General features: G+C 35.9%; 1 long non-coding RNA gene and 1 other non-coding gene across 3 annotated transcripts; one reads left to right on the top strand and one right to left on the bottom strand.

The window, feature by feature from the left end:
- Window positions 1-32,027: 32,027 nt before the first annotated feature.
- Window positions 32,028-134,714, bottom strand: LOC129502100 (uncharacterized). Of its 2 annotated transcripts, XR_008662895.1 has the most exons (5): window positions 134,642-134,714; window positions 95,360-95,439; window positions 86,170-86,325; window positions 57,059-57,219; window positions 32,028-35,782 (listed from the first exon to the last, which is right to left on the bottom strand). It is a non-coding gene; the product is annotated as an uncharacterized LOC129502100 (long non-coding RNA). The 2 variants fall into 2 exon arrangements; XR_008662896.1 differs by lacking the exon at window positions 86,170-86,325.
- Window positions 70,914-71,126, top strand: LOC129502271 (small nucleolar RNA U3). Its single transcript, XR_008662923.1, has one exon. It is a non-coding gene; the product is annotated as a small nucleolar RNA U3 (small nucleolar RNA).
- Window positions 134,715-144,179: the final 9,465 nt, after the last annotated feature.

Below are 144,179 nucleotides of genomic sequence, written 5' to 3'. Positions count from 1 at the left end.
CAGAGATTTTATACTTTGCATCTAAATTACCTACAACACCTAGAAAACAATCTTTTCAATATATTATAACAGAGTTCATATGTATGATAAGCCAGAGCTTATAATATATCAGGAGATGTTGCATAGATATTGTTTTATCCTTTGTGCATGTCTATAGTCAAAATGTACCATACTTGCAAAAATGAAAAAGACTCAATTAAATGTTTCAATTATGATATTTGCTTTACCATAGACATTGTTGTATGTATTAATTATCTATTATCAGTATGTTATTGAGTAACAAGCTGGCCCAAACTCAGGGGCTTAAATCAACAACAATTTATTGTTTCATACTTATATATGGGTTTACTAAACAGTTCCTCTGATGTGAGCCAGGCTCAGAAGCTATTAAGTGAGGTTGCTCAAGTATCTGTGGCCAGGTGATGAGTTAGCTGAAAACTAGCTGTCTAGGATAATGGGGACCAGAAAGTTCTGTCTATGTCTCATCCTACAGCAAAGTAACTGGGATTTTTCTCAGGTCTTAGTAGAGTTTCAAGAGACCAACCAGAGATATGCAAGGCTTACTGTGGCCTAGGCTTAGAACTGGCATGACAACACTCCCATCCTATTCTATGGTGACTTGATAGGGACCAAAGCAATTCACAAGGCCAGAACAGTAAATAGTCTTTACCCATGGGAAAAGAAACAACATTGCCAAGGACACATAGACAAAGAGAGTGGATAAAGGAAAACTTTAGCAATGGATTTATCACATAGTAAAAGTTTATATTTTGGCAGTCCCTATTATGTTTATGGCAAGAGCTAGACCAATATTAACTATTATTAAGAGGTAAAAAGGGTTAATTTTGAATGATTTTTGTTTGTATTTTTTTATTGTTAAAAGGTTATGCCTTGGCTATATTTGCAAACTCAGTAAAAGAACTGTATTCATTTGCAATTGCTGTGTGACAGATTACACAAATTTAGTAGATTAAACAACATATATTTATTTCATAATTTCTATGGGCCACTAAACTAGGCTTAGCTGGGTCCTCTGCCCAGGGTCTCATTAGACTAAAATCAAGGTGTCACCTGGAGCTAGCGTCTTATCCGAAGTCTGGGATACCCTTCCCAACTCATGCAGTGTTGGCAAAGTTTATTTCCTTAAGGCTACAGAACTTATTTTCTTTAAGACCAGAGAGAGTCTCTGGCCTCTAGACCTCTAGACCCACTCTTATTTTATATCTATCATCTATCTATCTATCTATCTATCTATCTATCTATCTATCTATCTATCATCTATCTATCTATCTATTATCTATCTATTTATCTATGATTTTTAATTTATTTTTTCATGAGAGACACAGAGAGAGATGCAGGGACATAGGCAGAGGAAGAAGCAGGATCCTTGTGGGGAGCCTGAGGTGGGACTTGATCCCAGGACCCCAGAACCATGACCTGAGCCAAAGGCAGATGCTCCACCACTGAGCCACTCAGGTGCCCCTAGACTCACTTTTAAAGTTTTATCTTGATTAGGTCACACCTACCCAAGAAGGATAATCTTTTGATTACCTCAAACCCTGATTTGGGATCTTAGTAGTTGTGCAAAACCCCTCCATTTTGGTCTTATAACCTAATCATGGTGGTGATATCCATCCTACTCATAGGTCATAATTAAATGGGGAAGATTATTGTGTACACTACGCTTACTCTTATACTGGTATCTTAGAATTCTACATACTACACAAACCATTCTAAAACACCTTAAAATGTTCATCACATTTTTACTGATAGGATTTTTCTTGTCTATACAGTGCAGAACAAAGTCGATGAGGTCTTCCATAAAATTAACCTCTTCACAAAGTTTTCTAACATCAATGCACTAATGGGCTCTATGGTCTGATGGCTGCTAAAACTTGTTTCTTTGCCTAGTAAAAATTACTAAAACTCTGAATCTAAACTTAAACCCTATCCTTAGCATTTAAATGTCTTGGAGGTTTGCTAAAACTATATAACTTTCATAAATAATTGAATAACAGGGGAAATTAATGTATCTAATCTATATATTTGGGCCACCACTGCCAAGGATCAGAAAGGAAGGAGACTTCTGCATAAAAAAGATGCATGCCACTAAAAGTGGACAGGGAAATAAGAACTAAAGATGAAATCTATCCAGTTGAGCTCTAATAATCGGGAAGATGTGGGACCATTCATTTCTCATGAATTCTAGTTTAAAGAAAGTTCCAAAAGTGGAAGCTTTTGTTTTTTGAGTTGCAGGTAAAGTCAAAATGAGGTACAGAGAATTCAGGACACATTACCAGGACTAGTAACATGGAATGAAATTTGGTTGACTCTAATCCATGATAGAACAAACTCTGACCCACCTGCTGGAGAGTCCAAGGTACTCTTTCACAGGAGTCTACACACCTTTTAGAAGCCCTGACAGATGACTCAAAGGTGTTTCGGTATTTTGTTGTGTGTATATGTATCTTTATATTTATGTGTGTATGTGTACCTGTGTGTTTATATACTTATATGCATTTGCATGTGGGTGTATTTGAATGTGCATGTACATTTGTATGTTTATGGGTTTGCTTTGTTTTTTTTTTTTTAAAGATTTTATTTTTTAAGTAATCTCCAAACCCAACATGAGGCTGAAACCCACAACCCTGTGATCAAGAGTTGTATCTTCCGGGCACCAGGGTGGCTCAGTGCATTAAACATCTGCGTTCTGCTCAGGTCAAGATCTCAGCCAATGTCAGGCCCCTTGTTTGGTGGGTGGTGGGGAGAGGGAATGTCTGCTTCTCCTTCTGCTCCTCCCCACCCCGTGTCTCTCTTATGCATGCTCTCTCTGTCTCTCTCTCTCAAATAACTAAATAAAATCTTAAAAAAAAAAAAGTTTCATGCTGCACCAACTGAGCCAGGTAGATGCTCCTGTATGTGTATGTTTACTTGTATGTTTGCTTTTATTTGTATATCTGTATGTGCATGTGTGTGTATGTTTGCGGGTTTGTGTGTGAGTTTTGCGTATTCATGTGTGTTTGTGTTTGTGTGTTTAACCTACAAGTATAGTACTCCAGTCCTCAGTACTCATTTTGATAAAGCCGCGGGAAAATGGCTATCATTGTTATGAGTTTCCTCTCCAAGTAGTGACAGATCAAATGCAGCAGAAAATCAGCACAAAGTATTTAAAAAGAGAAAAAAAATATTAGAAATTGAAGTTTGAAATCCCTAAGTATAGGAAAATACATATTTCCTTAAATCCAAGCATTGGTTGGTTGGGTATTTTTATTTTAATGTGGTTTTCCCCACTCTCTAGGGTCCCAAGGGCCCCTAGGTTAGGACATGTTGCTGCACAGGGATTTAAGACCTTGAGGCTGATGCTGGAAGACTGAGTGAGCTCTTTGTGGTCCACAGATCTACTTCTTTGGTTTATAAAGTAACTTAAGAAAATGGAATTCATTTTTTTTTAAAGCTGGGCATGTACTCTAAAGCTTATCAGACTCTCCATCTCTCTATCATATTACAACTAAGGCTGAGAGCCACCCTTTACTCCGTTTCTCTGGCGGTGGCAGGAAGCGTGGGGTTTGTGATCCCTGTCCTTGGGGACTGAGAACCCTGTGTGGGAGGCAGGTTTCAGGTCAACCTCTTTAGGGAAGGTTTGTTTTTAAATTTTTATTTCTCGTGAAAACAAAATTATACAGACTACATAGTAAATGCAAAGAATATAAATATTATTTTATGCGTCGTACATGGGCAATAATATCCTATGATTAACTTAAATTCACCTTTTTTCCTTCTGTGGTTAAAAGGAGATGTTTGTGGGGGAACCTGGGTGGCTCAGTGGTTGAGTGTCTGCCTTTGGTTCAGGTCATGATCCTGGGGTCCTGAGATCGAGTCCTACATTGGGCTCCCCGCAGGAAGCCTGCTTCTCCCTCTGCCTGTGTCTCTGCCTCTCTCTGTGTATCTCTCATGAATAAATAAATATAATCTTAAAAAATAATCAGGAGATGCTTGTGAATGCTGCTCTGCTCTAGACAGTGTGCATGAAAAGCTAAGGAGCACTTCCTTCCAAATATTTAGTGTCTTTCTGATTACAACTTAGGCTTTTGATTCTATAAGAGACGTAATGCCATTTGAAGACTGAAGATAGAAAAACAAGTTTTCTGTAACCATATTTAATCCCTTCAGTCTGTCACAGGGAAGGAGGTATTTGTCAACCCTTCTTGACTAATAGCAGGGATCCATGTTCTTAGCTTTCCATTCTAAGGTACCTTGTGTGTGACCTGGTACCATGCATCCCTTTTACTGCCTGCCTGGGAGAGGACTCTGAGCACAGGGCTTCCTTTATCTCACTGTAGCTGCTTTGGCAAAAGCCTTCCTCCTGCTGTTTTGACTCCCTTTCCCCTCCCCACCTCCTGCTTCCATCTTTTTCTAATTATCCTCAACCGGAATGACTCAAAATCCACATACACTCAAAATGAAATTCTTGTGGTTGGGGACAAGGAATTCAGAAGTAAATGTGCATGTACTAAAATGTCATGTAAGGGGAACTTAAGGGTGGGGAAGTGTTGCTGAACTAAAACATGCCTGATAACACAGCCAGCCCAGCAAACATGGAATGAAGGCATTTTAATTCACTTGACACCTCCAAACTTGCCTGGGAACTAATGCGTCACTTTGTCCTGTGATTGTTTACCCTTTATAATATTTCTCACGCCCGTTGGCAAACACACGAATTGCCCACCCCTCAGCTCTTCCCTCATTCCCCAAGGTTCCCTCCCCACACTTCTCTATGGTTTTGAATCTACTAAAGTGTGTATTCCCCAAAGTGCCCTCCAAGTGTGAAACTCACACTTCTTCCTGTCTCTTGTTTCTTCTCCATTAAGTGTTATGCTTAACTGTACAGGGTTTCTTTTTTTCTTTTTAGTAAAATTGGTAAACAAATCCCTGTAGCATTGCTAATTCTGAATACTGTTCACTTCCACATAACTTCTTTCTTTGAGTTTGCTGTACATGCATAGATGTGTGTGTTGGGGGGGGGTGTCCCTGTGTGTGTAAAATCCATTTATTAAAAGAATGCAATTGACTGGTGGCATTTTCAAGTAAAAGAACATATTGTTGGAGAAGCTCCTTAAGGACTTTTTGACCTTCCTCAAATATAAATAATAAAAACAAAGCTTTTCTTTGCTTCCTATGCAGAAGTTTGGGGGCAGTAATTATATCTCTTAGGTGAAAAATAGAAGATGTATATTTGCCCCTGTGCTCCTGAATTCTCTGTTCCTACAACATTATTGTTTTTCTAGCATATAGCTATACAATATAAGTTTCAGCTTGAACATTAACCTCCACGTCAACTTTTACCCAGGCTACTCTTCTTCCCATAGTGTGAATACCATTGGTATTTGTGTTGGAAATAACCCAGACAGGGTGTGTGTATGTTTGTAGAGGCCAACCACATGTGGGTGGGATAATAAAAACAAAACCGTAGCATAGCATACCTTGAGAAAAAGGTGGATCAAGAGAGATAATGTGTGGTATAAATTAAAAATGACCTCATATGGAAATTTTGTGGATATTATAAAAACACAAAAATAATCTGTCAGCAGAGAGTTTACTATAATGGTGAACCTCTCATTCTTCACATCTTAAACTGGTATCTTCCTATCATTCTGGAGCACAACTCACACTTGTGATATTCCTTATTTTCTGTGGGGCCGTGGGCATCATCAAGAGAAGGGATATTAATCATGTTTATCTTTGCCAATTTTATAACATGGAACATTTTTTTAAAGATTTTATTTATTTATTCATGAAACACACACACACACACACACACAGAGAGAGAGAGAGAGAGAGAGAGAGAGAGAGAGAGAGAGGCAGAGACATGGGCAGAGGGAGAAGCAGGCTCCATGCAAGGAGCCCGACATGGGACTCGATCCCGGGACCCCAGGATCACACCCTGGGCAGAAGGCAAGCACTAAACCGCTGAGCCACCCAGGGATCCCCTGGACAACTTTTTATAACATAGACAACCATCAAAGTGCCTAATATTTGAGATCAGTTCTCCAACATTTTAGGCTAATTAAAAAACAGTTAAAAGGGAATTATACACAATCCTTTATTCGTGTAAATCATGTATCTTTTATTTCTATGTTTAGGAGCAGAGAGGTGGATAACGAAATCCTGCAGAAGGCAGTGTGGAACAGCGGGAAAGAGGAATGCTACAGGACTACACAGCTCTGGTCTGCAAGCCTGTTTCTGGCACTTACAGCTGGGTGAACTGGGCCAATTATTTCAACAGTCCAGATCTCAATTTTTTAACTATAAAATCATGTAATAAGATCTATCTTAAAGGATTGTTATAAGCATCAGGGCTAATATAATCCTTTGGTTATTGTAAGTCTCAACGCATGATAGATGATTATTATTCTTAGTATTATTTATTTTATGGAAAAATCCATATAATCAATTTATTGATTCTATGAAAAGCACCATAGAACATTTATGAATAGAATTACATGTGTAATTGTATTCATAAATCATCTGTAATCTCTTAAACAGTCTTAGTAATACCATGTCCATTTCAGTAGAAAGTCATCATTTTTCCACATGAGTTCTTTGGGCTTTTTGGCTCTTGCCCTAATTGAACAGCAGAGAGGCTTTCAAGCTGCCTTTCTTGAAGTAATGCTCCTCCATAGCAGGCTTTCCAGCTCGCTGTACCCAGCTTAGCCAGACCTAAGGAATTTTCTTAACCCATATCTTGTCTTAGTAGATTTGACCATGACCTTCATGAAAATCTGTTCTCTCCCCATAACTAAGATAGCTGCTTTTACACTTTACTGGATACTACCAAATTTATGTCTTTGTCTCTAGGATGGTGTTATGAGCATTGATTGTAAAACTCTTACCACAGCTCCTGGCTCAGAATAACTGCTCAATAACTGACATGTATTATAGTTATAATCATCATCATCATCATCATCATCATCATCATCATCATCCTAGAATTCTTTGTTAGTTTTTCTCCTTCCTGAGCTCTGGTAGTAATGGCCTCCCAATTATCAGTTCTTGGTCTATTCACTTGGTCTTTGTTCACTAGGTTTTTCTTAAGAAAATCACCCACTCACTTAGCTGTCTTACATAATGATATTCAGATGTAACTCTGTAGCCCAACCACTTGCTAAGGCTTTGGTTTTATATTTCCATCTGCTCCTATGATCTTTACTCGAGTAGAATACCCTGCTATCATTGCCAGCTGGACATGCACACTGACCTAGATTCTCCTCCAAACTATGCTGTTTACTTTCTTTACCACCCCTCCCTAACCTGGCTATCTTCACCTCACCCCTGTCCTTTCTCTAGCAAGAGACAGGAGTCCTTGTTTTTCTTAAATTCATCCCTTCATCTTTGCTATGGTCATTCTTCTTGTTCAAATATTCAATGCTTTACCATTAAATCAATTCAATTGCCTTTTAGTGGAACATTGGTTTTCTGTTACATCCAACCTGAATTCGACAGGTTACATTGCTATAGGAATTATTTTGAATGTCTTTTTTTTTTTTTTGCTTGCTTGCTTATTCCAGAGCCTACAGATACCTTAATGCCATCTATATTACATTGAAGTTTATCTATAGTTTTTATGTCACTAATGTCTGAAACGTTTATCTATCCCAACTTTTTCTTTTTTAATTACTCTGTATAAACATTTAGTTTCAGTAAGTCTTGGCCCTCCTGGATCACTCCAAAATCATGCTGGTTGATTATTAATTCTAGACTGGTTCATGATTCAACTTGTTATTTGAAAATTCTCCCACATATTCTCTTTATCTATTTTTTGTGTTCATTCAAGATTCATCTTAATTTCCATTGTTTTGCATTGCTTTTCCTTGATAGTCTATTTTTACCTCTGTTTTTTTATTATCATATCTTTTTCTGTACTACATATGTTCTTTTATATGCTCTCTATTATAGTATCCTCTAGACCAAGTTCCTTTTTTATTCTAGGCCAAGTCCTTATATGACCTTTATAAGGTATATTTTTTATTACCTGAAAACATTATCAATTATCCTTCCTTCTCTGTAATTCCCATGCCAACACCAGAATTTATGTCCTTTAAATTTTTTCCAGGGGCCGTTACCTCTGGCCTTCTCATGATTTATCTTTGAACAACAATGTCCAGGATGGATCAGAGGGAAAATAGATACTATGTCATTGTTAAAATCTGTCCATAGCAACAGTGTCCTTCACAGTGGCCTTTTACTGGTTTAGTAAAGATCTCTTGTGGTTGTGAACCCTAGATCTTTATTTATTGTCCTCCAAGAACTTAAAATAACCTTCCCAACATACTCAAGTTTGAAGATTCTGTTCTTCAAAATTATCTGTCGGCAGGATTTTCTAGATATTTTTGTTTAATCCTTAGTCTCTACTTATAGGATATTGGTCTTTCATGTTTTTTCTTAGTTACACTTGCTTAGGGTCTCAAGCTCTTGACTCAGGATTAATATAACTGCCTCATAATTAATAGATTGCCTGATTTCCTGTAATATCCCACCCCAGGTCTTCCTGAATGGAACTGTAGTGTAGTAAAGCACATTTTTGGGTTGTCTTGAAGCATTTCCCATTCTTCCTGGTTTCATAACTGTTTGATTATCTGCCTTTGGCTTCCTATTATATCATGAACAACTCAGAGGCTATGCATGCATCATCCCTGTATCTCTACAGAAGATAGTGATGTATTGTTCAAATGACAAACACTGAATATTTTCTACAAATTAATTAGGTAAGCCTTTATTTAGATGCAGTATTCAGCTAAAATTGTATTGTTCCATCATTGGAAAGCATATAATAGCTCAACCTACCATTCACAGTTACAGTAATACCGTCTCTTTACAGATGGGTCGATTGCCAGGCACTGTATTCAGAACACGATGATAAACATGACAAATTTCCTACTGTTGGAGAGCTCAATATAGTGAAGGAGACAAAGAGGACCACAAGATGATGTTGGAATACATACAAAGATAGATACAAAAAAAGGGCAGAGAAAAGAGAGACAGGAGAGGAGAGAGGGGGGACAGGTACAATATTATTTTATGATGAATGAGGCCTTAAAAGATGAACTCTCCTGCACTATTATGACAAATTAGGAAGGATGATCCAATAATTATTTTTAAAAATCTTCCAAATATCAATTTCATGTTCTCTTTTTTTCCAGCATTAATTTCTCTATGCTTCTATGCCTGTCTCCCCAGGTACATTTTGAAGATAGAATACTAACTTCTCTCATTTCAATTAGATTTGCTTTTTTTGAACATACAAGAAGCTTTAATTTCATAGTTCACTTGTAATTTCCTTCGTCAACTTCTGAAATTGAAAACATACATGATTACAAGCTTACTTTGTGGCTGTAATAGCAAGGATGCACATTTTTCAAAAAAAAAAATCATCTGCCTGGATAAGTGTCAAACTTAGAATTAAATCTCTAAATTATAGGCTGCCTATAAATTCCTGTGCTTGTTCATCTCTCCAACTAACACCTTTTGTGTGTGGCATTTTTTTTCTCTGAATAGAAAGAAAATAGAGTAGATGTGTGAACCTGCTGAATGGAACTGAAGTTCTAAAAATTGCATTTTTAGTTTTATGGATCAGGACCACCAAAATATTTTAGATGCTCATATGAGATCCTTGTTTCCTTCTAGAATGGGTAAGTACATAACAAAGTGAAGTTTTGAGAGATGTGTCTAAGAAGCCAGGTGGCCTGGATTTGTATACCAACTCTGCCTCTTGACAATTATGTGATTCTGTGCAAAACGACCTCTCTGTTTCACATATAGTTTGCCTGTTTAATAGATTTTTGGAATTAAATAGACAAACAACACTACACCCTCACTCATAGTAATCATTTAATATATTTAAACTATTGTTAGTGTATTCCTATTTCAAGTTCCTCTTTACTAGACTTTATTATCCAGATTTTTGTTATTCAATATATAAATAAGGTAAGCTATAAATAGTTCTATGGGACTTTGTTCTTTCTTCTTGAGAATTAGCTGACTCATTTATAGCAATGACTAAATATTCCACATTTCTCTGAGTAAAATTAGTTTGTTCTTATCTTCCAGAAACTGTATTTTGGCTTATTTCCTTTCATTCAATTGGTTAAATAGAATGTGCTTAAAATCTATTAGCTTATATATATTGGAAATTATTATTTATACATTTACACACATTTATTTATTTATTTTTCCTTGTTTGTCCTTCTTGCTGAATTTAAATGAATCACTTGAATAGTTGTAGATGGTCTTCTCTGCATGGTTCATGTAGATCATAATAACCTTTGAATAAATTTAGAAGCGGAAACTAAGTCATACTTAGTCTTGCATAGCAAAGGACAAGCCATGGTTTTGCAAGGCAGAAGCCCTTTGGCACAGACCTGTTAATTCACCAAAGGAAAAAAATTAATGTTCACATTTTCCTTGGATAGCTCAAAAATATTTTTTGAAGTATTGAATTTCTGCCATCACATAAACCTAGACATACATGAAAAATTTACATTTAATTTAGAACAATATAATTTGTGAACATGTAAAAAGAATATTTAACTTTTCCCTTTCTGTTATTGCTATCCATTAAGGAAAAAACACCTATCCTATGTCTCCAAAAAAAAATATTTTCATCAAGAAAGGTTTAACAGAAATGCTGTAGGATTACAGAATTTTCATGTAATGTGCCAACTCTATGTGTTTTGTAGGCTCAGATGTTTACAGTGTGGTGAGGATGTTAAACCACAACTCATAAAATGAAAGAACTAACGGAAAATCTCACTTGTATATTTTAAACAAGCCAACTGTTTAGACTTACATATTTTAATTCATAAGTCATATCCAGCATCACAGAACTCTGAGCATTGAACATAATTTCAATGAGAAAATGCAAACTACCTTCCCTTATAGACCTTATTCAGAATTAAAAACAAATCATTATATGCAATTTTCTGTTAGAATTCTAACATAATCATGCCATCCTTGAACTTCATTTCAATAATAATGATATACGTACTACCCCTAGAACAGATAACAAAGGTCATCCAGCATATCTATCCCTAATATGATATTAAGAGAAAGATGATTGCATGCAGAGAATAAACCTGAAAGATTATATACCAATGTGTTAGTAATAGTTTCTCTAAAGATTAAGATAACGATATTTTTACCTTATGGCTTATATAGTCCAGCATTTCTTAAATGTTTTTAACTTGAACATATGTTACTTTAGAAATTTGGGTGGTGGAGGAAGCAATGCTATTCCTTTTTAAGTGTATTTTATTCTTTCATATCATTGTGGGCTGTGTGTACTTACCAATATAAGTAACATCTGAGAGTACTTAATATCCATTTAAGCCATGAAAGAATCAATTCATCAACAAATAACTTTCAATTAAGCTAGATATGCTCAAAGACAAAAATCTCTGACTAAATTTAAGCAGATTTTCATCAGTCTTTAAGAACAAATAACATATACACTATTTGATAGTCTCTCAATGAAGCTGTAATTTATTTTCTTTTTTTTAAACTCTATCTTTTTTTAAAATTTTATTTATTTATGATAGTCACACACACACACAGAGAGAGAGAGAGAGAGAGAGAGAGAGAGAGGCAGAGACACAGGCAGAGGGAGGAGCAGGCTCCATGCACCAGGAGCCCGACGTGGGATTCGATCTCGGGTCTCCAGGATCGCGCCCTGGGCCAAAGGCAGGTGCTTAACCGATGCGCCACCCAGGGATCCCCCCTGTAATTTATTTTCAATCAAACTTTCCTAGGTTTTGATTTGATGCCTCTTTATTAGGCTCTTAAAATTCTATTTAAACTCTTAATACTAGTTGTTTGCTCATCAAATATTAATCCAGCTATTGTCTCAGCTCTTGCTATAATGTTGTGAAGCAAAAATACTTGATAGTAATTTCTTGTTCATGTGTTAGCAAGTAAGCTTGAGCAGCTCTTCTACTCTTTGCTTTCTTTGTTTTGGGATGAGGGGACCACTTTTTTTTTTTTTTTTTTTAATGAACTTAACAAGTGTGGTTGGAAGTTCCCAAAAGTCTGTGGAAGCAGGATGTTTTTTAAAACCTAGGTCAGAATTGGCCCACAGTACTGACTACAGTGAGGAATTTTATCCCTCTTATGGAGGTGGGTTTGGAGGTAGGGGGCAAATTTTGGCAAATAATGTGATTGCATCTACTCCAGCTGTGTCTACCACCATGCTAGGTGTGAGAGCTATAAATAACGAGTGCCATGTGATAAGTGTCATAGATTAGAGATATATAAAAAATGGAAAAAGAGTTGAAGAAGTCATTCTTTTGGAGGAGTTGGAAAAATCTTCATAAAGGCCATAATATCAGAACAAGATCTGTAGAAAAATTATGAGCTTGCAAGAAGAAATAAGTGAGAGCATTACAGTCAGAGGGCACAACATATACAAAAAAAAAAAAAACTTTGGCAATACAGAGTCACAGAAAACATTACTTGATTAACAAAACATGTGCAACATATGGATTGAAAATAGATTGCCAGGGGAAAAGTAGTAGGATTGAGGCTTAGAGATAATTGTAAAAGGTCGTACTATAATGCTAAAACATTTGCAATTTATTTTGTGGGTTATGAGAGGTGTATGAATTACTTTATACTGCATGCCAATCTATCACAAAACACAGTGGCTTAAAACAACAGTTGGCAGCATAGCAAACTAATAAAAATTTTAGTGGCTTGAAACAACACCATTTCTTAGTTAATGATTCTTTGGGTCAGAAATAGAGACTGGGTTCAGGGAGGTGGTTCTTCTAATCTTAGTTGGGCTCAGTCATGTGATGTGGCTATAGAATTATTGGGTAAATAAGAGGCTGCTGTGATTATGGGCCAATTGCAATCTTGTCCTTTGATGGATTAGCCCAGGTTTGTTGATGTGGGAAAGATAGAAAGATCACAGGAAAGTAGGTGGGATTATGTAAGGCCTCAAGAGGCCTAGATTTGGAAGCTATATTCAATAACTTTGCTTCATTTTATTGGACAAATTGAATCACAAGACCAACACAGGGAAAATAGATTCCAATTGTTGATATTGAGTGATTCAAAGTCACATTGTGCATGGAGTGGAAACTGATAAGAATGAAAGATTGTATTCATTTTTGTAATTTACCAAAAGGGACTTTTGAGTAATTTTATTTGTATAGTGGTTACAAACTGAGTGCTAGACTTATTTCAAATATCTTCACTTAGGTTGTAGGTAAAGAAAATCCTGAAACAAGAGAAAACACAGGATTATAGGAACTGAAAATATTAGAGGATTTCTAAGGAAAGTTATGGGAGATAATAAAATTTTCTTTCCAAGGGACTTTGAAACCCTGGAACACCAAGACAGTCTATTTTTGCTTCTCCCACTGGCCAAGCAGAACACACTCTTAGTTAAAACCAAACAAAAGAAAACCACAACAAACATCACACGTCACATGCCAACAATATAACAAAGAATAAGTTCAACTAAAAAGTTTGATCTTTAAAATTAAAAAAAGAATCCCTATGAATGTCAAAAGGGAATCCAGTATTTATATATGAACCTTATTTGGTGTATAATGAGATAGCAGCATAACTTGGAGGCAATATATTAGACTACAGCTAGTAGAAGAATGAACCTGGTTTTGAGACACTAGTAGGAGTGTGAATGCAGTTTTGAGCCTCTTCCTGTTTACTGTTATTTTCTAGAAAAGGAGGGAATCTCAGAGGAAGATCACCAACTGAGACAAAGTGGGTTACAGCACTGCTAAAATCATTCATCCTCAGTGGGCCAGAACTGAGTGTTAAGGGATTGTTTATAAGGGATAAAAGAGGAGAGGCTGGAGATAAAAGGGCATGGAGACTTTGGCCCTTGACATGGCTAGCTTCTCTTCTGAGATCTTTTATTTTTTTTTTAATTTATTTTTTATTGTCAGTGATGTTACTTCTTTTTATGAAGCTTTTAAGAGATGTATGCTATTTCCAGATGTAACCTTTGTTTGTTTTGAGTTTTCTCTTAAGTGTACCTGTTTCTTTTCGAAGGGGTCCATGCATCCTGGTGTTTATAGCAGCCTTGGTAAACAGTAGCCAGATAATGGGAAAAGCACAAATTTCCACTGGCTTATGAACAGATATAGAATATGTGGTGTGTATATGTGCAATGGGATGTTACCCAGGCATCAAAAGAATGAAATCTTGCAGGTTGGTTGGTTGGTTGGTTAAGCATCCAATTCCTGATTTTGGCTCAGGTCAGGATTTCAGGATTCTGGGATTGAGCCCTGAGTCTGGCACTGCACTCATCAGGGAATCTTCTTGAGGATGTTCTCTCTCCCTCTCCATCTGGCCCTTCCCGGGCTCACACTCTCTAAAATAAATAAATAAATCTTGAAAAAAAAGAAAGAAATCTTGCCATTTGCACTGATGTGGATGGAGCTAGAATGTTTTATGTTGAGTGAAATAAGTCAGTCAGAGAAAGACAAATATACCATATGATTTCATTCATGTGGAACTTAACAAACAAAATGAATGAACATATGAGAAGGGAGAGAGAGAGAGAGAGAGAGAGAGAGAGAGAGAGAGAGAAACTGTAAGAGACTTATCAATAGAGAACAAACAGAGTTGATGGCAGGAGGTGGGTGGGGATGGCTAGATGGGTGATGGGCATTAAAGAGGCCACTTGTGATGAGCCCTGGGTATTGTATGTAAGCGATAAATCTCTGAACTCTACTCCTGAAACCAATATTGCACTGTCTTTTAACTAACTAGAATTTAAATAATTTTTAAAGTATATTTGTTTCTATAGTTTTATATAAACTGACCATGTATTAGGCAAGAACATATGTTGATAGTAGCATCTGTCTTTTCAACATAACACTGTATATTGAAAAACAAAGACTTGTAAGTCAAGCTCAGCAGCTATCCTCCACCCCCATGTATCTATTGACACAAATATATAGAAAGAGGGGGGTGCCTGGGTGGCTTACTCAGTTAAGCATCTGCCTTTGGCTCAGGTCATGATCCCAGTGTCTTGAGGACTGAGCCCCACATTGGGCTCCCTGCTCAGTGGGAGCCTGCTTCTCTCTCTGCCCCTCCCTCCTGCTCTGTTTTCTCTCACTATCTTTCTCTCTCTCTCTCTCTCAAATGAATAAAATCTTTTATATATATTATAAAAGAATAAAGGGGAAAAGAGTATCCTGAGTGAAAAGAGAACAGTGAAACAAAGATATTTTTGTCTGTATGGAGATTTCAATATATAAAAACACACTTTAAGAAAAGAAGTGTCCTTACTGAAGCCAGGTTACAGAAAAAGATTGTAACAGAGGGTCTTCTAAGACCAATCTTTTGAGAGGAACCCTGGTTCTGGAATAGGATAGAGCCCACACCTGTAATTCATTTTGAGAAAAAAATATTCCATGTTATAACCAGTGTGTCTTCTCTATGGGCCCTTTGAAAAATATAGAAATAATTTGAGAAAAAAAATTTAAAGGCCTGCATGCAATGTGTACTAGAGGAATTGTCAGTGGACCAGAGATTTAAATATAATTTTGGAAAATATAGAGTTATTGGTGTGTTTTTGATGGAAAAGATGAATCAGAGAAAAAAGCAGCTTAAACCATGAGTGGGAACATAATACAGGGACTCTTTTTTATGTGGACTTTCAAAGAGACTCTAAGCCCCCAGCTATAATTTATTGTCCATACAGAGATTTGAGGGCACTAGTATACATGACAAATAAACCAGGACTTTCCTGAGCAACAGGGACATATAGTCATACTACTCAAAGAGAGCTCTCTAGCAGAGTATAGAAGTGTGATATCTACAATAATTAGACAATTGATGGTTAAAGACTCCTAGAAGAGCTAGATTCTGGCCTCCTTCTTCTCCTTACCCTAAAAGGAGAGCTCATTGCAATCTTTGCTCTGGCCAAGCTTTGATATCTCTCATTTTCTAATCAATTGGAAGACTTGCTTGAGACAGTTTTCCTTGCTCTCTAATCAAATAGAAGTAGGTATGAATTAAAGAAAGATGGAATCCCCAATAAACACAAGTAACTGTGTGTGTGTGTGTGTGTTCAGGATGATATTTGGAGAAAGAATCGTGTTGGAAAGTGAATTACTACTGAAGAAATACGAGGAGGATAAAAGTTGTTGATTTTGGGGTATCAGTAAAAATATCACTTCATTTTTCCTTATAAACTAGTAAGAGCTGGACATTTCCACTACCATTCATTAAGAGTTCTTGCATTGGGTTTCTAGGGACTGGGCAGGTGATAGTGTAGCAAGTCCAGAAAGGCAATCTCCCTTGGCAGGCTTGTAGAAAAAGAAGAAAAGAGATACCTCTTTCAAACACTATGTTTCTAAAAATAGTGTCCTGAATTTTGAGGTTCTATATTAAATAATGTAAGTCTCCATTGATATAATCACATTTGATTATTTTACAAATATCCAAGAGAAATCAACCAGATCAAAGAAATAACTGTTATTGGTGGTGGAGTAGATAGGAGCAAGATACGATGTTGAACTTGAGGCATGTAGTCCCTGCCAGAAGAAAGACCAGAGACTGGGTAAGAGCCTTCAGTAAGATGCTGGCACTGTCACAGGATGTATACACTAAGAAGGTGTAAGAAAAGCAACATATTGTATACAATAGGTTTGCCTAGGTCAAGCTTTGTCCCCTCGCTGTCCTTGAAGTTCCATGGGGTTTGGGGTAACTGGGAGGACTGATCATTTTCACAAGAACTTTAAGCCCTAGTCCTTCATTTACAAAAATAGACTATGAGAAAGACACCCCCACACACACAACCTGCTTGCTACTTCTTCCTGCTTTTAGGATGTATGAGAAGCTGAATAGGACAGGAAAGTTAATGCAGACAAGGAAGCTTGCGTTTATGGTGGTGATCACATCCTGGTGCCAGCGAATCTTCCTCTGCTTCACTTGGCTCCTCCATTACCCCTGACTGTGTAGCCCTATCTTCAGAATTCTTTTACTTTCCTTTCCCTTCCTACGTCTCCTTTCCCCTCACTAGATGTATATTGACTATGCACAGTAAGGCATGTACTCTTATCTTTGATACTAATGAACAGAATAATGGAAAAATAAATTTCAATTATCACAACAAGTAAGTTGAGTGTTCACTTAGTTCACATGCCTGAGCTACTTGATGTCTATTCATGTGGTGCCCAAAATCAGAAAACTATTAATCCAGAATACCGTGGGAATGAGCAAGAGAAATCTGCCAAGACACATTTTCTCACACATAAGTCACTGAACACACCTGCAACTTCCCATCTTGCATTCAGACCTTGCCATCCCCTTCCCAAGAGCTGTGTTAGCTTTTCCTCTTCCAGTTTTTATTGTTTTAAGATCTCCTTCTCACCTTTAAGCAAACATTTCCACATCCTGCTTAATGAAGACACGCCTTTAGAGATAATAACTGGAAATCATGGTTATTTTGTGTCATCAGTTTTGGTGTTTGATATATCAGCTTATTAAAGTTTGTAACACAATAACAAGGAATAAATGCAATGGGCATTGGTAGTTATATATGAATTTTTAAAGAAAATATTAGATTGATTTGTTCTTTGAGTGTTTTTATAGTCACATGCATAATTGGTGAATTAGACTACACAATTTTTAACTTACAAAGTCATCTTAGTAAAGGACAGTTTAGTCAAATAAGGCAGAGAACAAATAGTTACTGAGTGTGCCAAACAGCACTAGATTCCAAGCTAAATTCTTCTTTTGAAACAAGTTCAATTTACCCCATTTTTTTAAGTTCAGAAAAAGAGCATCATAGTTGCTAAGAGACAGAAAACTGGTTTGAATTCAGAAGTCTGCAGTAAGCTCTCAATTTATTGACATCAATATTCTTCAGAGTCAAGCACATACTTTACCATTAATTTACTCTTTCTGAATAATCCAAGAATCTTAGAAATCATCAGAAAAGTTGAAATAATAAAAAAGCAAGACCAAAGCCCTCTTAACCATAAGTCAGTGAAAATATTAATTTCAAACTAAAATTACTTTTATATGATGTTTCCCCATGAGGACAAAATTTATAAAAATGCAATTCTCATGTAAGATTGAATAAATAATGTCTTTTTCAGTTAGATATTTTCCAGAGAGCTACAGAGATGCCGAACTCTATATTGCCCCCATCTCCTGAAGACAGCGAACGGTTAGCACATGTTCATTAGACAATTCTCAGAGTCTGTTGCTTTTCCCAAGTATGTTTCATTCCCCACTGGAGAATAAACAAGGGGAAAACACCACTTATTTTAATTAAGAAATAAGTCAAAAGAAAAAGTTTTGTAGAAAAGGACACAAATTAGGCCTAGATTCCTGAGAACATTGACTGAGGGGTTTTAGACTTAGTGTTGCCTTCACCTTTCAAGTATAATAAGGAGTATAATTGAGCTATTCAAGTATAATTGAGCTATTGAAGCCAATAAAGCTGGTACCCTAAGAATTCATGGAGTGAATTCCACTCCACTCAGCAGGTTTGAAATGTCATCAATATCCATCGAGACAGTGTCTTCCATTTCATTTTCTTGAAATATATCCAATAGTTCTGTTAGTCTTGTGCAGTTCTGGAAGTCTTCTTTACTTACAAGAAGTGTGTTTTCAAACCAAGTTTATCCACAATAAAAAACACTACAAAGGAAAAGACTATTGATGGTGATAGTACCTTGGTTTGTCTGAGAGAAGAAAGGTAAATGCACTCTAATGCAATAAAACCAAAAACCAAGTATATTGTCAAATCTCTGTGTATTTGTCCTGCCATCAGGATCTCCTTACTTATTATCTCTGTCAACACACACACACACACACACACACACACACACACACCTCTGAATTTAGAATTTGCAAATCTTCCAAAAGTCAACCCTCTTAAATCCTGGAAAAATTTACTCCTATCCATTTACATTAAATCTCAGAGGTCACTTAGGTTTGGGCTGAAGCTAGAAAGGAACTAATTTCTGAGACCAGTTTAGGGATCTGGGGGAGTTGGCGCCTGGCTGGCTCAGTTGGTTAAGCATCTGCCTTAGGTTCAGGTCATGATCTCTGGGTCCTGGGATCAACTTCTGCTACAGGCTTCATGCTCAGTGGGGAGTCTGCTTCTCTCTCTTTCTCTCTCATGATCTCCATCACTCATTCTCTCTCTCTCATAAATAAATAAATAAAATCTTTACAAAAGAGAAAAAAACAGGATAGAGACAAAGAATGATTGGAAATCAAAAAGTTTAACTATTTCTCTGAGTTTTAAATTCCTTATCTCCCAGTTGTCATGGTATCGATGTAAATATTAAATAATACATGTAATAAGCCCTTTAGATGATTGTGCAGGATTGTTTTCCAATAGATCTTGCTATATAATCGCTGTCTCTCAAAGCGGGTCTATGCATTTCACATAACCCAACAGAGTATATGGCCCCATTGAAGCCTTCCAGATTGTAAATATTGTACCAATCCTCTTCTGTCCCTTACTTTTCAATAGACTACAGGAGTAAATTCAGATCACTGCTATAATTACTTTTTATGTTTTTCTCTGTCTTTGCATTAAAATTGCATCACCTTTTAGTGGTGTCTGTGTCCCTAACTGTAGTGACTAATCAAGTCAGAGATGTAGATAAAAGCTCCCTATTCATTTTCCTCCTTATATACAAAGCAATATGCAAAATGGAAGTTTTAACTGAAGTACCAGTTATGGAAGATACTGAGAAACATGTCAGTTATGATTTACTACACCATAGCTAAGTTTTCAATGAAAATACCTGAAAACCAGTTCTGTAATACTTGGGCTCCTCACTCAGAAACCTCTTTCCCAGATTACAGATAATAAAGGATCAAAAGAGTATAGGCAGTTTAAGGGTTGAGAGAAAGGGGATTTTTGTAAGAAAGATTGCTGTGCTGGGGCTCTCACTGGTCCTTCCTACAAAGGCAAAGAGGGAGGTAGCATGATTGAGACATCACCTCAAGTCTAGTAAGAGGGGCTCCAGCTTGCTGTAGGAAGCTTCACACACATTCTCATCAGTGGGAGACACAAGTTGAATCATGCCTAAAAAAGACCAAGTATTCTTTGCATCAGAGTAGGGAGCTGCCGCTGGGAAGTAACAGTACTTCCAATCGAACAGGCAGGTCAAAGTGCATGAATCTTAGGGACTGAGGGTAATACATGCAGAAGGAAAATTAGTATGGGGTTAATGATGCTTATCCAAAAAATAAAAAAAAAAATAAAAAGAAAATGATGCTTATCCAAGAAGATAGTCTTGTATAACCAGAAGATTATAACAGTAAGAGGCTCCCACAGGCAAAAGCTAAAGACGATCATAGTGGCCAGGCAACAGAATGGTATCACTCACATCATGGAAGTTATATTCCAAGGAAACCAACAAGTTGTCTTCAAGGGACCCATAGGGACCCTGCAAGAGAAGCCACAGCTTTAAATATTTTCTGGGCACAGGATACATGAAGCATGCATGTAATAGTACTAGTCCAGGAGGAACTTTCTTAGCTTCCTTGTTCATCTTCTTCCCTTCAAACCAACCTGAGGGATTAGAAACAGCACCTAGAATTAGGGTTAAAACTGAGTAACAAAGACAGAGAAGAGGGCCATGATTCATTTTTCCGATAACCAGTAGCTCCCCCGAGGCTGGCCTTAGCTGACAGGAGAATGGGAAGGCAAATTTTCTTGAATAGAGATGAAAATACCAGTTAATATATATGGCTTGACACCTTAATTCACTGGGCAAATGAGACTATGTTTACAACTTAAAGTGACCAAAGAATTTTTTTACTATCTAAAAATGTCTAGAAATTCACGGGCTCTTCATCAAACATCCATCTAGTAGTAGAGGATAATTTTCCTCTAATGTAGAAGGTTAAAAGGATAGTGGGAGACAAAAATAAATAAGCTCTCTATTACATCTAATGAGTCCTAATGTAGATTATGTATGCACATTTACTCTTCACAGGGTATTAAAAAAATCAGTGATTGGGGAAAAAAAAAACCTTTCATGTTAACCAAATAGTAAGGTAGATATAGATAGATAGATGATAGATAGATAGATAGATAGATAGATAGATAGATAGAGGACAGATGATAGAGTATAAATATATGCATATACACATATGACTAGCAAAGGGTCTACCTAAACATTCAAGGCAGCGTATATGTAATGACAAAGCCTGTTTGTATTTCTCTGTTAGCAGGTTCTCTTCATCCCATGGGTAATACATACACCCAATCCTTTGAATAGCTACATGGATTTTTTTTAGAGTTCCACTTGTCCCATCTTGTTACATAAAGTATTTTTTAAGAGTTTATCAAAACCTCCAATCTATTAATATTGTTACTTTCTTCCATGATTTTCCCATCCCCACTGATTCTTGTCTTGATACCTGAGCCTGGACCTAATCATCGATCATTTTATGTACGCTCTAACCACAGATCTAATTTCTGTCCATCTTACTCTGGAGCCACACCTGCCCTGTTAAACCCTCAAGCCTTGATCAATTTCACCATTTGTTTCCGATTTATCAATTCCCTGGAGGCTGAACAATGCCTGGGAATATTTCATCAGCTTGCTGATTGGCATCGTTTCAGGCTATTATTCAACCTCAGCTGCTCCCTCAATATTTCTTGGCAAGTAGTTTTCGCAAAACCTTAATCATATTCTTTGTCTAACCGTGAAAAGTCTACTAGCATCAAACTACCTTCTCATTGTAATAGCTATTCTACTTTTTACTTTTCTGGGAAATAGAAAATAGAGGCCTTCATTTATGAATATACCCTTACCAATCTCATATCTTCACCCATTTTTTTAAATTCTTCTCTTTATTGCCTTCTAAAATCAACTGTCTTTGTAAGATACATCAATTCTTGAAGTTTTTTCCCCTAATTCATTACTTTCCTTCCTTAAATCAGTGCTTTTCACTTAGGGCAGGGGAAGCAATTTTGCCTCCCAGGAGACAAAGTATACAGACATTTTTGATTGTCATGACATTTTGATTGGCATCTTGTATGGAGAGACTGGGGATGCTGCTGAACATTAAAAAATGTACAGGACAGCCAGTCCTATGACAAGGAATTAACAGGTCCAAGAAGTCAACAGTGCTGATGTTGAGGAATCTTGCCTTAAGCATATGAAGTCCTTAAGACTTATTCCAACAAACAAACACATAAATAGACAGAGAGAGATAGCTGGCTGTCCCTGATAATATTTTCTATACAATGCTACCCCAACTCTTTTTTATATTTCCAAATTTGTTAAAAATCATAGTATGTGCTTTTATCTTTTCATTTTGTATATATAGGAATATTAAATACTAATTAAAACCTTTTAAAATTTACTAAATATAGCCCCAAGTCCATGTTGTGTAACTACTCATTGATGATATTTGACGTTAGCCAACAGCTCTTTCTGCTTGAAACTCTCTGCTTACTTCCTCATAATACAGTGATAAAAGGCATGGGCTTTAGAACTGAGGCATACTTTAAAAATCCTGGGTCTAAATTTCACTGCCTGGATAACCTGGTCAAGCCATTTAATCTCACTAAACTTCATGTTCCACATCCTACTTCCTTTGGATTCAGATCATATGCTATTTATTTTTATATCTTTTCTCTTCCCAGTCCCTAACACTTCACTTGGCTGATATTGAAGGGTCAGGAAGTTGAAGAAATTAGTGAATATACCACTAGGTATAAATTCTATATTCCTATTCCTGTACTTTCTTTTGACCTCCTTGATCTGTAGTTTCAAACCATGTCCAAGTAGCTCTGAAAGATCACTTTGTTCCACTCTCCCTCCATTTATCCACTTCCTCTGTCAATTTCATAGTATGACACCTTATTGCTCCCAACATGACTTTTATCAGCCATTACAAAATAACTGAACAGATGGCATGTGGCAAAATGGTCTAGATTTATTTTGAGCAACTCCAGAGGACAGAACTAAAACCAGCATTTCAATGTAAGAAAGAAATAACTTCTAAAAAAAAAAAAGAAAGAAAGAAAGAAAGAAGAAAGGAAGAAAGAAAGTAAGTAAGAGAAAGAAAGAAAGAAAAATTACTCCTAATTAAGCTGTTCAAAATGAAAATGGGAAGTATGTTGAGTTGGTGATCATTCTGTTACAGGAAATAATGAGTAAAGGCTAAATGTGAATTTGTTAGCTTAGTAGGCTAGATTGAATAACTGGAAGAAATCAGGATATAATGTCAACAGCAGTGGACTCAAAGGAATGCAACATTGGTTTAAGATCCATTTACCTTATTAGCAACATTTACCTTGATCAAGTGACTTGATTTCTCTAAATCTCCATTTCCCATCTGTTAAGTCTTATACAATTTATGCTAGATTTTGAATCATTGTATGGGGAAATATTTTGTAATATATAAAGCACTATGTTTTCAAGTTATTGTGACTTTAAGGATTTATTTCCATTCTTGAATTCACTGTTTCAGTAATAATAGTTATAGATTTTGTAAATAACAGATGAAAATAGATATTTGTCTATATACATATATATCTACATATTCATTTCCATTCTCATGTCTTAATGAAAGAGATGTGGAACACAGAAAATTAGTTGCTTTCTATCAAAAATATAATACAATTAATGAAAATGGCAAATGCTTATTTTTATTACTATGGCACAGTGTATAAATATCAAATTGAAGCATGAAAAAGTCTCTCCTCAAAAAAAAGTCTCTCCTCAATTTAGATACTCATTCTCATAATCTGAAATTAACATCATTATTGTTCTAAAGAAACCACTTTGAATTTCAGTCTCTTTTAGATATTTGTAACTTCTTACTCTCTAATATCTTAAATAATTCATTAAAATTCTTACATTTATTTGATGTATTTATAAACATATAATAAGCTTTAAATATTTTTCTAGAAAAAAAAGGTGTTAAAAAAAGCAGACAAGAATCTTAGCCAAGAAAGCACCTTAACGAAAATTAATTTATTGCCACTCTAACAATATGCTAAATTTCAAAAAAAAATTTCTTTAGAAATGAAGATGTTTCTCCTGTTTGCTGTTCTTTCCTACTCTGCCCTCCTAGTCTTCCTTACCACATTGCAGGATCCTTTGGCACTGTTCTAGCATAATCTGTTGAGAAAAACAAGAACACGGTTTCTATCTCAAGCTTGAGTTTTCCAGGATCTGCTGTTGCCACATCCCTTCTTGTTTCAGTTAATCACAAGGGTGGGGACACAGGCTATTCTCAACTTCAACAATTATTTCTTTTGCCTCACACCCATGGGACAAGTGTTTATAGATAAAGTGATGATCTGCAGCTCCTTGGATGTGGTTCTCTGACCAGCATTGAGAGAAGAAAATGACAGGGCACAGAGCACTTGGAATCACTTTTTCCTCTATAATGCTTTCAAAAACTAAATATGCATTGGATTTTCATAAGCAGTTTAAAAATGCATCATGGTTTAGCTTTCATTTTGAAAACTAAGCAGGAAACAAGTTTTCCTCAAACTAAAGATATTATTTATTGTTGTTATTGTTCTGGCAGTCCAAGAAAAATCAAAATAGTTTATTCATCATGCTGTTTATGAGAAGGATTTTTTTTCAAGTGTTTTAGCCCCCCCCCCCCATTTGTCATCACTATTGTTGTTATTGTCCATTTAAAAGCACAGATTATTAAATCAATTACCCACAGATTTGATGATACTTGAGTGCATCTCTCTCTCTTGCAGTTTCTATGTGTTGTCTTGAAAATGTCTTTTCTAAACATCTGAATTTGTAAAAGCAGTGCAGATTTAGCCAGTTTGTAAACTTGAACAGATTTTCAAAATCAATTTGAGATGTGTCTTCCTCTTGGGAATTGAAATCAGATTGCTAAATCTGTCCTTTTGCTTTGGTTGTCCTTCTCATTTAATACTTTTTTGCATTGCCTTCCTTTAGAAATTGTTCTGCTTATAGAAGGTATTCTTAAACCTGTGCTTCCTTCTTTTGGCATTCCATATTCATGTAGGGTTGATCTTTCCAAATATATATTTTAGCAATTTTCTGCTTTAGGTTCCCATGAAAGCTTCCAGTGACTGAAAACAATGCGTGAATAAAAACACAGTTGTGGGTTATTTTGCATATAGGTTAGACAAAACAAAATTTTTGCCAATAAATCGTTCTCTCAATTTTCATTCTGTTTCTAGGGTAAAAAAAAATCTAATGTTTAGCCGTCCTTCATAAACACAGCTTATGTTTGTATCATTAAAGCAAACTAACCCCGCTGCGATTAAAATTTTGATTAAATGGATCTTGTAAGCTTTCATCACAAGAAAAAACATTTTTGGAAAAAAAATATATTCACAGTAAAAGTTGTTTTAAAACAAGAAGTAGAAGACCATGTATTGAAATGGACATGAAACCTAAGGATATTAAGAGAAAATGACTCAGATTGACAAAAATTAATAATGTCAGAAGTTAAATGCTTTATTTAGGGGTGCCTGGATGGCTCAGAGGGTTAAGCATCTGCTTGGGGCTCAGGTCATGATCTCAGTTCTGGCATCAAGCCCACTTAGGACTCCCAGCTCAGGGGGAGGCTGCTTCTTTCTCTCCTTCTATCTCTCCAACCTGCTCATGAGAGCTCACATGAGTTCTCTCAAATAAATAAAATCTTTAAACAAAAAAGTTAAATGATTTATAAATGATAATGCTTCCCTTTAGGGAACAACCAGAAGTCTTTGCCCCTTTACCTTTATTTACCTTGCACCAGTACCTGATGCACTTCCATGCTGCCATTCCAGTCTTGCTGTTTTGGCTATTTTGGAATAAAGTGAGAAATCTTGGGAATATAAATTAACCTTGGCCAAAATCTAAATCTTTAGATTTTAGGGAACTTATTTTCTACTTGTAAACCTACAATCTGTACAATTAAGAATAAATTAGTATGTTGGGTTTAAGAGATAATCTTTCAAACTAAGAAAATTGAATTTGTGTTAAACATATGAAAAGAAACCCACCTTATTTGACAAAAAGTTATACCATCTACATAGGGAATGCAAGCTTTAAGTATCCTTTGCATTTACCTTTAATTGAACAGTAAATCCATTCACAGAACCTTCTAAATCAGAAGGTATATTTCCCCCTCCAAAAAAATGCTGAGACAACTTCCTACCCATAACTCACACCCTTTAATGGACTCCTGGAAAATTCTATTGAAAAATGGTATTCAATGAAGTCATGTAACTCTCCTCAAATAATGTGTCCAATCTTTGTATCTAATGCCTACAACTAATTTTCTATTGAACTTAGTTTTAAATATGGTTGAAATTAACTCCCTTTACTCTTTTTCTTTTATCATTTATAATGGTTTTCAGATCTTGAAATATGCATCTTTTCCAAGCAAGTTACACAGTCTTCTCAGAAATTGCTCTTGTCTGAGCTAAGTGTCCCTCATGTGGCTTGCCATAGAAATTCCTGGTAATCTCTAATCTAACACTTTCCTTCTGTTTCCAATTTTTTTTAGACTTTCAGTCTCTACAACTATACCTTAAGATCCTAGAAGAAAGAGTCTCTATCAGTCAAGTAGACCAGAACCCGTAGAAGTTATGTTAATGTACTTACTGCAGACTATTGGCTTAGTTGATTTTGGAGTCTGGCTAGGCAAGTCCAAAGTTGGAGGGCAGGCCTTTAGGAAGAATAGTCCAGAACCCAAGGGTGGGAGCTGAAGGTTCAGTAACAAGCAGAATGTCTTCTTTGGGGAAAGCTCAGTTCTGCTGTTAAAAATTTCAACGGATTGGGGCCCCTGGGTGGCACAGTCAATTAAGCATCTGCCTTTGGCTCAGGTCATGATCCTGGAGTTCCAGGATGGAGCCCCGCATCAGGCTCCATATTCAGAGGAGTCTGCTTCTCTCTCTCCTTCTTCCTCTGTCCCTCCCCCTGTGCATGCACTCATGAGCTCTCAGTCTCTCAAATAAATAATTTTAAAAATTCTTAAAAAAATTCAACTGATTAAATCAGGCCAATCAGATTACTTAGGATAACTTTCTTTACTTAAAGTAAATTGATTATAGACATTAATCACATCTACAAAACATCTTCATAGCAACTCCTAGATTATTGTTTGATTTAGAAACTGGGTACTACAGCCCAGCCACACTGACAAAAAAAAAAAAAAAAAAAAAAAAAAAATTCCCTTAACTCCAATTTAAAAAAAAAAAGTTAACATCCAGAAGAATAAAAACTTATACCAGGCACCCACATACTCCTCACCTAGATTTGAAATGTGCTAAAATTTGACTAATTTGCTGTATCTGGTGTGTGTTAGTGTACATTTTTGAAGTTATTTGAAAATATATTGCAAACATCATTACACTATATCTCTAAAACCTTTAGCATGCACCTCCTGAGAATGACATTCATCTACATAACCACGTTTGCATTAACCCCTCGCAAATAAATGAGCAGTGATCTTATAAAGTTATCTAGTAATCAGGTCATATCCAAAATTTAGAATTATTCTATCACAATAAAGGAAAGAAGAAATTAAGAAATGAAGCAATGAAGAAAGCAAGACACAAAGAGAGAATTTTGAAGTTTCCTCCCAAAATTGAAGGTCAGCTAAGGGGTGTGTATACCTGAAACATCTCCTATGTTATACTCCTTTTGGGCTCTACATTCAGTGTTGGGTTAACTCCTTTCCCTATCAATGCCAATTTGAAAGAGTGTGAATATTTGCATTACTGTTATTATTGATAATGTTATTGTAACACTGGGATTTATATTTAATTCATAATTATATTTTGTACTTAATATTAAAAACACTGAATGACTGTTGAATTGTTTAATAGGATTCAAAATTAGTATTAAACTGTCCTTATGAGGAAAGGGGCCAGGCCAATTTTGGGTAAAGAGAAATGGAAAAATGGAATAGATCAGAACAAACAGCACATGTGTGTGTTTCCTCTGGGCTGTTTCAGCTCCCTTCCTCATTTAAACATACTGTTCACAGATCCTCACCATCTTTCCTGCCATGAGTTAGGAATCACTTGGTTTAAAAATCCTTCGTCTGGATGTACCAGCATTTTGTGGAGGTATTTCTCTTAGGCATTCCTTTAAAGATAACAACCTTATGCATGACAACATTCCATTTTTCTTTCATCCATTTAATTCCTCAAAATGTTTGCCCATTTCCCCAGGATATAAATCCAGTTTCAAACAGGATTTGAGGAAGGATTACCTCAAAGAATGTTTTCTGAGACATTAAAAAATGGTAATTGATGATTTGAGTATTTTGCTTAGCTAGGTCGGTTCTTCAGCTGCAGAGAACATTCTGTTCCTAGGAAGTAGTTTTACTATATAGCAAGTGCTTAAGAAAATAGGAAAAGAAATAAACATTCTGAAAGTTAACCTTGTGTGACTTCAAATCAACCTTGGAGTTTTGTGCCAGGATCCTAGGAGAAACAAATAAACTGGATTGTGTTTGTGTCCTTCACAATTTGAGGAGTTCATAGAATTTGTTAGAAGTTCACATTGAGGCAAAAAGAGGCCCCACCCTGAGCTCCTGTCTAGCCTTTCCATAATAAATTGAAGACCTGAAACATGGCCATTAGTGACATAACTATAGTGCAAAGGCCTGTCCAAGGGCAATAAATGCCATTGTATCCCCACTCCCAAATTACATTGCCTCACAGCCTGCATTGGGCTGGATTTAGCGAGTTTGGTCAGAATACACGGAAAGAAAGCCTAAGAACTAGCTGTGTAGGCAAGAAAAGGAAAGACTTTCTGGATGGAACAGATCTATAAAACAGTTAAATCAACTTGAAATATGTTATCTACCATTTTAATAACAGGTTCTTAAGGAGCTTAATATGGATCCCAATGTTTCTGAATTCAGATACTAAGCTAATATTAAAGAAATTGCATAGGCTTTGATAATTTTTGACATATATTTCCCCATTCTTTTGCCATTTTATATGTCCCTTGATCTTCAAAGGGAACTCCAAATAAATCATTTCAATATAAATATGCCCTGTTTCATTTGGAATTCTTTTTAGTTTGGAAATAATGACTTTATGTGTCCACAAAAGAGCTACATTTCCCAATTTTAGGTCTAACATAATCCACTGACTAGTTGTCTTCACACACTAATTAACAAGAATAATTTCAGGCAAGTGCAGTAGTTAATTCATGAACTAAAGTGCGTTTAGGTCCCCACTCCTTTTTCATTTTTATGAGGAGGTTGTGCTGGGTCCACATGTAGTTGTTGTTATTGTTGTTCTTTACATATAAGAATTTGTTTTATTTTGAGAGTATTCTGAGCCTGAAAAAAATGTCTTATTTACTATACACAGTGGAACAATTTGAAATAAGATCTATTTTAAACCTATGCATTCTGGTAATAATAATTGTCTTTATGCTTCATATGAAAGTTACTCCACCTTATCTAACACTTGTGTCTCACTGGGCCACCAGAAAAAGAATATGTTATCATATTATGAAACCATATCTCAGTGTGTTGTGCTTTTTTTTTTCTATTGAGAAAAAATGTAGAGTGAGTGAATATTGTCATGAAAAGAAATAAAACTTTGTGCCAAACACCATCTTACAAATCCCACCACTTATGCCATCCATGGCCAAGAAGAGATTCTTTTGCAATGAAAAACTATATACATAAAAGGCAAAAGCTGAAAATAAGAATAAATATCTAATAAAAATATTAAAAAGCTCATAATTTGGATTGTACACATATGGATTAGGTGAAATAACTATACCATAAATCACTAGGGTTACAGGCATTAGTAAAAGGTAAAACATTGCAGCAATAATAATTTTGTCTCTAAAAGTATATCTGCTAAAACTCTTAAGTGCTGATGGGATCCAGGCCCTGGTCCCTGTGGTGTTTTACTCTCTGTCTCTGGATCTAGTCTCATGCCTTTAAATACTGTCTACTAATGTGACCCACATTAGTAACAACCTGCTCCTCTTATCTGAACTCCAGAAGGATACATCACCAGAGATCCTGGGTGGCTCAGTGGTTGAGTGTCTGCCATCAGCTCAGGTCATGACCCCAGGGTCCCAGGATTGAGTCCTGCATCAGGATTCTTGCAGAGAGCCTTCTTCCTCTGCCTATGTCTCTACCTCTCTTTCTACATCTCTCATGAATAAATAAATAGAATCTTTTTAAAAAGGATACATTGTCTATTTAAGTGACATTTAGACAATTCTAACAAGAAGATAAACTTTGCCATATCAAGTCCTCATCAATTTACCTCTGATATGATCAATTGCATCATCGTCTGTCCAGTAATTTACTTAAATTCTTTGAAGTCGTTTTCCATTTCTCATTTTCCTTCATTCTTCCTATTCATCTACAGGCAAATCTTCAGGCACTTTTACTAAATATATGCTCTCTGCTACTCATTGCTGTCATTGCAATACCATGTCTAAGCCTCCAAGCTGCATTCATGGACAACCACCACAGACCCTGACCCTTACTGGACTCCTGCCCTCAAATCCATTTACCCAGAAGCAAACAGCATGATCTTCCAAAAATTGCATTCAAATTTATGGTATTCTCTTTCCTAAAACATTCCCATAATTTTCTATTTCACTTACAATAGAATTTATTTCTTTTATAATGTCTACACAGGATCTGGCCCCTGTCTTATGCTCTGATTACATGCTATACCAATTATGACTTGCTCACTACAACTACATTGGCTTTCCAGTTTTGCAAGTTTACCAAGTTGGTTTACCAAAAATCCTATCTAAGGATTTTTGCATAGTTGTATTCTCTCCTGATCCCCAGATCATTGGTTCCATCTTGACATTAAAGTTTTAGTTTAATTTTTCTTTTAGTTTAATTTTTTAAAAAGATTTTTTTAAATTAATTTGACAGAGAGGGAGAGAGATACAGAGCACAAGCAGGGGGAGCAGCAGGCAGAGGGAGAAGCAGGCTCCCCACAGAATAGGGAGCCCAACGCAGGGCTTGATCCCAACATCCAGGGATCATGACCTGAGCCAAAGGCAGACACTTAACTGAGTGACCCAGGTTCCCCTAAAGTTTTAGTTTAAATGGAACTCCTTCAGTATAACCTGATTTATTTGCAGTTTGATGAAGCCCCCAGTGACTGCTTTTAAATTATGTTGCTCTATCAAAGTGCATGCCACTACTTAAAAATGTCTATTTTTTTATTTTTGGAATATTTTATGGTAAACTCTGAACTGCACAAAGCTATGCACTTAATAAGTTATCATCACTTAATATTATTCAAACTGCTACATATATGAAATAGTTTTTGTTATTCCCATAATCAATTGACCCCAAGTCAGTGTTTAGTATCACCACTCAAATAATACTGGATTGCTTAACAATATTTCATAATGTATGATAACCCTAAAAAATAAGATATTCAAGAGCTGGCTCCCTTGCGCTTTCTTCCTCAAACATGTCTTCACAGTCACCCATCACACTGATAAGAAATACCCAGTTCCAACAGAAAGCACATGAGACATTGAAGTCTTTAAACTTCATCATCCATAACTACATAAATGCACAACAACAAATATTAACAATAGTAAAGCTTTTGCATCAGCAGTAGAAAACTCGTGGGTACTGTTTTCTAAAATGAAATCTGGACCATTAAACTGTCACCTTTTTTCAGATGTCTCCTATTCTAGTATAGATTGAAAATTTTAGGACAATTGGGATTTGTTTAAACACTGATTTTCATAAATTGGAATTCCAAGAGTGTTAAACAGCTGCCAGTCAACATAAATCTACAGACTATAAAGATGCCAATGTCAAAAAAAAAGATCTGCTATTAATATAAGAGCACTGAAATGTATTAAATACATTGAAGAATAATACTCAAATAGTTGGTGATTACCATATTCAGCCTTCTGGAAAGAAATGACCTCAGAGATATTCTACTTAATGACATCTGTTTTACAAGGAAGATATATTAATTTATATACCCCCTCACATACAGACACACACATTACTTTGCAAGCACATTGGGTATCTTTTTTTTAAGATTTTATTTATTTATTCATGAGAGACAGAGGCAGAGACATAGGCAGAGGGAGAAGCAGGCTCCCCATGGGGAACCCGATGTGGGACTCGATCCCAGGACCCTAGGATCACGACCTGAGCTGAAGGCAGACGCTCAACCACTGAGCCACCCAGGTGCCCCACACTGGATATCTTTTGATTTAGAGTACTTTATCTAATGTACTTAGAAGTGAGGAAACCAAATCTTTCTTGCTGCATTCTTCATTTTAGTTTCCAATATTCCAATTGGAATTCCAATTGGTGTTGATTTTCAAACATCGATTTTTATACCAGAATTATGCCAAATTTTGAATTCCCACAATTCATTTTTTTCTACATCACACAAATCACTTCATATAAAGCTAATAACAACAATAAAGTTGGCATCACAGTACAGCTGAGTTGAGCCCTTAGTATGTGACAAGTATAAATCAGGACACTAGACAGAGCAGTATGACCAGTGCACAGCACATGCTGACCTTGCATCCCCTTAATTCTATTTCTGCTACTTCTAGCTCCATTTTGAAAGAGCTGAAAATACTACAATTGTGCCAATATTGATTTTGGTGGTCAGTAATCAAAAAGAATTAGCCAGGGAAATGAAAAAAGAGTTTTTTTGTTTTGTTTTGTTTTTAAATATACTATTTATTGGCCAGATATTCAGATTTGGAAGGATTAATTATATATTTTAATGGGATTGAATATTTTAATTTTGTTTGGTTTAGACAAGTGGCAAATAAATTCTAAAACCCTAACTATTAGTAAAGGTTTTATTTGGAAAATTCAAATATTTAGAATATGGAATATATTGGGAGAAAAAAGCCCAGTGGAAAACTTAGCTCTATATTACAATAGGTTAATTATAAAAACATCCACAATTATTCCTCTTCTGGTATTCATATCACTTGCAATGTTTTCAAAATTCCTCCCACTAAGTGGTGGAGTTTATTCATTCAGCTTTTGAAAATTTGCTGATTTGTGACTTGTTCTGTCTAGGAATACAGCTGATGCAATATTGTGTCCATTTCAAATTGAGGCCTCAAGAGGCCTTGTATATAATTCTGCTCACTCTTTTTAAATTCCTTTTATGCCATGTGAAAAAGTCTGGACTAGCGTGCTAGAGAATATGAGACCTAGTAGCAGGCAACCTTATTTTCCTAGCCAATGCCATTCTAGACCAGCCTACAGCCAGCCAACCTCTGAGCACAGGACATAATACTGCTAAGACTAGCAGAGCTGCTTCCCTAACTCATGGCTAAATTCAGGTGCATAAGAACAGCTAAGACCAGAAATTCCCAGTTGACCCAAAATTCATGAGCAACAATGCTTTGCGTGAGTTTTATTGTGGACCCTATAATATTATATCAACAGATAACTGATTCTTAAGAAAATGCCCCTGAGAGTTGCAAAATATATCTACTCATAGTCTTCTGGCTCTTTTGGGATGCAGGCCCAGAACTGTTATGGGATATACTTCTGAGAATCAATGTAAATTGAATATAGCTACTTTATTCCTATAGCTACAAAGATAACTGAGGACCAATACAGTGTCTAATGCAAAGTAAGTACTCAAATATCTGTTATATACATTAACTAATATTTTTCTAAGCAAAGTCCAAATACTCTAAAGTGTATTCAAAAATCTGGAATTAGTCAAATTCCTATCTAATTTAAGGAAAGGGACATGACTAGTGTTTGCATTTGCCAACTGAGAGGCCTGGTAACAACAACAACAACAAAGCCATTTTTTAAAAGCACAAAATGGGATCACAAGGTCATAAGACACTGCAAGCCATAGTCTTGGGGGCACAGAGGAACTGTAAACTAAGGAGAGCAAACATTTGGAACCGGTTATATGAAGAACAAGAACTTCTAAAATAGGTTAAGCAAGGAAAGAAGGAAAGGGTGCAGAGCAAGAAGCAAAGAGGCAAGATTTTTGGGTGTTGATTTTCAAACATCGGCTTATGTTCCCAGCTCTCCTTTAGGGCCCGACAAGTTTGTTCTGTGTGTCAGTGTTCGGTTTTGGCAGGAAGCAAGAGGCACAGCAAACAATGTGGTATTTGATGCTGTGGCATGGCTCACTTATTTCCCCCTTTTTAAAGTGAGATGCTTACTCTCCATATGCCTAGAGCTCTGTGTGCCAACAACCCAAAATTGAGGCCTTCTCCAGGAATTGTCCTCAGCCAAGCAGAGCTGCCTTTTTCTGTTCTTCCTTCATCCCTGCATGAACTAGTCAATGCAGGGGTATGAAGGGCTGGTCCTTTGCCTCAATTAAGAGCATCTATGAAGGGTCATCCCAAGGCCTGAAGCTCTACAGGGACTGCTGAGGCTCCTGCTCTATTACTAGTCCACTATTCCTAATCCCATTCTCTCTACTTCCTTCTGGGTATAGTTCCTAACAGCATGCACAGGGGCACAAGAATCCCTATCTCTGCACTGTGTTCTTGGAATATGAGAAAGACAAGCTTTGGTACCAAAAGTGGGCTGAGAAAACAGACTTTAAGTGGGAATTTTATAGCTATGTCATTGGCCACATGGCTTGTAGGTGGAATGTAGGTAGCCCCTGGAAGGCAAAGGTGCTGCAGCTGCTAAAATCCTTGGCAGAAGGGAATGAATGCACTGGTGAGTGCAAGACCTCAGACATTTGAGAGATGATATGAAGTAATAATTGCAGGGATCTGGAATCTGGCTTTTGCTAGGGGCTCGCAACATTTTAGAAAAACCGCTGTGAAAGACTGAAGGTGATTAATTATCAAATGCAGGCTCGGTATGAAAGTCAGAGGGCATCCCAGCAGCACAGAAAAAGTCTCATCTCCTGTTGCCAAAAGACTGAAAAAGCTGAGTATCAGACCCATAACTCGATTATAAAATTATAATGTAAGCGGAGCTCTAGTGAAGGTTGAATTCTCAAGATCAGCAAATCTGTGAAGCCCTGTCAGTGTCCTTATTCCAGAAAAGTAAAATTCTGCAACTTGGTATGGGGATATGAGGGCAAGGCCTTGAAAATCGTGAATCTCCAGATTAGGCAAAATAGAATTCTGCAGAAAGGTCACATTCTTCCTGTTAAAGTCTAGCTAAACCCCTTGCGATGGGATCACCGCCATAGTCATTTTATCTATGGCCATTTTTGTGCTACAACAGCAGAGTTGATGAGTAGTTGAAGGTAAGCTCAACTCCCAAGATATTAGCTATCTGGCCTTTTAAGAAAAAGTCTGCCAACCCTTGGTCTAGAGGATTTTTCACAGTTACTCTATTCCATTCCCCATATACAAGAGGAATAATAAAGTCTAGGTCCAGTTGTGACTCACAGTGGATCCATTAGTGAATGGACTCACCGAGGGTAGTTTCTTTGGTCCCGAATTGTATAATGGAAATGATCATGTTGATAGTTAGCAAAACTACAATACTCCTTTCCCCTAGGATAAGACCTAGCATAGTGAGGACACTCAAGTGAAAACCTGTAAAATTGCCCTACAGTACCTGTCTGGCCAAGAAATTTTTAAAAAAATATATTACATCATAGGAAGAAAAATATTATTCAAAATTTTTTCAACATATCTGTATTGTCAAAATGTCCTCCATAAAATCTGGAAACCTCCTTGCAAGTGAGTAGACTATTGGAAATTCAAGGTGGTAACAGTCTCTATTGCAGCTGCTCTGCTGGATATATTTTCTTTGCCAGAACAGATCCACATGGTCCCAGATATATCACATCCATGAAGTATAGTATAGTTGAATCCTATAAAGAAATAGAATAATATACAATTATATTCATATGCGATGGGCTGCAATATATATTTTTCTTCTAGGACTTAGTTTATAATCCCATCATGTATCATAACTGAACCTGAAATACTTATACTGTCAGCATATTCCACAGAACATCACATTGATCCACTATATTGGTGACATCATAGGAATCAGATTAGATAAGCAAGAAGTGGGAAGTTTATTGAAAGCCTTGATTTTCAAGATGCTCATACTCTGGAGAGTAGAAAATAGAAGTACAATAATAAAGGATATCACCACGTCAGTGAAGATTTAAGGGACTAGTGATGTGGGGTATACTGGGATATACTCATCAAAATAATGGATTACTACATTTTTAATCTCTCACAATTAAAAAGAAAACACAGTACCTGGTAAGCCTCTTTGGTATTTGAAAGAAACATATCCTACACATAGGAAGATAATTCCAATCTAGTTGCTGAGTGGCATGCAAAACTTCCAGCTTTGAAGAGGGCCCAGAGAAGGAAATGGATCACCATGAAGTCCAGGTTGTGACAGAAGCAGTTCTGACAATTAAGTCATATATAGGAGACTTTATATATTAGAGGAATCTTTAGTGGGCAGTTTGGGGAGTGGTAGTCTTAGAATTACAACGAACAACCCTGGATACAGATCAAAATCACGTCATCTGAATCTGCAGACTCAAAAAGCAGCTCCCAATATATAACTGGATTCTGGTAGAGACCAAGCACCTGACTGTGGGCCATCAAGTGTCTATGTGACCACAACTGCCCATCTTGTGCTGAGTATCTGTTATAAAGCCACAAAATCAGGAAGACCTAGAAGCAGTGCATTTTAAAAAGGAAGCAGTATGTTTGGAATCAATCACAGAAAGTAAAAATAAGCTACACAATATGTGGCCCAAACCACCATGCCATTCTTTATCATTGACCCAGCATCTCTCCTTTGGCTCATACTTATGGCCATGGAAGATACCTCTTATGGACCATCTAACAGAAGTAAAAGGATGAGCTTGCTTTCCAGAGTCCTCAGGTTACTAAGTAAGTTCAAGCTTAAAATAGACTATTGTTTTACAACAACCCCACTCAGAGATGGCCCAGAAAGACAGTGGTGATTGTAAATTCACCCAATAGTCAGATCTTTTGATGGTGTACCTTGTCAACCATTTTTTATGGAAATAGAAAACGTTCATGATAAGCATGTATACAGATACATAGGCAATAGCTAATGGCTTGGTTAGTTTGATAGAAGACTTGAAGGAAAAAGTTGGGAAAATCTGGGACAAAGTGGCTGGGAGCAGAGGTATGTGCATAAATATAGGCCTTTGCATGACATTTTAATTCCCATCAGAGAGTATTTACTAAAAGAGAGGCTTTAAACAATAAGCCTGTGTGGGAGGCTTGTTGTCACTGGCCATTGATCATTGACAATGATTGACATTGACATCACCCAGTAACTACACTGAGCCATCCCTTTGGAACAGAATAAACTTAAGAACAGAATAGCTGTAGTGGCAGAGATGGAGTGATTCATGGGCTCAACATCATGGAATCTCACTCAAATAAGGCTTATCTAGCTACCTTCCTAGTCAAATGTCCAATCTTCTAACTACAGGGAACAGCCATTAATCCTTGAGATGGCACTATACTTCAAGGTAACTGGCCAGACATTTCATGGCAAGTTGCTATCTTTAGACCTCTTTGAATATGGAAGGGACATGATTCATCTTGACTATAACTGACATACATTCTAGGTGTTGGCCTCCCCTTCCTGACTGTAGAACCTCAGCCAGATACACAACCAAAAGACTTACAAAATGTTTGCCCCATCAACACAGGATTCTGCATGGACTCTCATTGTATAAAGAGATCCATTTTGCACAATTGAGATAAGAGAGCTGAAATACAACCTTGGAATTAATTGATCTTATCACATACTGCATTATATGATATGCCAGAAACAATCACCCGATAGAACAATGGGATGGTCTTCTTAACGTACAGTGTTTTTGATTTTGATCATTTAATATGTTTGTTGGAAATAGTACTTGAGGTCAAGGTTTTGTTTTGCATTATTTTGTCTCCCTTTCTGCACTTTAAGGACTTTGATTAGTATTCTTGATTTACAAACCACCTGCTTATCTGTGAACTGTTATACATGATAGGAATTAATCTATCTTGTCAGAGTCACTATACTTTAGTGCCTATAAATGCAGAAATACTAAAGACACAAATAAAAATGGGAAATGGAGATTATTTATATCTCTGTGCCTATCTAGGGTCTTTTTTTAAAATAAATTTATTTTTTATTGGTGTCCAATTTACCAACATACAGAATAACACCCAGTGCTCATCCCGTCAAGTGCCCCCCTCAGTGCCCATCACCCATTCTCTCCCACCCCCCTCCTCCCCTTCCACCACCCCTAGTTCATTTCCCAGAGTTAGGAGTCTTTATGTTCTGTCTCCCTTTCTGATATTTCCCACACATTTCTTCTTCCTTCCCTTATATATATCTAGGGTCTTAATATGAGTTTGGAAATTAAGGAAGAATTTCGTATACATCTTCAGTGACATGATTTTATAATTTCATCTGTCCAGTTACTTTAGAAGAAGCCAAGTTCTCTTCAGATATGAAAACATAGGTTGTGCTAGTACTAAAAATTCTACTATTCCTTGAATATCATCTTACTAAGCAATTTCAATAGATTTGGCTTAAGGAGATAAGAAAAGTGTCGAGCTCTTAAACAGTACATGCAACAATATACACATTTTAATAAAATGGTGACATTACTCTTAAAGCCACTGGTAATAAAATATAAAAACAAACATAATGACTTGCTGAAAATTTAGTCTAATAATAAAGCATGAGCTAGACAGTAGCAGAATAAACTGAGAGGAAGTTTGATAAAGAAGTAAGAAACACATGTGCATTTATGTATCATACCTTTATACTAGATTTGATCTTTAAAAATGGACTTCTTGGAATATGTAAAACAAAAGAATGTTTAGCAATATTATTTGGAAAATATCTCCAATTATGAAGATAATAATTTTTTGCTTATTGAAAATAGAAAACACAAACACAAACATATATATCCACACATACCACTTCAAAAATACTTTTCAGTCCCTAAGGATGAACATTTTCAGAATCTATTTTTCATGATTATTGCCTAGAAATTACCAATGAGAAGCAGAACAATTTTCCCTTTTCTTTCCAAAGTAAGAATATAGTAACAAAGATGCTATAGAACCAGTCCTAATTTTAATCATTTTGATGGTTTCTTAAAATGTATTAAGTATAGATTTTTTGAAATGTTATTTTGAAATTGACTGTTATCTATTCATCAGTTATTTGTCACATTTTAAGGAAAAAATTTCTCAAGAGCATAGGTGGTTGAAAAGTTGTGGTTGATCTGCACAGTCAAGTATTTACCTTATATTCAATAGATAAATAGTGAATTAGGAAATAGTTTTATTCTAAAAGCAGTTTTAATAAATCAATTCAATGTAGTTTTCATGTTAGTTTTACCTCTGTTTTAACTAAAACTGTTGTATTTTAGGAATATAAAATCTAAAATGATGTAGAAGTAATAAGTTAATATAATTTCTTAGATGGTATGGCAAAAATTGTGTGTATCTATGCAAAAATAAATCTTGAACCACACCTTGTGCCATATACAGAAATTATAAAACATCTACAAGGGAACTTCTTAAAACATGTACACATACACAGAGAGACAGACTAACACATATATGCACTCAATCTTGGATTAGGCCTAAATTTGGCATTAACATGAATTATAAAAGAAAAATTATAGGTGTGTGTGGGTAGCTCAGTAAGTTAAACATCTGACTCTTGATCTCAGCTCAACTCTCAATCTCGGGGTTATGAGTTCATGCTCTGTGTTGGGTTTCTTGCTGGGTGTGGAGTCTACTTTAAAAAAAATTATACACAGTGGCATCTGAAAACAAAATAAAAATCAAAAAATTCTGCTCTTTGAAAGGAAAATCAAAGCACAAGCCAAAGACTGGGAGAAAATATTTCTAAACATAGGTAATAAACAACTGGTATCAAGAATTTATGAAAATATTCATGATTATTACAAAATATTCTACAAATGGACAAAATATTAGAAAAACAGTTTTATCAACATCACATATATCTGTACTTAATATCATTGTTTATTAGGGAAACATGCTTAAAAACACAAATGAAGTTGCATTAAACATCCTTTTGAATGGCTTTAAAGTCAAACTATGGGTATCAAGTTGTGGCGAGGATATGGACCAGTTACAACTCTTACACAATGCTGGCAGTAACATTAAATGATACAGCTACTTTGGGAAATAGTTTGGTACTCTCCTACAAAGTTAAACATCCATTTACCACACAGCCCAGAAGTCCCCTTCTAGGTAGATCTGAAAAAGAAATGAAAACATATGTTTGCATAAATACTTATCCACAGATGTTTAACTATTTTGTTTCATAACCACCCAGAACTAAATCCAAATGTTTGTCAGCTGGGAAAGGGTATACAAATAGTGGTTTATAATAGAATACCAAAAACAGTGCAGCAGGACTGATGAATTGCAAATGTATCATGCTAATTGATAGAATCTATGAATGGCCACAAAAAATATGATTCTGTTTACATGAAATTTTGGAAAAGGCAAAACCATGTGGACAGAAAATGGTTGCTAAACGCTGGATATGGAGAAAAGATTGACCGCAAAGTAGCATGATAGAATTTTATGGGGTGATGGAATTATTTTGACCATGGTGATGATTTCCTGACTGAATGTGTTTGTCAGAATTCATAGAATTATATAACTTAAAGGGGTGACTTTGACTGTAAATTACATTTCAATAAACCTAACTTAAGAAAAATAGTTCAGTAACCCAAGTAGAACTTAGGACAATTTCTGGCACACAGCATATAAAATACTAGTTGCTATTGTTACTATTATCATCATTATTATTGAAATGATTAAAAACTTTTTTTTTACAAATTAATAACCATAATTTTCATAGCATTGGATAAGAGCATGATGCAATCTCATCAAATATTTAAATGGTCAAATAATTCTATAAGAGCACAAATATACTAAATAGCAAATTTCCATTTAGGAATAAAAGGTCAAGCATTATATTTTTGTTTTTTCAGCAGTCTATCTAAATTTCTAAAATAGATTAAAAAGTGTTTGTGTATGCATTTTTACTTATGCAATATTTACTGACCACATTATACATCAATCCTTTGCTATGCATTGGGGATCTACTGGTAAAAAAAAAATCACTAATAACTCTTACCCTCATGTAATCCAGTGCTTTTCATAATCAAATCGTGGAATAATGGTAAAGTCAAAAATATTTAGACAAAATATGAAAGTCATGCTAAATACCGGATAGGAATATGTGTGTATAATCTTCAAAGAAGAATGTTTCTCTGCTACCTGGGCAGTGGAAGTCAAGTCAAATAGAGCACTTGGGATGAAGCATGCAAGCAACATATTACATACAATTAAAGTTGGGGGAAAAATAAAAAAGCTTAATGAGGAATTGTGATGTAAATTTACATTGGAATGAAGGATGTTACGGTCACTATTGCTGCATAACAAATCATTTAAAACCTAATTGTGTTAAACACACTATTTTACTGGTATCATAGACTCTGGGGTTCAGAGCAGTTTGTCTAAGCTCCACAATATCTAGGGCTCCACCTGGGAACTTTCTAGCTGGAGGCTGGAATCATTTTGAGGTGCCTTTACTCACATCTGGTGGCTGATGCTGCTTGTTGCCTAAGGTCTCTGGCTGGGCTATTAGCTGGATACCCCTAAGTGTCCTCTTCATGTCTAATAAGTGTTAAGTTTCATTTAGATTTCTTCTCTGCATGGCGACAGAGCATATATCCCAAGAGAATAAGGTGAAAGGCAGAGTATCTTAAAATCAAACCTTGGGAATGCCAAGCCATCATTTCAGCCATATTTTCTTGGTTGGAGAAATCACAGAGGTCCATACAATTTCAAAGGGAAGAGTGAACAAGGCACATATCCACCACATCAGGACATACAATGAAGGGAATATCAAGGCTTCGTTGAGAAGGATGTACCATTTGGGAAAATGCTATGTGCTACAAATGGCACAAGTGTTTGCCATAAAGTTCTATGAATAGGGATATAAATTGCAACTGGTGATTACCCATTTGAAATTCTAGTAATTGACATCAGAGTTAAGTGAGTAACACATATGTGTCTTTGAACATTTAGATCCCTAGTACAAGCAAGAACTTCCTAAGTTATTCCCATTTTAAGGTAGCCCAGGTGGCTCAGTGGTTTAGCGTCGCCTTCAGCCCAGGGCATGATCCTGGGGACCCAGGATCGAGTCCCACATCGGGCTCCCTGCATGGAGCCTGCTTCTCTCCCTGCCTGTGTCTCTGCCTCTCTCTCTCTGTGTGTGTGTCTCTCATGAATAAATAAATAAAATCTTAAAAAAAATTATTCCCATTCTATAGAAAAGTGTTCTATTAACATTCAGATCATAGAAGCAAAACTCACTTTCAGCTAGCTAGAAGTGTACTGTTTAGCATATACTGATTCACAACATTTATTGAATGTTTATCATGTGCTAAGTGCTAACTATAAATAGTGAAGCATCATGTTTTCTGTAAAGTACTTTTATTGAATATTCTGTCAGTTTTTAGTATTTTTTAAAATTTTCTTTTATAGACAAAATATTTTCTCAGCTTACAAACCGTTGGTTGGATGTTTGCCAGTTGGATTACTATTAAGGAAACCCAACTAGACTAATATGCCTTTTGGGGAATGGGCTGAGATGAGGAACTTAATGCATTTCTTACTGTTATCGTTTCTCTGACAACATAGTTCTACGGGCTGAATTTAGAGTCACAGAATATCAGTTATTTTTAACTAACAAATACAACCCTCCCCAAACTGAAAAAGTTAAAGCCTTGCACCAGAGTATTACATATGTCCAGGTACAATACAACCCACAGAGAGGATACTATTGTGGCAGTAACATAGGAACATCAAACATCTTTTTGTTAGTATCTTCTCTTGATGTTATGTACCTGTTACTTCTTTCTTGGAAAGCCTAATAGTTTGGCAGAGAAAGGTAACTACCCATTAGATCTGTTTTATATTCCAGAGTAGTAGAAGAGGAAGGAGTCTAGTAGTTTTGGTTGATATAATGCAGGTGAAAATAGTGTAAGTCATTTCATTAAAGCACCTTATTTTTTTGACATTTAGGTTCCGGGGATCACCAGAGGCCCTCAAGACTGTAGAGGACTTTGAACACATAACAACAGTGAAAGGTACCAGATAGATGGACCCTTGACCACCCTGAATCATCCTGGGAAGAGTGCTACTGAGTGTTGAATATCTGCATTGAACTTGATGGGGCAAGGATAAATTTTACTCTCTGCTGAGATGTGGGCAATTATATTTTACAATTAGCCTACCTTGATCAATATAACTGGTACTGTGAGACAGAAGGTAATGTTTGAAAAGATTTATTATCTGTAGTCTCAAGGCAAACAGCTGAAGAACAAAATCATTAATTATATGGGAGGAGAGAGAGCAAGATAACACAAACATCAAAAACAAAAATGGTAGCATGGGGATCCCTGGGTGGCGCAGTGGTTTAGCGCCGGTCTTTGGCCCAGGGCGCGATCCTGGAGACCCGGGATCGAATCCCACGTCGGGCTCCCGGTGCATGGAGCCTGCTTCTCCCTCTGCCTGTGTCTCTGCCTCTCTCTCTCTCTGTGTGTGTGGCTATCATAAATAAATAAAAATTTAAAAAAAATGGTAGCATGGTAGACTAGTTTTTGAACCATGCAAGATTCTGTCAGTCCAACCAGCTTATCTATTCATCCTTTCTCAGACTCAGGCCCTTGGGCTGTTTCCTGTCAGATAGGCATAATAATTCATGATTTCCCTAGTCCAGACTAGTGCCATTGCTTTACTACCCCTAGAAAATGGAACCCTAAAGCTCTGTGTTGGTTGAGATGGACAAACTCTGCTCCCTTCACACTGACCAGGCTGGATCTGAGGACTATCTAGTTCTTCTGTCTGCCTAGAGAAGCCAAATTGCACAGCCTTGAAGTATAGGCAAGTTGATGTTTCACAGGCACAGGTTGACCAATGAAAAACAAGATGCTGGGGAGCCAGGGTGGCTCAGTGGTTCAGTCCATCCTTCAGCCCAGGGTGTGATCCTGGAGACCCGGGATCGAGTCCCACATCAGGCTCCCTGCCTGGAGCCTGCTTCTCCCTCTGCCTGTGTCTCTGCCTCTCTCTCACACTCTCTCTCTGTCTGTCTCTCATGAATAAATAAATAAGATCTTTAAAAAAAAAAACAAGATGCTAGATTTTCTTCTTAATAAGATCTAAGAAATCAAAATATGAAAAACAGTTTGTTTAGCACTGGCAGATGTTTCACTATAAAACATTCACATTTTCTTACATATAAATTAGTTGTTTTGGACAAATGACACTAACATATGGGACTCCTGGGTGGCTCAGTCGGTTAAGTGTCCAACTCTTGGTTTTAGCATAGGTTGTGATCTCAGGGTCCTGAGATCCAGTCCCAGTGGGACTTCCCACTCAGTGCAGAGTCTGCTTGAGATCTTTCTCTCCCTCTCTCTCTCTCTCGCTCTCTCTCTCTCCTTCTCCTTCTGCTTCTCCACCCCTGCATATGCACTTTCTCTCTCTCCGTCTCTCCCGCTCTCAAATCAATCAATCTTTTTTAAAAAATCAATTTCTCAGTGAATAACAAAGCCAATTTTCTCATGAAGAAGAACTTTGGCACTAGAAATAATGTAAATAGTTTCAAAATGAAATGGGCAGGTATAGCTTTATACTTTTGGTAAATATTTGGATTCTGTGCTTTTAAATCATCATTGAACTTTGAATCCACATTTTGACTTAATACTGGAAGGTTTAAAAAACAAATTATGATCTAGGAAAGTTGTAATGATAGAGAAGCTGTTGTGTGTTAGTCAAGTAAATGGAACATTACTTTTGTCCAACACAGAATTTTTTTAAGGCTTTCTAGTTAGTCAAATAAAGCGCAACTGAATGATGATTGGTGTGGTCATGTATGTATTTGTGTATCTTCAACCTGACCAGACCTTTGGCTGATAAACAGTCATTAAAAAAAATGTACCCTAAGCTTCAAATTAAAATATCTGTTTAGATGTTTCCTTTTACTATAAGACTGATCAAAAGCACTTAAATTTAGAGACTTTTAATGTTTTTTTTCTTTTTAAAAAAAATCTTAACATTATATGAAGTATCAGATAAATAGTTTGAAATCAATAAAGATTAGTGAAATTGATTTAAGAAGATTAATAGTTAAAGCTGAATAATTCACTTAAAGGAATTATTAAGGGAGATATCTTAAGGATATTTCATTAATTCTTCAGCATTTTTAAAATTTTGTAGTATGAAAGATCTATCAGAAAAAAATGTATAGGAGGATCACACATAGAACACATTGAAGAACATCATATAATCATTCTGAAATATAATTTTGACTTGTAAAATGATGCTCCTCAATGTAACAAGCTTTCATGGGAATAGGATCACTTGAGGATAAAGAATATTGGATTGCTGCATAGCCATAAATTATAAATTCCAATCAGTTTGACAGATTCAGCATAAAAGAGGAAAACGCAAACTCAAAAGTTTAAAATGTAAAAAAGTTGCCCAAAACCATTTAAAAAAAATCAGTTTACATGATACTTTCAAAGCTGATTTTAAAAAAAAGTGTTAAGTAAATGGTATTGCTTATCCTTTGAAGCTAGTTCCCAAAAAGAGACTGTCCTTCTATTCACTGTGAAAATAAAAATACAAATATAAGGTTTATTTCACATTACTTTTTAGAATTGTCCCATGCTTACACTACTTCTACCTAGTGAGTAATTCTAAGCTTTTCTGGATAAAGCTGTTGCTGTACGGGAATCTCTTTCTGACTGGCAATCACATCCCTGTGGAAGAATTCATCTCTGAGAATTCCATCAGTGGGATTTAGTAAGCAAGTTAAGAAGAAGACAGCAAGGGGTCAAAAGATTTGGAATTTTTCTGACCATGAGATAATCAGCAAGGCTCTATGAGCTGCTGGGTATGATATCATTTTGGAAATATTTGCCTTGTGCTTGTTATTGAGTAAGTTTATAATCTAATTTTGGGACAGATCACCAACATACTCCTTTTACTCATTTATTGTTGCAAGATTTAGTTATAGAACCTTTGTTCTGTACACTGCTGCATGCTTAGTGGGTGTGTGTGTGTTTGCTGAGTGAGACGAGTAAGTCATCGATCAATCATGAAAGGATCCACCATCTCATAGTGAAAACGACATGAACTCAATCACAAAGGCACTGGAGGGGGACTTCTAAGAGTATTCATATCACCCAAGGCTCACTCTTCTCTTCTCCCTCTACCTTTGCCTCTTCCTCCCTTAGTTCAAAATCTTACCACTAGCCCAGGTTTGTGTCAGAAGTTTCAGACATAGACATCCCATTTTAACTACAACTTTCTGACTTTCAAGTCTCTGCATTAATCTACCCCCACTGGAACTCTTTCTCAACCTCCCTTAAACTTAAATTCCATTGAATCTTTCCACCTCATCTTTACCCAGCTGTTCCTTCCTTTTCATTTTTACATCCTACCAAGCTTAAATTTCATGATCCCATCTTTCAGTTACTTTTGTAGCAGTACTCTATATCTTTGAATTCTTCCTTTTCAACAAGTTTGGAAAAACCCCAAATAGTCATTTCATTTTGTTTGTACCTGTAACGCTAAATGTTGCATACTGGCATAAGTGTCAAGTTACCTACTTCAATCTTGACAGAGTTCAGGCAATACTACATATTTTTCTGCTTGGCAGCCAAGGGCACCCTCAAATCTATCTTGTTATCCAAAATAACACCATCCCAAGAATCTCATTTCTCCTTCTCTTTCTCATTATATGTCAACTACATCTATCTAATGATCTAATCCAGAAAAATAGATGTCCATTACTGCATTCTTTTCCTACTTGTTAACTGCAATTAAACACGCAGTCAAATCAATGCTGATAGATAAATCCATCTACTTTTCTACAACTCCTCTGTTACCTCCTGGTCATCTTTTGTGTAGATCATTGGCACAGGTTCTTGCTTCCAACCTTGCTTCTTGCCAGCACATCCTATACATGGAAGTGACTTCAAAAATGCAAATTTGATCATTACTCTCTTTTGCTTAAAATCCTTCAGCGTTTTCCCATCCTGTTTAGGCAAATGTCAAATCTCATTAGGACTTACAGATATCATTTGGCCATGCATATCTATCCAGTATCATTTCTTATTACTCCCTTCCCCTTTTGTAATCTACATCTGGAAATATTGTATTTTTTTTAACTTCTTCACAATACCTTATTTACAATCTCTTGTTTTGGGAATTTTCCTTTAGTTTTCTCTTTCACTAAAAAGTATTGCTTTCTTCCCTCACTAAATTTTATTTACCTTTCAGATTTAGGAAGGCTTTCTTGAAGCACATGGACCTCTTATCAGTGTACCGAACATACTTGATTCTAAATTTTTGCTTACTAGGCTATGGTTCTATGAAGGCAGAGTCCATCTATTTTGGCTCTGTTTTCCAGCATCCATCTAGTGCTCCTAGCAATTATGGTAAAATAATCAATGATGAAGTTCTTAGGAGAAATGTCTATTACCATGGCTAAAAAAAAAATGTTAATAAGTTTTAACATTGGCAGTAAAATAACAAGAGTTAGAGCCCACAGATAAAGAATTATGAATGAGAAAACACTATTAAGAACTACATGCCAGAGTTGACAAAATAGAACAATAACATTTTTTGAAAATACAATTCATAAAAATTAATAAGACAGAAAACATGAAGAGTCTTGATTAAGGAAATTGAATTTGTTACCATAAAGAAAAAAGCTGAGATAGAATCAACCAGGAAAACTAACAATGGAGAAATAAATTCAAAGTTATACATTCATTTTGAAAAAACAGAGTAGGAGGGATAACAACTCATTTTATGAGACTAGCTTATTACTAGTTTCAAAACTTGAAAAAGACCTTGAAGAAAAAAAGGGAAGGAAAGAGGGGGAGGGGAGGTGAAAGAGAGGAGGGGAGGGAGGAAAGGGAGGAAGAAAAAGAGAAAAAGAAAGTTGCAGACCAATATTAGCCATAATCATCACTATGGGCTGAATTGTGTCCCTTTCAAAAGATATGCTGGAGTTCTAACCCCTATTTAAATGGATCCCAAGGGCATTATTATGAGTTTGGAAGGGAAGAGGAAGTCAAAATATCACATACTGAATGATTTCATTAATATCACATTCTTGAAATGACAAAATTATAGAAACAGAGAACATATTTTGGTTACCAAGGTATATTGAAGGTAGATGAGGATAAGTGTAATTATAAAGAGGTAGAACTAGGCAGATCTTCATGGTGTGTTGATTGTGGTGGTGGTTATGTCAACCTAACCTAAGTTATTTTTTTTTAAGATTTTATTTATTTATTCATGATAGACATAGAGAGAGAGAGAGAGAGAGGCAGAGACACAGGCAGAGGGAGAAGCAGGCTCCATGCAGGGAGCCCAATGTGGGACTCAATCCCGGGTTTCCAGGATCAGGCCCTGGGCCAAAGGCAGGCGCTCAACCGCTGTGCCACACAGAGATCACCCTAACCTAAGTTATAAAATGATTAAACTAAGTATACATATTATATTAATGTCAATTTCCTGGTTTTGACATTTCATTATAGTTAAGACATAAGTTTTGAAAGAATATGGTGAAAAGTACATGGCACTTGTCTGTACTATCTTTGCAATTTCTTGTGATTCTATATTTCAAAATTAAAAGAAAATAGTAATATTTATGGTGAAGAACCAGTGTTTTTAATCTATTGTGAAAGAACAAAAATTACTAGACAAACTGAAATGAAAGAAAGATATACTAAATGCAAAACCATTTATTTTTAGAATCAGGAATCTCCTTCCATTTTATAGATATAATCAGAACATAATTATAAATTAAAAAATATTTTAAAAATCAGTATAACTTGCTGAAAGAATATTTATAAGCTATTAATACAGAGAATTGCTACTATAATATTTGTCTTTTACAATCCCAACTAAATGAAACTAAAGTGTGTTTTCATATAATTAACACTTATATATACACACTTTGAAAATAAGTATTTAAAAATTTCTGATGTGATGTGATAAACGCGAACAGTTTCTTGTTAACATGTCTAATCTAGGTTTTACTGACAAAAATGCATGATGTGATGACTCTTTATTGTCTCTAGATTTTGTTTTAATAACACTCAATGTCCGGAAGCCAATCTCACATACATATATTATTAGGAATAGAACTAGAGTCTTTAAAGTAATTTCAGCAAGCTCACCTTTTTTCTTTTTTCTTTTTTCTTTTTTAAGATTTTATTTATTTATTCATGAAAGACACAGAGAAAGGCAGAGACATAGGCAAAGGGAGAACCAGGCTCCCTGTAGGGAGCCCAATGCGGAACTCAATCCCAGGACTCAGGGGTCACAACCTGAGCCAAGGCTGACATATAACCACTGAGCCTCCCTGGTGCCTCTCACCTTATTTGTTTTTAACTTTTACCCCAAAATGAAGCAAGTGATGATGTGTTTTCAAAATTTATCTTCAGCTTTTTGTTTTATCAATTTATACTTCCATTACGTTTGGACCATTTGCCAGGCTAGAGGCAGTTCTAATGGTTTCCACTTGCCTTTCTACATAGTAGCCCTCACTGCACACTTCAGGGAACAAATGGGATTGTGCCAGTTGTTAAGTATGGGTAAAAATTAATAAAAGAAAACCTCACTAAAATGGAGCCAGGAAGCCAGAAGGGAAATTTCTCATGCCCACCATGTGTCCTCAACTGCAGAACCAAGAAATGATACCTTGCATTCCCTATAGGATTAAGCCTTTCTTACCCTAGCTGGAGGAGAAAAGGTTTTCTTCTCACTGAGTAACATCACAGCCAATGAAAAACTGCCACAACTTAGCCAAGGAAAAGCCACTTCACTTCCAAATTCCCAGTTTATTCCAAAGGATTTTTGTTACAATCGTCCCTCCCAACTCCCTGCTTTCCACTATAAAAGAATATTCTTCTCCTTTGTTCTCCAGATTTGCCTATGGTATTTCCATAGCTTGTTCATCTCAAATTGCAGTTTTCTTCTATTCCCGAATGAACCCATGTTTTCTGGTAAAATAACCATGTTTTATTTTTAAGGTTAACATGTCAATTCCAATTGTGCATTCTGGAACAAGGGAAAGAACCACAGGATGGATCTGGAGATCCAGTGACTCTGTCAGAAGGACTTGAGTAAAACTTTGTTGATCATCTGATCTCCATAAGCTCCTACTCTCACCAGTGGGCCACAGCAATTTTTTTGTTCTACTGAAATTAGTGTCCGTTTAGAACCAGTAGTCCACAAAATATCAATGATTTGTTCCCGCCAGTGTGTAGTACCCTGGTAAAAGGCCATGGAACTTTTGAGAAAAGCCTGGAAGAATAGTATAAGTTTTCCATGTTATACAGGGATCCTTCCTTCCCAAAGGGACCTGAACTCCTCTTCATTCTAAAGGTTCTAGGTTTGTAAACTGGCTCAACTCTGGGAATTGAATGAGGGTCAGTGACTCCCTTTTAATGATTCAAATTCACTTGACCTACAACTTTTCTGTTTATACAGATCAAATAACAATTTAGTAAAACATCCTATTTTACTTCTAGGAACATCATGATGAACTAGCCAGTGCCATAAATCTACAAGAGTCAGATTGTTGCTTTGACTCTGCTGTCCATTATGGTAATCACACCCACCTGGCCTTTGGTGGTAAAGGGCTGTCATTTGGCTCACCTGTCACCCCTGGACCCAATTATTCCTAATGCATTTAGTTTTTCCAATTGAGTGGCAGCAGTTCCCACTGTAAGTTCTGGACTATAGGGTACAATGGATACAAAGCTTTTCAAGGATGCTCAGGCTGCCCTCACAAATTTATTTCTCAAAAGACTAGGAAAAAGTAGATCTTATGGACTCTCCAAGTGTGGGTAAGTCTTAAATGATAAATCTACTCTAACATTCCAATCTCCCTAAACCTTTTAATCCTGTCCTGTATAGTAAAGATTATTTCCAACTCGCTCAGTGTCTTTATTTCAGCCAGCCTATCAAACAAACCATCAGAGTGTTTTCTAATCCCTCAAGTTGCAACATTCAGTGAAGAATCTCTGCTTAGTGGGCTCCTATCAGTATATTTCACTTGATCTAAATTTATGTTCCTTCCCTATTATCCCTCATTCTTGGTATTCATTCCTGTGATTTCTGCTTGTAAAAATTAGAAATGTCAAGTAGATCTTTTAAAGTGCAGCACACTTCCTCATGGATCACACATTTTATTTCATCTTTAGGGGCCTCTTGAAACTTGAGTCTAGTTGGATATTTTGAAACAAAGAAGGGTGGTGGTGTGGATCCTAAGGAGAATCAGCATTGTTGTTTCCCATTACAGTTGCCCCTGCTGCTTCCTCAGGGGGTGCCATTGCTGCTTCCTCAGGAAAGTCAGGGTTAATACCTTCAGGCCACTATCACTGATGATGAAGATGCCTTGACACAGAAGGTAGGCAGACCAATTCCACTGGCAAAGAAGACTCATCAGAATTTAGGGGGTCAGTATCCCCAGCTTCATCAGGCCTTCCCATAAGCCCCCTTCCCAATTTATAGAACCCGATTCTTTCCCAATCAATGCCCTCATTTGAATGGTAGACACCCTGCAAGGCCAGGGAGTTCAAAATGTTTTCAGCAATCACAGGATGAGGTTGTATTTCCTTTTCAACAATTTAGGTCCTGTAGCTACAGGAGATAAAGGTCTCTCCTTCAGGGCACAAGTAGAAGCTCTTCAGTCATTTATGCAGCACCTCAGTTGGGGATTAAAATCTCTGAGCTCATGTTTTCTTTTACCACTTTGTCTAGCAATATTGGGAGCAACCAACCAGTGTCATATTCCTTAGTTTTCAAAAAATGTTTGAAAGTGTCATATACAGAGTAACTTAGCTCCTTGATTTTTTTGATAAGTTTAGGAGTATTCATTGCAGGTATTTTGTTTATCTCTATATAAATTGTTTATACTATGTACAAACCAAGTGCTGTATTTATTACTGGAAATAGAATTATTCACATCTTTAGATCTAATCAGATTCGAGAAGCAATTCAGAAAACTCATCCTTAATATTCTGCTCCCTTATGGGGCACCTTTGTGGCTCAGTCAGCATTCAACTCTTGGTTTCTGCTGAGGTTGAGATCTCAGGGTTATGGGATTGAGCCACACATTATTGGGCTTCATACTCAGTAGGGAGTCTACATCCCCTTTCCCTTTCCATCTGCTCCTCCCCCACTCATGTACTATCTGTCCCATTCTCTCTCTCTCTCTCTCTCTCTCTCTGAAACAAGTAAATCAATCTTTAAAATCACTCTTGGTACCAAGATATATATTAGAGTTCTCCAGAGAAAAAGAACAAAAAGTCCCACAGTCTGCCACCAGCAAGATGGAGGCCCGGAAAAGCTAGTGGTGGTGTTCTAGCCAGCCTTCAGGGCTGAGAGACAGGGGAACCAATGTGTAAGTCCTGGTCCATGTCCTAAGGCCCAAGAACTAAGGATGCTGATGTCCAAGGGCAGGGGTAGGTGGATGTTCCAGTTCAACCAGAGAGAGTCAGTTCAGCCTCCCCTACCTTTTGTTCTGTCCAGGCCCTCAATGGATCAAGTGATGCCCACCCACAATGGTGAGGGCTACCTTTTTATTTAGTCCATGGATTTAAATGCTGATCTCCTTCAGAAGCATCCTCAGACACACCCATAATTCATGTTTTACTAGCTGTCTGGGCATCCCTTAGGCCAGTCAAGCTGACACATAGAAACCATCAAACCTCCTAATAAATGTTGTGGTGATAACTTTTTGCAAGTATGAAATAGTAACATTAATATCTAGTTTCTTGATAATCACTAAGGTAAATTTATAAAATCTGTAAAAACTAATCTTTTCAAAGCCTCTCAGTTTGATTTTTACCTTCTGATTTTATCTGCCATTGAAAAAACTTATTTCATTCCTACCATACTTAGAAGTGTTAGTATCATTAAATATATACAAAGTATCATATCAACAAGGAATCCTATCATTGAACATCTTTAAAAAGTTGGAATCAAACTTGTTTCTTATCTTACTGAAATATTAAGAATTTTTTCAGTCATTCAAATGTTTTCAACAGAATTTTTCATCCCCATAGTGTCATGCCTCTTCATGCATTAATGTGAGTTTATGATCAGCTTCCATATTATCATTGGATAAGCACAATAATCTCAAATTCAGTGTCTTAATTTACAAATGTTAGTATGCTATTAAGCACTCTGTTGATTTAAGCTGACATTTTATGCAAAGCAATGCCTTTGTTGTTCAACAAAGTAGTGTGTTGATGAGCATTTCTGGCACAAGCTCCATAGTTGAGTACTCCAGAAAGTTTTCAGCCATAAGTGTTGTGCTATCAGTCCACATTCCTACATAAAGCTTAATCTCCAAGTTACATTGTCTGACCATTTAAGATTTTATACAGTTCAGATCTAGTCATTTTAAGTCAAAAATGAAAAAAAATAATTCCACTTTTTAACATTATGTTTAAAAATACATATAGCTAAAAGAATGGCTGGGTTAGGAGTATCAATGCATTAGTCTACTTGCAACTAAAAACACTTTGCTTAGCTTTAATTATTCTATGACTTGGTCTTCTATATCATCACCCACATCCTGAATACACAGTATCATTGAAAAGCAGTATTTGATTGACCTCATACTGCAGATTCTTCTAAGCAAATATTTTTTTCAGGCAAATATCTTTATCTCCATGTTTCACTAGTGTGTCAGCAATTGTATTTTATTTAGTCTCAGCAACCCAAAGAGCTATTTTACAAGAAGCCCACATAGCACCAATATTTATGCATGCAATGTTGAACATCTGTTTCTGTCAACTTGTTAACTCATTAGTCTTTTTTATGAAGAACTCTTTTGGTTTTAAACATATTTACTTATATGTTTTATGTAAATACCAGTGAAGTTTTGATGGTTTCATCCCTTCATTATCCAATATATCTCCACAAATAATACACTGTGGTTTTAGCACATCATCATCAATTATGGTTCAAAAACTGATCTTAATATACTAGAAATTATACTAGTAAGTAAAAGGAGTATGAGCTCCTGGTTATCAGCTCTTAAGAATGACTTCCATCATCACATTGACTGGATACCGACTATAGCATTCACAAAAATATATCTTATCTAATCAAGGTGAATGTAATGTGACTTGTTTCTGCCTATTGAAATCAGGAATACAAATTAAATACTGCAAATTGTATTTCCTTATGATAACTAATAATGTTAAACTATAATCTGAAAAGCAGGTATCATTAAAAGTATCAATTATTCTAAGAATAACAAATTATAAAAATACATACAAAAACTTACTTTTTCTCAAAATTTTATATCCATTTGGGTTACAGTGGGAAAATTAACCTGAAATGTCACATGTTACAATGTGATTCTACTTCATCTGAATAGCATGAAGCTTATATCATATGGGTCTCAAAACACCATGTTTTATATCCTGGCTAGAAATTATTCCACTGATGACAAATCTGGATGTCCTGGTGAAATGAAATTGCTGCAACACTTTGAAATGTATAAATGCTTTTACTTATTTTGCCCTAACTAACCACAAAGAGTTTTTCACTGGCTCTGGTATACAAGCTCATCCTTCACTACCCAAGCCTAGAAGGCAAAGAAGAATTAAATATATATATTTATATATATGTGTGTGTGTGTGTATATATACATATATATATATATTATATATATATATATATAATATATAATAGGGGCACTTGGGTAGCTTAGTTGAAGCATCTGACTTCAGCTTAGGTCAAGATCTCAGGGTCCTGAGATCCAGACCCACATTGGGTTGCCTGTTCAGCAGGAAGTCTGCTTGTCCCTCTACCCCTCCCCCCACTTGTGTACATGTTTTCTCTCTCAAATAAATAAAATCTTTAAAAATAATAATAATGCCATGAATGTATGTAGTTACAGATTGTGGTATGGCTAAGGAAAAATACAGTGTGATATAAGCAAATGAAACAGGAATCCTATTTCTATTGAAGAGCCAGGAAAATCCTTTCCAAGGAAGGATGAATGGACAATTGGTGCCTTGTAGGTAGAAAATGAGAAGACATCAAATTGCACAGAATCCAGAACTGAAAGGAGGCCAGAGTGGCCATAAGTTGGGAGAAAGCCTAAGTCCTAGGAAATAAGCAAGGTGAGGAAGGAAAGCCCAGAGCCTGCAGGGTACTCTATATTGTGATAATGAGTCTGAATTTTTCCATAAGATACTATTTAAAGGACAAGATTAGGTTGTGGTTGTAGAGCCCTGATATAATTAGATTTGTACCACATGCACCAGATTGAATATAACTGTTGGAAGGAGAGTAGGATGCAGTGTTAGTCCGGAGGGAGAGAGTCCAAAGATGTGGTATTTTTGGTTTTGACAATTTGCTGTGTTTGTGTGTTTCCAGTTGTGATTGTAGCATATTGTATAACCTCAATAAATCTTTTAATGAATTAACAAATGGATTTATTTTGTATGCTGTACAAAAAGTATAACTTTTCTCCTAATACAGAATTTCCTGGTATAAATAAGAATATAAAGTACACCAATAATTAATAGTGTTCTGGAGTGCCTCAGTATTCAGTGGGTTGAGCGTCCACTCTTGATTTCAGCTCAGGTCATGATCTCAGGGTAATGGGATCAAGCCCCATGTTGGGTTCCCCACTCAGTGGGGAATCCACTTCAGGTGGTCTCCTTCCTTCTCCCTCTGCCCCTCCTCCCCTCTCTAAAATAAATAAATCTTAAACTAAGTCATACTGTTCCTAAGAAAGGATAAAAGTAATTATGCTAAATAAAAAAAAAGTTCTGATGGTGGTGGCCATTCTCAAGTCACTTCTAAGAATCACAATGCTAAGATAACACTGTCATTGATACTTTAAGCCTGAGTCAACTTTTCTTAGACATTTATAGGATGACTTTGTAGATAAAATATAGGAGCAACCATTTATGCTAGATTGTTTTATTGCAGGCAGTTATTCATTCCTCCTTTCTTGTAAGGAAATTATTCATTCCTGCCCATTGCCCTGGAGTTCAAGGGGCTCATTATGGAAAAATATTTATTCCCTGCTTCGTTGACACTGAACCTGACCATGTGATGTGCTTCAGCCAATGGAATATGAATGGACATGGCATATAATACATTGAAGAAGAATTTTTAAGATGTACTAATAAATTTTGCTAGCCCATTTGTTTCCATCTTCTGTCTGGGTCCTGGAATGGAAATATATGGAGGGTTGTCACTGATCTTGGCTTATGTGTAGGTTAAACAAGAAATAAATGTTGTTTTATTGTTGCAGTCATTGAAATTTTATGGTTGCTTGTTTCCTCAGCAAGTCTGCTAAAACATTCTGTACAGTGACAATTTGGTTAAATGAGTTGTGGCAAAGACCTCATTCTTATTTTACTCACTGCTGAATTTTCAGTGTTTGGTCAATGCTAACATAAAGTTAGAACTCACTAGATAGTTTTGAATGAATTAATAGAGTGGTGAATTGAGTGAATTAAATAAGAGGATAGTCATCTTCATTACAGAGCACATTTTGAAAGTCAAAATAAACAAAAGAAGGAGAGATATAGTATGGGGTCACATTGAAAAAAGCCAGGAATAGCAAGTCAGTCACTTTTTATGCAGTACAAGAAATTGACAAATGTAGGTTTTTCCTCAACTCATTCCAATTTATCTTCTCCCTCTATGAGTTTCCCAAATGTCTTCCCATGCAAATATTGAAGGTTTCATCTTTCTTGGCATTTCATCAGTTTTCCACAGTGTTGAACAACCACATTTTTTGAAACACCTTTTCCTTTCTGAAATGTCACACTGTTGGTTTTCTACTTATTTCCCTGACTTCTTAGGCATTAAATGTTATTACTTACTCACGGCTTTGTCCTAAGCCTTCTTTCTTCACATTCCATACTTTCTAGATGATTTCATCACAAATACAGCTCTGGCTGTATTACCTATTCAAGGTTAACTGACACAATCACATCTCTAATATTTACCTTGAGGTTGAGCTTCAGCCCTGGATGGCTGGCTCTGTCTGACACCTGCACGTAGATCTCTCCAAGACAGGGAACAATGCCAAAGGCGCTGGATGCTTCTGGGAGCCATAAGATGAGAACTAAAACGTGTCCGCCGAGTCTCTCTCTAGTGTTACTGAGAACTGTTTGGTAAAACGATAAAGACAAATCCAAATATGAATAAGATGAATTAGTCCATGATATGGAAATTGAATAGGGTGTGTGAATAGAGACAATCTTGGTGAAGTTTGTTATAGGACAAAAAGGTAGGTTGAGAGTTTCAGGTTAAAGTGCATACTTTTACATTCAGTTACATTTCATATTGTGGGATTGGTAGCAGAAATAAAAGCTACAGTATATCTTTTGTTAAAGGAAAGTCTTATGTTAGATGAGTAATAACTATACCTATGTATTTTAGATATTTTCAGTTCTAATTTGACACTGAAAATAAGATCTTGCCAATTTTTTAAAGTAAATGTTCTATAGATAGTTAATTAAACCCATAAATAATAACATCCTATAAGCCAGTTGGACATGAAACTAAGATTTCCCCAAATTTAAAAAGCAGAAAATATGAGGTGTAGAGAGCAAAGTATATTCCATATATCTCTTTTCACCTGGAAATAAACATCTAAATTAATGTACTTGAGATTTTTGATGGGTATGATGGGTAATTTTATATGTCACTTTAGTTAAGCTGTGGTACCCCACCATTTGGTTGAATACTTCTAGATGTTGCCTGTAGGTAATTTTTAGAGATGATTCACATTTAAATCTGTAAACTTTGAGTAAAGCAGATTACTTTCCATAACATGGTTGAGCCTCATTCATTCCCTTGAAGGCCTTAACAGAAAAGACCAAGATTCACTAAGGGGTGGTATTATCAACTCTTCCCAGGACCCTGAGATCATGACCTGAGCTGAAGGCAGAGGCTTAACAGACTGAGCCACCCAGGCACCCCTACAAATAATCTTTAGGACTTAATAAAACAGGAAATAAAAATAGCTTGACTTTAGAAATATTCAACGACTAACTTATGATTGAATAGCTTTTTACTATATTTTCTTTATCTCTTTTCCATTAAAGTTTATTTAATTCTGGCTTTTCAATTTCCCAAAATCTTGCCTAGAGCTAGACAGTAAAGTGTATTAATTGAATATACTCTATGAACTAAATCTTGCTTTTTTAGCTTCTAGATACCAGTCTCTTAAGTGAAGTCTTTAATCCATGTCTACTTCAGAGAGGTTCAGAAGGGTTGTAGTTAACTGGGAAAAGGTCATTTCACATGCTTATCATTCCTCTAGCCACACAATGTAAGTAGGTCCCTCCCAAATAGGGCAGGCAAAGAACATAGTGTACAAATATAGTTGGGCTGGTGCCCTGGTATAAATCTATCCATCTTAAGCCATAAACTACCCAGAATTATTCAAGGAAAGGAAAAATGTGTTACCCATGGAGACTGGGTTCCATTCTCATTTTTTGTTAATCTATTTTTTAGATGAATGAGAAACCCAACTAATGAATACCTCACTCATTAAATTTCCATCAAAAGTATGCAAAGTTTGACACTTTTTTCTCAACTTCTAGAAGTTTTTGATTGAGATTTCTCATCTGTAGCCCAAGTGATTAAGTTATTCTGTTCCTGTTACAAATATGGTGATCCGTTTGATGCAGTTTGCTTTTAACTATCAGTGAATTTCATTTGCAATAGAAAGTTTTCATATCCTACTCTGGTTTTTAGAATGATGTCAAGAATGGGTTAAAATTAGAATAGAAACTCCTCACTACTGCAAGTATACATGTGTATCTATAATGATTATGCTCTATTAATAGGCACATTATATTTTGTGAAAGATGTACTTCTAAGTCACTTGCATTGACTATTTTCTGTGCAATTCAAAATTAGTCAAACATGAAGTTGCTGAACGTTTGGCTTCTTTCTCTATGCAAGATTTAAGAACTGTGGCTGTATGATGATCAAAACATTCTGGACCTTAATTGTTACATTAAACAGTTTAATACACATGTGGTTTTGAATTCATTAAAATGAATTTCCTTTGAGTTTGCTTTCTGCAAGATCCATTTATGAATTGGGCTGTTTGGCTGAATGAATCAAGGAATGAATGAGAGAACTGTTTTCATTTGCCTCAGTGAAAATTTAACAATATTCTTTGTAAGGGGGTGACTTGTTTTCCATTTCTAAACCCGTCACTCCCTTTGATCTTAAGAAATATTTATGTAATGACATGTAAGTATTTTATAAAAAGTAATATAACTTTCCATATTCTTTTCAACTCTGGACTTTCTTTTGTAAATTTTTGGTTTTGTATTTTTCCCCCAAATCCTGTATCATAAGAAATAGAGGTCTATACACAAAATCAATTCAACCAATTGGAATAAAGTAACTTCTTTTTAATTCAGTTATAATTGACATACAACATTATATTAGATTCAGGTATACAACTTAATATTTGCATTATTGCAAAATGAACAGTACAATAAGTCTAGTTAACACGCATCACTATATATAGTTACAAAAATTTTTTGTGATGAGAACTTCTAAGATCTATTCTCTTTGTAACTTTTAAATGTTCAATATAATATTATTAACTAGTCACCATGATGTACATTATATTCCCATGACTTATTTTACAGCTGGAAATTCAGAATGAAGTAACTTAAATCTAGGTATACCACATATTTGACTGCCTTCAGACAAATTTAAGTGGCATTAGTATATTTGTGGCCTCATTCCAAAAATAGAGTTGTCCAGGCAACACTCTTGTTAAAATTCCTGTAACATTAACATGAGATGAAATTAATATAATGGAAATTTTGATTTTATTTCAATTTACATCTTTGTAGAATAAGTAGCAGAATGAAGTAACATCCAAACCCTAGTTTCTATAATATTACACCTGGAACTAAAGGATATTTTAAGCCCTTTGGAACAAATTATGATTCCAAATGGCTAGCCCTGACTATGCTAGAATCATTATAACCTATGATACCATGTGGAGGACAAGAAAAATAATCATCCTCTTAACAAAATGTGTTTCTGATATCATTGAAATATTATTGAAATATTATTGCCCCTTGCCTATAAATGATGGCAAACTGTAAATAAAGATTTACTGTAAACACAGTATATACCAAAATGAATAGATGATATTTAAAAAAACCATTTGTACAAAGAAATACTACATATTAAGAAAAAGAAACTCAAATAAGTGAAGACTTTCAATTAATTTGTATGGATTGACAATAGTCCTGTTAATCTCTTAAGAAAGTATGTTTTAAATCTCTCAAAAGTTTTTTTTTTAAGATTTTTTATTTATTTATTCAGAGAGAGAGAGAGAGAGGCAGAGAGAGAAGCAGGCTCCATGCAGGGTGCCTGACATGGGACTCTATCCCGGTTCTCCAGGATCACACCCCAGGCTGCAGGCGGCGCTAAACCGCTGCACCACGGGGGCTGCCCATCTCTCAAAAGTTTTAATTATAACACAAAACTATTGAAATTTAATTATCCAGTCGGCTAAATAAAATTATTAACAAGATAATAATGTGACTATTTTTCCTTGTAAATCTTTCATATTTACCCAACAATACTGGTGAAAAGTTTTTTGCGTGTTTTGTGTGTGTGTGTGTGTGTGTGTGTGTGTGTGTGTGTGTTTGGTGAAAAGTTTAAAGCTTTGTTATAGAAATTATAGTTGCATTTCAGTTAGACACTAGGTGCAGAAAATTAAATCAACTTAGTAATATCTCCTTCAAGAATAATGTTTGAGGGACACCTGGGTGGCTCAGTGGTTGAGTGTCTACCTTTGGCTCAGGGCGTGATCCTGGGATCCTGGATCAAATTCCACATTGGGCTCCTTGCACAGAGCCTGCTTCTCCCTCTACCTATGTCTCTGCCTCTCTCTCTTGCTCTCTGTGTCTCTCATGAATAAATAAATCTTAAAAAAAAAAAGAATAATGCATGATGCATTCCTATGGATTTTTCTCATTACTAACAGTCTATTCACAGCTTCCTTTACCAAAAATTGTCAAAAAATGGGAATAACAGATAAGTAAAACAATATTAGTAAGTATAATGAAAGTTTAAGCACACCATATTTGAAGTTAGCCCTCTGAGATAATAGTCACACACAGCATTTGTTAGCTCTGTGACCTGGAAATAGGCACTCCTTGCCCAGACTTGGGTTCTCATCTGCATACAGTAGGTGTAATAGTACCCACTTTGGAGTCATTATGAGGATTGCCATAGTTGATGTAGGTGATGTGCTTCTAGGAATATCTGCCACTACACAGGAGGCAGCAATCATCGTGTTCACAAAGGCACACATAACAACATTGCCTGAATCTCAGTGGCTGGGAAAAACTGCTGATGGAAAGAAGAATAAATGAAAAGGATCTTCAAAAAAAAAAAAAAAAGTAGAAAGGGACAGAAGTTAAAATCTTTTCTGAGAGAAAAATGTGGATTTTAACTTTCAAAAACAAGCACTTGCATGTGTGTCTTTCAGTAGCAGTTGAAACCGGCAGCAGCAGAAAACAAGATAAAAATATGTTTAAGTTGGAGCTCACTCAGATTTGGTAAGTATAAAAAAATATGCTCAAATTAAGACCAAAAGCATGATAAATGGCATAACACTGGGATCATCTGCCTTGCAAAAAAGAGTAGCATTACTCTTTTAAAAAATTCATGAAATCAGGGATCCCTGGGTGGCGCAGTGGTTTAGCGCCTGCCTTTGGCCCAGGGCGCGATCCTGGAGACCCAGGATCAAATCCCACATCGGGCTCCCGGTGCATGGAGCCTGCTTCTCCCTCTGCCTGTGTCTCTGCCTCTCTCTCTCTCTCTATCATAAATAAATAAAAATTAAAAAAAAATTCATGAAATCACAAATAAGTTGAGTCTTCAGCATTATTTTAGTGATTATTCAGGTGTTTTGTTTGTTTGGTAAGGTTTTTTTCTGTAAGCATAAAATCTCAGTTGCTCCCTAATTTTTAATCTAGAGGAAATCCAAGGATATCAAGGAAGGGAGTGATGACTGAAAACATAATATTAAAAGGAAGTGTAAATGATAGGGGTGCCTGAGTGGCTCAGTAAATTGAGCATCTGACTTAGTTTAGGTTCAGGTCATGATCTCAGGGTCTTGCAATTGAGCCCTGGATAAGATACTCATGCTCAGTGAGGAGTCTCTTTGTCCCTCTCCCTCTCTTCTGGTCTTCCTCACTCTGTACCAATCACTGGCCCAAGCACTTTATAATTCTGACAACCCTACAACATAATGATAATTCTTTCCATTTTATAAGTGAAGAAATCAAGTCACAGAACTACAGTTATTTCATCTTAAAAACAATGGGGAGGAGCTGGTTTATATAATGATCCATTTCAAATATTTGAGCATTTTAAAGGATAGGAATGGCAAAAATATTTTGTAGGCTGTTTATTCTGAAGATAAGTGTATATTTCTCCTACTACACCTTAATCTTTGAAGTTGATATGGCAACAAAGAAAAATATTTTGACACTGAGAGAGCTTTCCTCTGCCTTTATAATCCAATTTCTAAAACATATTCACTGGAATAGCATTAAAGTTATGATAAAAAAAATGATGTGATTTCCTGGAGTCTCTATTTCATTATTAATAAAATGACAATGATGATGTAATTCTTATCTTTGCTCCTCTATAGGTAAGGGTCCCTGCCCCAAACTCCAGCTTCTTGCAAGATTTTTTTTTTTTCCTTTTCAAAGCAAAAACAACAACAACAAAAAAAAATGAGTTGCTCAGATATTTTTTGAATGAGATTAGCATTTAAATCAGTGGGTTTTGAGTTAAACTGTTTCATTCAATCAGTTGAAGGTCTTCATAGGAATAAAGACTAACTTCTCCCTAGCAAAGTAAAAATGGAATAAGCCCTATGGATAATGAGTTGCTGAGTTCTTGAAATGGGAGTGAACCCAATGTGTTTTTTTATTTTTAAAGATTTTATTTATTCATGAGAGACACATAAAGAGAAAGTCAGAGACAGGAAGAGAGAGAAGGCTCCATGCAGGGAGCCCAGTGTAGGACTCGATCCCGGGACTCCAGGATCATGCCCTGAGCCAGAGACACTCAACTGCTGAACCACCCAGACATCCTGAACCCAATGTCCAAGAAAGAGCAAGGAGGCCAGTTTGTCTGGAGAATAATGAGCGAGAGAAAAAGTGGTAGGAAAGCAAATCACATAAGCAATGAAGGACAAAATCATAGGGAGTTATATAAGAGAATGTCAGTATTTTGGCTCTTAATCTAAATAAGATGGAAATATTTTTAAAAGGCTTGAGCAGAAGAGTGGTATGTTCTCAGTTGGGTTCTCACCAATCATTCTGGCTACTGGGTTAAGAATCATCTTAGGAGAGTGTTTTAGTCAAAAGTCAATATTATGCATTAAGGGATTTCTTAGAAGGAATTGAGTTATACACTGTGAGGACTTACTACTCAAGTGTAAAGTTATTAAGGCAGACAGTCAAGAAGGAAAGACCAAGAGTGGTTTCCTGCCTGTGGGTACAGGCCAAGCCTTATTGTCCACAGACAGGAAAGGATGGACACAAAAGAGCTAGAACCCACAAGCATGAACTAGAACTTTCTGTCCAGAAGGTGGAAAATTTTTCATTCCCACAGAAGGCCTAAATCCTTTTAAAAAGACTTTCCACATGATTAAATTAGATACCCCAAGGGCTACCTTGTTAATTTTACATCAGTTGATTATGGACTTTAATTAATCTGCAAAAAATCATTCAAACAGCAGTAAGATTGGTGTCTGCTCAGTAACTGGGAAGAGCTGTGCTAATGCCACAATGCCACCTTTACTTCCAATCCTCTACCAACTACCATGAGACTTCTGCTCCCCGGACACCCTATCCTGAAGCATACTAGAAGAATTCTTTGAAATATAGTTTTAGTCTGCCCCCAGTTGCTAAGTCATAAAGACATCAAAGGGAGAAGGAAGAAAAGCAGAGATACCAATTATACAGTGTCACAATAATCAAGAGATTGTGGTAGCAGATTGGAAAATGTTAGAAGAAAGAAGGGTCAGGGATAGGCTGAAATAGGAATGTGAATCTTGAAGACCTCAAGACCTCTATGTTGCAGACCAGAAACATTAGAAGGTAGGGAAGATGGGGATTGTGCCATGAGCCTAGAGAATTCTGGGGCCCCAGAATTGAAGGCTTAGGACAAAGATGATCCTTGTATTTTCTGGTTTCTCATAGTGGGAAGCTTCTTGGGACTTCCCTCACTTCTCTCCAACAAGACTTTCAGCCTTAGGCTTTAGCCTGAATTCCTGGTTCCAATGCATTTAGGGTAACTAGCACAATGCTTTGTACATAGCTTTCAGTAACTACCAGTTACCGAGACTGCCTTCAAGTTCTCAAATGGTTCTACTTAGGCTTTCCTTTCCAAGTAAGTTATTATTGGTTCACCTTCCACAGAAGGAGTCATATTTTTGTTTCTCTTTAAATAGGAACATTAAAACTTCTATAAATTTTGGGGGAGCTAGAAGGTGTTAAGGTCATAGTTTCAGAGCCAATAAAATTTAATTTGAATCACAAGACTGCAGTTCTTTAGAGCTGGGCAATCTGGATGACTTACTCTTCATATATATTATCTGTCACAGGATTCTTCTGAGGTAAGAGGGAATATTATTTATGAGCCTTCAACTTATTGTAGGCTCCCAAGTTGCTTGCTTGCTTCTTTTTTTTTTCTCTCTCCCACCCCCGAAATCAGGTGAGGAGAGACACTGTCAATGGCCCCTGGAGGTGCAGTTCCTACTCTCCTTTGTAGTACTGAAGAGGTGGCTCAATGAAGCTGAAGTTTTCAGTAGGAAAAAAAAAAAGTGATTGTCCAGCTCCTGAAGTTCTTCTTTCTAATAAGTTACCTTTCTCATCTAGGATGCTCACCTGTGACAAACATTCTACTAAGGTTTCCTGTTCCCCAGTTTTTATAGATGAAGTGCCTTATGGAGTCAAGCTGCCTCTCACATTCCTTCTCCTGGTGTGCTTAATCTGGTTATGCCCTGTCAGAACACATGCAACATTGTCAGGCAGCAAATTGTGCACTGCCTAGTACATCTCTGCTCATATGTTCTTATAAGAGAAGTTCATTTCAGTATTGAACTATATGGCTGTGTGTGCATGAAGCTCTGTGTGTGTGTGTGTGTGGGGGGGTTCCTGCCTCTGTACAACATGGCACATAATTTCTTCTATTACTGTGATGACTATTGCTTCTATGCGTTTTGTAGACAACCTTTATTTCACTTTGATTTTAACAGACCATTTATTAAAAAAAACCCTGTAATGACTTAAAGTGACATTCCATATATGGTAGGATGATTGGAAGGGAAATGAAACCATGTACAACTAATTATTGCATGTTATGATTTTCTAAGCATTTTTATATGAATGCATGTAAAAGTTCAATAGTCTGATTTCTTTTTTTAAAAATAGAGACACTTAGAGTCAGAAAGGTGGAATAATTTATCCGCATGGAAACACTGTAATTCTATCTGACTCTAGGCCTATGTTCCTTCCAAGACACAGTATTCCCAACTGTAAGGAGAGGATATTTCTGCTTTATCAGTTTATCTCAGCCCCCCCACCCCCATAAAGAGCTTCTATACTACAATGCCCGTGAGTTTCCCCCATCTGAGCAACTTTTCTCTGTGGAAGTTCAGGGTAGGGCTGCAAATGATTTCATCATACACATTCCAGAATCTAAACCATATGGCTATATTCTATGTTTCTACAAACAGATCATGCTATATCCACACACCAGTAGCAGTACATGTGTGATTACACACACAGTAGTTGTTACAGTGATCCCCTTGCCCTCCACAAAGAAAACCATAACATGACATGATAGACATGTCTAGAAATCACATGTGACATCATCTACATTTTTTGCTCCTAATGTACAAGAATTATAAAAATGTAGGGTTTGTGGGAAACTTTCAAATGCAAAGTATATTTATAATAAATTATACTAATATTTTTGTACAAGTGAATAAACATTATGCTTAAAGAATGTTTCTATACCAATACCGTGCAATTTATATTTTATATTTTATATTTTCATAAATGCTCAAAGTTTCTCTACTGCTGTGGCAGCTCAATGTGCTTCCTTAGGAAAAACAAATGCTGTGATATCCTTTCAGTATATAATTTACTGCAGCATTCAAATTTGGAGTTCCCTGAATAAATACTCTCTAATGTCAGAAATATTTGTTAAAATTCTTTTAATCTTAACTAAGAAAAGGAAGAGGTCTTTTAAGAAAAAGTGAAAAACAGTTTCAATACCCACAAGGGTATTTAAGCAAAGGAAGAGGATTCTAGAAAGACCCAACCCTTGGTATGACTCACTCAGTGAATGAAACTTAACTGACCTCACCTGCAAAGGAGAAATGATAACCCAGATCCAGCAGTATCCATGATGGCTGCAAAGTAGAGAATTCTTCCAACAACATGATATATATAATATATATGGATTTTTTTCTAAATTGCCTGTTTAATGCCAGAGACAAGTTAATGGATATGGGAATAGATATTCTTGCTCAATGAAGAAGAGAAATCAACTTTTCTATGAAATATTTTCATGAAAGTATGGAATATTACACTTATAGGTCAATGTGATGGAATGAAGAATTTATCCAATAGGTATTATAACAAATACACCAAATATTACCCTTTGTTGTTTGCCTAAAAAAGATTATTTTTTCCAAGGACATGAGCAGACCAGATTTGAGTATACTTGAAAGTATTTTGCCCTCAGGAAAATTTATTTGCAGCAATATTTACATGTTTAGATAATGAATAGATGATAAATACATGAACCCTGAATAAGTTTTTGCCTACTTAATAGTAAATTGTTCTTGATAATTTAATATTTTATTACTAATGACACATTAGCAATAATTATTTAATACGCACTACTATTATAATATCATGTATTTGGTTAACATGCCATTTAACATTAAAGTGAAAATAAGTATTTGGAAGTGAAATATTTAACCAGAAACTAATTCTATGAGTTCAACATTATTTTCTTGTGTGGATGCATATACATTTATAAAAAGACCTTGTATTTTAAATGGTCAAAATATTTTCAATGGTAATTTGATGACTTAATTGTAATAGGTTCCAAAACATATGGATTACATTTCCCAGTTCCATTACAATCCCATTGGGTTTTTAAATAATGGGAAAAACCTCCTTAAAAAGAAAAAATAGAAAAGACCCAAAACATGTGAAATAACATGAATATTTCAACATATTCCATATTCAATAGGATTTGCCCTTCCCAAGTGTATAACTGACCTAAATCATAAAATTTCTGTTCAAGTACATATTTTCTTTTCATCACTGTGCTAAACATCATCTATTAGGACACAACAGCACCCAGTAATTTTCTTTTCCATCATATTTTCTTTTTTTACATAACTGAATACTGAGTTGAAAGCAAAGTCACGTGAGAAATGGAGGAAATAGACACCTCAAACTCAGCCAATTAGGTGTTTGTTTGCTTGGTTTTGTTTGTTTTTTAATAACTATTAATGGGAAGAACTAACTAGATAAGAATTGTTGCTTATTTTTTACCCCTTTGTTCCAGTTTATGTGACTAAATCTAGGAAGTGTTTTTGTGAAGTATGATTGTGCAGAATGTAAATTTTAGATTCATGCCAGGTGAAAAAGTAATACTTAAAAACTTGCTAAATTTTACCTAATTTGCAAGGGTAATCATTGGAAATCTAATCATATTTACCATGGAATATTCTCTACAGTTAAAAATCTACCCAAGTTGCCAAAAATGTGAAGACTCCTTTAATAACATGTCAAAAATAGTGTTGCTTTTTGTAATTTTGAAGCAAATATGTTTATTTTACTTTGACACTGAGAGATGAACAATTCTCCTTTATCTTCACAACATTTCATCAGAGATAACTGTTGGCTAGACACAGAATTATCCAATTTGCTCTAGTTTGCTTTCTTAAAGCTTAAACCTCTATCTTATCAAATTCCATGTAATCTTTGCGATGCTCTCATTTTTCAATTTCCAAGTTAATTTCTTGTCATCTTTGATTTATCATTGTTCTTCTCCCCTGTCAGTAACTAGCTTCAAGCCCTGTCAATGTTCTGGGCACAAGGGTTTATTTCCTTTGCATTCTTCTGTCATTCTAGTCATTGTTTTATTCCTAGATTATCTCCTTAGAGCACAACTCAAGTGCCATGATTTACCCCCATTTTAGTCTTTACCCAAGATGTTTCTGATCCTCTGAAATCTTATGTCTTAAGCCTATCAAATAATTCAAATTGAATCATCTTTTAAGACCAAGTTTCTATCACTTATCATAACCCTAGGGATTAAGAGAAGCTGGAGTGAAATACTGCCATTTCACTTATTTTGGAAGACTTAAAATCATTTTTTTTTGTTTTGTGATCCTTTAAATTTTAATATCATTCTGACTAATTATAATGAATACATATTTAGGATTTGACATTCAACTCTCTTTTTTTAGTATTTTTTACAACCTCTGCTGTACAATTTGACAGAGTTCTATCACTTAGAATTTTTGTTTTTAGCATAAAATTGACATATATGAAATAAACCCTGTTTAAAGGACTTCCGAATAAGTTTAAACAACCACATTTGTTGTCACAATCCAACAAAGTTAGAGCTTTGGCTGGCTCAGATCAATATAAAACTGCTGCTACCACCTGAGAAATACTTTGCTTCTATCCTGCCCATATTATGATTTCCTAAATTAAGGATTTACCAAAGCTACTGCTAGTAGAAAGAATAATTAAAGATCTATTGTATGTCATCTAAATCTAAAGTGAAAAGAGAAAGGTTAAATACAAATCCTCTAGATTTCTACATTTGAGAGAAAACCTAAAATGTTTTTAAAATGATCTCATAAAATTTTTACAGCTTTGTTAATATGTTCTATAACATGCTTCTAAAGCTGGGGACCCAGAACTCTGAGATCCAGTGATGGATTGTCAGGAATACTAACTGCTGAATATGTACGTCCTTGAACAATAGCCTCAAACTTGGTTATACAAATATCTAGAATTATGTGAACACAACTCCACAAATTCATTTCATTTTTTTAAAAGATTGTATCATTTACTCATGAGGGACAAAGAGAAAGAGAGAGAGAGAGAGAAAGAGAGAGAGAGAGAAAGGCAGAGACACAGGCAGAGGGAGAAGCGGGCTCCATGCAGGGAGCCCGACGTGGGACTCGATCCTGGATCTCCAGGATCAGGCCCTGGGCCGAAGGTGGCGCTAAACCACTGAGCCACCCGGGCTGCCCCACAAATTCATTTCAAATTGGAAAACTATTCCAAATAGTTTATGAACTTTCTGAGCTTTTTACTATTTTGCTGAAGCAGAAGCACCTATCACTAGGACAATAATCATAGAGGAACAAGGCAAGGCAGACATTCTATTTGACAATGTCAACAAAGAAGGACTGGCGATAGCACCTCTCATCTGCCAAAGATGTTTTTGTTTTGTTTTGTTTTTTGTTTGTTTGTTTTTTTAAACGACTTCTCTGCAAGAATCTCTGACAATGAGATTGAATTATTTGGACAGTAAATTTCTTTTACTGATAAGATTCTCTGATCATTCCAAACTTTGTTTAAAAAGTATAGCAACACAAAAGGATCAAAACACACATACACACACACATACCACATAAAGCTAAAAAGCATACATATTATTCATGTATGTATTTTTTCAACTACAATAGAAGTAGGGTTGTCTCCAGAACACAAACAATTGCCAGAATCTCTTCAAACAAATCCATAATGCAAATGAAAACATAAAAAATAAGAGGGTTTATTCAAAGATCAGGATGTTCTTCAGAATACAGTATGTGAAAATACGCTGTGTGTTATTGCATGCACACATACACATGCTCTCACACTGGAAGTCCTCAAGAACCCTTGGGCAGTATGTGCAGGCTTCACTGTATGGAAGTGTCAGCACTTGTGAATTTATTCTGCTATAGAATGAAGGATAGAACTTGGGTCATTGATGAAGCTGAGTGATGGATATAAAGTAAGATGCATCAAATGAGTGATGTGGAAAGATGTCCAGAGAAGACTTGTTAACAGAAAGGAAAGTGGTACAACTTCTTCCCTACCAAATTCTGATGAAAAAATGTAAGATGTGCATTATTTCTGGAGCATTTATTATGAGTTAATTAGAAGATGTTGAGTGGAAATGAATAGTGAATAACTCAAAGGGATTTATAATCATAACTTGGAGCCTCGCTTCGAATACTGATGTTCGGCAAGACCAGTCCCAAAGGAAACAGGGGCAGGGGGAATATAAGTTGTCACTGTGATGAAATGAAATAGTTGCAACTGCAGATGGATTATTAACTAATATTGACTCTTGCTCTGAAAGCTGTCAGAGCTTTGCTATGCAGCACTGAAACAGCTGGGAATGTTCTGTCAAGAAGCCACTGGAAGAAACATTCTAGTTGGGTTGAAATACAAAAGCTAGATATTGGCTAAGGATATAAGAGACAAGTTTGCTTCTGGGTCTGACAAAATGAAAACACCACTTTTTAGGTTTATTGTAAGAGATTTGCTTCTTTGATTTATTTAGCATTTGCAAGTTGTTTATTGCAAATTGCAAATAATTAACATTTATTAAGCACTTGCAAAGTGATAGGCACATTAGTATCTCAGCAACTGACAGATAACACACCAATCCTGCTTTTATGGAAATTGCAATCTAGAAAACAATGAGGTGATCTTTTAACATTTTCTATTAAAAATGGCAAAAAAAAGAGAGACTATACTATCAAGGATAACTTCTATAGTTCGTTATTAGAGAAGTTTCTCTGAACTTATAGAATACCCAAAACCATGAGGAGGAAGTAGAGTGTCCTCTCCTGAGTAGGAAGCTGGCTCTGGGTGTTGCTTCTGCGGCTGCCCTTTGCCATTGATGATCTTTCTTCCCTCCTTTGGAAGTGCAAGAGGGACGGGAAATCATCTCAATGGGGGGAAAAAAGGGGAGGGAGAGCCTCCTTGGTTAGGAGAGGCTAACTGCTGTGAAATACACCTAAAGATTTAGGGGTTCAACTTGTTTTTAGGGGTTCAACTTAATGAAATTTCATATGTCATTTCAATCTGAGACAAGTAGTTTGTGTAAGGGACTTGATTTCATCCATGGTGACATTCTTGCCCTGGACTCCTTTTGTTTGCTGTTCTACCATCCCATAGGGTCTCACTGTCATCAACGGTGAGCAAGTAGAAGGCGTCAAACAGTGAAGAAGGCAAATCCACTTTGTGAAAGCCGTTGTCCCAAAGTGGCACACACCACTTTTCCTTTCATTCAATTGACTAACGACCAGGGATGCTTGGGTGGCTCAGTGGTTAAACACCTGCCTTTGGCTCAGGGCATGATCCTGGGATCCAGAATCGACTCCAGCATTGGGCTGCCTATGGGGAGTCTGCTTTTCCCTCTCCCTATGTCTCTGCTTCTCTCTCTCTGTGTCTCTCATGAATGAATAAATCTTAAAAAAGATTGACTAATGACCAGTCCGACTAGTACAATGACTAGTACAATTACTACACATAGTAATAAGGGGGTATAAAGGTAGAAAATGCAATAACTGGTTTGGCAACTATCTTCTAGCTATAACTTTATGGTATGAATAAAGAGACCAGATTTTGGTGAACAGTTAGACATATCTACAGTAAAAGCAAAATGGAAAACATCACCTATGAAGCAAACTTGTACTTGGGCTGTTAATTACTCATAAAGTATTAATAAAAATTTTACTTTAAAAAGCTTGAAAATATTTGATGTGCAAAAATATTGTTCAGTGTTCTGGCCAGGTTTAGTCTTGTTGCAAAGAATACATTTCCTTAAGTGAATATCTGGTTGAAAATTTGGATCATGGTGGTCTTCCTCAAACAAGGATAATTCCAGCACAGGAATGACTGGCTGTTCAAGAAAGGAATTTTGAAACTACATTGAATTGTAGTAACATGAGCAGAAACCAAATGATTATAAAATTTGTAATATCAAACACAATCCCTAGTCTCATTTGAGAATTTCCTAGTTTGTTGAGGACAATAATAGGTTTCTAATCCAAAGTATTTGGTATTAGACACTTCTAGATCATCAATATCATACTATATTGTAAACAGATGATTTTTTAATTGTGGGATGAAGTAAGGAGAACAGTTGGGAAGACCACATTACAGAGGGTAAATAATATGTCTAGAGTTAGATCCTAGTTCCCTGACTTCAAGTTCCCTGAAACCTACAGTAAACGCACCTCTTTGCCATTCCATCTTCTCTTTTAATCTTGTAGGTCTGTTTAAAATACTCATCTTCATAAATATATCTAGCCAAGCTCTCATAGATAAATTAAAAATCTACATGGAATAGAAGTACATACAAGTAGAAGAATAAACAAAATTTCTATTTTGGTAGATGGTATCATTCCATTGTATAGGTGCTAACTTTTTTTTTTTTTTTGAGGAAAAAATGTCCTTGGACTGAACATTTAAAAAGTAAAAATCATGATGAGTTGACTATTTATCCCCTGTCCCCTCTCCATCCACTTTCATATTTACAGTTTGGCATAGTCTTATGATCCCATAATCTTTTCCTGGACAATGAGACATGAGTAGAAGTCAGCCATGAACTCTCTAGAACAGGTACTTTCTTAATAAAAAGAGACAGGTACAGCTAGAAAAAGCCAAAAGTTCTCTACTTTTTTCCACCTTCTTGCTTTAAATTTGTATTAGTTTGCTAGGGCTGCCATAACAAAGTATTACAAACTGGTTGCCTTGAGCAATAAAAATTTAATGTTTCACTGTTCTGAAGGGTTGGTAATGTTGAAATCAAGGTTACCTGCAGGGTTGATTCCTTCTGAAGTCTGTGAGGGAAAGGATCTGTCCCAGGTCTCTCTCTTTGGCTTACAGACCACTGTCTTCTCCCCATGTCTTGTCATGTTATCTTCTTTCCATGTATCTGCCTCTGTGTCCAAAGTTCTTTTTTTTTTTTTTTTTTGGTAAGGATACCAGGCATATTGGATTAGTCCTTAATCTCTAAAAAATTCTATCTTTAAATGGTCACAGTTGGAGGTACTTATAGTTAAGACTCCAAGGATACCATTCAGCCCCCATGACAGAACTGAAATATGATGTCAAGTTAGAGGAACCATCTTGCAACAATGAGGCAACCTGTAGGAGAATGAAGTCCAACAACACAATAGGATATGGGTGGAGGCCAGAAAGATAGATAGGGTAAAAGTCACTGTTGATCCTAGAGAGCACCAGCCCACCCCTACCTAACTCAGAATAACAATTTCTCTAAAATGCATTTCCATAGTGAAAGAAAAAATACACCAATGATTTGTTAAAATTTAAACATTCAGAAACTTTGGGAAGATTTAAGAATTTAAGATTAGTACCATCTAAGGCATATTTTACCTTATGTTTATTACATTTAAATATGCTAATCTGAACAAGGAAAATCTTATTTTAAATTAACAATTGATTTATATTTTCACATTACTTAATTATAAAAATGCTTTATAAAAGTGATTATTTTTAGGCATCTTGATTGCTGAAGAATCTGAATAGAACATATCCAGACAGTAATTGATACTCTAATTTCTTCATTTTCAAATAGAACCAAAATACTTTGTTTCTATAAAAATCGACTCTGGGAATATTGTCTTTTAGTGGTTTGTAAATAATTCAGTTAATGACATTAAATTATGTCCCTCTGAATGCTTTCACTCCTATTTATATTTTTTCTAAGTCCTACTCCTCGAAGGTCTTATTTTTTTATATATCAATATTTAACTTGGTCCGCATAACTATGATAGACAAGGCAGTATCATTGTCTAGTAATGTTGGAGTAGAAATTTTCAATTCCATAGCATGCTTATTATTTTGATGATGTTATCTATGATGTCTGTGATGCCTGTATTTTAACCACTAGACTTAATGTTCTGTATTAAATCCCCATGGTATACACTCAAATCTGTTTCATCAGTTCTAAAACAGAACACTTGCTGTCTAATTGAGTCATGTTTGCATTTCCAGCTGTGTGTAGGCAGCTCGCCACATTCTTTTCTATTCATATAAACAGACTATTGCAATTATGTAAACAGCATAACTTTTAAATGCTCATTATGTTCCATTAGATCTATTTACTAGACTCATATAATCTCAAGACATCAAAATTTGAAAGATAGGATATTAGATTAGGATAGTATTCTCTGACTGGCCAACAATGTATATACCTAAGTTTTATACAAGGAAGAGGAAGCAGAAATCCATTTTTATTAAGGAATACCTGAGGAACTGTAGCAATGAAAGATTGCATTTATAGATGAGCCATTTCCATGGGAGTCAGTCTGACAGATCAAATAGAATTTGATATAAACTAGGATAAACGTGTGACTTAAGGATTCATGGTTGAATTTGCATAAATGTATCAGCTATCAAGTTTCTGAGTTTAAAGAATACTTAAACCAATAGGCGACATTTAGAATTTTTATTTTAGGAAGAAGTAGAAATTCCTCTTCCCCATAATATTTCTTTTTGGTTCAAAAGAGGGCAGTACTTTTTATTCCTCTCACTCACTTGGCTAAACGGGATTGATATATAATGAGGTGTTTGTTTAGGGGAGGAGAAATGGTCCAATGGATAGAAACAAGGTGAAAGTGCTTTAGAGAAAATAAAATGTTTTTTATCAAATTTCTATGAACAGTAACTAATGAATGATCCAATTCTTGATGCTGAAATAATACTATAGAATAAGTCTTTTTAAATTGAATGATGAATTAATGCTATGTACATTTAATTGCATTCAAAGAGTTTGAAATCATACATTTACAGTATAAAAATAATTATAATGATAAAATCCCTCAATAATTACATAATCATGCTATCGTATAGATGGAAAGAATCTTGCATATCACGAAAACACCTTCCCTTTCAACTCCGAAATCTCTCGTGTTTCCTCCAATAAGAAATCAGGAAGGTTCCTTTGAATTTTCCAGTCAGGAAGGATTTCACTGTAATTGCAGGGCTACAGGATTCATTTCTAAAAAAATCTATTTGTAATATAGATTAGCTTAATAAAATCTGCTTTTCCTTAATTATCACTAGGTTTACTTTGTTCCATCTTCCACTAGTTCACAGAATAAATTTAATCTGTCTCCAAAACACAGTACACTAACCCAATGTCTTTATTCCCTGTTTGACTTTATGACCCTGGAGGGCAGAAACACTGCTGATTTACCAACCTGTTGTCTTAACCAAGCCTATGATAGCTGTTCAATTATTTGTGTAATTAAAAATGAAAAGGTTCTTTGAATAATACTCTATAGTATGATCATAACCACATAGCTACACACCATCTCAACTTATGAGAACTATTTACTGCATTAACTGTATTTTTCAAAATTCTGTTTAATGTTAGATGAAATCTCTGTCTCCCCTTTTCTCTCCTTTAAATTTGATGCCCTTAATCTTATTTGTATTAATTTGGTTTTCCTGTTTCTAAACTACTTTAAATATTCTAAGAAGTTCTGAATTTTAACTTAATTGTAGCTAAATAAAAGATATCTTTGGGAGAGGTACAGCTATTTTGAAGGTCTATAGCCCTGAAGGCTGGCACAGTAACCACTAGGCAAATGGGACTAGTGAGCACTTGAAGTGCAACTATTTCAAACTGAGATGTGCTATAGGCGTAAAATGCACACTAGATTGTAAAGACAAAAGAGAAATTAATTTTTATATTGAATACATCTTCAAATGAAGATTTCTTAGGCATATGGGGTAAATAAATTAATCGTACTTGTTTCTTTTTACTTTAATGTGGCATTTAGCAATTACACATTACATTTTAATTGGGTAATCCCACTTTCGAAGAATTATTGATAATACTTTACATGGAGAAATAGTCATGATCTGCATTCATAATTCTTGTTTTGGCTTACAATAACGCTATTAAGAAATATCTGTCTTCCATTAGATGTTAACTTAAAGGAAGTCTCTCCTTTGATTGTCTAGTTACATGTCAGCAGTGCTAACAGATTAAGTCTGTTTTAATCTTTTCTCTAGACTGAACTTTTCAATTGTCTCAATGATTTTAAGTGGCCTTTTATTAGACAACAGATAGGAGCACTTTTGTAAGGCTCTTTTTTCCTTCTGTTACATTCAGCATTTGTATCAACCATTTGTTAATCCTTTAAATTTGTTTTTGTAAATGATATTTGAGACTTTGTTATCCGTTCATTGTTTTTCTTTTTAAATATAAAATACACTGTACCAAGCATAGGTCTTAATTTCATCATGTGAGTGTCATAAATATCATTTATTAGGAAATGATTATTAGGAAACAAAATATTGCCACTATGAAAGAAAATACATGTTTCTTGTTTAATAGTTGCCATGTCAAAAACTATGTTTAAGGTCAATGTTAAATCTGTTACTAATGTAAGGGCAATGTGAAGGCAAAGGCAGGACAGTACTATTTTCCCAATGTTCTATTACATTAAATAGAATTTCAAATGACCTCACTGTGTCAACCACTTTAGAAATAAGCAGAAATTCTTAAATGCATTTAATATTTAATTTCCAATTATTCTTTTAAAAGAACCATATCCTCAGTTCTAAATTTTCTGGTTCATAAGTCAAGCAAGAATAATGAAGTGTTGCTGCCAAACTAAATTCTTTCAGAAATCCAGCAATAGAGCAAGAATTTTCTTTTAGGGAATCAATCTGCAAGAATAAGAATTGCCCTAAGACTCAACTTGGTCATGCAGTTACTACTTGGGACAGAATGGCATTCTAGGGCAATTCATAGAGTTCTTCCTAACTCAACATAAACTATTAGATAAATATTTTCCGAATAAAGTCTAAAAATACATTGTGAACATGTACCAAGGCTATATTTATTCTATCAGACAGCTAAAATAGTTGTTAATATGTCCCCCTATGATACTGAGCACTTGGTAAATTCAGATCAAAGAAAAAGTCTTCTTCTGACAACATTTTAAAACATATAATCAGTATGCAACATAAGCAAAAGTTGAGATATACCAGATGCTTGAAAATAAAGTTTGTTTATACCTGGCGCTAATAATGACAGCCCCCCCCCAAAAAAAACATAAAAATAATAATGACAGTCCCATTAAATTAGATTCCTTTCTTTTTTCCTCTCTCAGTCCTTACAATTTCCAAAATTATGTTTTTATTATTGTGTGTCTTGTTTCTCATTCCCATTATTCTTTCACTTCATTTAAATTTCAAACGATTTAACTTTAGATAAAAGTCAAGGCTAGCCTACACTTCTCTCCACATTTACTTTACTTATTGGCATCCATTACATTTATATACTTTCATTCCTGGGATGATTTTTCCTAGAAATCACTGTTTAATTTCATATAACTTGGCTCCAATAAATATTGCAGCAGCTGAAAAACATGACATCTAAAAACATTGCCAGAAACCACGTAATTAAAAATTGTAGTTATGTATTTACACACATACACACATGCAGAACCATGAAGTTCCCTTTCAATGACTTTTCTACCAAATGTGAAAGGTAAAAAAAAAATTGGTGGGGATAAGGTTAAGTATATATAGAGTGACTTTCATAAACAGATGAATTCTTAAATTTGAGAAGCATAGCAAAAGTAGAGAAAAATGTTTTATCCATTCCTGGAGGGCATTTCTTTCTGGTCTTCCTAAGAGTAGAGAGTTTTATAAAATAGAGCAATTTTTAGCTAAATATCAATAGGGAAGTTCAGCTTATATATATAACCCTCACATGATGGTACTTACTTCAACATGGGAATCAACTCCTTTATTTTTTAAAATTTTTATTTAATTTGAGAGAGAGAGAGAGAAGAGAGAAAGCAAGAGAGCAGGACGAGGGGTAGAGGGAGAAAAATCTCAAGCAGACTATACCCTGAGCACAGAGCCCAATGACAGAATCAGATCCTAGGACCCTGAGATAACCTGAGCTGAAATCAAGAGTTCGATGCTTAACTAACTGAGCCACCAAGATACCCTGGCAATCAATTTCTTTAAAACACCTCATTTATATTGTCCTCAAGGTGGATACCTTCCAGAAGTATAGTTACTTATGTCTTACTTAGATCTCTCTCCATAATGTCAATGTAACAGTTTTTGATCAAACTTTCTCACATCATGTATGAAAGAAAAAACTGTTTGAGAAAGTAAATATTAACTTTTTTTCATTTTCAACCAGTTATGCATTATTATAATGTTATTGTGTTATGTTCAGATAGTTAAAATGTAACAAAACATTTCTAAATTTCTCACCATAAATTTGATGTTTGACTTTCCATCACTCTATTATTTTATAAATGCTTTCCATTATACCAGTATTTTCTTTCTACACCATCATTTAAAATTGCAGGTGAGGAAAAAGAAAAATAAACAAAAATACTGTGAGAGGTGCCTGGGTGGTTCAGTTGGTTAAGTGTTGTACTCTTGGTTTCAGCTCAGGTCATGATCTCATGAGTCGTGGAATCAAGCCCATCAGGCTCTGCACTCAGCAGTGAGTCTGCTTGGAATTCTCTCTCTGCTCTCCCTCTGTCCTTCCCCCCATTTGAAAGCTCTCTCTAAATAAATCCATCTTAAAAAAAGAAAACAAAAACTGATACACGTTCTGTTTCTAACTATGAACAACAACAACAACAACAACAACAAAAAACAGAATTGACTATTTTTTGTTCCTAAAACCTAAATGACAAGCATTTGGGAAAACTGGATCCTTGTCCTAAAGAAACTAGGTCAGCTGCTTGAAAGAATATTATTGGCACTTAAGTATTCAACATCACAATTTGATGCTTCTTTCAATAAAGACAACTTAGTAGCATGGAATGCTGTCCTCTAACCTTTATTTTATGGACTTTGGGCATGTATTTACAAGCCACTGCATAAACATTATTAGGTATATTTAATCAAAGATGGATTCCTTAATATAAAACACTTTGGTTTATGTTTTCCATGAGTTTCAAATTCTCTAAGGACTTAGTCTACAAAAAACAAAAAAACAAAAACAAAAACAAAAACAACAAAAACCAAAACAAAAAGCCCAAAATTGTGTTTTCCTAATATGTAAGGTATTCAGGTCATTGGGTTGGGCATGTCTTCTTTCTTTTTTTTTTTTTCTTTTTTTTTTCTTTTTTTTTGTTTTTGGTCTAGCCTTTGTATTCACTGAGGTTCCCAGTAGCTACTGTAGTTAAGAAAAAGTTTTCCCCACTACAAATCAGCTACTAAGAAAGAAATAAAAATTATATCCAAAGGGTTTTTATCATCAGAATGTTTTCTCTCCAGAAACTAGAAAATGCCACTCTGTAGTAAACTGTGATAATCAGGATAGACACATAAGTACATACTCTAGTAGTAAAATCTTACCTATCTATGTGGAATGCATAAGATATTCTCAATTTTCATTTTTAAGGAATTCTCTCAGGATACAGGTTACAATTATCCTGAAGGTAAACAGTAATCACATCAAATTACAACTGGTATATTTGACAAAGATTGGAATTTATATGAGTCAGTAGAGAAAAATGGGATTCATTTTAGTTAGCTCAGAGTGCCAAGCTTATAGCTAACAATCAACATTTGCAAAATTGAATTAATAATAAGTGAAACTGTGTCATGTGATATCTCAAAAGAAGTCTTTCTTCCCTTTGTGAGAGCAGTCGTATTCCACTACAACCCCATAATCTAGTTCACTTTCTTCTTTCAAAAGAGAACATTAGCATTGTTTGTTTGTTTGTTTTTTCATCAGGAATACACAAAAAAGTTAAAAGGATAACAGCCTACAATGCTACAGACTGACTGTGTGTCCCCCAAAATTCATCCCTAATGTGATGCTATTTGAACATGGGAATTCTGTGAACTGATAAGGTCATGAAGCCAGAGCTCTCATAAATTGGAGTAGGGCCCTTATAAAATAGATCCCAGAGATCTCCCTCACCTGCTTCTGTCATGTGAGGACACAGCAAAAATGAAAAGATGCTGTTTGTGAATCAGGAAGTGGGTCCTAACCAGACACAGAATCTGCCAGTGCTTTGATCTTGGACTTCCCAGTTTCCAGGACAATGAGAAATAAATGTCTGTTGTTTATAAGCCATCCAGTTTATGGTAGTTAGTTATAGTGGCTGGAATGGACTAAGATACACAATACTGGCATAATATTTTTGCATGAACACCAAGATCTTATTGCTAATAGAGAGCAAACCCTCAAACCAAAGTTAATTGTGTTTGGCTAGTTCACTGAAGTTGGAATATTGGAAAAGATTTTTAACAGCAAAAATATTTCAGCTTTGGCTTTATCTTGCATTAGCTTCCTCTTTCTAAAGTATGGCTTTATAAAGTAAATATATTTTCTACAATGAACATGTATTATGTTTATAAAATTTTTTAAACTAGGATAAATAGTTTATTATATTTACCAAGTATTGCCAGGACAGGCATTAGTTAGGCATTGCCAAGAGAGGCATTAGTTGAAATGTAAGAACAATTATTTCAGGTCCTCTGAGAAATAATTAGGGAAGAGTAATGGGATTTTAGAGCTATAACCAATTATTTTCTAATGCACTTTCATTAATTTAACATGTTGAAATGATTAAACTGAAGAAGCATTATACTGAAAATCTGTTACTAAACTTGAATAAAATCAATCCTATAGTTTTCCAATTTTATTTGTTTTCTTATATTTAAGGTTTGTAGTTTGCATTCTACTTACATGCTTACTTGGTCAAATTCCTTTTTACTAACCTATTCCTCTAATCTATCATCTAATCAATACAACAATCCATTTGTAATTTCCTGTTCCTTCATTTATTTATTTGTTTGGTTGTTCAGACAACTAATATTCATTAAATGCTTAATATATGCCATGTTGTGTACTTCAGTATATTACCTACTTGAGATAAGACTTCTCATCCTACTACCTCTTCCTAAACTCAGTTGTCTTTACTTTTCTGGAAAGCTTGATTGTCCACTATTTTAATCAACATACAAATCTTTGATGACTAACTGTAAGTGGCACAATGTAGATTTGTACAGAGCGTGTCTTATACAACATCTGGTCAACCTGGATCCTTAAGTTACTATAGACCTGGTTTACCACAGCTCTAAAAATCCATTAAATACTTTTCCCATCTTTTTCCACTTACTAATACTTGTTTCACTTGTTTGGTTTCTTATTATAATAGGAGCTGGTCTCAATTTCTAAGATTTTGGAGGGAGATCCTGCAAGAGGAGGAGCACACCAACTACTCCTCTTCCCAAACAGTCTCTTCCGCAAAAGTTCATACTTTCTATATAATTTATCTTCTTTTGTCAAAGCTGTGTTTTCACCTCTAGGATATATTTGCACCTTAGCAACCTTTTTACCTATTTTTTGTTGTTTTTTTCACAAACTACAATGTGATTAACAAGAATCACAGAAGCACAATTCAGAAGCACAAATACTTTATGTGTAAAAATAGAAGCTTATTAAAACAATTATACAAAGCAGGTGATAATATAGCATTGTCCCTGATAGAAGTATGCCTGAACCTTACCCCAATTTCCTAGGCTCACGAAGTATGTAAAACTTTTGATCAGTCTATTTCCCTGCAATGAGAATTCTAGTAGTAGGAACAATTCTTTCATCATGATTCTCTCACCTCAACTTGACTGTGCAAATACTAGCGACTCTGGCTATAGACTAACCTGTTGGTTAAGTGCAAAAAATTGTGTTTAGCTATGTTCTGTATGCATACTGACTGATTTTTATTCCAGCCACTAGCCTCTGCCTCTCAAGGTTCAGATCCTCCAAAATGGCCCCCTCTGTGTGTTTTTAACTTATTTCTCTGCACTTTATAAGTTCCCAACTCCAAACTTATTTTCTTCTTCTGACTTAGATAGAAGGTAAATCTCTCAGGCACCAGGCTCAAAAATTATTCTAGCTTTTATTCTTTCAACCAATGTTTCTTGTCAAATGACAGTAGGTAAAATGATAAAGTTCTGTTTTACTCAATTGATTCTTTCTTTCCACACCTACTACTTCTTTAACCTTGAAATGATTTTAGAGTTGTAGTTAAATGTACATGGGCCAGAGCTCAACTCCTTGGAATTAAAACTATTGTAGCCCCTTAACTCTACTTGTGATATTAGTCTAATCTCTTAATTTCTCTGCATCTATGCTTATAAAATGTCAATTAAAAAAAAACATGCCGGGATCCCTGGGTGGTGCAGCCATTTGGCGCCTGCCTTTGGCCCAGGGCACGATCCTGGAGACCCAGGATCGAATCCCACGTCCGGCTCCCGGGGCATGGAGCCTGCTTCTCCCTCTGCCTATGTCTCTGCCTCTCTCTCTCTCTCTGTGACTATCATAAATAAATAAAAATTAAAAAAAATAAAAATAAAAAAAATAAAAAAAACATGCCAACATGATGTGCTTGTTAGGAGGAATAAATATGTTAATACATGTAAATTATTTAAGCCATGTACAGAGTATAGCTCAAAAATAAACTGTAATTATGGCAGTATCTTAAAAGTTTTCCAACTTCAGCCTTTTGTTCATTATTCATTTTAAATCCAGCATATTTTTCCAACTCCTATTTCTAAAGCATTTATACAGTTATGTAACTTTTTATCTTAAATGTTCACAATTCTTACATTGGCAACTGATATGACAAAAAAATTTTAATCTGATTTTCCAAAGATTAGCCATCCTCATCTTTCTAACTCTTCTAGGGTCTAGTACACATGCTAATTATTTGCCTAATTAATGCACTGATATGTTTTTCTAAATACTTTTTGGAATAATATGAAACAAATTTATATATATATGCTTTCAGGTTATAGTGATCAAAAATGCATGTCTAGATGTAAATTTAAAATATTTTAGGACAATATATCAATAAAGAATTTAAGAGACAAAAATAAGGCAAAATTTATATAGCTATTTGTAGTTCTCATTGTAATTTGATACATTGACAATAATTATCTTTGTGGAACTCATAATAGTTTTAGTAATAAATCAGTAGTTTAACTCCTTAGCAACCAGAAGATTACCTTCTCAGCTCCCATTAAGACAAGTGACTTTTCCACCACCATGAATGGTCTCCATCAAACAGAGTGGTGGTCTTGATAATATGAACAAATATATGTAAACAAGGTCTCTAAAAATCAAAGAATTAATGATTATAGATCATGTATTAAAAAATTAAAAACAAAAAATAAAAACAAAAAAAATAAAAAAAATTAAAAACTGTTTATAACAATTCTGTATAATTTCACATCAAACTTAACTAGAAATTATTAATATTTTAAAGTATTAATACTATGTTTACTTAAATGCTGAATCATTTAGGACTAAAGCATACTGATGTCTCTACTTACTTGGCAATACATAAAAAATATAAAATAGTTTGATAGATATGAAAGATGGATACAGGAATAGCCTGATGAAACAAGTACAATAAAAATATTAATTGTAGAATCTAGCTTGTATATCATTATATGAAAGAAATTTGTAGTGATATTACAATTTTTCTATATTTGAACTTTTTCATAATAAAATGTTAGACAAAACAGTAATTCTAATGTTATCTATAGAGAACATTAATGATTGTAATTGAGTTGTTTCAGAGGAAAAATCCCTCATATACCTAAGAAAACATGAGGCACAAAAACTCTAATTTGGGTTTATGTTAAATTTATCTGAATGTTGCTGTAATTTTAAAATATTCATTATCAACAAGAATAATGAAAGTGCAGTCTATGGATTCTTGGACCAGGACAGCCTATCTACCTCTAAACCAGCCAACTTGTAGCCTGATCAAGAATCTTGATGTGGAGAAAGAAAAGAAAAGAAAGAAAAGAAAAGAAAAAGAAAAGAAAAGAAAAGAAAAGAAAAGAAAAGAAATAAGAGTCAGTTTCTCTCTGTGAACTTCCCTAGAAACCACAATAAAATAGCAGAAAAGAATGCGTTAACATGGAGGTAGATTTAGGGTAAAGAAAAACCAACAGCCTCTGTGACTGGTCAGTCCTGCCAGGTGGAGCTTACAGTTTCAATATGGAAGGCCCAATAATTAAACAAATATTTGCAAACTAAAAGTATTACTACATAGTGCTCATCAAATTACAGACTTTATGAGAGTAAAATAAGAACCTCAAATTACATTAGGTCTTCAAGGGTCTTAATGTGAAAATAAATTGCCCCCAGACGCTGCTGATTAATTCTGGGCATTGATCTCTCCTGCAAGTTCATCTGGGCAAAGAGCAATGAACAATTCCAGTCCTCTTCCCACATACTACCTCCATCACTACCCTATATTTTTCCTCACTGGACAACACAGGAAATTATTGAGAACCATTCCAAATCTCAAAGCTACATAAATGTGTACTATACAAGTGACTTAAGAAGAAACTAGGCTGACAGCCGCTCATCAAAGTGCTTTTTCTGATGCAGTCAAGATTTTTCCACCCTTTCTGCACACAAGTTTTGCTTAAGTTCCAGTGTCCACATAATATGAACTAATAAGAATGTTGAGAAAGCAGTGTTAATTAAAGTTAAGGAATGGTCCTGAAGTATTTTTCTGCTGACATAAAGGTTTTAAAATTTCCAACTATCTCACTACCTAAATGATACAATTTTGAATGTTTGAAATGTTTTCTTTTGAGGAGTGGACATTCATGACAAATACTGAGATTGAGACACTTGTATTTGCATAATGTGCTCAAAAAACATTCCTAAAACCACATTCATCTGAACACAATGTAATACATGCTTTACAAACGACTTTTTACAGACACATTTAGTTGTTGTTACACCCTTTGGGGAGTTAACTGAGAAAGTGTTCCTGTAACACTCTCAAATGTTTGAGATGCATTTTTTAGAAATTAATATCTTATTGGCATGTGCATTATATTACCTCATATGCTTTCTTGCCTAAAACTTGATGAAATTTTCAGGGGAAAAGAAAGAATAAGAAAGAGTAGCCTATCAGCTATGTAATATCAAACTGCTTAGTGTTATGAATCTAAGCAAGCAGAGTTGGCACAGCATGTCTTAATAGTGAATTACATGCCAGAGGAACAGAATGCTTGCGGGATTCAAACAAATTTGGTGGGGGTGAGGGAGGATTGGTGGATAAAAACCAATGGTTTTGTCATATTACGAACATTGAGTAAAAGGCAGAACTATAAAGACAAAGAGAAGAAGGGTTTCTTGGTCTCTCCCTGTCAGTGAAATCTATGCATTCCAACTTTTTTCCTTCTGACAGCAAATATTTTCACACTACACTTTGCAGAGCCAGAGTAGAAGATAACTAACTCTTTATATCTGCAAATTCCTAAAACATGGACCAATTCCAGTCCTTTTTTGTGAGGCTTTTGTTATCATGAAAGGATTTCAACTTGCATATATTCCTCTTGCAGCAAAAGTCATTTTTGTAGATTCCTTTTTCTCTCCTCTTCAGGAATGTGCAGTTTGGGACATCTTGCAAAATCATATGTGTGTATTGATGGATATATTTTGCTTTAGATTTGACATATGCGGATAGCTTGCTCTCCCAGCATCAAATAAAAATAAAGACAGATTTCAATTTTAACTTTAGTATAGTTGGCCAAAAACATTGAAAAGCAACTGAATTTAATTAAGCACAAAGATAGTGATTGGAAGACATATTGGGCATGGAGTTTGAGTAAATCTATCAATTTTATAATTCTCAGCCATGTGAACAATAGCTAAATGTTCATTTAATAGCTGTAAACTGAGGGCCATGAATGATTCAGCTTACTTCCTGCAAACTTGTAGTCTATGGAACCAAGTGAAACTGAAATGTAGTGGTTGCAATTTTAGCACTCTCTGATGGGTGATTAATTTTTAGCAAATTGACTTTAGGAAAAAAAAAATGGGTTTTAGTATTCTCTTAAGTTTAGAGAGAACAAAGCAGGAATTTAGACTCTCATAGGGGTGGGGTGGGAAAATCAAAGAGAATCAAGACTACAGAAATGAGGGACACCTGGGTGGCTCATCGGTTGAGCATCTCTCTTCGACTCAGGGCGTGATCCTGGAGTCCCTGGATCGAGTCCTGTAGTGGGCTCTCCTTGAGGAGCCTGCTTCTCCCTCTGCCTGTGTCTCTGCCTCTCTGTGTCTCTCATGAATAAAGAAATAAAACCTTAAAAAAAAAAGATTACAGAAATGAATAAAACCTGATGGTGCTCTTCTTTATATTTTACAAAGTATTCTTAAAAGCAATGTCTCAGTTTGAGAGTATGGTTTATAATAATCCGTTAAATAATCCATATTGTTTGTAACAATAATCCATATTGTTTACTAACCCAGATACTAAATAGGCAGTTGTTAAAATGTTTCAAGAGGGATATTGAGTTTGCTCCCAGATTCTCTTCTTCACCAAAATTTGGTGAACTGATCTGCTAATAATTCCTACGACAGAATGGAGAAAAGAGCCCCCAAGTGATACCAGTATTATGATTTTTGCTATACAATATTCCAACTCTGGAAGGAAAGTTGGCTATTAGTTAGGATGTCCCAGTCTTTATTCTGAAAGTAAGTTTATGTGGATTCTTTGTCCCCAAATATAAGTCAGGAAAACAAAGAGAAAGAGGCATAAATAGAAGTGGTTATGATTTTGACAGTACTTAGCTACTAAGGACCCTGACACAGAATAAGACAGCTCAGATTATGGAAAGAGTCCTGTGACCACTCTTAGGACCCCTGCCCAGGCCAGTGATAGGCTTTAACAGTCTCCTATGGCTTGGGAATATTGCCTGTCAAATATTGAAGAATTTTTCAAGTCAGTTGGTAGCTTAAAATAGGCCACAGTAGGAGTGTTGGCACAACACAAATTGTCCAATATTACAAATCAGGGTATGTTCTTTTTCAAAAATCCAGTTTATCAGCACAACACTGCTTGTGCTTGAAGAATAGGCTAGGCACCTCTACATTAATCCAGTGTTAAACTACTACAATCTATTTGTTAGGATGAGGCTGTAACTTTCCAGCAATTGCTACTGAATATTGCTGTTTAGGTTGTTGGTCACTGGTTAAGAACTCTATGTAATCAATCAGCAGTGATTTTGGCTAGAAGGGATATATTTCATACAGATCATAGAATATTTATTTAAAATAATTGGTCAAGGGGCACCTGGGTGGCTCAGTCAGTTAGGTAGCCACCTCTTGATTTCAGCTCAGGTCATGATCTCAGGGTTGTAAGATCGAGCCTCCCAACAGGCTCCATTCCCAGTGTGGAATCAACATGAGATTCTCTCTCCCTCTGCCCCTCCTCTCTCTCTAAAAACTTAAAATAATTTATTAAAAGTGGAAGGAGAAAAATCTACAAAGGCAAGAGGTACCTAGATAGGTAGTCATCCTAGGATAAAGTCTGGTTTGTTAACCGTTACTTGGCAAAGTTCATCTCCTAGAGATTTGGTTCCTTGTTGCCCAATTTAAAAAAGTAATCTTGTCAAAAAAAAATCTTGTCAAAATATGCAGTTCCTTTAACTCGTATAATTCCAATGCCAGGAACTCACAGTAAAGGAAATAACCAAATATGTCAACAGTGACAAACATTTACCATGTATTCCTGGGAAAAATGCATAGAAATCTGGTTTAGTTAGTTATGATACATTAAAAAATGGAATATTATACAACTATTAAAATACTGATGTCAATTATTTTCCATTGACCTAGAAAGTTGTTCACAACAAATGCTAGGTGAGTCAAAGAAGGTGAAAAATAGTGTTCATAAAATGATCCTCTTAAAATAAATATGATTAGAAAAAATGCTAGGGAAAAAATACACCCAAATGTTAGCAGTTGTTATTTTAGAGATGGAATTTGAGTAATTTTGTTTATATTTATATTTTTCATTTGTTTTCACAACTTTTTCTGTAATGAAAAAATATGACATTTATTTATTTATTTATTTATTTATTTATTTTAATTTTTATTTATTTATGATAGTCACACACAGAGAGTGAGAGAGAGAGGTAGAGACATAGGCAGAGGGAGAAGCAGGCTCCATGCACTAGGAGCCCGACGTGGGATTCGATCCCGCATCTCCAGGATCGCGCCCTGGGCCAAAGGCAGGTGTTAAACCACTGCGCCACCCAGGGATCCCTATAAGACTTTTTAATTGCTTATTATAAATAGGACAATATTTTGAAAATGTAAAACTGATCTAACTTTCCTTTTTCCTCTTGAAACTTGTTGGCCTATAGCCAGTCTTTTAGTATGGGCACAGGGAAGAGGCTAAAAACATCCAGAAGGAGAAAGACATGACCGGAGAATTTCCTGTCAGACAAGAGAGAAAAGAAAAAAGTCTTTGTAATTCACAACAGATTCTGGGTGTGGGAGGAAAACAGAAGGATGGACAGAAAGTTTCCTTCATCTACATGTACCCATTCCATGCTCAAATTGCAAGTCCCTAAGAAAAAGTGTTAAATAGAGAAGAGAAGATTTAGAGTAGAGAGGCTTTGTCCCATTTCCTGTTTTGGATAATAACTGGATCATTGCAAAACTTAATGGCATATAATGTGTTTAATGTCAATATCAGACACACACAGTGGTCTCAACTCTAATTGAATCCTATATGAAGTTATCTTTATTTTTATGCTTGACTTATGATGGGTATACTTGGCTTTGTTTTAAATTTATATCATCAAATTAAAAGCATAATCGCTGTAAGGCAAAGACATATTTGATGCAGTGATGAAGCAGAAATAATCATCTAAGTTACATAGCTTGGAATTTTTTAATTAAGGAGAGCCATCTATGCATCACTCTAGATATTAATCTTCAACCTTAGAGACAAAGTATTGCCAACAAAAGATAACACATAAGATTTTTCATACCAAGATAGAGGATGTGACACATTTTAATTAATCAATTCATTAGTTATATGACAGTTTAATATGGAGCTTGGGAGCCTTTGTAAAAGCAAAATTAATTATATCTGCCTGACTTTCATCTCTTTATAGAGTATAATTCAACTATTGGGAATAAAAGCAATATACATCATGCTTTATGTTAGAGCTTCTTGGGGGTGAGAAAAATATAGTTTAATTATTTAAAAAATATACACAAGCATTAGATTTTTGAACCTATCTCTTTTCCAGAAGTTTGAAATCATTTGGTGATTACTATGGAAGACCTGTAGAGAGGAAAAATTTTTATACATTAATGTGTTCAGGAAACGATGGAACAAAAAAGAAAAAGAAAAATAAGGAAAAAATGTGGTTCATTTAACCACTGCTGAGTCAAACAAAAAAATTTCAATGTTTTGGAAGCACAATTGAAATTATCCCAGTTTTTAATAAACTATTTTTCCTATAACTGTCTCTATGCTGTTTGGTGTATCAATGAGGATGATTTGGGTTTCAAGAAGAGTTAACTAATTTATCAACATAGAAAATTTATTGCTGGGCCTCAGAAGATCTCCACCATTCTTGCTGAATTCTCTTTTCCCTTAATTTATCTTTACTCATGATCCATTTTAGAAACATTCCCTGAACATGGCAAAGACTATCAGAACAAGAGAGATGTTTCCTTCCTGGCCACTCATTATGAGAGTAGGAACTCCAGGAATGTCCTTCATCTTCATCTGAATGGGGTCACTGCCTACTACTAAATAATTCACTAATGAGATTAATATGGCCCCCATTTGGCTTCAGATTGACAGGGTTTACCACTCAGTCACATGGGATGGCAGTGGACAATATCAGACCTCTGCCACTATTATGTAAGTGGCAGATATAAATACCTTCATAATGACATAATTTAATTTGTCATTAAATTCAATGAAATATTTCACAGTTCCAGCTTACTTTTTCCCTTCCTCCAATTAGCAAGTTCATACTTCAGAAATGTCATTTAGACTTATAGATGTAAATATGAGTTATCATTTGATCATTTTCCATACTAATCAGGGTAGATCAGGCCATGCTATAACCCCAAACTTCAATGGCTAACACAATGTAATTTTATTTCTCATGTCTATAAAGTCCACTAAAAATTTGGGTGACTCTGTCCACCATACAATGACTCAATATACCAGACTGTTTTATCCTTTTGACATCGTCACCTGAAAAATGGCCTCCACAGTCAGATCTTGGAGAATGTGGTAGCCAATGAAAATTTCACATGAGATTACCATTGCTGCAGCCCCAGGGAGACATACTTCACTTCTTTCTCTTGCTCTAGGTCATAATCATATGGGCCCATAGCAGAAGAAATTTCTCTTATTCCAGAGAAAGGATAACAGACATCATTGAACAGCATTATTTTCAATCACTCTACTCAATAAATGTTTCTCTTTCCTGTGTCCATATCTACTCATTGTACTTTATATAAATACATATTTTTATTTTGGATTTAAAGTCTTTGAAATAGAATATTTTCAGTAAATGTGGACATTTGTGTTGACTATCCAGGGACTTGACACCAACAAGTTGATTCCTTTTTACTTAGAAAAACTTTGATATTGGATTCCAGCTAGCTTTATCAAACAAATGGAGTTTGAAAGTGAACTAAAATTTATAAGATGTTTACTGACAAAATAATCCTATTTTAGGGTAAGAAGAGAATGTCATTGAGAATTAAATAACCTGAATATGATCACATATCTAATAAGTGGTACTTCTAAAATATAAAATTAGAGCTTCCTGAATATAAAGTTGAAATCATTTCCAGAAAAGCTCGTGACCAGTCTTGCCTTTTGGAGTTTAACTAATCTGTACCCAAGGTGCCTTGGTAGTTTTGATTTGAAATGTGAAACATTGTCTTTTAAAATATTGAATTTTGATAAATGTCCCAGTGGATATCAATAGTCATTGAGGTTTATCCTGCCTTTGCCAAAGTGCTAACCTGAATGAATGTTATTCAGTGATAGGAGTTTGATGTGATAGCAGTAATTAAAAAAAAAAGGAACTATTCAAAAATCCAGCTTGTAAGATATGTAATTCCTAAACTTCATCATCTTACTTTGACCTTCTCATCTCAACTCAGTGATACAAGTTACATGAAATTCACTTTTATGAGCTTGAAGTTCAAACTCTAGTTTAAAAAGTTGCATGGGAAAATAGTTATTGAGGTATGACTCATTTGAGGAGTCTTGGTTTTCTCATTTAAAAAAAAATCTACTGAGAAAAAAATATATTGCTTCCTACAACTTCTGAAGAATGTATTGAGTTTCTCACGCTGCTGAAACTCTTTTGGCATAGTCAGCTTTTTGTTCTCTACATTATTTGATGCATGGAAGCCAGTGCTTAAAGCCAAACCGTTTCTAAGTAAGACAAAGCTTGACATTTTCTTAAATAGACTATGAGGTCGTATCTTGCATTACGACAATAGACTGATCATTTCAGCATTTACCAGAGCTTGATTTTGATATACTCTTCTCTCTAGATCTTTTTCTTGGAATTATAGGTAGTTATACTTTTAAAGAGAAAAAAAATTGTGTGTGAGTCGGAAATATGGCACTTAAAGAGCATTATTAATGATTCATAAAGTTGGAAGAGACCTTGCAGTTATCTAGTTTTTGGTTAACATATGCTAAGGTCCTTACTTGGTTGTAAGTTATATATTCATCAAAGTTGCAGTCTTTCTTTCAGATTGTTGTATCAGCTACAAAAGAAGGCTCTAGAAATATTTCCGGGTATAAATTTTGGTTTAATTGTTCTGCTATGTTATCATAGTAATAGTCCTACTTTGTCTAGGAAACACAGTAAGAACTGTGCAGTTGACTATATGAAGAAAATATCAACTCAGCCAATAAACCACCCCTACACACACACACACACACACACACACACACACACACACAGGTTAGAAAGAACTGTGGGTAAAAGGCATAGAATGCAAGGGGTACATCAAAGATTACAGGGGGGAAAAAGGAATCAGAAAGTATATCATGGTGAAGTTGATTGTCAAACATCTACAAGTTCAGAAGAGGCTTCTTGTCCATTTCTTAAATGGGGAATACAAATCACTTTCTCAAAAGAATGGGGCTAATTTAAATATCTGATAGCCAAAGATACTGGATGGCTATCTCCTTTTCTCACTGCCTTTTGCTTTTTTGTTTTACATATTCTGTGTGCAGATTGGAGCCACAGGCAAAATCCACCCTCAATGATCTTACTAGGTAGAAGCTACAGGACTTGGCATTTCTTATATAGTCATAAATATAGGTAAATCTTCAGTTTAAAAATGACTCATAGGTCTCTGATTATTCTTTGCAGATACAGTGGTGGTTCAATTAGCATATTTTTAACTAATTCACCAGGAAGTTACTTGTAGTCCTTCCAGCCACTGAATATACCAGCATATGGAAATACCATGGATGGAATAAGGGATACCACCCAGGAAAGGAAAGCAAATCCAGTGCCAGATTTTGGATGAAGAAATTGAGTATATAAGATGCAAAGAAAAGAGAAAAGCAAATACAATAGAGTGGCCAAAACAGAATTCAAATATTGAAAAGCGAAGGATGGGGGAAATAGGACATATAGTATCTTTCCAAAAATTTTCAAACCCAGAATCATGCCGAGGGAATTGGCAAAAGATGATCTCTCCTTCCTTATTCTCACCAATCACAGGGGATTGGACCAGGGATGAACTGAGCATCTCATCTAGAACTGACATACTCTGGGCTGACTAGAATTCTATGGGATAGATTAGTATGAAATCTTGTTCTAAAAAGCTTTTTGTTAGATAAACATGACTAAATTTTAACAATTCAAGTTTTTACAAAGATTTCACATGCCAGATTCTGAGATTCCTGGGAGTTTGTGGGAGAAGCTAAACAAGTAGGGATGCCTGGATGGCTCAGCAGTTGAGCATCTACCTTTGGCTCAGGGCATGATATCGAGTTCCTCTGTCTACGTCTCTGCCTCTCTGTGTCTCTCATAAATAAATAAAATATTTTTAAAAAAATAACAAGTAATAGAAGTAAGCAGAAGCAATACTAAATAAGAATCAGGAAGTAAGTAAAGATATAGGGAAACGAAGTGATGGCCCTGTTAGAAATAGTGGCTGCAGAGACTGAAAGAAAATAGACACCACATTTGGGGAGTGGAGAAGGTCACATGACCAGCTCCTTTTGCTGAGCTATAACAAAAGAAGGTCTCAAGTCAGGTTCTATGGAAAACAGACTTTGATATACAGATTTAAGAGCAATTTGCTTACAGTGGAGTCCTCTTAGAAACAGTTCCTTTGGAGGAGTCAAAGACAGGAGGTTAGACAGTGAATTAAATTAAATTTCAAAATTTAATGAAATCAAAATATTCTCAACAAGATTTCTGGAGCAAGATGGAGCTTCCTGAGTTATTCCTCCTTAAGGCAAGGGGTCAATGCTTTGGTTCCAGCCAAGGTGAAATAACCCTATCCTTTAAGATTCTTCCTGCTACAATTTAAAACTCTTGGAAATAAAAAAAAAATAAAAAATAATAATAGAAGAGTCTCAAAGATTAAAGAAGTAGGCAGACTGCCTAGGGACACTGGGACTTGAGGAATCCACAGTACTCTCTTCCTTGGGTTTTATTATTACCTCCCATACATCCCAGACAGTGTGCCATGCGGGAGTTTAACCTGGCATTGCCAACAGACTGGTCAAAAGCAAACAAAAAGGGTCAAAGAAAAGCTGATTTTCCTTAGCCAAAGGACAAGGATGGCTTCATAGCAGAAAACTATTTCTGTTTTGGTAATCACTGCCCTACTCCAGCCAAACACCAAGAAAAACTACAGTATACCCTCTTCCTACCTACATTTTTCAATGGGGCTAACTGAGGAGCTGACCTGAGTACCACTCTCCTATCTTGTAAAAGCAGGCAGCAGGACTCCAATTTTTCCATCCAGTGATGTCAGCAGAGCTCAGAAGAAACTAGTCTTCTATTCCCAGCCCGGCAGAAACAGGTGGAGCTTTCCAGCTGGGTGTCGTCAACAGGGAAGAATAGAGCTGGTCTTCTGAGCCTCTCCTGGTGGTAAGCAAGTGATAGCAATCCAATTCACCCACTGGGCTAGTGTAGGAGGGACCAAACAGGACACAGAACTCAACCCCTATTTGCAGAAGCAGATAGTACTGCTTTGCTTCTCCCACAAGTGTGGACTCATTGGGGTCCACTAAACAATAGCCTCTACCTCCACTCAGAAGTGTTTAATGAGATAATACAGAGGAAGGCTATTTACCACTAAGCCTCCACCCCACATGTTTACCACATCCTCTACCTCCATCCTTACTCTCCCTTCCCCCATATCAACAGAGTTGAGTGGGGAACTGAACTTCCAACTCCAAATGGCATCAAAAAGCCTGAACGAGGCTATGTGAAGCAGCACTGCGCAACACTTTACCCCCATCTTGTGCCAGTAAGGCCTAGAGGGGAATGAGCCTCCACTTCTGCCCAGCATCAGTGAGACAGAACAAGGTAGGCAGACACGAGGCTTGTTTGTACTATACTTCCTCCATTCTCCTCCCCTGGTACCAGTGGGGCTCAGCAGGAAGAAAGAGAAGCTTACACCCCATCTGTCAGCAGCAAAGTAATGTGAGTCTGTTCTCTACTTTAGCTTGTGACATACAAATGGCCAAGCAGGAAACGGAACATACAAACCCTCTAGCCCCTGCACTATACATTAACAGATTAAAATAGCATCTAGAGTCTCATCATTTAAAATGTTTAGGGTGCAATAGAAAATCCCTCATGAGGGATCCCTGGGTGACGCAGAGGTTTAGCGCCTGCCTTTGCCCCAGGGCGCGATCCTGGAGACTTGGGATCGAATCCCACGTCAGGCTCCCGGTGCCTGGAGCCTGCTTCTCCCTCTGCCTGTGTCTCTGCCTCTCTCTCCCTGTGTGTGACTATCAAAAAAACAAAAAAACAAACAAACAAAAAAAAAAAAACACAACACACACACAAAATAAAAAAGAGAACCCCTCATGATACCCAAAACTAGGAAAGTTCAATTTGAATGAGAAAAAAAAAAAAAAACACATTAAACAGACGACACCAACACAGAGATAGTCAAATGTTGAGGTTATCTGGCATAGGTTTTAATGCAGCCTTCATTAAAATGCTTCAACAAGCACTTGCACATTTTATTGAATGACTGAAAAAATCTCAACCAAACAAACAGAAGTTATTAAGAAAGAATTGAATGGAAATTGTGGAATTGGAAAACAATAACCAGAAAATAAAACCTACTTGTTGAATGGACTCAGTATTAAAGATGACAGGGGCTGGAACCAGAGAACTTGAGAAGACGTCAATAGGATTTCTTCCATCTGAACAACAGAAAGAAAAAGTGGCTAATATTTGCATTATCGAAGTCCTAGAAGAAGAAAGTGGGACTCAAAAAAGCATTCAAATTTTTAAAAAGGCTGAAACCCCCCCAGCTGTGAAATTCATAAACTTATGATTCAAAAACTGATCGAACCCCAAAGGTATAAACCCAAAGAAACCCATGCCAAAATACGTAAAAGTCAAACTTCTATAAACTAAAAACAAAGAAAAAATCTTGAAAGCAGTCCAAGAGGAATGAGCATTAATTATAGGGGAGCATCAACTTGAATGATAGTGATTTTCTAAAACTATGGAGATCGGAAGGAAGGGACACAGCATTTTTCAAGAAGTGAAAGAAAAGAACTGTCAACCATAAACTCTATATCCAGCAAAATTATCTTTCAGAAGTGAAGGGGAAATAAAGTTATTCTCAGATGAAGGAAAACTAAGATTTTTTTGGCTAGAAAACCTATCACTAAACAATGGCTAACGGAAGTCATCTAAAAAGACAAGAAACAATAGCAAAGAAGACTTAGAAATTAGACCAAAAATAGATATTCCCTGGTAGGCCTTAATATGCAAATGTGATTTCCCAATTCTTCCCCTCTCTCCTCTATGCCCATTTATATGGGTCTTTCTTAATTCTTCTTTTCCCTAACCTTCCAATCTTTCGCTTTCCAGGCTACTGACCAAGTAGCCAACAGATTGTTTACTCTATAACCTACCCATAAGGCTTCTGGCTTTCACAATTAGTCTTTAATTGGGGGTTAATTATTCTCAGCTTTCCATGGTTCTCTTCTTAGGCATCAATTTCCTCCAACGACCATCAAATTCTATAGTCCTTATACTTACTATCTTACTTCCATTTCTCAAAAACTTGGCATGTTACCCTTCAGTTCATTCTCTTCCACCATTAGTCTGCCCCTGCTCACAGTCCTGGTGTTTTACAAATTGTACCATTAGAGCTTTGAGGATCTATCCATATTCTACATACCACCCTTGATGAGATTTTCAGAGCCAGCTGGCAGGAGAGTGACCTAGCTTCAAAATCTCCTTTTAAAAATTTCCTTTTCAGGCCACTCCTGGTACTAATTGTTTTAGATTATATCCCCAGGAAACAGATTTTTTTGAAGATATTTATTTAGTTATGCATTCATTTAGAAAGTAAGAGTAGACACCAGGGCAGAGGGAGACTGAGAGAGAATCCCTACTGAGCATGGATCCCAATTCAGGGCCTCCCTCACCACCCTCACCACCCTCACCACCCTGAGATCATGACCTGAGCCAAAACCAAGTCTGAGGCTTAACCACCTGAGCCATTCAGGAGCCCCAGGAAACAGATTCTTAAACAAAGACTCAGATGCAGGGATTTTATTGGGGAGTAATTGCAAAAACAACACCAGTAGAGAGTGAAGGAAATTCCATCTGTAGGGCAGGGTGAAGGTGAACACTGATGTATTTGCAATGATCTCCAGAGGAGCTCTGCTGAATGGCTGGCCCTACAGTGTGGTCATCACTATGCCAAAGGGCCAAGATTTTCTACACTACTTCAGTGAGTCACAGGGCAAGCCCCCTGGGAGGGGGATGATTTTTTTTTTTTTTTATTCTGCATAGCAGTTCCCCTCAGCTGACCTCAATTCCTAAGAGCAAATCATCTAGTTATCAGCAGCCACTCACCCAGTAACTGGGAGAGTGGGTACCTCCACCCTGAATGGGAAGTCTGAAGTTACCACAGAATCCACTTCAACCTACCTGTGGTTATGAACTACTTTTCTGTTTCCAGACCATATCCCAGCCTCCTAAATTCCTGACGGTATAGGGGTATAGGTTTTTAACAGAGTTGGCCGTATCTTTATTTCTGTGTGTGTCCTTGTGACTAACTCCCATAACAAGCTAAACAAGTAAGTTTCAATAAATGTTACCCTCCAGTCTTTTTTTATATCACATATGTAGTTATATTCTTGTTAAAATGAGTGAAAATGAAGTAATTTTATGCTGGGAGGTGATGAGCTATTAAAAAAAAAAGTTTTCTGGTATCTATATAATTCCTGCCAAAAAACAGTGTATACAAGATTTTCCAAGGAGCTAATGTCATATTTTCCTATTTATGATTTATGGATATCAAGGAATGAAAGAGGCATGACTGTTAATAATAAACGTGTTCTTACAGATATTTAGAGAAGGTGTAGAAAATAGAAATGTTGTTAATGGATTCACTTGCTATGTTATCCAGAAACTATTATGCCACTAAATCATCAACATTTGTCAAATGTCAAGAGGCTCAATTAATGAAACATTTTTACATTTTGCTTTAGGAGATTAGCAAAAAGCAAAATTTCAGTGCATTTTGTAACTGTGTAGAAAAGACATTTATTTCCTTGTGTAAGTTTCATGTGTGTTTCTTCATTGATATTATAGAAAATACTGCATCTTCAAATATTTTTGAAGCATTTATTAAATTAGAAGGTGCATCTGTATTGCAGGTCTTCAGCTGTTTGAATTTTCTGACTAAGCCCATTCTTGTAATCAGCAGGCAGTTCACCAATCAGAGCATTACTAGCCCCTCAGAGGCCACCTCCACCCCCTTGTGACTCCCATCAGACTGCTTCTCCCAGTAGTGAACTGATGATGTCCTACATTCTAACAACATAGATTCACTTAGCTTGTTTTTGTAATCTTGTAAATCATATAATAGTGCTGTTCCGGGTCTAACTTCTTTTCACTCAGCATTATGTTTCTGGGATTCCTCCACATAATCTGCTGTATTTCAGGCGACACATTTTAATTGATCACTTGCTTTGTGCCTAGCGCTGCTCTAGCTCCTCATCATTCATCTGTGGCCTATATCTCCATTACTAATGATCTTTACTGAGTATTCATAATTCCTACTGAATGAATAATTAAAAGCCAGTTCAAAAATTTGATGAAATCCCTTGAAAGATCCAATCTGGTAAATAGAGTTATATTTTAGCTGACCAAGTTGGCCAGAGCTCATTTTTCACTTGGCTGCATTTGAGTTTGTAGTCACCACAAAATGGAGAACAATGTATATGGAGCCTGCCAAGCTGAAAACAGCAGATATACACTTTATTTTTATGGTAAAAAATACATATATTCTTTCCAGAAAATAGCTACTAGCAAGATTTATTGTTAAAGTCAACAGAATTTGGAAACTCATCTGGAAACTCTAACACAATGTCTGCTGAGTCTAGAAAACAGTGCTGAGATTCAACAAAACAGGGGATTGTACCACGGAGCGTAAAATCACGTATAAATCCATTCCATGTATCAACAGCCATTTGAAATAGGTAGCCAAAGTGCTTTTTATAGACTGGAAAATTTTTCACCAGATAGCATAGCTTATAGTGTTTATTAAGGAGAGAGTATCAAGGTTTCCAATACTTTTTAAAGTATTTAACATGCAAGGTACTAGGGAGGGTCTATCAACTTAGTAAAAGAAAAGGGATAAGTTGTTCTTCTACACAAGTGTCTCACTCTACTGTGCAAAGGGCACATGACTAAAGAACCCCCTGTAGCCTTCATTCAACTCTATTTCATCAAGAGAGAGACTGGTAGGAGGCTAAGGGGGTTAGAGGATAGACCCAAACTCAAGGTGAACAAATATTAGTATGTAATTAGATTATGTCATATCTTCAGAATGTATTTTAAAGAAACAATAAGCCAAGTTGCGGTTTACATGGGTGCAGGAAGCCACTTACTCTGGGTTATGAAGGACATTTCAGAGATTCAGGGAAGCAGATCTGAAGGAATTCAGAAAGACAATGTTGGGAATGTGAGAATGACTCGAAATAGCATTCCAGAAAATGGGACCACAGTGTGAGGAATCCCTGTCATGGGAAGTCCAAAATGTGGATAAAAGCCAATGAGACTAAAGTATAGAGCACACTGGGAAAAGTGAAATGAGGTTGGTTTGCTAAGCAAAGGAAATATGCTGCAATAACGTATAGACCATGTAAAGTATCTTAGCCTTGATCTTGAGAGTAATAAGAACCCAAAGACAGGCTTTAAATAGCGGAGTTACACAATGAGATTTGCATTGATAAAGGATGAGTATAGATAATAGATTGAAAAAAGACAAGAAGAGACAAAGTGAAGTACATGACCTAGTGTACCTCTATGAGGTGGTCGTGTAGCAGAATACAGAAGAAATGCTAAGTGAGGAATACAGAGAAATAGGTTTCAGGCTTTTCCTTCTAGTGGAAAATTAACTCATCGAAATTTAAGTTCTTTGTTTTTTTTAAGATATTTATTTATCCTTGAGAGACAGAGAGAGACAGAGAGAGAGAGACGCAGAGACACAGGCAGAGGGAGAAGCAGGCTCCCTGCACGGAGCCCGACGTGGGACTCGATCCCCCGTCTCCAAGATCATGCCCTGGGCTGAAGGCTGCGACAAACCGCTATACCACCGGGGCGGCCCAAATTTAAGTTCTTCAGTTGTAAACTATAACTATCACATCATACAATTATGAGAAGTAAATGGGACAATATAAACACCACAACAAAAAACAAAGAACATGGATAGTTGTTATTCTAATTATTAGAAATCTAAACAACAGGGGTGCTTCGGTGCCTCAGTGGATTAAACATGTGCCTACAGCTTAGGTCATGATGCCAGGCAGGGTCTTGGGATTAAGCCCCACATTGGGCTCTCTGCTCAGCAGGGAGTCTGCTTCTCCCTCTCCCTTTCCCCCACTCCCCCCACCCCCGTTCATTCTCTCTCTCTCTCTTTCTCACTCACTGTCTTTCAAGTAAATAAATACAGTCCTTTAAAAATTAAAAAAAAATTAAACAATATGTAAAATGACTTCAAGCTTGCCAATAGGATCACAGGTATAGTTAGATCAGAAGGTTTAAGGATCTCAGTTTCCCTAAAGAAATATTTTAGCAACTCACTAAAAATAATCAAGAAATTTAGCTTAAAACCAAAAACTTTTATAGCTCATTAATTGGTGATATATGAAAAGAACTATACACACACACTCACACATACTTTCCAAAGTAATATACTGATTTACCAGATTCAGGAATACTTTACATTTTCTTGGAACATAGCATAGATAAATGGATGGCATGTAGTTTCTCACATTGACTGAATTCGTAAAGCATCATGTCAAAGAAAAAACATATACAAACTCCATTAAGTTCAAGTGATGCGAACACCTCCTTTTCACTATTTTCTTTGGATACAAAACATTTTCAAGTCTAAGTATTGACATTCTATGGAGTACAATATTCAAACAGGATCTTAAGAAAATTATTTTCCTTGTAGGATGGAATGGTGATTAACCAGTGAGAACAGAAGAGAATATTAAGATAGAAAAAACTGTTGCTCACCAGCTTACTATAGAATGACTAGGGCATTACTGATTAAGTAGAAGTTTTGTTTTAGATCCTTCCAAAAATGGAAATATTTTTCTATTGTTGTTCTGTAGGTAAAGGTTTTATAACAAGTAAGTATTTATTTCTGGTTCTTGTCACAGATGTGTATTTATTCATTTAAAGTGCAAACCAAAAATGGCTTTAAATTGCAGAGAAGTAATGTTTATTAATAGTACATTTTGCTGACACTTTAGATTTTAAAATGATTGAGTGAGTGAAGGGGGAGGGAGAGGAAGGCAGAGAAGGAAAAGAGAGCGAAGGTAGAAAGAGAAGAAGGAAGGAAGGAAGGAAGGAAGGAAGGAAGGAAGGAAGGAAGGAAGGAAGGAAGGAAGGAGAAAAGACAGAAAAGGAAAGGAAAAGTATAAGCAAGGCTCATTATTTCACAATCTCAGGTTTGAGTTCTTAAGTTCAAAAGATAACATGGGTTTCTACCTTGATTCAAATTAATAAATGAACAAGGAAGGGTTACATAAAAAATAATTATCTATACTATTGTCCATGTCTATTTGGTTACCTAGAAGTAACCTAAATAAAATTGAAAAATCTAAATATAGCAGTAAACCTTTTAAAGCAGAGATCTCCTTTCCCCTTTATTCCTTCTCCGTTTGACTTACTTCACTCAGCATAATACCCTCCAGTTCCATCCACTTTGAAGCAAATGGTGGGTGTTTGTCGTTTCTAATGGCTGAGTAATATTCCATTGTATACATAAACCACATCTTTTTTTTAATACATTAATTTTTATTGGTGTTCAATTTACCAACATACAGAATAACACCCAGTGCTCATCCCGTCAAGTGCCCATCACCCATTCACCCCCACCCCCCGCCCTCCTCCCCTTCCACCACCCCTAGTTCATTTCCCAGAGTTAGGAGTCTTTATGTTCTGTCTCCCTTTCTGATATTTCCCACACATTTCTTCTCCCTTCCCTTCTATTCCCTTTCACTATTATTCATATTCCCCAAATGAATGAGAACATACACTGTTTGTCCTTCTCCGATTGACTTACTTCACTCAGCATAATACCCTCCAGTTCCATCCACGTTGAAGCAAATGGTGGGTATTTGTCGTTTCTAATGGCTGAGGAATATTCCATTGTATACATAGACCACATCTTCTTTATCCATTCATCTTTATTTTTTTTTTAAATTTTTATTTATTTATGATAGTCACAGAGAGAGAGAGAGAGAGGCAGAGACACAGGCAGAGGGAGAAGCAGGCTCCATGCACCGGGAGCCCGACGTGGGATTCGATCCCGGGTCTCCAGGATTGCGCCCTGGGCCAAAGGCAGGTGCCAAACCGCTGCACCACCCAGGGATCCCTCCATTCATCTTTCGATGGACACTGAGGCTCCTTCCACAGTTTGGCTATTGTGGACGTTGCTGCTAGAAACATCGGGGTGCAGGTGTCCCAGCGTTTCACTGCACCTGTATCTTTGGGGTAAATCCCCAACAGTGCAATTGCTGGGTCGTAGGGCAGGTCTATTTTTAACTCTCTGAGGAACCTCCACACAGTTTTCCCGAGTGGCTGCACCAGTTCACATTCCCACCAACAGTGTAAGAGGGTTCCCTTTTCTCCGCATCCTCTCCAACATTTCTTGTTTCTGGTCTTGTTAATTTTCCCCATTCTCACTGGTGTGAGGTGGTATCTCATTGTAGTTTTGATTTGTATTTCCCTGATAGCAAGTGATGTGGAGCATTTTCTCATGGGAGTGGGAAATATCAGAAAGGGAGACAGAACATGAGAGACTCCTTATTCTGGAAAACGAACAAGGGGCAGTGGAAGGGGAGGTGGGCGGGGGGTGGGGATAACTGGGTGACGGGCACTGAGGGGGGCACTTGATGGGATGAGCACTGGGTGTTATGCTCTATGTTGGCAAATTGAACTCCAATAAAAAATAAATAAATAAATAAATAATAAAAAATAAATAAAGCAGAGATCTATTTCTTGGTTTTGATTGTATTTTAAAAGGTATATGCAAAGGCTCATTGAATACTTCAATTTTATCTACAGTAGATTTGGAGGGGTTGTCTCTGGATCTTTACATGTTGATAAAATATTGAAATGTATGTCAGAGATTACCCACTCCAGAAAGCTAGATACCCAAACCAGCTGAGCTTCATTTTTTTTAATGGAGGTGTAATTGACTTATATTAGTTTCAGATGTATAGCATAATGACTTGATATTTGTATATATTGCAAAATGATGACCACAATAATTAACATCTGTCCCCATATATAGTTAACATCTGTCCCCATATATAGTTACAATTTGGGGGGACCAAATTGTTAACATCCGTCCCCATATATAGTTACAATTTGGGGGGACCTCAAATCTTTATAGATATCATTAAACTTATCATTTTGGTACAGAGGGGGAGAAACCTGTGTTTTAGTCAGGCATATAGAACAATTTCTCACATAATTAGAGTTTAGAAGAAAATTAAAGTATTCCTCTTTACCATTGTTAGTTGTAACAGCAAGAATACGTGTTTGCCAATAATGTACTGCAGTACCTTCGTGGTAGACTAGGAAACTCCTACAACAGTATTTTACTATAGTGTGACTCGAGGTATATCTAACACCTTATATATGAGGTGTCTGGGCTCAGGCCAGACAAATAAAATAAGCGTGGTAGCACTGACCATTTTGTTTCAAAATTGGCTTAACTCGTACCTTTAGGACATTGTAGTACTTTATGAAGTTGACTGCTGGATTCACTGTCTTGGACAGAATTCTGCTATTTTGGTATTATTTTTTATAAAGATTGATGGAGACATACCAGGGAGGTGTCAGGACCTGAAATATCTTCCCGAGAGAAGTGATTATATCATGTGATATTATCTTTAATTATGAATAAATAGAAAACAAAATGAGAATAAAAATTGAGCTTTTTCCATCACCTTCCAAATGTTATGAAATATAATTATGTTTCCACAGGTATTAAAGCATGTAAAGTTGAGTTGAGCAATACTATTAAACTGGTAGGAATAAATCTTTTTATTTTATAGGAGGTAGGAAAAATATAAAACTTAGCATGAGGAACACATAGTCTTAGCCAGATATGGCCCTATAAAATATATTATGATTAGTTACATCAGCAAGGAAGCAGTAAACTGCAATGCATTTCTCTGAAATTAGTTTCAGCCTGTTCATTCTGATCTCTTATACAACTGGGCTTTTTCCATCTTGAATTATTTGCATATATCCCCTTAACTTTCCTGGGTCTTAGAATTACATCATTACTCAAAATAATTCTAAAACTAAAATTGAACCATATAATTACATTTTTGCTGTTTTAGGTATATTTAACTTTTTATATGTGGTTGATATTATGGATAATATCCTTCTGAAATAAAGTGAACATTCACCCTAATTTTTATGAGAGTGCCAATGGGGCAATATCACAGCATAAATATGTTTTGGTAAATTTTCATAAAAATTCTACTTCCTACAGTACACATTTCTTAGGAATATGTGCATTTAGGATATAGCAATTCTAACAAAACTGTTAAAATGTATTTATAAAAATTGTAGCAGAGTTAAGTCACATAAAGTTGATCTTTCTTCATCACTTAGCTCAATCATTAACAATCTACAAGTTCAGTCCACTCATCTACAAATCTGTAGGCACGTTGAGACTTATCGAAGCTACATATTTTTCCTGAATATGGAAAACACGGTTGCAATCAGTATTGAATATCCATAAAAATTAGATAGTAAGAACCTGCAAGAAAAAGTTAAAATATATGCTATAAAAGAAAACCAAGTGGGGGTCCTCGGTTTACTTTAAATCAAAAAGAAAAAAAAAAGAGAAGGGATCAGAACTCAACTAGTAGTTGAAAGAAATGAACATATTCACTCATTTCCCCCTGCAAAATATATATGTGCACGCACACAAGGAAGACTAGAGAATATGGAAGAGAATATTTACTTATTGAGCATGTGTAATGTGCCTATGGATATATGGGTGGTATCTAATTTATTTTTTCATAAACTTCATGAAATAGGTTATATCTCCATTTTACAGATAAGGAAGTGAAAATCAGAAAGGTTAACTAATTTTCTTAGTATCATATAATTAGTAAACAAACTCAGGTACATCTGACTCAAAATGATAAGTGTTTCTACCACATGAATTTCTGATAGGAATACTTTCTTAAAGTCTTGGAACAATTTTTCATTTCACTTGACCTGGTGTAGAAAGTGAATGTGATTAATTCCAGATGCATAATATTTTACCAGAATATGGCTATAGTCTTTGACAACTGGCTAAACTAATACTTAAGGAAGTCTCAGGATAACACTGATTACTCTAGAGGCCAATTTTTCTTTCTTTCCTACCTTCCTTTCTTCCTCTTGTTTTATTTTTTAGACTTTAAAATAGATAAGATAGCCTAATAATGACTTTCTGATGGATTTTTATAAAGGGATAGTAGTTTTATTTTCTGACTTAAAAAAAAGTACATTATAATTGTGCCTTTTTTTTCCAGTTGATGCGCACATCAATTAGTCCCTGTGAAATCTGAAACAAATTAAATAAGCAACCAATCTGGTTGTATTCTCTCTCCAAACCTGGTAGTCTGGCATGGAGGAATAGGAAGGTGTCTTTATTCTCGGCAGGGAGGTGGGAAGATGTGAAAAAGTGGAGCGGACAGTCTGGTACCATTTTGCTAGTTTCTCTTCAACATCTTCCAGTGTACATATTGAAGGAGTATAGAAACTCAGTTCAAATTTTGTTCTGCTTTGCTAAAAGCAACCACTGGTTGGTACAAACTTAGCCCTGCTCCTGGCTTGCTGAAGGGAGACTCCTAGCTGGCTCAATACATGCCTATGGTGTGCATCTTGGCTAAGGCTGTATCCAAGATGGACATAATGTCTAGCTGGGCACTTTGATAGAATGTTCCATCATTGAAATGTTTGCTCTACTGGTTACAAGTTGGAAGAAAAATACCTTTTCACAGGACAATCGAAGAACAAGACAGCAATGTGCGGGAAAACAAAATATCAAAAGCAAGGAGAAAGTCCATGTGAACCCCACCCTCTAAGAGCCAATATGGCCAAGATAAACCTTGTTAGAGGAAGATGGACAGCCAGTAAGAGGGAGGTACAGGCTCCAGCAGTTGTAAACATGTGACTTTGCCAGGAGTGAATTATTAGTTCAGGCTGCAGAAAAGGAGAAGATTCAAATTGAGCCATGGTAGGAATATAGAATTAGGGATTGTGCAGTGTACGAGAATTGTTTGCTTAAAGAACAGCATGTTGATTTTTTGTTCCTTTCCACGTAATGAGAATCTGTACAGTTTAGCTTACACTCTAGAAGAGAGAGCAGTGCTATTATAATAAGCATAATTTATCTTCTACCTATCACCGCCTCATATTCCTTTTTCTCATTCATCCCATGAGTTGCTTCAGGTAATTTTTAAATAGTCAAATTTATTCTTTCCATTCACAGACCTGTTCAATTTTACCTTACTTTAAGGTTTTATTTATGTATTCATGAGAGACACAGAGAGAGGCAGAGACATAGGCAGAGGGAGAAGCATGCTCCTTATAGGAAGTCCGAAGTAGGACTTGGTCCTAAGACCCTGGGATCAAGCCCTGAGCCGAAGGCAGATGTTCAAACACTGAGTCACCCAGGTATCCCTATTTTATCTATTTTCTAAAGTTTTTATTTAAATTCCAGTAGTTAACAAAGTGTAGTATTAGTTTCAGGTGTACAAAATAGTAATTCAGCACTTCCATACAACACCCAGTACTCTTCAGGACAAGTGCATTCCTTAATCCCCATCACCTGCTTCCCCCACTCACCTTCCCTAGGGTAATCCTCATTTTATTCTCTGCAGTTAAGAGATCAATTTTAAAGAGTAGCATAGGACTCTTAAAAAATATACCACACATTGCCTATTATTTGTGATTTGGGATATTAAAATGGACATCAATCATTATTTTTTCTAGGCTCTAGTTATGACATTAGAGGTATTAATTTATTCAGAATGATTTGCTCCTTTCCAAAGTAACTATGGTCTATGGAGGTCTCTGAGTTTTTCAAACCTAATTTTTGTTTGTTTTCCTTTGTCCCCTTCTCCCTTCTAAGTTATATTTTATGTGTTCAGTGTGCCTTCATTTTTTAGTCCCCTTACTATCTGTTTCCTATTATAAGCAATACTGTCATCAAGATAGTCGGAGGAGAGCTAAAAGGCACTGAGTGCTTCATAGTTCTCAAATAATAACATAGTTTTGATAGTCAAAATTGCTAATTAAAGAAGGCCCTAGACAAGCACAATGCTTAGAAGCATACACTTTGGATTAAGACAGCTCCAAGTTCAAGTCCCCAGTGCTATCATTTCTAGCCATGTGGCTTTAGGCAGGTTATTAAACCTCCTAAGATTTGCCTTCTTCGCATATAAAACAGGGATAATAACAGTGTTTAACTCATGGGATTGGTGGGAGGATTAAATAAAATAATGCACACAAAACCCTTAGCACAATGTCTGGCAGAGTAAGATCTCTGAAATAACTCTAGCCATGCAAGTAGTGGTATGCAGTGAGGGCATGTGATTTTTTAAAATCTTTTTTAATATGAAGTCTAGAGTCTGATCATTTTACTAACCATAAACATCCATACTGGGGAAACTGCTTTATAATGGCTTTGTCTTTCAGTATTTAAGCAATTAAATCCTTGACACAGTTCCCTAAGGTTGACTTTCAGAATATCTACATAGTTTCAGAGCAATCCCTGTCATACTTATTTAATTCTGAAGTTATTTTACTTCCTTTATATATAGACATATATCTCTTTACATGTTTAAATGTAGCATATTTAAACATAAACAATTTAAACCAGCATATCTGTTAACAAGGCTGTAACTCTGAAAACCTACATATGTCGCATTTGTTTATTCAAATAATGTGTGAAAATTGTGCACCTATGTTGTACCGGGGTTTGGGAATGCAAAGGAGACAAAATGGTGAATAAAACACCTTAATGGGGCTTACACTTTAGTAGGAAAAAAAAACAAAAATGAATAGATAATAAATAGCCAAAATGTTGTTTAGATTGTATGAAGAATAAAATAAAAGCAACGGTTTCTTTTGAGGTGGAACATAACGTAAATAGCGTGGTCAGAGAAAACTTTTCAGAAGAGATGAAATGTAAGCTAACATATGAAAGATACAGTAAGATGAGCAGAAGGAAAGTAAGGAGAAAAGTTTTCTAGGCAGAGGGAATAGTCTGTGTAAAGTCCCTGTGATGAGAGGTAGCTTGGCCAGTGTGTGAACCTGAAAGAGGGATTTCACAAACAGGAGATAAGATCTGACAGGAAAACAAGTACTCAGTCTTATTGGATGAAAGAAAATAATGGCCTTTGATTTTAACCCAAGAGCACAGGAGGATTTTAGGAAGGAAGCTGACTTGATTTGATATGTGAATTTCATTTGATTACTACTGTTTCTGCTCAGTGGACAATTGCTGGGACAGGTTGAGAGTGAAAATTCTGAGACTAGTTGACAGTCTATACTATCGTCATCCAAGTAACAGATGAAGAGTTGCTTGTGTTAGATTTGAAATATATTTTGAAGTAGAATTTAGAAAACATAATCACTAATAACCATGGGAGGAAAATGAGCAATTTTAAAATCGGCAAGGATGTGGATCACTGGGAATTCACATACATTCCTGGTAAGAATGTAAATTGGCATCATCACTACGGATAATCATTTGATATTATCTTACAAATTTGTATAAGTTCATGCTGTTTGGATATTTTTTTTCTTCTGTGTTGTGCCCCCCCCCAAAAAAAAAAACTCCTGAAAAGATATATATATTCTCAGCAGCATTGTTATAATAAAAATATCACCTAAAAAAAGCAATCCAAACTTCTATCAACAGAATAATACATAACTATTTTGTTACATATTCATTCATTAAGAAATGATACAGAAGTGAAAAATAAATGAAGCAAAAACAACATACATTAATATGGATCAATTGCATAGATAACAATAATAATGAGGTAAAAAAAAATTGTAAAGGAATCAGAGTCCAAGAGCCATTAATATAAAGAAGTGGTTCTCAAAGTGTGATCCAAGGATATAAAAAGATACATTTTTATTATGATACCAAGATGGAAAGGAAAGTGAGAGAGACTCAAAGTATGAAAGGAATTAGACCCCAGTGCTGAAGACATCACCTGGATAGCATGAGAAGGAATGTCAGCAGCCTCTAGAAGACTGGTCCCCAGCTGACAGCCAGCAAAGAAGGGGGGACCTCAGTCCTTCAACCACAAGGAACTGAATTTGGCTATCAACCCGAACTAGCTCTGAAGCAGATTCTTCCCCAGAGCCTACAGTAAGGAACACAGTCCAGCCAAAAGGTTGTCTTTGGCCTTAGAAGACCCTAAGCAGTGGACCCAGTTAAGTCTACCCAGATTTACTGACTACAAAAGCTATGAGATTATTTATTTTTATTTCTTTAACCTGCTATGTTTGTGATAACTTGCTTCAAACATGATAGAAGAGTTAACGGACTTACCTATTTTTAATTACTAAAGTAATTCATTCATTTAGAGTAATTCATTCATTAAATTACAAAGGTAATTCAACATTTAGAGGTTATTGATAGACTTGTGGGTTATGATGAAAATTTAAACAAGTAAAAATAAGATTTAATACTATACAGGACTAAACATATTTATTTCAGTAACTATTGTTATGAGTTTAATTCACTTCATGCTGAGAAATGTACCAATAAGGTTGAAATAAATTGACCAAGAGCTTCTTAGTGAATATGAGAGAATATAGCTAAAGATAATATTACATAATATATAAGATCAATGAGTTTTGACTCTTATTTAGTGATGTTAGAACTTCTATAATAGTAAGACATTGGGTGAGATAATAGGCCGTATGCAAATTTAGCAATTGAAAAATTAACTAGATTTTCCATCACTATCAAAAATGGAAAATATCAGCACAGAGAACAAACTTTTTGACCTACTCACAAGAAACAATGTTGCCTTCAGTGAGTTTTGGAGCCTAAGTATAAAGTCTAATGAAAATGTAATGTCCCTGAGCAGTCCATTAAAGTTTAGCTTTAATAAAGCCTTGCTTTGCAAAATATGTTCAAAGTTTATTGAGTCTGGTTCTATTCACTAATATACGATAATTACAAAATACAAGCACAACAAGGAATAATAGACAAAGTTCTTAAAAGGAAGGGCTCTGGAGTAAGACTGGGTTTAAATCCTCTCTCTAGCACTTCCTGGCTGCATGATTTTAATTTATTCATCTGCAAAATGTCAATGTTAATAGCAAAGATCCTTATATAGATTTTTACAGAATTGGATGAGTGCATGCATGTAAGATGCTTACAGGAATGCTTGGCACATGCTTCAACCTCTCATTAATAGTTAGCTGTCACAATGATGTGTTGATGGAAAAATGTATATATCCAATAATTTTTCTATTAATAACCCTAAAAAGTCAAAATTACCTATCATCTGTTAATGTGTCTTAGGCTTGCCTTCCTAAATCACAGAGGTTATTGGTCATAAAACTTAGCAGGTTTATATAGTAGCTGTCGCTGTGGCCTAGAATTATATAACTTTGTCTTAGAATATTTTACTACAATTCATAAGAGACCTATTCTTTCTTTTTACTTTTATGTTCCTATGTCCAATAATGTTTTCCAAAACTTTTTCTATCATCTGGTTGGGAATTTTTTAGATGCACAAGATTTTATTTATCTCTCTTGAATAGTAAACTTCATACCTCCTAACTTAAAGTTCTTTAGCTAATTTTCAGTGCTTATGCCATTATTTTAAAGTATCATTTATTAGTAATGTTTATGTTCACAAATTATATCTTCCCTATTAAGGATGTTAATGAAAATAAAACACTCTGATGTACTGCAGGGAAATGTCAAATGTAATGTTATTCAACCACACCCAAGCAAATTCCCTGAATTTTTGTTTATCATCCTCATACGATTTCAGAATCAGAGGTTTTATAAGTCAGAGGGATCATAGCAGTCATCTAATGCAATCTCCTCATTTTTACATAAGAATTTCAAAATCTGCATTAATTAGATAAATTAATCAAGCAAACTCAGATTATACACCAAATCTATTGACTGACTTCTGAGTCATAACATACCAGTAACTTAATAAATCAGTAAAATGCCGTAAAATATGACAAATAATTCACTAATTAGGAAAGTTTATTTAATATAGAACATATGACACTCTATAGGTTTAATATTTCTAATGTTTTGGTATTGTATTATGTAATAAATCAAGTTGAATTTTGGACTGATAGAGACAAGATAAAGCAGCTTTAAATGTTCATTAAATGAAAAGTCAAGAAGCGCTTTAGAAACATATTTTCTAGAGGAGGAAAATAAGGGAAAAATTCCAAGGGAAAATATGTTCTGAAATCCTAATGAAGAAGTATTGTTCTCTTGGCATAAATTTTATTTTAAACGATAAAGGCATCAATATCAGATTCCAAGATTTTAATCTCCCCTTTTCAGTGTTAATAATTCACTGATAAAACATTTGAAATATAGTATTCATTTCTCAGAAAATTCCTCCAATACCAGATTGTTTGAAAGTCTATGAGTAGTGACAAGTAACATAATGAATGAAAGTTCCTAGCAATTTTTCCTTTCAACACTCTTCATATTCCTCAAATTGCAGATCATTTTATTTAAAAAGCCAGTATACCCTGAAGTATTTCTTTATTCTATCTGGTCAAGAATTTTTGACTGTTTATCATATGTGTTTTATACTTAATATTTTTAAACATTAAGTTTAAAACAAAAGTTAACTTTAAGTAACTTTAGAAAAACTTAGACCACAAATTTTTATAGAGAACCAAACTAAAATTCTCATCCCTCAGGGTTGACACATACATAAGTCACAGATAACAGATAGTTATCTCCATTAGAAATCTTTTTTACTTGCTCTAAAATTAAAAAAAAAAGTAACTACCTTGGTAACTTTTCAACTTTAGTACACTCCTCCTAGGCACACTCTGGGCAGTCAATTCTCTTTCATATAGACTAAAAATTATTACTTCAATCATATTGTGATGGGTGTTGGCAGAGGTGGAAGTGATGTTGGTGATGTTTGTGATGGTGTGAAAGAGGAAAAAATTATATATTTTTTCTACTTACCATTAGAAATGTTCTCTTAACTCTCTGAAAATTACAATCTGGCATCAACACCTATGGATGAAGTTTTGATCTTTACTCTGCCATGGTGTTCTTCCTTTGTGATATGGTTTGCCCATTCTTACCTTTTAGGTCTTAGGTAAATGGCTTCCTTAGAGAAGGCTGCTCTAGAGAAAAAACAAATTAACATAGCAAACCTCCACTCTCCATTGACTATCATATCCACTCCAATTTATTTTGTTATAGCTCTCATGACAATCTAAAATCATATTGTTTATGTGATATTTACCCATTCTCAGTTTTATCCTATTAGAAGAATAAGGTCAGACACTTTTCTCTTATTTACCATTATATTTGATAAACTCTCTGGTTATAGTTTAGCATTTCATGTGCATTACTGGAGGAAAAGAAAACCCTGGCCATGGTGATATACTTTGAGTGTATTACAAATATTCCCATGAGAATTTGGCATTTGGGTTTGTGTATGTCTAGATCATTCTCTTTGAGTGAAAACAAAGGCCTCTATTTGGGATCTGTGAATTTGGAACATGGTTTCTGTACTTCCATTACCTGCCATGGTCAGTTCCTATCCCTATTTATTCTCATCTTATTTTCTTCTAGAAAGTAACTTTCACAGACTTCTCTCACTCATATAATACATTAATGGATACAATCATAAATACAGAAGAAAGCCTTGGACTGATGACTGAATGAGCAGGCACATAGGCGTGGAAAGTTGGAGAGAATCAGTCAAATCAGGTTTTGAGGGCTTTCTAGGGAAGGGGAGTATCATAAGCCTTGAGAACAGGGAAACAGAATCCCCAGCTGAAACACCATTGAAACAGTTAGGAAAATAACATATATTGGACACAGATCTTGAAAGATAAATATGCTATGGAAGAGGGACATTTAAGAAAAGAAGGATCTCTAAAGAAAAATATCAGGGTGAAGTAAGCCAACAGGTGGATAGAGCATCAGCAGCCCCAAGAAACTGGACTGAAGAAAATGGGAAGAAAGGGAAATAGGTGTAGAAAAGCAGATTAGTGGAGGAAGAGGGTCCTATCGCAAATCCTGATTTGAATAAGAAAATATCACAAAAAGATATTTCACTCCAGAGAAAATAGAATTTATAAACAAATAAGAAAATGTCTTAAGTTGTCAAGAGCACAAATGAAAGCCATTTAAAGCAGCAAGATTTTAAAACTATTTTCCCCCAAGTTAGAAAGTATCTTTCCATGCTACTGGGGGATTTATATTGACATTTTCTCATAGTTTCAAGTAGAAGACTAGGCTTATTTTAAAAGAGAAAAACATAAAATGTAGAGATGTGCCGGTGGGAACAGTAAGAAAAAGACAAACAAAGAACTGAATGGTAAATGTTAAAAAAAAAAAAGATAAAACAAAACAAACAAAAAACAATTAGCAGGGCTTATGGATATTAAATACACAAAAGTAAGTGTTTTTGCATTGCTGTTTTAATTGGGCCTCACATTTAAAATTTTATTAAAGTATTTGTGAAGCAAGAAGAAACACACTTAAATAATCTTAAAAAATGTTTTAGACTATAATGTGATTGATATTAGACAAAAGATAATTTGAGGTAACAAGGCTCCAGTTAGGTTGCCAAGTATATTATTCATCACAAATAGCAAATTGTTCTCCAACTGGAAAGGAGAGAATCTTTACCATAAACTCTACCATTGTTTATTTTTTTTCCACTGTAAAAACCATGATTTCTTCTTGTTGCCACTTGCCATAAATCGGCTACTTTTCTAAGTAGTGATAAAACTCCCTTCGGAATGGATGTGTTGTAAATTATGATGTACCACTGCTGACAGTAGAGATTTTTTTGTAAAGTCCAGTTATTGTGTACACACAAACAATATCAGGGTATAGGAGAGATTTGTAAGCTCAAAGCCCTATTCATTTTTATGGGAGCTGTATCATATTTATGCTAATTAAAAATTCTTTCCATTCAGAGAGAAAAAAAACTCGAGGAATGTGCTTTCTGAACAAAGAATAAAAACAAAAATAATTACTACCACAGTTTATCAATTTCTTCTCTCTGTTGATAAATGATTCACTGTCTGTTACTTTTAGCATAGGCATTTAAAAGTGAAACAAGCCTTGAGTTGTTTGAGATGGAAAATCCCACAACCCTAGATAAAGCTCAGTAATAAAAATAAGACACATTGAATTTGTTGCCCAAATGGAGAGGCTAACGCAAGAGCAAGGCATTAGCAAGTCTGTAACAATTCTTCCTCTCTATCACTCATCACAAGTAGTATTTCTCTAGACACCTACAATAAATCCTCGGTAAAGAAAAAATCCACAGGACACCCCAGGACTCATCACTGAATAATCAGAAAGGAAGCAGAATGCCACAGAGGTGTTCAGATGTTTTTGCTATTTTCAGAACATTGCCAAAACAAAATTTCAGTTATAGCTTTCATGAGGCACCAAAAATTTTTACTTTGAAAAGTGGTGTTTCAAAGTTCTTATTATATACATGAACTTTGGTGTGATGCCATATACAAATGATCTTACAAAATTAAACTTTGAAGAATCAAAATCCAGGAGTTTTGTTTTTTGTTTGTTTGTTTGTTAGTTTTTGTTTTTGTTTTGTAGTTTAGGGCTTGAAAATTTTAAAGATAAACCGAGGAAGGAGAGAATTACTTTTAGATTCAAAATATATGACACAAGTCCTAGAACAGGAAGGGACTATAGCTTATGTAGCCTAGCTGTCTATCCAGTGCAGGAAAGTCCCCTAGATCAATGCTCTAATAGATACAGCAATCACCTAAAGACGTTGTTAAAAGGCATAGTGTTAAAAATGTAGGTTTGGATGGGCCTGGGAGTCTACATTTCAACAAGCTCCAGGCCATATCAGTTATGCTCTTCCATGGACCTCAGTATATGCAAGAATTGTCTAGTCTACTGAGAACACTTTCCATAGTGTGGACTCATTACTTCAAGAAGACTCAATTTCCATTCAGGGTCAGTAATTAACTTAATAAAAGTCATTTGACTTTGCCTTTCAATAACTTCCATCCATTTATCCTAGTTCCAGCCTCCAGAATCACAATTACTAAATCTAATTTCTCTTATACATAAAAGACTAAACTCGAGAAATGTATCCTCCTTGATACTTTTCTTTCCTAGAAAATTACATCTCCGATACAATACTGGTTTTGAGTTTTCTCTGCCATCTTGTCTGCTTTATATTGGATTTGTCTGAAGATATCACATTCATCAAGTGAATGCGAGACCCCAAGAAATGAGACCCCAAGAAAGTGAGACCCCAAGATATGAACACAACTCTAGTCCAGATGGAACTAGTAGTCATTATGCTTCCATGCATGATCCTGTTTCTATAAGGCATGTTAAATATACCTGAGTTTGTATGAAACCCATGGACTCAGCCCAAAACTGATACAGCACATGATTAATAATGTCCCAGAAAATAGCCCCAACTTCAATGAAAATAAATAGCTAACCTGATCACTAAATTGCTAACCTCCTCTATTTTGCATGAGGAGCACTGATGAAGTTTCTTTCACGGAGGCTCCGTCACCTGGTTCACAACCTCATTCTCTCCCTCTGGCTATCATCACTTGTGCTGTGGCCTCCCACATCTTAAAGCTATTGAACTTCAGTGACCCCAGTGTCCACACCAGTACACCCATTTATTAGCATGTCCACACTCCAGTTGTGTCATCCCTTAAACAGCTTCTCTTTGAGCTCTTGGATTCCTACCAGAGCTACAACCTAAGTGCTACATGCTCCTCCATGATCCAAACAGAGCCTCATGTGTGTCTTTATTAGGATCCGCATGCCTTTAACATCTCTCTCCATGCTGTAGTAATCCGTCATGTCCATCTGATTCCACTTTTCTTTCACCCCACTTTGCAATTTATTAAAATTTATTAGAAATTTGAGAAAGTTCTTGCACTATACTGCTTCCTTCAAGGTCTACACTTATTTCCTCTAATTCTAGCACCGAGAAATCCTCATTACCTGTCTGCTTCTATTGCTGTCTGTATAGAAGTACATGGCTGGGGGGATAGGGAAAAGCTTCTCCATTTACTGGTTTCATTAGAAATGCAAGTGATTCAAACTCCACTTTGGACTCTATATTATTCACTTGCTCTAACACATGATCCAAACCTTCTTCAACATCTTGACTCCCCAACCCTCCCTGAAATCATAAATTTTACCAGATGAACAAATGATCTCATTGACAATTCAGTGAAAAGATGAAGACACCTGGCACATGGTGTCTCAATTTCCCTACTCTCCTAAGAGTGTCTTTGTATTTTTTCCTGCCTTTCTTCCTTCACTCTAACCTCCTCAGAGGAAGACTCTCCCTTTTAGAAATGCCAAGGTTAAAGTGTCTGCATATTTCTGTTGAGTACCTTCCTGCCTTTAACAATGTGTTGTTTGACAAGTTATCCATTGCTAGTCTCTCTGCTGGATTGCTTTACATTCTTTACCTATAAACGTGCTCACATGTTCATGTACGTCTTCTAATTAGCTTTCTTTTAAGCCTACATCTTTTTTACTTCACCTGCAAACTTGGTGAAATAAGCCAATCCTCCTGCCTCCACCTTTTAAATAGTTAAATCCTCATCTACCTCAACTACCATCTTACCCACTGCAACATGTACTGAAAGTCAGAGGCTTCCAGTTATGAAATGAATATGTCGAGGGAATAAAAGGCACAGCAGAGGAAATACAGTCCATGGTATTGTGATAGTGTTGCATGGTGACAGAGGGTAGCTACACTTGTGGGGAGCATAGCATAACACAGAAACTTGTTGAGTCACTCTGCTGTAACCCTAAAACATTGTGAGTCAACTACACTAAAAAATAAAAATAAAAAAGTCACTCCCAATCAAATTTAATAGCATTTTCTCAATGACATCCCTCCTTGCCTCCTTCGTAGTATTTTGTATTACTGATTTCTTGCTCTTTCTTAAAGCTTGCATCTTTCTTTCGTTCTTTTTTCTTTCTTTCTTTCTTTCTTTCTTTCTTTCTTTCTTTCTTTCTTTCCTTTCTTTCTTTCTTTCTTTCTTTCTTTCTTTCTTTCTTTCTTTCTTCCCTTCTTCTTCTTCTTCTTCTTCTTCTTCTTCTTCTTCTTCTTCTTTCTTTCTTTCTTTCTTTCTTTCTTTTTTTTCTTTCTTTTCTTTCTTTCTGAATTTATATTGTATTATTCTGGTTCTTCAAAGCCTCTGCTCTTGGGATGCCTGCATGACTCAGTGGTTGAGCATCTGCCTTCAGCTCAGGGCATGATTCCCAGGATCCAGGATCTAGTCCCACATCAGGCTCCCCACAGGGAGCTGGTTTCTTCCTCTCCCTATGTCTGTACCTCTCTCTCTGGCTCTCATAAATAAATAAATAAAATCTTTTTTTTAGTAAATAAAATCTTAAAAAAAAACCCTCTGCTCCTGTGTCCAATTAATTTAAAACACTTGTCACACAGCATATGATTTTTGCCTACCTCTCCCAGTTCTTATTTAAGGCTACATATTCATCCCTCTCACTCTATCTCCAGATGGTAGGATGATGACCACCCCTTCAGTATTATCCCACAATTCTCTGTCTGTAATTTCAGAGATATAGAGGAATCAGTCCACGGCAATAATTTTGCATAAAAATTCTATAGGGATTTTAACTTTTTTTCTAAGCATTACTCCTTAAATCTATATCTCCTCCTATATTTTGTCTTGGTTGAATATCACCATCAAGCTGGCATCCTAAGTCACCTTTGATATGACTTAGATATGGCACATCATTATTCAGCCAGTCCTGTTTTTCTACCTCTTCACTGTCTTCAAAACCATTATTCTAGTTACACTCCATTCTCTTTTCATAGTTTTAGTCTAGTGTTTTCTTTTTCTTTCCTGCTTTTTTTTTAAAATCAGATCTTGAGAGGTATATCACAATAGGCTCTTTTTTTAAAAAATTTATTCATGAGGAGAGAGAGAGAGAGAGAGAAGCAGAGACACAGGCAGAGGGAGAAGCAGGCTCCATGCAAGGAGCCCAATGTGGGACTCGATCCTGGGTCTCCAGGATCACTCCCTGGTCTGAAAGCGGTGCTAAACCACTGAGCCCCCCCCCCTCCAGGGCTGCCCAATCACAATAGGCTCTTAATGGATTTCTGACTTTCTACTCTTTAATCCACCCTTCATGGTGCTACACTCCTATCTTCCTGAAATCTGCCTCATTCTCAGATGGATTCCACCACTGCCTAGAGCATCCATAACATTTCATAGCTGGAACCTGCCCTAGAAACCAACTCTTACCTGCCACTGACTAACTTTCCACTCTACGTTTCCATCACACTTTTCTCTGAGGAAAAAGGTCTCCTTGTTCAAACTAGTTAAAATAGTAAATGCTTTTGGTTTCATCCTCATCTCAAATTGCAGCCCATAACAGATTCATTATATCCACTACTGAGAATAGTCACCCTTTTCTATACATCCTCACAAGCCCCACTTTGGTGCTCAGTAACAATGCTTGTTATTGTACATGCTCCTGCTTTGGTCTCCGGATTAGGCTGCAATCCCCTTCAGAGTGATGGGACATCTTTCCATCTTGGACAATGCCTACTACACGACCTTCTTTTTTTTTTTTTAACTTTTTTTTTAATTTATTTACGATAGTCATACAGAGAGAGAAAGAGAGGCAGAGACACAGGCAGAGGGAGAAGCAGGCTCCATGCAGCGGGAGCCTGACGTGGGATTCGATCCCGGGTCTCCAGGATCGCGCCCTGGGCCAAAGGCAGGCGCCAAACCGCTGCACCACCCAGGGATCCCACTACATGACCTTCTGCTGGGTAAATTAAATTCTTTCTTCATGACATTCTATACCCTATGTATAAAGAAAAAATCCAGAAATAAAAAGATATGATTATAATTCTACTAAAAGAAAGAAGAAAATAAAGAAGGCAACATGGTAAGAAGGAAGGCCTAGATTAAGAGTTTTGCTTGTGATTTTTTTCTTTGAATTATTCATTAAGAAATCCTAAATCCAGATATCATACTGGTAAAATTTCCCCTTCTTGAATTAGGAAGTTGTATGTAGAATACAGAATGACGTTAGAGACGATATAAACAGAAACCAAAGTTGGTTTATTTAGTCTCTCCTGCATAATTTCAGATCAGGCTGCTGTGAATATCCCAGAAGAGCTAAGGTAAGTAGCTCTTTTAAAGTGATTACTTTTCTCCAATGCAACAACAGGAGAGTTGAGTAAGCTTTCCAGGTGTCAGGGGTGTTACTGCTACTGCTTTCTCCTTTTCATATTGAAACATAATCCTCTGTATCATTAAGACCAATTTCCATGCTTACCCTCCTGGTACTATTAAGAGAAAAAGAATAGCCATAAGTAGTTATTTTCTTGCTTGCATCACTTTTAATTGGTCTTGTCCATTGGAAGCCCCACAAATCACACATCTGATGCTGCCTGTATAATGGAGATGGTAGTTGTCTACCTCTACCTGCTTCCTCCTAGAAAGAGTAGTGGTGGACAGAAGATTACTTACATATTCTGAGAATTTTCTATCACTGTAAGCGGTGTGTGTGTGTGTATGTGTTGTGTGTGTGTGTGTGTATAAGTGTGCATGTGTATGTGATTGGATGTATCGATCAGTACATCGGTCAGTAGGGAAGATAATGAGTGTGGTTTAGCCATTTTTGTGCTCACTGATGCAGGAAGACAGAACTTTCTTACAAGCTGAAGAATGTTTACCCTCTGCTGAACTTATTTACCTAGATGTTAGCTAGAAATAAAACTGACAAACTAAGATATGAATGTGCGATTGGCTGTAACTTAACTTCAGAAGTAACATCTCACTACTCTTGTTATATCCTAGGCATTATAAACAAATATCTGAGTCTAAATTGCACTCGGGGACATGAACACCAGAAGGCAGGGATCATTTGTAGCCATTACAGAAGCTTCCTATCACACCTGACATCTCTTTATTCAACAACTCTGTCTCCACAGACTCTGTGGACTCCTTTGCATCTTTCCTTTGTAAGCTGATTCTCTTAGAAGTTCACCCAATTTAAAGCCATAGCTCCCCAAAGAGGGGAATAGACTAAGTGAACTGGTAGGATGAATGTGTCTTTAATCCCTCTCTAGTGAGCCTCTTAAAACTGTGTGTGTGGACAATTATGCTTTTATTAAGGGAGATTTGGCAGCAAATTCTCTAGAAAGGCCTATCCTCAGCCTGCCCAGACAAAGGCAAGGGATATAGACACATGCGTTGGCCTGCTCAATATTGTAATGAGATGCTGTAAGTGCTTTGATAGATTCCCGAAAATTCTTTTGGTGGTATCATCAATAACTGATTATTCTCAAGATCTAATTAAATATTCAAGACCCATCAACTTCTAATGTAATATTATTCTTAAATTTAAAGGCTGTTATGAGAATATCTAGTGTGGGGATCCCTGGGTGGCGCAGCGGTTTGGCGCCTGCCTTTGGCCCAGGGCGCGATCCTGGAGACTCGGGATCGAATCCCACGTCGGGCTCCCGGTGCATGGAGCCTGCTTCTCCCTCTGCCTGTGTCTCTGCCTCTCTCTCTCTCTCTCTCTCTGTGTGACTATCATAAATAAATAAAAATTTAAAAAAAAAAAAAAAAAAAGAATATCTAGTGTGTTATGGACTGAATATTTGTGTCCCCCCCAAAAAAAATCTTATTTTAAACCCTACCTCCCAATATGATTGTATTTGAAGATAAGGCCTTTGAGAAGTAAAGAGAGTTAGATGGACATGGAGGTAGGCACCTCATGATGGAATTGGTACCCTCATGATGGGATAAGAAGAGACACTGGAGAGCTTCTCTCTCTCCTCACTCCTTGCATGTACACAAAGATGAGGTCATATGAGCTCAACAGTGCATAGCAGCCACCTAAGTCAAGAGAAGAGATCTCGCAATGAAACCTGCCTTGATCTTGGACTTCTAGTATCCAGAACTGTGAGAAATAGAAATCTGATGTTTAAGCCACCCAGTCTGTGGTGTTTTGGTATGGTGGTCCAAGCTAATACATAATGTCTAAATGAAAATAAGAAATGCTGGCAGATTTAGCAGGGAAATCCATACCACACTTATCATCTTGACCCAAACAATTAAGGTAATTGTCAAAGGATTAATATAAATTATTTATGGAAATACCACCATGTACATATTCCATTTTACTCATTCAACTTTATTCACATAGCCATTGATATTATTAAGTATTTCAAGTGTAAGCATTTTTAGTTGAAATGGCATTTATTGGTTCAAATTATAAGCTACTGAAAACATTTTATACTACTTGTGTTTGATATATTCTCTATACATCTTAATATAATAAATTCACCAAAGTTCAAAGGAAACAAAAGAGAATTGATTCAAAAGAGTAATCATGAATGCTTACACTTTTCACCTAGGTGTGTGTGTGTGTGTGTGTGTGTGTGTGTGACTTTAATCCTGAAAGCATGTGATTAAAAGCTGTAGCATATATATATGATACCCATTGATTATTTCAAAAAATTAGAAGTATTATTATTCTGTCCACACCTACCCAGCAATCATTGTCCATGCCACCTTCCTGAATATATATATAAAGGTGAGCTGCACGTAGTGGCTTGAGTTTTAGTGACAGCTACAGGAAAAAGGATAAAGACAAGAAGGGCTAAAAGCCCAACAGAAGGCTATAAAATAAGCTTGAGAGGGCAACAACTGGTTGGTTGGTTTGTTCACCACTATATCCTCAGGGCTTAGAATAGTGCCTGGTGTACACCTGCTGCACAGTAATATATAAGTTGAATTGAGATTTTCCCCTTGTTCCCACGATACAGTAGTTGGGATAGGGGCCAAATCTGAAAGGACAGCATAATAGCAAACTAACATTTAAGTACCTATTATGTTTTATTTTTTTTTTAAAGAACTGCTTATAAACAACTTTGCAGCCCTCTTCTTTTTTATTTTATTTTATTTTATTTATTTATGATAGTCACAGAGAGAGAGAGAGGCAGAGACACAGGCAGAGGGAGAAGCAGGCTCCATGCACCGGGAGCCCGACGTGGGATTCGATCCCGGGTCTCCAGGATCGCGCCCTGGGCCAAAGGCAGGCGCCAAACCGCTGCGCCACCCAGGGATCCCTATGTTTTAAATACTAATATGCAAAACCAAATTAGTTAAGATCCTAGTCTTTTTTTATTAAAGATTTTATTTCTTTATTTGAGAAAGAGAAAGAGAGAGAGAAAGGACTAGTGGGGAGAGTGGCAGAGGGAGAAGCAGACTCCCTACTGGGAGTGGATTAGGAGCTCAGGGCTCCATCCCAGGACCCTGAGGTAATGACTTGAGCTGGAGGCAAATACTTAACTGACTAAACCACCCAGGCATTCCAAGATTCTGGTCTTCAAAATATGTTTTAATCATACTACTTTCCAACATCAGTTGATATTGTTCTTCATATTTTAGACATATCTTGGTGAAACTTTTGTTTTTATTGTGCCTCATACCAGCATTCACAATCAAAAGGTATTCTGCTAATAACAGAATGCTTCAGTGAGTGGGAGCATTTAAAGAAGAAGAAGAAGGAGAAGAAAGAAGGAGGAAGAAGAAGAAGGAAAAGGAAGATGAAGAGGAAAAAGAACAAGAAGAAGAAGAAAGAAGAGGAAGAAAAAGAAGAGGGAGAGGAAGGGGGAGGGGAAAGAAATTTGGATGACTAGACTTTCATTAAGAATCTTTAAGAGGGGGTCCCTGGGTGGCTTAGCAGTTTAGCACCTGCCTTGGGCCCAGGACGTGATCCTGGAGTCCCAGGATGGAGTCCCAAATTGGACTCTGTTCATGGAGCCTGCTTCTCCCTCTGCCTGTGTCTCTGCCTCTCTCTCTCTCTGTGGCTCTCATGAATAAATAAATAAATAAATAAATAAATAAATAAATAAATATAAATAAATATTAAAAAAAATCTTTAAGAACTCTCGGATCTACTGATGAGACACAAACCTAATGTTTGTCATAAACCTGTTTATGACTTCTCTTTAAACTTACCTTAATTAGAAAAAATTGAATAACTTACGTTAATTCAAAATGAGTTGTTCTACACCTTCCTTATTTTTTTGCACCAGGTTAGTCTCTGCTTTTGTCCCCCTAATCCCCCCCCCCAAAAAAAGGGAAAAATTGATTTTCTGACAGATTGAGGTTTATATGCTTTCTATAATAGAATCTCAAATTCTCATGAAAATAGTTGAGACTTCCTTAATAAACTGAAACGAGTCAATACACAGCTTCAAAGCGACCCTTAAAATGGGATTTGGAAGTCATTTATTCTGACTGGCCAGTAACTCCAGAAAGCCAGTGGGGGGAAAAAAATGCTAAGCTTTCGCCAAATATAATTGAAAGATGAAATTGATTAAATAGTGTTTCCAGAGACAATAAATGTAAGAAACAGGTTCCAGTCAAAGACCGGCAGTGTGTGGTCTTCTTCAACTTCCTTCCTTTTAACTTTTGGCCTCCATTAATTCTTGGAATGAAGATCACTGTTCTCCATGCTGCTGGCACTGGATGCAATGTGGTGATTTAATGAAAATAAAGTTGCAAAAGATGGTAGTTTATGTTTAGATTTAACGGTTTATGTTTAGACTTCAGGATTGAACCATTGGTTTCTTCATCCATTCATTATACATTCTCAACTTGTAACCTGGCCCAGAGGCTCTTGCCCCAGGCTACTTTCCCCACCCAATCCACTTCTGTGCTTCTTTGCCTCCTTACCATTTAGCCACACTTCTGTCACTTTATCTGTCATCACATTCATGATTATTTGCTCATCTCCTTATGTGTGACCACAACTGTTGGAATGGGAGAACCTTGAAAATTTTTATCTGTTTTTGTCACATTCTTCCCCTCTAGAGTAGTGCCTAGCACATGCAAATGTTCAAAAATGGCACATGTGTAAAGTAAAAAATAAATCGACTCATGCATCTATCAGTTAATTTATGACCAGAAACATCAAATAATCAAAATACTCCTCTGAGAATATTGCTATCATCCATCACTTGTGGAGTCCAAAAGCAGTCCAATAGATGTTGCGTATGTGATAAATATGGCTATCTATACATTTTAATACACTAATATTTGGCATTCTAAAAGCAAATTTTGAAGGTAGGCAATTAAACTTAATTTTATTCTTCAGTAACCAGTATGTTACATTTTATCTCCAAGGCTTCACATCTTGTCTACATAGAAACAGAACATAGAGAGTGGGACCTATGTTTAGAATGATCTATTCCCTGGCCACTTGAGTCATTTAAACACCTTTTAACAGCCATTTGATTTGTTTTTGTTCTGTTTAGCTTTTCATATCACACATCAAAAACTTTTAAAAACACAAAAACACGTTGACTGGGAATCAGATAACTAAACTCCTGAATTAGTCCTTAATAATTTCAAATTTTAGTTCTTTAGAATTTTAATTTTTATTAACAGAGAAAGTAATTTTTTGCTCAATTTGTTTTCATTCAATGTGAAAATAAATATTATCCTTAAATACTTGCCAGTGAATTTGTGTCAATCCTACATACCATCAATCAGGCAAAAATTTTTAACAACTCCATAAAATACCACTGATAAATTAGTCGGCTTTCTAAAAACTGGTTCACAGAAAGACTTTTCCCAAAATGGAAACATAGCACATATAATTTTGTTTCTAAGATATATAGGAAAGTAGCAACATGCTATTTTTAGACTTAATGTTTTGCCACTTAACACAGCCCTCTGAATTTTCTGCTTCTCAAACATGTACCTTAAATAGAGGTATTTTTGACCAAAAAAAAAAAAAAGAAGAACATTTGGCATAAAAATGTTCCTCTAAACTTGAATTGTTGAGGTAAAATGTAGAAATGGACTGATTATCTATAGCCCACAGAGCCTTTTTCTCCCTGCTGAAGAAAAACTAATGATCAGGACTGTTCTATTTTCTACAGAGGCACTTTCCCTGGACACTGCCAGCTTCAATGCCCTGCTCACTGTCTTCAATGCCTCAAGTTCCTACCTTCTAAAATGGGTGCATTCCCAAAACGCACTGGTAAAACGGCTTACATTTTATTATCACCCTCGGAAAAGAATTTAAGAATCATGCATTACAATTTGTCATTTTATGGGTAAACTAGAAACTTCAGTTAATTAAAAAAAAAAGAGTTTGAAATTATACCATTTTAGAAATTTATTAGTTTCTCAAGGCTACTGTAGCAAATTACTCCAAACCATCTGGCTTAAAACAACAGGAATTTATTCTTTCACAGTTCTAGAGACCAGAAGTCCAAAATCAACAAATCGACAGGGACATGGTCCCTCTGGGGGCTCAGTCTGGGCAAGCCGACTTCAGCTTCTGGCTGCCGACTTCCTAGACTCAGGGCCACATGGCTTCCTTTCTTCTCCTGTCTTCTTATCCTGTGTGTGTGTGTGTGTGTGTGTGTGTGTGTGTGTGTTTTCTAGATGTCTTTTACAAGACACTTGTTAAAGGATTTAGGGTGCATCCACATAATCCAGGATGATCTCCTCATACCCTTACCTTGATTACATCTGTAAAACTCTTTTTCCAAATGAGGAAACATTCACAAGTTCCAGAGATAAGGACACAGACACATCTTTTCCAAGGCCACCATTTGGCCCACTCTAGGTCCAGATGGGAAGTGTAGGTAGTGACAGTCATGGTCAGATTTAGGCACATTTCTGTAGCAGCTTTATCTCCTCTGGGTGCTTTCAGATATTGTCCCAGTTTATCACTAATCTAGCCCCCTCATTTTATATGGAAGATGGAAACTGGAAGAATTACCTCAGAGGGTTCACGGTGCTAACTAATGACAAAGCCAGATGACTACAAAGTCACTTTATTATTATTATCATTATTATTATTATTACTATTATATAACTATCATTTAGTTTGTTTGCTTAACAAATTTACATATTGGTGCAGATATTTTTTCTTTATATCTGCGAGTCTATAGTCATCTCCTAGAAGAGTTTTCCCTTAGCATTTTGGGAACAGCTGCTATGGAAAAAATTTTTGAATTTTGGTTAGAGTTCTTATTTATTTATATATTTATTGGAGAGAGCAAGAAAGAGAGCAAGAGGAGGGAGTAGCAGAGTGGGAGGGAGAGGGACAAGCAGACATCACGCTGAGCGCAAAGCCCACGCTGAGTCCAGAGCCCTATGTGAGGCTTGGTCCCAGGACCCTAAGATCATGACCTGACCCTAAACCAAGAGTTGGACTCCTTGCTTACTGAACCACCCAGATGCTCCAAATTTTGCTTCAAAACAAGAAGTCAGGGTACCCACTAGCTTAATCAGTGCAGTGTGCAACCTTTGATCTCAGGGTTGTGGGTTAGAGCCCCACATTGGGTGTAAATATTCCTAAATATATCTATATCTATCTATCTATCATCTATCTATCTATCTATCTATCTATCTATCTATCTATCTATCTACATATATATGTATATACTTATACTTTACTATTCTTATATATATATAAAGGAATAATATATATTAGGAATATATATATCCTATATATATTAGGAATATTATATATATATGTTTAAAAAATAAAAATAAATAAGAAGTCACACCATCTGTTCATATCAGTAGTAATAGTCAATGTATAATAGGCTCTGGCTATGGGCTGGGTGTGACATTTTATGTGTATTACCGCATTTAAGCACAGTGTATACAGTGGTTGATATCTGGCCCAGCTACCCGATAATTCTGAGTTTGGATTCAGCTGCACCACTTACTCATAGGAGTCCTTTGACAAAACTTTCTAATTCTCATTTCCTAATCTGAAAATCGGAGTTAACACTTGACCTTCTCTCATTAACTTATACTCAAACATAAAAGAGGGTGACACCTACAGTCTTTAAAAGAGTGTGTGGGTATTTGTGCATCCTCCATCCAGTGTGTATGTTCTTTTGGACAGAAAACGCTTTTTTTCTACAATTTCCTCATTCAGAATGAGATATTTCCTCTCATTTTTAACATTTCTAGAGGGTGTCTTATATCTGTGTGTGTGTGTGTAATGACATTTATAATAGTTAAATACTTGCCATATTCTGCACCCTTTCTCTGCCCCTACCATCATCATCCTTCCACCATGACACTCCTTTTGAAATAAAACCACACAACGATTTTAATTTTAGACAACGTTCTTTGGAACCAAAGAATGACTAATAATACTGTCCCAAGGACACAGCAATGGGGTTTTTCATCCTGGAATAAATGCCCCTTCCAAATCAAGGTAAAAACACTTCCCCAAAAATCTTCTGCCTCAACCCTTACCACAGTACCACATGTGCTAGGAAAGTCAAGTCTCTGCTAACATTTCTCCACCATTAACAAGAATTGCCAAGACTCAGTCTCAAAGGTTCTGCTGCCTGTGCAAGTTGTCATGCAGTTCTTCTCCGTCTTAAAAGATCCTTAAGAATGAAGTCTCTATAACGCCTAAATAGAGAACCCATTTTAATCGGTTCCCTTTTGTTGAGTCCTTCACAAACACGCCTTTGAGCAATTTTAGTTGGTTTGCATGTTTTGCTGTGACCGGATTTTGAAAACTGGAAGAAAGGGAAAAAGTAACTCATGATAATGGCAGAGAGCATAGCTGTGAGGAAGTCTCCCAGAGGACCCAGAAAAGATCGTGAGAGCTTTATTTCACATAACGTCTTTATGGATGGCTGTGAAAAGGGAGCAAACTACTCACTAATTACTTTCATCAGAGGCATGATGCAAATACCATTGGGGGAGATGATAATAAAAAGGAGAATATAAATGCTTAAAGCCCAGATTGAAAAAAAAAAAAAAACTTCAAAGTTCAAAAATGTATGAAAAACTAGGGTCTGGAAAGTAAAAACAAAAACAAGCACCACAACAAGAAACAACAACACTGGTCCTAGCATTAAGTGATTATGTGACTATTTAAAAGGAAAAGAAAGAGTTCAGATGGTTTTAAATCAGAACAAAAAGTTATAGGATAAAATTGTGGAAGGAAAATTTGGTCAGATTATCAGAAAAAATGTTTCCTAGCAGCAAAATCCATTAAGACGGAGAATAATTTCCCCAGAGAGTTGAAGCCCCTTCATTTGATTATTTTTAAATTAGACTAGACAAACCACCGGGAAACTAGTCCAGCATTTAATCCATCCTGAGTTGGCAGAGAAAGGCATGCAAGATGATCTAATAACTTAATCCACAATGTATTCCTAAAACTTGTATTAAACATGACTAACCACTTGTTTTGTTCATATTTCCATTTGCCTCCCAGAAACTGAAACTGGCAAATATACGTTTGTAAAACTATTTAACACATGGAGTGCATTAAGGGTGCGCTCCAGGAACAGCACTTTATCAGGCACCAGGGCACAGACAGGCTCATCCTTCCATGGCAGAGATGACTAAAGAATAAAGGGTGTAGGAAAGCAGAGCTAGAATCGCCTCCCACCAACAACTACACAGCTCTTGGTGAGGCAGGTCCAAACACCCTCACACAGTTAACAAGGTGTGGCATTGGCTGAAGCTCACATACTTCAATGGCTTCCACCTCCACATGTCCACACTCACCAAAGCCATTCTCACCTTCTAGACCTTCAAGTATGCAGCGCCCTGACCTCTGTTCACTCCTACCGTTAGTTCTGCTTAGAGTACATGTCAGTCCTCCATCTACACTTTGGCAAGACAAACATGGTCAGCACTTCTGTGGAGAGTATACACTAAACCCAGAGGTATAAGTGAGGCACCATCTTATATGCTCCCGCAACCTTCTCTGATCAAAACATTTGTCCGGGGACGCCTGGGTGACTCAGCCATTGAGATCTACCTTTGGCTCAGGGCGTAATCCTGGGGGTCCTGGGATCGAGTCCCATATCAGGCTCCCTGTGAGGAGCCTGCTTCTCCCTCTAACTATGTCTCTGCCTCTCTCTCTGTGTCTCTCGTGAATAAATATTTTTTAAAAAGTTGTCAACATTATATTGTAATTATTCACTTACTTGTCATTGTCACTCTTCTAGACTGTATCACCATTCTCTTGTCTCCTATTCTACCACCTTCTAGCTCAGTGTATGATGTGTAAGCATTTTAAAAGCATTTCCTGAATGGGCGTAGATAAACCATCTTTTGCCAAAATAATGCTGTGTAACAAACTACCCTAAATGAATGGCTTGCAACAATCAAGTTCTTGTGCCTGTTGGTCAGCTGGAAGTTGGCTGATTAAACAGCTGGACTTGGTTAAACTTGGCACTAACCTGCAGGCTGGAGCTCTATTCCATGTGTTTCTAATCCTCCCTGGATCAATGGGTCAGCCAGGGTGTGTTCTAATTGCAATGGCAGAAATGCAAGAGGTGAAAGCATAAATGGGCAATGCTACTATAAGTCCAGATTTAGAACTGCCACAGCAATTTCTACTCATGTTCCAGTGACCAAAGCAAGTCACATAGCAGGATCCAGCATGATGGGGCAGAAAAATATACACCACTATTAGTGAGAAGTGTGAAGACCCATGGCAAAGAGAAAATGATAGTAGGAAAAGTGAAGAATTGAAAATAACAATCAAATTATCTATAATATAAATGAATAATTGTGGTACAATTAAACATCAAGTTATAACCATAGTTGAATAGCAGCTTCTTCTTCCTGATTTTAATAAGCTAGAATGCCCAATAAGAAAATAAATATTATCTGATATGTTTTTATGAGTCAATAGATTTATTCTCTATATGTATTAAGTAAGAGTAGAGTGTTATATATAACACAAGACGGTTTTAAGTGCTTAACAAAATGATAAAGGCTACTAATAATTATTCTGTTTTAGCCCTTATGTGACACAAAACTCACTTGTCATTTGATACACTTCTGTGGAAACCAGGAAGTAGCTTATGGTTTGCTTTTATATCATTCAGAAAAATAGAAAAAGGAAGACATTTAGCAAATTGGTTTACTTTTTAAAGCAAGTTGAACCAAGTTAAATATCTTCAATGTGATTGTCAATAAAGTGATTCTAGGGTTTTATAAGATAACACTAAAAAAAAAAACATCAGAAGATTGCTTTTGAGATTGCTCTGTAGAAAAAACTAGGTAAGAATATGGTTCGGTGGAAAGACCACGTGTCCTCACTGGTTTCATTCTACAGTAAACTTACCTGTTGAATTAGTTGCAGAATAATATAGAGATTAATCATGACCATTGGAGACATGGACCTAAGTCAAGCTATCCAACTTCTCTAAGCCTCAGAAGATAATAGCTCCATCTGCCTCTTATCATTGTGAGGGTTCAGTGATAATCAGTGAGATTAAAAAGCAAGACTCATCTCCTCCTCATTATTTCTGTTCTAGCACTTAGCATAGTGCCTGGCTAATAGTATACCTATAGGTAATAGTCACTGAATGGCCTGACCACTTTCCCTCAGATTTCTGTTGAAAGCCCATTGAAGGTTCCGATTAAGTTGCTATTATAATTTATCTTCTAAACAGGGACATTTTTAAGAGCAAAAAAGATTACTATTAAGAATTATGATGGGACAACAGGCATAAAGCACATCACTCCAGGCAATCAAGGCATTTTGTAAACCCTAGTTCACAGTATTGCCTATAAATTGTAACTGTTTATGCCCATATGTCAAATCAAATTCAATGCGTCTTAAATTTTGCTACTCCTGCTCTCTCAAAATGTTTTTTAGTCCACTTATATATTGATTGTTCACATATTAATTTTATTTTTCCTGAGTCTTAATCCCAGAAACTTCTACAGAAACATTTTGACTTTCTGTACAACATGATTTTTTTTTTTACCTGAATTGTGTCTTCTCAAAATTCACATGTTAAACTCTTAACTCCCAGTACCTCAGAATGTGATGGAATTTAGAAATGGGAACTTTGAGGAGCTGAGATAAAGTGAGGTCATATGATGGGTGGGCTCTGATTCAATATAACTGGTTGTCCTATAAGAGATTAGGACACAGGCACACAAGGAGGGAAGACATGTGAAGGGAGAGGGAGACGACAGCCATTTATAAACCAAAGAGAAAATCTCAGAAGAAACTAATCCCATAGAAATCTTGATCTTGGACGTATAGCCTCCAAGACTGTGACAAGATAAATTTCTGTTTTTTAAGCCATCCAGTCTATGGTACTTCATATGGCAGCCCTAGGAAACTAATACAATGGTACAAATTCATTAAGTGTTTGTATTTCTTTGCAGCCACAAAACCCATGGCCTCAACAGGTCATTTTTCAATCACTTACATAGCTTCTCCAGTAGTCTTGCTTTATCCAGTTTCTCTTCCCTCTGATGGGTGTTTCATAGTACCTCTATTTTATTATTTCTAAAATCACTCAGCATTTCTACTATACCTGAAATAATTTCCCCAAGATCAGTTTTGAATTCTTCAAACAAAACACCAACGGTTCAATCTACCAATCCAATTTTACGTACTCAGTGGCATTTTTCCTTATGTTCCATGATACATTATTTATATCATTTAGCGTAGGTTCTGTTCCATGCCTCATGGACATCATACCTGTGTTGTCTGTATTTTCTGACTGTCACTTACTTCTGGTATACCTACTTAGCTTTTCATTTTTATCAGTTTACTCAGAGTATTTTAATATTCTATATTATATATTTGGTGTGCGTGTAGGGGGAAAATCTCGATGGGGAAGAAATACTCACATTGCATTTTCACTACCTCCAGGAGATAAAATATACCTATATACTCTTTATTACCAATAGTTACCTATAGTAGCCATCAGAATGTTTAACAAAAGAAACTTTATATCAGAATCAGAACTTACGGGCTAATGGTTCTTCTATAAATGTTTGCTGAATGGTGTTCAGAGAATTATCAGATGGCAGTTTAAAATTTCCTCTAGAAGTCCAAAGTAAGTGGGCTTGGATTGTGTGCAAAAGGGTATGAAATACCTCATCCAATCAGAGCAACATTGAGACGAATATATTTAGCTAGTAGTTTTTTTAACCTGGTATAAGGAGGAGTAAAACAGTAGTTGATAGTGTTTTGCTTAGCTGTGGGCCTTCAGATGTGGTTTCCTTGTCATCTGATAGACTTATTAATGTAGCAAATTGCATACATTTTCAAAAATATGTAATTAAACTAGTAAGTATATGTATGCATACATAAGTTACCAATAATGTTATTCGTTGCTTGATAATAACACTAAATTTGATTCTGATTTCAGTATTTAAAACATTTTCATTTTTTGCCATCTTCAAATAATCCATGTGCCCATTTCATTTATAAAAGTAATACCAGTAATGGCAGATATAAGATGAAATATAATATGGTGATGTATTATTCAAATCCGTTTTTAAATATTGGAGGAAACACAGATTTTTCACACCATTGATAGATGTTTTCCTTTTTGCTGTTCCCTTTTGTTGCATTTTGCTTTCCTTTGTTTTGTTTTCTGTTTTGTTTTAGAGTTATAACAAGCCAATTAAAAAGATGGTTCTATTTCTTTGGCCTCATACATGCATAAATGTAAGGGCTTTCACTTGATTGCTTCAAGAACTTACTGTTCTATTAAAAAAATTTAAAACCCACAATCTCAACTAAGTTCATTCTTTTTATTTTTTTAATACCTGGCAATATTCTAAATCTAAAATCCAATTAAAAGTTTATTTTGCAATTCTTAACTGACAACATTAATGAAGGAATTGAACCCATTTCTATGATCATGGCTTACATTAGAGGTTGAAATTAGAGCATTGGGAAATACACAATGAATGTTAACAAAAATATTAACAGGATGCCTGGGTGACTCAGTGGTGGAGCGCCTGCCTTAGGCCCAGGGTGTGATCCTGAAGTCCCGGGATCGAGTCCCACGTCAGGCTCCCTGCATGGAACCTGCTTCTCCCTCTGCCTGTGTCTCTGCCTCTCTCTCTCTCTCTGTCTCTCATGAATAAATAAATAAAATCTTTAAAAAACAGAACAAAACAAAAACAAAAGTATTAAAAAGAAAACTAGTATAGTTCTATTACTATCAGAAGATATGACTTTATTTAAAACAATTTTTTTATTGGAGTTCAATTTGCCAACATGTAGCATAACACCCAGTGAAGATATGAAGCAGAAAAGAATATTAAAGAAAAAGATTACTGCATAAGAGCACAATATTAACTGAGAATAAGTACCAATTCTCAGCTTTTATGCACCTAATAACATAGAAGCAAAGCATGTTCAGTACAAACTGAAGAACTAGGTAAAAAGATAAACAAATCTACCATCTGGGTAAAATGAAGTGACTTAGTTCTCTGGTAATTAAAAACTGGTATAAAATTTACTAAATATAGAGAAATCAAACAATGTAAATGAAATGCTTGATGGATGAGGATTACATACAACTCTGCACCAATGATTTCAGAATATATATTCTGCTCTAGGGCACATGGACCATTTTAAAGCTTTACTATTTATACTACTACAAGACATAAAACAGGAAAAGAAGAGATATTCTGTTAATTCTTCTTAGATGATATCATTACATATGTACAAAATTCATAGAAACAGTCATAAATTGTGAGAATTAATGAGTTTATCAAATTTTGCAGATACAAAGTTAGTATATCAAAGTCAAATACATTATACATCAGTAATAATGTATTATCAGTAGAATTGTAAAGTTTTGTCAATAATATGAATATAAAGTGCTTAGAAATGAATCAAAGATATACAATACATTTATAAAGAAAATTAGATAGCTAATTGGATTATGCTAAAGGAAACCTAAATAAATGAAGAGTTAGACTGTCGATGAAAGAATAATTGCTGCTCTAATTAATAGAATCAATGGCATCCAAACAAAACACAAGAGTTGGCAGGGGTTGTTTTTGGGAAATAATTAGAAATTTATATTAAAGAACAAAAGTCAAGTATAGCCCAGGCTTTTGAAGAAGCATAAACCGAAGGAGCTTAGTACACCAGATAGATGGGCAGGGATAGATATATGAAAAACAGAGCAGAGATTCCAGAAATAAACTCTTGCATAGGAGAATATTTTAATTTTTGACAAGAGAGCAGTTTATATCACAGGAAAAATAAACTTCTCAACAAGTGATGTTTAGACAATCATACATGTTGAAAACATTTCTATCTATCCATCTATTTATTTATATCTGTAGGTATATAGGTATTCATACCTATGTCTGTACCTATTCTATATTGATATTATAACTAGATACCCCTCCTATCGTACTTTAATCAATTCCAAGTTTACAAAAGGCTTACCTGTAAGAGACAGAAAGAAAAGCTTTTAGTGGAAATTACAGAAAAGTCACTTTATGACCCAGGAACAAAATTAGACCCTTGTCTAATTTTTAGACAAGGCATGGAGAGAAGACCATAAAGTAGAAACCTAATCGATTCAGCTACAAAAGTTACCATAAAAAATGAAAGACAAGTTAAAAGGGAAAGGAGTTATGTGCATAGTTTATAAATGAGAGCACATAAAGAATGTATAAAGAATCATAAATATATAATGATCCTAACAGAACAATATGAAAATTGAAAAATGACCAGAAGGAAAGATAGCAAAAGACTTGAGTAGATATTTATTAGCAGAAGAAATGAAATTGGCTCACCAGGGCATGATCCTGGAGTCCCAGGATCGAGTCCCGCATCTGGCTCCCTGCAAGGAGCCTGCTTCTCCCTCTGCTTATGTCTTTGCCTCTGTGTGTGTGTGTGTGTGTGTGTGTGTGTGTCTCATGAATAAATAAATAAAATCTTAAAAAAAAAGAAAAGAAAAGAAATTGTCCCAGAAACATTTATAAGGGCAAAATCAGTTATGATGAGGTAAATACAAATTAATATCACAATGAGTTGGGATTTCACACCTACCAGATACTAAATATTCTGCCAAAGTATATGTGACAAAGTAGACCACCCAGTATAATTATAACCTTCTGATGAACGTGTACGTCAATACAATCATTTGGAAAACAATTTACAACTGTTAAGTTGAAGAAACACATACCATCAATGGCAAAGGCAGTGGTATTCACCAAATATTCATCTGCTTTACCAAATTTCCTGCTACGTTTTTTTTTTTTCGAGGGAGCTGTGAGCAAAAGAAACAGAAGTCATAGGAGATACAAAACCCATTAGCTCTCTTTGCTCTTGGGAAGAGCCTTGCTAAGTCTGGGTCTCTGCCTGACTGTGTGAACCTGAACACCATTCCTTTCCTATAGCACAGTTTATGTGACTGAGAATTAAAACTTAGTAGCATTAAGTCTCTGATATGTTGGGGCGATAGTTTTCCTATAGCAAGAGTCTAGCCTATTTTACCTAAAATACCCTGAGCTAACTAATTTCTCCCCTCAGCATACCTCAGAGCAGTGCTTAAAACTAAAGCTTACAACTTACTACAGACTCAAAAGATCCAGTGAGCCAAAACTAGCATCCCGTTTTTTTTAAAAAAAATAAAAAGAATAGAAGGGACTCCTGGGTGATTCAGTGGTTGAGCCTCTGCCTTTGCCTCAGGGCATGATCCCATAGTCTAAGATTCCAGTCCCACATAGGGATTCCTTCAGGAAGCCTGCTTCTCCCTCTGCCTGTGTCTCTGCCTCTCTCTGTCTCTCATGAATAAATAAATAAAGCCTTTAAAAAAATAGAAGAGTAGGATGGAATTTTTTTAAGTGCATTTTACTATTTTCTTTTTGTTTTAGTCTTATAAACATAACATAAAGGCACTCTCATGTACTCATACATGTACAAAGTATATTTATATATAAGAGTACTGAATAAGAGACATTTTCTAGATTCAAAAATATGAAAGCCAACGTCCTAAAGAACATGTAGAGACATCTGTGCACTAGAAATGTGCATGTGTAGAGACATCTTTGCACTAGAAAATATGTATCAGAATTTTCATAACATTGCAAAAGTAAAATCCTGAGAAAAAACACAAATTCATCTATAATACAGTGGATAAATATGTTGATAGACATGCATTGAATGGACTATAATTCAGACCTAAAATATTAATGAAGTATACACAAAATAATGTCAGTAAATCATAGTATCATAATGCTCAAAAAAAATCAAAATAGAATAAAACCCTACCTCCATAAAATAAAAAATCTTTAAAAGCCTGAATCATATATAGTTTGGGTAACCTAACATATATGAATAAAGCAAAAACAAAGGGAAAATGATGATAAGCACATTATTTAGGATTTGTTTACCTCTGAATTTTTCTTCATGTGGGGGAAAGATGATGGGATAAGGCAGGAGCCCACAGAGGACTTCAAAATTAATACCAATCAATTTTATTAAACTTAGGTTTTCCTTGTAAGCACTCAATATTTAATAACTATAATTTTTAAAAGAATACAAATGTCTGAAACTTTTTGCTACACAACCATAAGAAATTCAATTATCATTTCCTTAATTTTTTCAATTGTATAATTAGATTAATATTACTAACATCATAGTTGAGTTTTATAAAATAATTAGCATATAATACATTTCCAATAGATAAAAGAACAGATGCTATATTCGTTATTTGATAGCAAAAATCTACCCAGATCTTACCCCAAAATCTTAAAGAACTTTGTGTCTTCTCACCAGTGAAGCATTTAGAAGAGATGTACTGTTATATTGGCTATCTAATGGGTGTTGGTCAGAAGAAATACAAAAGAAGGAAAGAAGTCTCATTCCTAAACATTCCTTGAAGGGCAAAACATACGGTTTGATAGATTATACAGAGCTATAAACGAGGTCCTTTGGTTTTAAAAGTTTCTTAGTTAGCACATATCAAGATTACTCAGATATTATCACGTCACTGTGGAACACCTGAAACTAATGTAACATTGTCTCGACTATACTTCATCAAAAAAGAAAAAAATCACTCAGATAAATTCACCATCTTATAAAACTCTAAATGTAAAAATATACTTCACTGTAATATATATTGATTCTTTTTTAATAAAGGAGAATTCATAAATGTGAAGAAAAATATCTTCTGATTTGAAACCTGCATAAATTTCTACAGCCCACAAGGATTTTTCTAGCAATTTTCAGAGCTTAGTTTTGTTTCCACCAGGTAGAGCTTCTTTCCTTTGGCAACCAATGTTTCTATTCTGCAGCTGTCTTATCAGGCTGGCTTGTGCAGTAGAGAACAATATTTGAACCATAAAACACAACTATATTACCCGTCCTATAATGTAAGATTATTTTTTTTATGGTGAACGTAGGGGCTGGGAGCAATATATCTTCATATCCTTATTTTGACCACATCTTTATTTGCCACATGAAATTCAAACCATAAGTGAGCCCTAGATTCTTACATATTATTAAAATGTTGTCAGACTACCACATTACTGTGTTTTACTAGTTTATTGCCAACCTTATACACAATGCTTCCACACCCAGTGTTTATATATAGATTGATCATATGAACAAGGAACTTGCCCAGATGTCGCAAGCAATTGGTCATTTGTATTCAAAGAGGCAATTGTTTCCACTATTTAAAATTGCTTTTTCCAGCATTTTTTTTTTTGTACTTGGGATGAGCAAAGATTCCCCTAAAGCACAATGTTTCAAATACATATAGTATCTCTCATCATTATGGTCTGATATAGATTATTTTTACTGCTCTAAAAATTCTTTGGGTTCCACTTATTCATCTCTACTCTCCACCCACCAACGACCATTTTAGTGTTTAAAGGGTAGATATCATTTGTACCCCTTACACTAGCTATGTTTATATGAAGAACACATCCAGTGGAAATATATCAGTGGAAGTAATGAGTTGTCGGTGACCTATTTGGCATTGTAGTCTTGGAAAACTGAGTGTGTTTACTGGAAAATTCTATATGATAGCAAAAAATGTCCATATATAGACAGAAACACTTCTAACAGAATTTTTTTCCTCCTTTCTAGGGGTTTATTATTCAGTACAACCCTTTGTGGGAGATGTTTAGTCATGTGCTTGGAAACAAAGACAGTATCAGTTACATGATTCCTCTGAGACTACTGAAAACTAATTTTAGCTAAAATTTGAAAAGCCATTTGTGGCAGTGGGTAGGGGTAGAAAAGGTGAGGAATAAATGAACATAATTAATGAAATAAGATTTCAGTATTACTTATTCAATGTACGTTTCCCATTTCCCTCAAAATCTTTCAGCTCCTGGTCCCACAGTGATCTTTAAAGCCTACAAAAAGGCTGTGAATCATTCTCCAGTAAGATGCTTGGACTCTCAGACATTTCTGGCCCTAAACCCCTTATGTAAGTTCTATCAGCAGGAGTGACATTATGATTCCTGTTCCAGAAATAAAGGTTTTGTTGTTGTTGTTGTTTTTCTCTAAGATTTTATTTATTTATTTGAGAGAGAGAGCATGCACAAGTGGGGAGGGGCAGAGGGAGAGGGACAAGCAGACTCTGCACTGAGCAGGGCTTCGTGCAAGGCCTTGATCCCAGGACCCTGAGATGATGACCTGAGGTGAAGTCAGATACAATTCACTGAGTCACCCAGGTGCCCCTGCTTTGCTTTTCAAAGTACGGTATTAAAATAGACAATGTTGGGGATCTCTGGGTGCCTCAGAGGTTTAGCGCTGCCTTCGGCCCAGGGCCTGATCCTGGAGTCCCAGGATCAAGTTCCACATCAGGTTCCCTGCATGGAGCCTGCTTCTCCCTCTGTGTCTCTGTCTCTGTCTCTCTCTGTCTCTCATGAATAAATAAATACAATCTTTAAAAAATAAAATAGACGATGTTATAAAAATAATTCATATTGTTTAGTCTGGAGATGAAATAATTCTCCTTTCCCAATTTTAGACCTATTGTAAATATACCCTACTCAACTGAGATAAGAGCAATCTCAGACCATTACTTTGCATATAGTTTATTTACTACAGACCATAAATAAACAAAATTCATGAAAAGATTAACTCAATGATGTTAGTTCTTTAGTTTTATTCTAGAGACTCACTAATCCACATCCCCCACTGCTAATCAAGCCACAAATTTGTTCCCTCCATCTTTTCACTGGATTTTGCAATTTTGTTATTCTATTACTAAGTGAATCCCAACAAATTCTGTCCTGCTGTCCCAACAATTCTGTCCTTATCTGAAGGTTTTGATACAATATAGGGTGAGGGCCAGAGAACTGTTTATTTTTAAAAGTTATCCATTTATGACTTTTATGTAATCTGTGATACAAACTACCACACTTGGATCTTCATTCACCACCTTTGTCCTGTTACATTTCTGGTGTTCACACCTATTTAACAGTCTGGATTTCTACAAGATAGGATAGAATTCAAGTTTTACCCACAGAAGTCTGGCCTTTACCTCCCTTCTCATCTTCTGTTTTATTACTCTGTAGGACATTTTTTACTTCAGTCATCCTGATCACAAACATCCCTTTCACAGTCTAGCATCCACACCTTTATTCACATTTATCATCAGCCCTCAAATGTCCTCCTCTTCCCTCTCCAATTACCTAAAGTTTAGCCTTTGGATTCCAAATAAAATCCACCTCTGTGGCAAATCATTCTCAGACAGTCATGGATGAAAGTGATTCCTCCCTCCCTTTTCTGAACTCTCAATGCCCTTATATATTCCCCTTCTAATTTGTCACTTTCCATATACTGAGATGAATCATCTGAATTTTTCCCCCCAAAGAATGTTTCTGATCTACCAAAATGACCAGTAAGAAAATGCTTTTAAATTTTGCCAAATGCCTTATATAGTGCTTTACCCATAATACATTCCTAATAAAAGGATGTACATCTAGTCCACCTGCATATCTAGTCCTAGGTATGAAGCAATCAGAGCCCTAGTTAACTATAAATAAGGAAACCACCCAGCTGGCATAGGTGTCAGAAAATGTTCTTTTAGCCCAAGTTCCCATTTAGTTGTTCTGATAGCTTTCACCTACAGCTTCCTGGGAATTAGTTTCTGCCTTTCCAGAATTTCGATATTCCACCAAAGGCCAAGACTGCTTATGCCCCTTATTTTGATGTTCTTATCAATTCTCATAGCCATAAACTCCTGGTTCCTGATTCTTTTTGAGTTTCTAGCTCTTTGTTTCTCTGGCTTTGTGCTCTTCTGATCCCTATAGGACAATGTGGTTTTGACTAATGGCTTACTTAGAACTACCATCTCAGGAGGGTGAGAGATAGTGTTTGGGGTAGAGAGAGTTTGTATGTTCAAAATAATTTGGAAATTGCTGGTGTTAACAAATTAGAGGAGTGTCCTTTAATTCGGTGTCTTAATACATGCATTACACATCTTACAGAAGAGAATAAGGATGGTAACATTGCTCTAACTTCTGCACAGCACCCTCCAATCCCTTCCTGATTATCATCTCAGAGAACTCCCAGCCCTGGCCACTTTCTGCCTTCCCACTCATGACTCATGGTTAAGTGAAAATTCATGTCTGGACTAAGCTATATCAAATGTGATTCTGTAAATAATCTGCAGCTTCCCTATCTACATATAATTGACCCCTTAAATCACATGGAAATTCATGAGTGTTATAATTAATTTAATGACTCACATGGAAAATTAGGTCAACATCATATTTTGAGGATCTACTGTGTGAAAAACACTATGAGATGTGCCAGGAGTACAAGAATAAATAGAATTCAATCCTTGGTCTTGAGAAGTTCACAGATTGTTCATAGAGTGACAGTCTGATAAACAGAGGAGACTTTCTATATTGTGATGAGGGCTGTCATCAAAGTAGGAACAAAAACACTTTATCATGAGAACCCAATAGTTAGTACCTGGCCCATTGAGTATCTCGGTGATGGTTAGCAAATAAAAGAGATAATGTATGGTAGATTTCTTTTGGGGTTCCTACTCAAGCTATACTCCACCTGTACATGTTGTCCCCACCCTAAGGTCCTCATTCTTGCGACCACATATACCATGACATCAATCCTTATAATGGTTAATGGGGACTGGGGTAGGCCTGCGGTCTGAGAAAATGAACTTTGAACAGAGAACCTCTGTGCTATTTGTGAGCAGTAAATCTGGAAGCTTATATAGATTCAGAAAATAGGAGCATCTTTTTCATTCAGTCATGCTAATTCATCCATAGATGGATTCAAAATCTACCTCAACGTCACCATTATGAAATGATGCCGAGCCATAGAAGGAAGCAGCAACAAAGGACTAAATGGTCTCAGAGTTAGAGGGAGAGAGCCTCCTGCTACGGATTGAATGTTTATATCCCCTTCAAACTTCATATGTTGAAGCCCTAATCCCCACTGTGGTATTATTTGAAGGTGGATCTTTTGGAGGTGGATTAGGTCATGAGAGTGCAGTGAATGACATTAGTGCCCTTATAAAAGGAACCCCAGAAGCTCCCTTGCCCCTTCCACCATGTGAGGACACAGCAAAAAGCAGGCTATGAATAAGGAAGCATGCTCCCACCAGACATTGAATCCTGCTGGTGACTTAATCATGCCCCCCCCCCCCAGCTTCCAGAACTATAAGGGATAATATGTTTCTTTATTTAAACCACCCAGCCAATGGTAATTTGTCACTGGAACTCAAGCTGACTAATACAGCTACCTTGGATTGTGATGGCTTTTAAATTCTCAGTACCATCTCTCACAAGACCTGACAATACTTTCTTCACTTAGATTCTATGAAACAGCCTAGAATTAACCTCCCTCTCCTTGAGCATTTCTGTTCTTTGTAATTTAACAATCACTAAGAAATGCTATGTTGAATGAAATGGTACAGAAAAAAGAGATGAGATGAGTTTGGGTTACAGTAGAGAGAGGGAACAGGAAGGGTGGTTCAGATCAAGAAAACACTATAATGACACCAATTAGCTATTGGATGGACAAGAATAACTATCTGTTATCCTTCCTCAGTTTGCCCAAGTCTCCTCTCTGAAAGGGCCTACAATATACAGTACACAATGTAGAACTGAGATAGAAAATACTTAAAAACTCTCATCTCCCACCTGCACTCCCACCCTGAGTTAATAGAATTCCATATAATAGCAATTGATTTGGGGATCCCTGGGTGGCGCAGCGGTTTGGCGCCTGCCTTTGGCCCAGGGCGCGATCCTGGAGACCCGGGATCGAATCCCACATCGGGCTCCCGGTGCATGGAGCCTGCTTCTCCCTCTGCCTGTGTCTCTGCCTCTCTCTCTCTCTGTGTGTGACTATCATAAATAAATAAAATTTTTAAAAAAAATAGCAATTGATTTAAAACAATGTATAGGACTAGTGATTATATTGTTCTTTCTTCTGAAGCCCTGTTGTAGGATTTTCCCTTTGTGAACTCAACCATAGTTGTACTTATGGGACTAAAAATACCCTTGGTTTCTCTGCTTGGACCCAGTCAACTGTCTAGCTTCTATTTACAATACATGGATTGGATTGAAAGCTTGCATTAATTTGCTATCTTTTTTTCCAGGGATTAGAACCTATTTGATCAGAATCTTGTGCATTCACCCCTCTTTCATGTGGTAGAGCATTAAGATACAGTCTCAAACTTCAGAGTAGACTTCTACCCCAACTTCCCCATCACCTTTTTTGTTCCAACTGGTTTCCTTCCTCAACACATCTTAGAACCCAAGCCTTTATTTTATTAGTCTCCTTTAATAAAAAGTAAGGATCTTATCTAACTTTTGGGATTAAATCAATATTTAATAGTAGAAAACTGTTTAAGTTGTCTATACCCCAGCTCCCAAATTTATAAAGCATGTGAATAACACATATTATTAAAAGATTACCATACCAGTAGCGTTTTCTATCCTGATCGGTACCCATTAAAATAAAATACTCGTTTTCCTTCTTCTCTCAACATTTGTTCCATTCTACTCTATGTGTCTAACACCATACTAGATTATTGACATTTATGGATCACTTACTGGGGGCTGAATACTGTTCTAAGCATTAAACATTTATTAAATGATTTACCTTTGTAACAATCACCTTATCATCACTATCCACATTTTATACATGGATAAACTGAAGGGTGGAGAAATTAAATGATTTTCATGGTGGTCACATAGTTAGACAATGGATGAGTCAAAATCAGGGACACCTGGTGGCTCAGTGGTTGAGTGTCTGCCTTTGGCTGGAGTCATGATCCCGGGGTCCTGGGATCAAGTCCCACATCAGTCTCTTCTCAGAGAGCCTGCTTCTACCTCTGCCTGTGTCTCTGCCTCCCTCTCTGTGTCTCTCATGAATAAATAAGTAAAATCTCATGCTTTATCCACAAAGACTAAATAAGAGTGGGATGTTCATTTCCATCCCAGTCTTGTAAGCAAAAAACATTTTTGTAAGCAAAATGCTCAGACATCCAAGGTCTGCAAGTTGTATGCATTATAGGCTTGGAGATGGCATCATCTCCTGATTGGCATAACTGTACATCTCTGTCTGTATTTTCACATTTCTACATGTTTGCTCAAATAAAAATCGGTTTTTGGAAATTTAAGAAATCTCTAGCTCTGAAAGATTATGTTCCTTAATTTGTTTTGAACAGTATCATATATATCTGGTATATATAATATGTCTATTTACTACATAAACATTATGGATTGTAATGTTGGTTTAAACATTTATGCGAAATTGTCAGAAATTAAATTCAGATGTAGAAGAGACTTTAAAAATGAACTGTGGGATGTAGAGTGTTGCTTTTCAATGTGTATAGTTTCAGTTACGTAGGATAAAAAAAGTTTTAGAGCTCTGCTGTACTTATAGTTGTGTTTGTAGTTAATGACATTGTACATTGTGCTTAGAGCCAATAGTACCACATATTAAAATTTGTTAAGAGGGTAGATTTCATGTTCTTTTAATACAACTTAAAAAATAATGAATTGCATTATCCTTACATTTTGTAAATTTGGGAACTAAGACTCAGAAAAGTTAGGTGATTTTTTCAGTATTAAAATGTTAATGGCTCACAAAGCTGATATAACAGCACAGAATACACAACCAACATCATGTCATATGGATCCTGGGGCATCATAGGAAAGCAATGCATTATAAGCATATTATTATTTCTTTGATTAGTAAATTTTGTTTTGCACCTCTTTCCTTTTTTTTTTAAGATTTTATTTATTCATGAGAGACACAGAGAGAGAGAGAGAGAGAGAGAGAGAGAGAGAGAGGCAAAGACACAGGCAGAGGGAGAAGCAGGCTCCATGC

The sequence above is a fragment of the Nyctereutes procyonoides genome, unplaced genomic scaffold, assembly GCF_905146905.1.
Source record: "Nyctereutes procyonoides isolate TBG_1078 unplaced genomic scaffold, NYPRO_anot_genome, whole genome shotgun sequence".
Classification (NCBI taxonomy): Eukaryota; Metazoa; Chordata; class Mammalia; order Carnivora; family Canidae; genus Nyctereutes; species Nyctereutes procyonoides.
Note: the sequence above shows the minus strand (reverse complement) of the source record. Positions and strands in the feature narration are given on the sequence as shown.